Here is a 144,179-nt window from a genome sequence, read left to right on the forward strand (position 1 = left end):
GTGATATGTTCAACATCTGGCAGTATGGACAAAACTGGCACATCAAGTGCAGCTCGTGCTAAGGAATCGGCCAATTCATTTAATCTTAATCCACAGTGTCCCGGAACCCATAGTAATCTCAGGAGTCTCAACTGCGGGGGTACTAATCTTTTGAATGTGCTTAGAATTCGAGAGTTCTCTGAAGCTGTCAGAGCTGCACAAACTGAAAGAGAATCTGTCATTATTACTGCGTTGTTTTGATTTAATGGAAGTTTTCGAAGAGCTAAAATAATCGCCAAGAGCTCCGCTTCAAAAACTGGAGTAAAATCAGGCAGTCTCACTGAAAAGGACCAGTCAAGCAAATCAGAGGCAATGCCTACACCTGCCTTTTGATTATTTACGGAAGCATCTGTGGCGATTATATTTTTAGTTTCTGCATGCTCCAAGTAATCTAATAATATGTTATTTAAAATTTTGAGGGATTGTAATTTGGCGTTTTGGGGGAATATATCATCATACTCAATAATAACATGACAATTCAAGTCATTAGTCTCAGTTACATTTCTAATGTTCACATTTATACTTTGTAGATTTTTTTGTACAAACATTATCTGAGGTGTGTGAAACCGTGGCCAATGAGCAAGAAAGAAGGCGTCTGGGTTTGCGATAAAAGCATATTGAGATCTTCTTGCCGGTAAGCTATAAAATTTAAAAAATGCTTGTACGGTCAAAATTCGAAATCGACAAAGTAGTGTAGGCAGGCGTGCTTCCTGGTACAGTACGTTGATAGCCACAAATCTAGGGAGTCCCAGACACATTCGCAGTGCTTCTCGCTCCAAGACAACTAGAGGTTTCGTTTTATAAGCAGGGCCACCCGAGAATAATATGCAACCGAATTCCATGATGGGGCGCATGTACATCTTGTACAACGTTATCAAGGTGTGCCTCCGTAACCCATATTTCCGGTTACTTAGCTTGTGTAGTGAGCCTGAAGCCCGCTGTGCTTTGGTAGTTATATACTCTATGTGAGGACTCCAGTTAAGTTTGTCATTATAAATGATTCCCAAATATTTTATAGAGTCTACTTGCTGGATGGGTTCCTGTTTATATAGAATTGAAATTGAAATTGGTTCTGCAAGCGGAAACGCCATGAGCGCGCTTTTGTTGACATTTAACGATAACGAAATCGACTGCAACCAAATTTCTAACATGTTAATATATCTTTGTAATTTAAGTTGTAATGAGTAAATACCACAGTCAGCAGCAAAGAATGCGATGTCATCAGCATAAATGTAGACAGTAACTTCTCGATCTGTTGGAATTGTGCTCATTAAAGCATGAAAGAATATTGGAGATAAGACTGCCCAGGTGAAAATTTCCTGTTGGTTTTCTGTTGGTTCCAGTATTGATGGTTTATTAGCACATTCCCCGTAGTTGATGGGACCAGTAGGTGATGGGACCAGTAGGTGATGGGACCAGTAGGTATTGGAACCAGTAGGTAATGGAACCAGTAGCTGATGGAACCAGTCACTGAAACCAGTATCCGAAACCAGCAGCTACTGGTTTCAGCTCAGGGTTGCATACATGCAACAAAATTGTTACTCACCGAGATGGAGGACGCCCCCAATCAACAAGGTGGTGCCCAAACGAACTCAAATGCATGTTTCTGCCCAATTTAGCAACTTTAGGGTTACAAGCACATAACTTTTATGGCTATCCAGATGGTTGTGCCATTCGATTAGTAAGTCAGTGCTTATTGTAACTTGCACGTTCTACATTCCTGTGCCAAGTTAACAGCATGCATTGGGCGTTAAACAAACAGCCTTAGTGTTTAAGAATTTATTGTGCTTGATCGTCAAACATCTGCTTGCGCACTTTCGATTTCAGGAGATCTTGGATCTTCTCAGCCAGGATCCTGGGCAGATTTTTTTCCGTGTCAGCAGTGTTGACGTCTTTCTGCTGTCCCCAGTGCTTGAGTGTTTCTACAAACAGACGAGTCGATTTTGAGCATTAGACAACAAAAAGTAGTGATTGCGGCAACGACAACTGCCACACCATAGAGGCAGAGCTTGGGTTTGAGCACTAAAGCTCCGACATCACTGGATTAGGAATGTGCATGACTTAGTTTCACAAGCTCCACAAAACCCAAGTTGTCCTGTTCGGCAGCTGATGGCAGTTAAATTTGGTGCACAGTTTCATGTGCAACAGATTGTCAGTTGAGCATAGGAGCCTACCATGCACCCCATCAAATTTAACCCAAACTCAGAGATATCTTTCCATATTTCCAGTACAAAGTGCAACTTCTGTTCACCCTATATACCAAAATTTTGTTTTGACAACTCGCAAAGCAAACAGCATGAATTTCACTCTTTCATTTTCGTTCATGCTGCCAGGCTGTGTAAAGATGACTTCCTGCATGCGCTGTGGAAAACTATTCATGCTAGTTGTACCTGACACAACAAGAAGTTTCTCCGGTGTCAGCGGCTGCTTGGGCTGCTCCCCCAATGCTCTCTTCCTGGAGCCAACGGTCCCTGTGACGCTCCTAGATGCAAGAACGTTGCTTCCCCATATAGCGTGGGCAGCATCCTTCACCACCAAGGTAGCCTTCTTGTTCCCAAATATTTTTTTTGCACACACACCACTTATTGTTACGCCTTTCGTCAAATGGAACTGTGAAAAAGCAAAATAATGGAGGAAAATCCCTACTGTAAGGAGCAATGAAACAAAAAATGCTGCATGTTACTTCTGCTAAACATACAACAAAACTAACAAATTGTTTAACCAATGCACCTGGCACAACACAACGATGTAGCACATGAATAGTATGTACAGTCTATCACACTTGTCTATGGTGCACAAGTGGTGTGCTGCAAATCAAATGCAGTAAAATGTTATTGGTTACTCTGTTAGAGACAATGCTTTTGAGCCTGTGCGGTTCATCTAGTATATTCAACTGCACATGAATGCAAGAAGTATCAGTGAAATTGAGTATCTGCTTTAGAATTTTGCCATATTTCATCCACACAGCACTGCTCAGGTGCTCAAGACAGGTGTGATCAGCACTGTACACCTTGCTATTGCTGATAATAAAAAAGAAAAACTGTGTGCTGGTCCCAACGGTATTCATACTTCTCTCAAAAAGTACACTGAGTAAAACTGAAGACTTGAGCATGCTAAAAAAATAAAAATGGTAAACATGCTGCAAGCAAGAAGCTTTAAGAAAGCTTTCGTAATTAACTATACCACCTAGATCTATAGAGTAGCTGTGACTACCAATAGAAAAAAAAACGGTTAAGCATGAAAAGCAGCTGCAGACAGTGACATTAAATTTCGAGCAAATTACTTACAGAGCCATCTTCCATATAAATGAAATCTCCATTTGGGCCTGCAAGAAAGATATCAGGTCCTTGTCATGGCACAAAAAAAAAAAAATTATTGTCAGAATATCTGAGGTGACATCTGAGCTGACCTGGATGTGTAGTGTTCTTTTCTCCACCAACAGTGCTTGTCCTTTCCTCTGGTTCTACAGCAGTAGATGAGCACGGTGCTACGCAACATTTAGAATTATTCAAAAATGGCTTATCTTGGTGCACAACTTGCTCTAATTGAAACAAAGTTTACTGTCTATGAAACCAGAGCTGTTACTTACGGAGAACACGTTCACTGCAGGCCATGTTGTCCATAATCAACAGATCTAAAGTTACAAAGATATAGTGACAGTAACTGTCACTCCAGTTTTGAAATGCAGGGAAGTATTATAAAAGAAGCAAAGTACTCACTTCCGACGAAGCTTTCTCCTTCATCTGTCTCAGAATGTGCTGTAATAAAAATGATTCAGGTGTAAAAGTTTAGATTTCAACCCCTCAAGCCTGTTAAATCTGGATGCTTTTGTTTAAAGCTTCATGCTAGTCAGAGCGTGCCTTAGAGCATTGGCTGCTTCTAAAAGCTACGATGAGGTGCACATCTCCAAGTCAATTCACTTCGGACTTTCAAACCAAAAATCACAATGTAACATAGCGATAAACCATACCAAGGAAAAATTTTGTTCGTTCGAGGTTTTCTCGATTGGCTACTCTGTTTTACAGTTCAAACTTTACTTTCATCTATCCACCTCCACTTTCAAAGAACCAACATCATTTCATTATCATGGCACTAGCATCTTCTATATTACATACTGACTGAAGCTGCCATCTTACTGCAGAACAGCTGAACTTACACTCCAAAGTTAATTCATGCTGTGTTTGGCGGGCACTTTTTCAAAACAAATAAAAAGTGCAGCACTCTTTGAACTCGTTCGGCAAGTTCATCAAGTAAAGCCAAATCTCTATAACCTTTACTTTGCACATACTACTGAGCGAGTTGCTTAGACAAAATATGAATAAATAAATAATAAAAAAGCTGACTTCATTAAACAGGTCAAAGTATGCTATATTACTGTCCCAGTGAAATATGGAACTGATGCATTTACTCAAGAGCATAGGTGTATGCAGTTCTTATGGGGAAACAAACCTGACAACATGCCCCGACTGCAAGGCACCCGGTCTTGTTCTACTGCAACTGCATGTACACAAAAAAAGGGTGCACAAGTTTTTATGTAGCACATGAGTTGTCATGTAATCATTATACATGGAGCTTTTGTCAAGTAAATAATGCAGAGCAAAAAGCATTCTTACGCTTGAAAAGCTTGCTTTCAAGGGATCTCTGCAGGCTTGCAACCTGCTGCTTTAGAAACTGGTTGTCGTGCTGCAGCTCCTCAGCACGCAATTTCCACATGTCTCTGTCCTTCTCAAGCTCTTTAACCACCAGCGCCTTCGTTCTCGCCTTCCACACGTCTTTCTTCTTCTTCATTTGAAGAATTTCACTTTTTGGGCACAATTCATCACTATCGGAGGACCCGCTGTCCGACGGAGTGTCTGTCCCTTTCCTTGGCTGAAATTTCATCATGCAAAAAATGACTTCATGAATTCACTAGGATGGCTTGGTGGGCTAGTTGGTATTGCATCTTGAAGGCTACTGTGCACAATAGACAGGAACAACAGAAGCAACACAAGTATCGGCGCTTCACTTTGTGCTTTCTTCTGTTGTCCCTGTCTATTTATTGTGCCCTAGCTGTAGCCTTCAAGGGTCTCATGAGGGTTTTGCTTTCAGTAAAAAAAAATGCTTCTTTTATAGTACAGTGCACTAATGAAGACCATGGCACACTTACCTGTGCTCTAGGTTTACGCCCAGAGTGCGCTTTTTCCAGATTCTTTTTAAGAATTTCGTCATACATGTTTTTTTTAGCATTTGCTCTGTCGTTCTTTTGTTTCTGAAAGAAGTCGAAAGCACAATTACAGATGATGATCAATGCAAGACCAGCAAGTTTTCAGCCGTTTCAAAATGTAGGCAGCATAAATAGCAACCTTTCTTTCAGCCTTTTTTCTTTTTGTTTGGGACTCCACGAGCTCATCAGGATCATCATCTGACGTCGTTTCTTGCATAGGTATTTTTGGTATCACCAACCTCTTGGCCCGCATTTTCGCGCGGGCGTCATCTTCGCTTTCTGTAAGAAATTACGACTATAAAATTGGAACCGTAACATTTCACATACCACACATACCTGCCAGCATCAAGACTTGCGTGTTGTACAAACCAGTGTTTGTGTCATCCACGGGGTCTCGCCAGTACGCGCTGTAAACAAAGCGGTTGTCGTAGTCGCTGGTGTCTTTGGGATCAAACTTCTCGATGTCATGCACGTGAATGACGTGTAACCGTTTGTCGTGATCGTCCAGGAAACGAACAACAGCGTACATGGTAGTACTGATGATTTAACAAAGCCTTAAATGGCATCACACACACACCAATCTCTGAAAAAAATGTAGCAGTCGCGTGTCGCGCACGTGTCGTGTCCATTAAAAATAACACCATAACAACTCCTAGCGGCAAGACTGGGCAATACCAATAACTGCGTGCGGAACAAAATAAATAAATAAATACACCTATAAACAAATAAAAAATGCTTTAAATAAGCTTATAAACAGGTGTAAAAACTGTTCATGTTATAAACAATGTATAAACTTACTAAGATATAATTAAATAGATATGTGTTTTTGAAATCCGGGTTGCAATCCAACTAATTCAACGCCGTACAAGCCAATCCAAGTCGTTTGATTGTGTGAGATCATGGAGAATGTGCGAGTCCGAGCGAACTATGAGCGAACTGTCGTGATTGTGCGCGTGAACACAACGTGTGGCTTCATTACTTAGAAGGTTTTCGGTGAGTTTGCAGTGCGATATTTGCGTGGATCCGCACTGAGGGAGTATGCCTCGTAGAAAGGAATACCTAAACCCAGGCAGCGCCTCCGCCATCCCGTATTCAACGAAAACATATCTCGAAAGATCAGCCTCGAGCGTGCAACAATCACGTCGTGGACTGCAGCAGGACACAAATGTCGCTGGCGGGTCGACTGCTCCGACAGCACTTCGCGTACTGACGCAACCTCCGCAGACTGATGTTGAAGGCGACTGTGACTCTGAATCGGCACATGAAGCGGCCCCAAGTGACGAGCCGCAGCCTTCCGTTGGCGCAGAAATGACAGACGAGCCACAGGGAGATTTAGGGAGCTTCTCTAGTGACGATTTGCTGGCACTGACTGTCAATTTTGTCCTCGAATTTGGCATCCCTTGGAAGGGAGTCGAAGCACTCCAAAAGTTGATAATGCACATACTTGAACGACATGATATACCAGTTACTAAATATCTTTTCAAGAAGAGTGTCGGGGCAGAAATAAAAGCCGCCCGGTTACACTTCTACTGTGAAAACTGTATGACGCTCCTTGCCGTAACAAGTGGCGACCTTGCAGCGCGGAATGCAGTGCGGGTAACGTGCACCGTATGCGGGCAACGTAACAGTGGGCCGCAGATGCTACGCGATGGCCACTTTTTCATAACCCTGCCCATCGCAAAGTTGCTGTCTTCGTTACTTGCCGAGAATGATGCGAGCACTGCACTCCACGAAAGACTGAATTCAATAAACGAGAGTATGTCTGTCGACAAAGATGAAATGACAGACATAATAGATGGCACCTTATACAGGGCACTTAGGCGCGAATTGACATCAAAAAATGATATCACTCTCACTGTTAACAGTGATGGAAGCGCCGTGTTCAAGTCATCGAAGTTTTCTGTGTGGCCCGTTCAAGTGATGGTGAATGAACTCCCAGTGTACATGAGGCAGAAAAATGTGCTTGTGTCTGCTCTGTGGTATGGCCAGAAACATCCCGACATGACTCTCCTACTGAACGCATTTGTTGAACAAATGGACGGTTTGTCGACCAGTGGGATCACATGGAAGGCAGGCAACGAAACTGTGCATTCCAAGGTAATTTTTTTTTAATTATTAAAGCTGCTTGAACAACACGACTTCAAGACATTCTAGTTGTAAATGCTGCACTGAGCTACAATGCATAGACGAGGCTACATTGTTGTGCCAGCTAATTTCTTCCAGTCATGATGAAATCCAGGCCACTTGGGCATAATGACACCATGGAGGATGGCACACTAGTTCATCTTTGTGTGTATTCTTTTCTAGTGCGACTTTATCTCTAAATACTGTCAATTATCTAAGTGTCAAAGTGGTATTTACTGCATTGTGTTTACTGTAACTGTTACAACTTACGGAGATCATGTCCCTTTATGCAAAAGCATGAAAAGTGCTTCTTCTGAATGGATTGTTATCAATTGAAAACTGTTAATAACATCACCCGATCTTTTCCTTGTCCTCAATGTCTACTGCAATAATTGACTTGTGTCTGGCAAAGAAAACAAGCCCTCTATCCATTTCCTTTTTGTTGTACTTCATTGCAGAGGGTAGTTAGGGCTAACAGCTTCCTTTTTTGTCCTTGCTCATGCAGGTGTACTGCTTCAGCTGCAGCGCTGATGCACCAGCACGGGCAGCCATGCAGCACCTAACCCAGTTTAATGGGTATTATGGCTGTGGATGGTGCTTGCATCCAGGGGCAGCTGTGAATGGTTAGTAAAGATGTCGCATTACTGCATAACATGGAGTCAGATTTCTGACTAGATATGTTGATCAGAGTTTCTCTCTTTTTTAGCAATTTTTATGTAAACATTCACCGTGTTTAATGTATCTGGGGTTGCCATTTCTCATCTCAGAGGCAAAAATGTGCTTTATGTCGTAGCGATTCTATGTTTCCAAATTCTGGCACATAGTATGTTTTTCTAAATGTGTTCTAGAAGTAAATTCTCAGAAATATCACTGAAAACAAGTGTGCCATTTACAATCAAGCTTAGCTGTGCGAGATTTTACAAACTTCTAAATTTGTGAGGTTCTCTGTTTTTTTTTCTTACTATTGCCAAACAGGAACTGTCAAGTATCCTGTGGACACTGTTTCACCTGACAGGACAGCAGAAGGCACAAAGGAAATCATGGCCAAGGCTGCTGAAGCTGGAAGACCAGTACAGGGAGCAAAAGGCATCACGCCTTTGATTAATCTTCAGCACTTTAATATAATCTGGGGCTTTACTCCAGATTATATGCATTGTGTGCTTCTAGGTGTGGCACGGCAGATGACGGAGGACTGGCTCTCTAATGTAGGCGAGGAATATTACATTGGGGCACCACAAACTGTGGCAGTATTAGATCAACGTTTGTGCTCTATAAAGCCGCATAGCTGTATGCCACGACTTCCCCGCTCAGTTTCTCTGAGAAAGTATTGGAAAGCCTCGGAGTGGCAGCAATGGCTACTGTATTTTTCATTGCCTTGTCTGGAAGGCCTACTTCCACGGCAGTATCTTAAACATTTTGCATTGCTTGTGAAAGGTATTGCCCTTCTTCTGCAGGACACAGTGTCCCTCAGTGACATTTCTGTAAGCACAGACTGCTTGGTAAAGTTTGTTGTCGACATGCAGTTTCTCTATGGAGAAAAAAACATGACTTTCAATGTACATCAATTGTTGCACATGGCTCAGAGTGTTCTGAACCAAGGACCTCTTTGGGCACATTCATGTTTTGCTTTTGAGTCTAACATTGGCCAAATTAAGCAGCTGGTCACATCAGCAAAAGGTGCCCCACTGCAGATTGTAGAGCGCTTAATGATGGCCAGCAACTTCAGGTATCTAAAGGCTTCAGCTAGCCCTTGCACTCTGAAGTTTTTGACAAAAGCTGGCCCATCAAATAGTAAAGGTGGTTTACTGCTCAGCAAACCCCGAGCTGTGTCTGACCAGCTGCTTCACCTTGTGCAGGACCATGTTGGCAACATCGTTAGGGGCCGTGTCATGGAACATGACCGAGTGATTGTATCACCGGGTGTTCGGTTTCACAGTGAGCAGTACTCAAGGCCGAACAAAAGTGACAGCACTGTATTGCAAATATATTTGGGAACGTGCTTGAAGTTGAAGCACATTGTTTCTATTAGGGATTCGTCAGGAAATGTAAGGATTTTTGCACTGTCAAACAAATTCTTGTCACGTCGTGCATTTGGCACTGAGCACATAATGAAATCAGAGGATGCGAATTCCCAACAGCTAGTGGAGCTGTCTGCCAGTGTTGTCCCTTGCAACTATGTAGAGGTCAATAGAAAGTGTTTTTTTCAGAGAATTTCTTTGAAAATGCTCTCTGGTGGTTGTTAAAGGGACGCTTAAGAGCAACATTGAATTAGTTTCATCATTCTATAAAAAGGTCTCATCATATAAAAATCGCACCAATACCTTCTTATACCTACTTTTTGTACTTTTTGTCAGAAACACTTCACATCTGTAAAATTAGTTTTTTTTGTTCCTTGTGTGTTGTGGCTTTATTAATAATTCACTGCTCAAGCCACCTTCTAAATTACAATGATATGAGTAGAAACCTCAGATGTGTACACCGCATTGTCATTGCATGTCAAGCTGTTAAATGAATGGGCTGTTAAAAAGAACCTCCACATGTCAGTGAACTGCAGGTGTAGATGTTTGTGGATTGTGCAGTGAAACAGTTGTTTTTAGAGGAAGTGAGAAATGCCATTTTCAATTGATTTAGCTATTGCCAATTTGTGCAAATTCATGCTGTATACTGTCGAGTGCCTCTTGAATTACTAATAAACTTCATGATTGTGAGTATTGACAATTCTCATTGTTTAAGCCCAGCTTTAGCCCTGTCTCTGGGTGTAAACATTTTGTATTATAAAAAAAAGAAGAGAAAGTGTGCGCTGTTGTACAGTACAAGGTTTAATGTGCACTGGGTTGGTCAAATGTTCCCAGGCAGTGCTGTCATAAGATTACAAGCGTAGCAGCCTGGGAACGTTTGAGCACCCCTTTATATTTGAACACACCTTGTGTGTTCAGGGTGCATGCAACTCTTCAAAATTCCTCCCTTTTTTCTCTGTATCCTTTGTACATGTATGTTTCCAAATTAAATAACAATAAAACCATTGAAATAAAAAAGAACATATTCGAACAGTCTAGGAACAGTCTAGGAATTTGTCTATGAGCTGCTTCTTTGTGCTTAGGCAGCAGTGTAGATTCACCAAACTTCATTTCAGCACCAATATGCTTTGTTCTTCAGGGCATTAAAAATATGAAACACTGTTAATGAAGCGATAGACACCTACTGTGGCTTAGGTGCTGGCTCCCTTCTGGTGTTGCACTGTTTTCTTCACGACATTTTTTATTGTTCATTTCCCCACCTGTACGTCAACCTTGTCGTACATTGTCTCTTTCTCGACTTATCTCTCTGCTTCACTATGTCTCGTGCATTTATGCCACAAAATTGGTTTCCCCATCATGTGAGCAGCATGTTAAGTTAGTATACTCCAACGAAGCAAAGCCTAGTTTATGCTTAAAAAGTCTCCGCAGCTAATCTGAACATTTTTTGTGTGTAGTGAACTACTTCTTGTGGAATAAAGGCTTCACTATCACAAGCACTATGTTCATTATAATATAAACTTATTAGAACTAGTCAGAATGTTGAAATGCAGAGCACCCACAAAAATATTCTTTGGATATCTTCTTTAGTCCTTCGAAAACCCAAGACACTGCCTTGAATTCCCTTGACTTTTGTTTTTTGAAACCTGTATAAACAGTCTCTACGTCATATTTCTCTATACTACATCTTAATTGCTCAATGTATTGGCACACCACTTTCAAGTACAGTAAAGTCTTAGTTATAATCAGAAGATACAAGCCTCATGATTGAATGTTTCGGCTAGTTAGAGTTCTCAGGAAACCACGAAGTGGACCACCACTATAATCAGTTCAAGCAGCTGAGAACCGTCCGGTATTGCCTAATGGTCCCAGCAGCATCCCAGGGTGAAACCAGTAGCCTGCTTGAACCAGTACAGAAAACCAGCAAGCATCCTGCTGGTACCAGTAGAGCCAGCAGACAGGGTACTGGTCCCAGTAAAGAACCAGTAGGCACCCCACTGGAACCAGCAGAAAACCAGTAGGCACACTGCTGGAACCAGTACAACCAGCAGGTAGCTTGCTGGGACCATCAGCAAACCAGTAAGAACCAGTAGGCACTTTGCTGGAACCAGCAGAAAACCAGTAGGCACCCTGCTGGAACCAGTACAACCAGCAAGAAACCAGCAGATTAACTGCTGGTTCCATCAAAAACCAACAACTCCCAACAGAAAACCAGCAGGAAATTTTCACCTGGGTGCTCCTTGGGGAACTCCGCGCGTTTGTTTAAATCTAGATTAGGAACATCCATCCTTGACGCAGTAGAATTCTCTTGATTTTAAAAATTCTGCCACCCACTCAATAAAATATTGTGGGAAGTTCAATCTCTCTAGCGTATTTAACAATATGAAATGCTCCACACTGTCATACGCCTTGGCTATGTCAAGCGTTACAAAAGCAGCGTATTGCCTTCTTTTACGCGCGAGCTGTATTCGGCTCTCTAAATCAGCATGGGCACACCAAATTGAGAAATCACTACGAAAGCCAATTTGGTTCGGTTTTATTACTAAATTGTCTGCCATCCAGATACTTACTCGGCTATGTAGGACCCTCTCTACTAGTTTGACCATGTTAGATGTTAGAGAGATTGGTCTGATATTATCGACTGTTAATCCTCCACCCGGATTTTTTAGTATAGGAATCACCTTTGCTATCCTCCAATCCTGCGGCACCCATGAGTTTTTTAAGGAGTAATTAATAACATTGGCGACGTCTCGAGGCGATAAATTGAACAGAATTTTAATTCTGGGTACTGTGATTCCATCTGGGCCAGGAGATGCACAGGGTAAATGTTTAATCACGTTGGATACTTCAGTCTGTGTCACTTCTTCAAAGACTTTGTCGTCGACTTGTGCCAGTTGTTTGGCACTACTGAAGTGAATCTGCTTTCCAGACCTTTACCGATTGCCTCTAAGGTAGTGGTCATTTCTTGTGCCGACAGATTATCACAAGCTACATTAACTGGTGATGGCAAGATTTTCCGAGCTCTCATATATCGGAACAGTGCTTTCATATGTTTAGGCTTCGACAGGTATTCATAATGTCTTCTGTCATAATCTTGTTTAGCTTGAGCTACCGTTCTTTTAAAGCCCGCAGCAATGAATTTATAGTCGGCCCAGTTTTGTGGGGATTGATTATGTAAGAGCTGCTTCCAAGCTGCCTGACGTCGTCGGTGCTCTCTTGTACATTCATCATTCCACCAATGGCTATATACTCTTTTTGTGGATTCAATAGTGAATTCGGCCCTTTTGTAGGATCGTTTAATGACTGCGTTTATTTTCAGTGCTTTTTTATTATCGCTCTCTTCCGAGTGAAAAGCCAATGCTGACTTCAGGTCATTCCTAAATTTAGTGTAATTTACAAATACTCTTACATTTGAACAAGATGGAATTATCGGACAAGAAATTTCAAAACTTATCGGTAAGTGGTCACTGTTGGTGCCACAGTCCAGCGCTTTCCAAGAAGTAGTAGTAATGGCTGAACTGACAAAACTTAAATCTAAGGCCGACCTGGAGTGATTACGAATAAATGTGGGGGTTCTGACGTTGAGGCACGTCAGGTCATTAGCCATTGTCCACTCCCACAAGCGTTTCCCACTAAGATCAGTTCTAAAACCCCAACTCGTGTGGTGGGAATTAAAGTCTCCAACTAAAACTTTGTCTTTGCACCACGATTTTGTAGCTAGATCCAAACTTCGTGTGTCTTGAACTCCATCCGGAAAATACATATTAACTAAAGTGAAAGGAGTGCAGTTGGGCAGTGTAATGCCTACTGCCAAAATTTCGCATTCTGGCGACATATGTTTGTATGAGCATTTGACTTTCATACTAATGCTATTATTAATAAAGAGAGCTAGACCCCCACCTCTCGATGAACGGTCTAATCGAAAAGATTGGAAGTTATTTAAATGGAACAAATTATGTACAGATAGCCATGTCTCTTGTAATGCTATAATATCAGGAGCGAATTTAGAAGTCAAGTATACCAAATCCGTAGATGCAGAATGGATTGATCGGCAATTCCAATGGAGAATCTTAAGCGACCCTATGGTTTCGAAAGAGCTGCTTCCGCTATAGCTTTCTCTAGAATGCTTTCTTTCAAGAAATCCCTCTTTGAAAGGCTCTCCTTTTCTTTCAGATACTTTTTGTTCTTTGTTTGTTTCGGTGAGTTAGTTTTCTTTGACACAGGGGCTCTAGATCTCTTCAGGGACCTAGGGTCCAAATCCATGTCATCGGAATCTATTGTATATGCAGCTTTGTCCTCACTTACACTCTGTATATCTACTGCAGAGGGTGCTGTAGACGGAGAATACGATGATGCGGTTTCAAATTCCTCATTTTGTCTGTGGACGCCTATTGCAGAGGCTCCTGCGGGCTGATAATACGATGGGGCAGTTTCAGATTCATCGTCAGCTATTGGTCGTGAACTCTCAATATGTTGGGATACTAGGCCTGACTCTCCCGCTTTACCAAATATGCGAGTCATCTGGTTAGCCAAAATTTGAGATAGAGAATCGCAAAGATTAGAAGTCAGTCGTTCCATGGCTTTTTCTAGAGCCTTTCCTATGGCCTCCGCTATATTCAGGGAAATCGACCCATTTATTTCAGAGAGATGTCGTGCTGCAACACTGGCATACCCCTGAGTTCTAGTCTGTATTTCCGCTAGGGCTTCTCGTCGAGAACAGCGCCTACGCCCTATAATTTCAAGAATTTGCATTTCTCGAGCCTTTGCAGAACAATCAGGATTATCTGCACAGTGTTGTTCGTTGCAGAGACAACATTTCTCTTCTTTAGCTTTGCAGTAATTTGTTTCGTGGTTGTCACCACACACTCGGCATCTGAGTTCTGACCTGCATCCTTTAATAGTGTGACCGTACCGCCAGCACTTCGTACACTGGAGTGGTCGCGGTGATAGCGGTTCCACTCTGTATATTAGTGGCCATGCCTTGATTTCGCTTGGGAGATTCGCTCCATCAAAGGTTACAATTACCGACTCCGTCGGCGTCTTCTGCTTCTCTACTACTCGTGCACACCTATAAACGGAAATAGCTCCAGTCACGGCAAACATCTCTAATACCTCAGACGGGGTCAAGTTAACATCGACACCGCGAACAATACCCTTCACACATGCCAGATGCGGGGAAATAAAGGCGTTCACCGGATTGGTCGCGAAACTCGAGCACGTCAATAGGTCTTGGACACAGAGCTGATCAGATAAAAAACATAGAATACCACCTCTGCCGAACTGGCGGACCTCTGTGATGCTGTGAAAGTGAGACGTCGCAGCTCTAAGCTCCGCCTGGATCACTTTCGGATTCTTCATCCGAATGAAGCCGTCATTGCTAGGGACGAGGGCCACAGGAACTGCGGGAATGCCGTTGCGTAGAAACTGATCCACTGGTATTTCCTGTGGCGGAAGTGAAGCAGACCAGAGGCAAGCCCCTGGTCCAGGTGAAGAAAACTGCATCTAAGTGAACTTTCTAGCGCTAAAAGCGCTTACTTAGCAGTAAAAGCACTATAGGAACACCTAATAAAGACAAAGAAACCACAGCCACTACACAAACTTAGGCCAAAACCCTAGAGCAAGCACGACCAGCTACTTGCGTGTTAGAGCGATCAGCCACGTTCAGCATCTTAATCCACGTCAAGCCACGTCAAGCATCTTAATCTCTTTCTTCGTCGTCGTGTGTGGTCCGTCCGTCCGTCCACAAGGCATCTCAGTTATGAAGTAGCAGGATTCAAAAAGGAGGAACGGCATTACAAGAAACAAACTAGTGCATATCGTTATCAGTACACTGAAGTAGCTGCTACAATTATTTTGTTAATTATTCATAACTACTTAGTCTAATTACATTTGTACCGAAGAAGTTACTTTCCTAATTATGAAAATGTCAATGAGGCAAATGTGCAAGTGTTGAAATGACATCTGACTTTGCTATTTCCAACAATTGTATAAAGTGCATGCTAATTTTTTTTTCTGTGAATAAATAATGTGCGCGAAGTATAAAAAAATAACACTTAACTGCGTTCACACCCGCAAAAGAAAGGAGCGCCCTCAAATAATCTTGCTGGAAGCAACCGCTTTGCCTCTTTTCCATTGCCAGAGACGGCGTTATGCACATTGGCGAGGGTACACTTCGGGTGCCAACATGCATGTGTGCTAATTTTGCAGGGATTCCTTCCACTTGATTGCACGTCGCTATCGCCATTCACATCTCACCGTAAACTGTTCGCAGCTGGATCACAGCTCTGATTATAGCGATTACAGCTTGACTGTGTAAGATCAAGGCGGTGCGTTTCTTCGGACAGGAAGTACCAGATAGCGCAACACGTACTTTTTTTCCCTCCATTTCCTTTGTTGCTACTGGCTATCTCAAAGTGAGCTCATTTGAGGGCACTTCTTAAAGTAGGTTGGAAGACAATCTGTTCTCATTGACGCAGTGCATCGAAATAGCAGAAAAGAAACACAGGCCCCTGTGACTAGCATATTTGGATAGCGTGGTTCAATAGGTCTTGTGGGGAATACTGGACACGCTAGGTGTGGAAGATGGAGTCACTAATCTTTTAAAGGATATCTATAAAAGTAACAAGGTAGTTATAAAGTGGGGAAAACAGGTATCCAAGCCCACAGAGGTAAAAAGGGGGCTTAGGCAGGGGTGCCCTCTGTTTCTCTTGTTATTCATGATGTACCCACAAGGAATAGAGGACAAATTAGAGGGAAATGGACTGGGCTTCAACCTCTCTTTCATCAAACAAAGAAAACTCGTTGAACAGGCACTACCAGCATTGATGTACGCAGATGATATAGTGCTAATGGTCGACAACAAGGAACATTTGCAGAGATCGATGGACATCTGCGGTAATAAGGGAGATATGTTAGATTTCAGATTCAGTAAGGAAAAATCAGAAGTCATGATTTTCAAAGACAACGAAGGTAGTGAGCTTAGAATACAGGAAGTCACGCTAGAGATAACAGATAAATACAAAGATCTGTGCGTATGGATAAGCAATGGGACCGAGTACCTGAGGGAACACGAAATATACGTGACGACTAAAGGTAACAGGAATGCAGCAGTGATGAAAAATAGAGCACTGTGGAGTTACAATAGGTATGATGTTGTGGGAGGAATATGGAAAGGGGTCATGGTTCCTGGGCTGACGTTCGGCAATGCGGTCTTGTGCATGAGATCAGAAGTTCAAGCAAGATTAGAAATTAGGCAACGTGGAGTGGGTAGGCTTGCTTTAGGAGCTCACGGGAATACACCAAATCAGGCAGTACAAGGTGATATGGGATACACATCATTTGAGGGCAGGGAAGCTAGCAGCAAGATAAAATTTGAGAAGTGATTGAGAGAAATGGGGGAGGATCGAGCGTTGGGCTAGGAAGGTATTCAGCTACTTGTACATGAAGAATGTCGATACAAAATGGAGGAAGCGAACCAGGAAATGGACAGAAAAATTTTCATTCAGAAAGGCAAATTGAAATAGCCACTGAACAAATTGAGAAAGTAATCACGTAGGATAATAAGACAGTGTGGACATACATGAATCTAATGAGACTCTTTGAGCTAGAGCTTGCTAAGACGCGTAACAAGTCACCCCGGAAAAGAAGACACAAACCCAAAAGTTGGTGGGATGAGGAAGTTAAGAGAGCCATAGCAAAACGTCAGCAAGCCTCTAGGGAAAACAGACATGCTAAGCAGCGTGGTGAACCAACAGATGATGTTGAAAGAAAATGGGAAACCTTTCTAAGCTGTAGAAGGGCTGCATCCCTTCTGATCAATGAAAAGATTAGAAGAAAGGGAGCTCAGTGGCTGGCAGAAGTACATAAAAAAGATAGAAAAGCAGCTGCGAAATTTTGGAACCATCTAAACTCCCTAAGTGTGATGGTTAAGGAAGTTCGTCACTAAGTTTGTTGATAGCGGACGAGAAAGGATTAACATGAACTTTTTATTTCATGGCATGGGTGGAAGGCTGACGGCGTACGGAGACGCTACCGTGTGCAGCGCCGTTGAGTCGGACGTCGCGGCCAACCCAGCAGTCAGGGTCGCAACTCCGGAGGTCCAGAATCAGGCCACGGCTCACGACGACCACACCCGGTAGGCCTCGTCCACGAACCTGCTCTCGGCCACTGCACCCAGGCAGGAGCCGTTCAGCAGGTCTCTGCCTTGGACCTTGAACAGACACACCGGAGCTCGACCTGGCCGACACGTACGGGTCTCACGTCCAGCTCAGGAACGTTACCAGGAACTCGTCCTCTCGAGCGGCGCACCGCTTCCTCTGCCTTCGTGGCCTCAACCCTCCAGCTCTCTTTTCCGCACGTTCCTTCTTGGCCAGGGCACCGCCAGGTACCCTCGGGTGCACCCCGCAGCTTATGAGCTCGTGGCCCACGTCCGAGTCTGGCGCGTCGCTCGGCACCACTCGGCGATCCTAGATTCAGCCAGCAACTCCCCTGGCATCTGAATCCTCGGCCACCCTAAATCCTCGCCCGGCTCCGTGCTCCTCTGTGCGCACTCCCGCGTCTAGCCCGGCAGAACATCTCGCTCGTCCCTTGCCGAAGTGCGACGCTCTGGTGACACCGGCACTTGATGGCATGGGTGCGGCTACGGAGAAGCAACCCGCATCGGAGACGCGATGCTCCATGCGAGGCATGGCCAGCCTGTCTAGCGAAGAGCGTGCGCCGAGACGCGATGCTCGACGCAACCGTGACCATTAGCCAGGCCACGTTCATCGCTGTGTCGAACGGCTGACCGTGGAGACGCCTCGCCGAGATCCGCGATGCCCTCGGCAAGGAAGAGAACAGCAGGCCAGGCCGCGCCCCGAGATGCAGTACTCGTGCCGGCAACGCCGCCCCAGCTGGTAGTTGGACGACAGTAGCGTGGACAGCCGCGTTCCCCGGCCGGAACCTAGATCGCCTGCGTCCGACGCCTCGGCCCGCTGTCTCCCGTCTGCCGCTGCTTCGGCTCGTCCCCAGCCACAAAGCCCACTGCCACGTGATGGTCGCCCGTGGCCCAATCGTGGCACACCACCTCTATGGGCCACCACAGGTCATCAGCTTATTCGCTGACACTCGCGCGCACATTACACGCGCCTTGTCCCGCACTACCGTCGTTGTCGTTTTCTTCACTCATCACAATCACCCCCCGCACAATAAAGTTGTTTCAGTCAAACAACTTTTCTCACAATGCACAGTGATGAGGAAGAACAGTCCCGTGGACTCACGACTCTCGAGCAGTGGTGGCGGAGATGCCTGGACCAGCGCGGCCTCGGGCCTCGTTTCCGAACTCTCTGGTCCCTCATTCCTTTTTCCTCAGCGCTCACCCATGCCAGCAAAGCCTCACCACTCAGCCCCATCTCCTTCCCTAGCTCAACTAGCTTTCTCTTGTCGTCCATCCTCGTCCGCCACACACAAACAACGTGAGGCTCTCAGATGTAAGGCGAGAGCTTAGTCCTGTCGCGCGGACGCCAGAAATTGTGATGGTTAAAGGACGTTCGTCACTATGTTTGTTGATAGCGGACGAGAAAGGATTAACATGAACTTTTTATTTCATAGCATGGGTGGAACGGCTGACGGCGCTCGGATATGCTACCGTGTGCAGCGCCGTTGAGTCGGACGTCGCGGCCAACCCAGCAGTCAGGGTCGCAACTCCGGAGGTCCAGGATCAGGCCACGGCTCACGAGGGCCACACCCGGTAGGCCTCGCCCACGAACCTGCTCCCGGCCACTGCACGCAGGCAGGAGCCGTTCGGCAGGTCTCGGCCTTGGACCTTGAACAGACACACCGGAGCTCGACCTGGCCGACCCGTACGGGTCTCACGTCCGGCTCAGGAACACTGCCAGGAACTCGTCCTCTCGAGCGGCGCACCGCTTCCTCTGCCTTCGTGGCTTACGTCCGAGTCTTGCGCTTCGCTCGGTACTGCTCGGCACCCCTCAGTGATCCTCGATTCAGCCAGAACTCCCCTTGCACCTGGATCCTCGGCCACCCTGAACCTCGCCCGGCTCCGTGGTCCTCCGTACACATGCCCGCGTCTCGCCCAGCAGAACGTCTCGCTCGTCCCTTGCCGATGTGCGACGCTCTTGTGGCACCGGCGCTTGATGGCATGGGTGCGGCTACGGAGCAGTCAACCCGCATCGGAGACGCGATGCTCCATGCGGGGAATGGCCAGCCCGTCCAGCGAAGAGCGTGCGCCGAGACGCGATGCTCGACGCAACCGTGACCATTAGCCAGGCCACGTTCATCGCTGTGTCGAACGGCTGACCGTGGAGACGCCTCGCCGAGATCCGCGATAGCCTCGGCAAGGAAGAGAACAGCAGGCCAGGCCGCGCCCCGAGATGCAGTACTCGTGCCGGTAATGCCGCCCCAGCTGGTGGTTGGACGGCAGCAGCGTGGACGGCCGCGTTCCCCGGCCGGAACCTGGATCGCCTGCCTCCGACGCTTCGGCCCGCTGTCTCCCGTCTGCCGCTGATTCGGCTCGTCCCCAGCCACAAAGCCCACTGCCACGTGATGGTCGCCCGTGGCCCAATCGTGGCACGCCACCTCTATGGGCCACCACAGGTCATCAGCTCATTCGCTGACACTCACGCGCACATTACACGCGCCTTGTCCTGCACTACCGTCGTTGTCGTTTTCTTCACTCATCACACTAAGAAATAAGACGAGCCTAGAGCAGAGTTTAAAACTACAGCCCAAGGTGCCAGGCTAGAAGGGGACGAAGCTATTGATTATATGAGAACAAGGGTGACAGAAAAATTTCAACAAAGAAGTACTTTATGCACCACAATAGACAAGGACGATTCAAGTGGTGCAATGGCTCCATTTTCACAACGAGAGTGGGAAAGGGCTGAGAAAAGGGTTCCTAGTAGTACATCAACAGGCCCAAATGGCATTCCAATTAGGCTGATAAAGACATTAGGTCTGAAGTCTAAGCAGGCTTTGAGAGAGGCAGCGAGCAAAATAATAATCGATGGTGAAGTTCCCGATGGATGGAAACTTAGCAGGATGAGCATGATCTATAAAAGAAAGGGAGACAAAGCTGACATAAACAACTGCCGTCCTATAACAGTGACATCAGTGGTCTACAGGCTGGAGATGCAGATTATAAAGGAAAGACTGCAGGCATGGATAGAAGATGAGGGGGTGCTGGGGGAACTGCAGCATGGGTTTCGGAAGCACAGGAGGTTGGAAGACAATCTGTTCTCACTGACGCAGTGCATCGAAATAGCAGAAAAGGAACACAGGCCCCTGTGGCTAGCATTCTTGGATATCAAGGGAGCGTACGATAGCGTGGTTCAAGAGGAATTGTGGGGAATACTGGACACACTAGTCGTGGAACATGTAGTCACTAATCTTTTAAAGGGTATCTATAAAGGTAACAAGGTAGTTATAAAGTGGGAAAAACAGGTATCCAAGCCCGCAGAAGTAAAAGGGGGGCTTAGGCAGGGGTGCCTCCTGTCACCATTATTATTCATGATGTACCTACAAGGATTAGAGGCAAAATTAGAGGGAAGTGGGCTGGGCTTCAACCTCTCTTTAGTCAAACAAGGAAAACTGATTGATGAGGCACTACCAGCATTATTGTACGCAGATGATATAGTACTAATGGCCAACAACAAGGAAGATTTGCAGAGATTGATGGACATCTGCGGTAATGAGGGAGATGTGTTAGATTTCAGATTCAGTAAGGAAAAATCAACAGTCACAATTTTCAAAGACATCGAAGGTAGTAAGCTTAGAATACAGGAGGTCACGCTACAGATAACAGGTAAATACAAATATCTGGGCGTATGGATAAGCAGTGGGAGCGAGTACCTGAAGGAACACGAAATATACGTGACGACTAAAGGTAACAGCAATGCAGCAGTGATGAAAAATAGGGCACTGTGGAGTTACAATAGGCATGATGTTGTGGGAGGAATATGGAAAGGGGTCATGGTTCCTGGGCTGACGTTCGGCAATGCGGTCTTGTGCATGAGATCAGAAGTTCAAGCAAGATTAGAAATCAAGCAACGTGGAATAGGTAGGCTTGCTTTAGGAGCTCACGGGAATACACCAAATCAGGGAGTACAAGGTGATATGGGATGGACATCATTTGAGGGCGGGACGCTAGCAGCAAGATAAAATTTGAGAAGCGATTGAGAGAAATGAAGGAGGAGCGTTGGGCAAGGAAGGATTTCAGCTACTTGTACATGAAGAATGTCGATACAAAATGAAGGAAGCGAACCAGGAGGTTGACTGGTAAATACTTAGAAAACAGCAGGTGGCCAAACCAAAAAGAACTATCGGTTAAGACGAAAGTGAATGAAACTGAGACTGACATGTGGAGAATGGGCATGATTAAGAAGTCCGCACTAGAGACTCCTTGAACCTTTAAGCAGGAAATTGCCAAGGAAAGGATTTATGATAATACTCGGGGTAGTTCTCCTTTGTTTGAGGCAAGGACGGGAGTACTGCGAACCAAGACATATCGGGCCAAATACGAAGGGGTAGATACAGTATGCAGTGCGTGTGGAGAGGAAGAAGAAACTGCCGAACACTTGATAATGTTCTCTAAAGGGCTTCACCCTATAGTTCAGGATGATGGCGCAGAGTTTTTCAAAGCTCTAGGGTTCAGGGACCGGGAGGGCAAAATAGACTTTAAGCAAGTAGACTTAACTAGAAGGAGGTTATCTGATTGGTGGCTAAAGTCAAGGCACGAGTGAAAATTAAACTCTTCACTGCAAAGTACGAATCCTCAAACTCACTTTTTAAGGAAAAAAAAATAAATACAGTTTTGGGTTCATTACGTATCACGGCTTGGTGGCGCTAGCCACCGCCTGATCTAAAGGGTACAGCGATATCCATTTATTCAACGATGCGGGAATGTAAAGGTGCTTTGCGCAAAAGGGGGACAAAGCTGACATGTACCACTATCGTCCCATAACAGTGACATCAGTGGCTTACAGGCAGGTGAGGCAGATTATAAAGGAAAGACTTCAGGCATGGATAGAGAATGAGGGGGTGCTGGGCGAACTGCAAAATGGGTTTCGGAAACACAGGAGCTTGGAAGACAATCTGTTCTTTCTGATGCGGTGCATTGAAATAGCAGAAAAGGAACACTAGCTGGCTCCTGTGGATAGCATATTTAAAGGAAACGTATGATAGCGTGCTTCAATAGGTCTTGTGGGGAATACTGGACACACTAGGTGTAAAGGACGGAGTCACTAAGCTCTTAAAGGATATCTATAAAAGTAACAAGGTAGTTATATTATGGGAAAAACGGGTATCCCAGCCCACAGAGATAAAACGGGGGCTTAGGCAGGAGTGTTCCCTGTCACCGTTATTATTCATGATGTACCTACAAGGATTAGCGGCCAAATTAGAGGGAAGTGGACTGGGCTTCAACCTTTCTTTCGTCAAACAAGAAAAACTCATTGATCAGGCACTACCAGCACTAATGTACGCAGATGATATAGTGCTAATGGCCGACAACAAGAAAGATTTGAAGAGATTGACGGACACCTGTGGTGATGATGGAGATAGGTTAGATTTCAGATTCAGTAAGGAAAAACAAAAGTCATGATTTTTAATGACAATGAAGGCAGTGAGCTTAGGATACTGGAGGTCACGCTAGAGATAACGGATAAATACAAATATCTTAGCGTATGGATCCGCAATGGGACCGAATGGGACCAAGCTCTGCAAGTACAATAGGTATGATCGTGTGGGAATTAGGAAAGCTGCCAGAGTCCCTCGTCTGACTTTTGGCAATGCGGTCTTGTGCATGAGAATAGAGGTTCACGCAAGATTAGAAATTAAGGAACGCGGAATAGGTAGGCTTGCTTTAGGAGCTCACGGGCATACACCAAATCAGGGAATACAATGTGATATGTGATGGAAATCATTTAAGGGCAGGGAGCTAGCAGCAAGATACAATTTGAGGAGGAATTGAGAGAAATGGGGGAGGAGCGTTGGGCTAGGAAGGTTTTCAGCTACTTGTACATGATCGAGGAATGTCCATACAAAATGGAGGAAGTGATGCTGAAAATTGGCGGATTAATACTTAGAAAAGTGCAGGGGGCCAAATCAAAAATAAGTATTGGTTATGAAGAAAGTGAAGGAAACAGAGACTGACATGTGGAGAATTGGCACGGTTAAGAAATATTCACTAGAGATCTATCGAACTTTTAAGCAGGAAGTTGCCAAGAAAAGGATCTATTATAATACTCGGGGTAGTTCTTTACTGTTTGAGGCCAGGACGAGAGTACTGCGAACCAAGACATATCAGGCCAAATACGAAGGGGTACCCACAATGCAGTGCGTGTGGAGAGGAAGAAGAAACTGCCGAACACTTGATAATGTTCTGTAAAGGACTTCACCCTATAGCTCAGGATGATGGCGCAGAGTTTTTCAAAGCACTGGGGTTTAGGGACAGGGAGAGCGAAATAGACTTGAAGTGGGTAGATATAACTAGAAGGAGGTTATCTGATTGGATGCTAAAGTCAAGGCGCCAGTGAGGATTGGACCCTTCACTGCGGGGTGGGAGTCCTCGGCCTCACTATTTGAAGAAAAAATAAATCTAGTTTTTGGTTCACTAAGTACTACAGCTTGGTGGCGTTTGCCACCGCCCGATCTAAAGGGTACAGCCATATCGATTCATCCATTCATCCAGCGAGCTTTGTCATTTGCGCGTTTAGTGGAACTACTAACTTCTCTTTAAGTGGTCGGATAAGTTAGTGTGCATTTTCTCTGTTAGGGGCGCTCAACACGGCTAAAATTTTTATTACAGGATGTATAAAAAAACGTTAAAAAAGTAGTTACAACGTCGTTTTTATAAAAATTGAATAAAATATTTTTGTTTTATTTTTACTGACATAACAAGAGCGGTGATTGTTTAAGTTCAAGTATTAGGATTATTCTGATGTTCGATTCGCCTGCACCACGTAACTTGGAGTTTTAAACGCTCGCTGACACGACGTTGTCCCCGAGCTTTAAGTTTATGGACGAAGGACTTGCGGTCTGTGGCTGCACTTATCAAACATTAGAATCAGTAGGACATCTGAATGCCCTTTGAATTCCAAGTTTTCTGGTGTTGTTTTGCAAGGCAAGACTGACGGCGTGCATGTATATTTTTTTGGCGAGTGAATATCGCATTTGGCGCAATTTTATCGAGGAATTCGCAAACGTAGAGAGCCATATTCCATGCCGTGATTGTTCGTGTTACAGGTTTCCAAGAATCTGCGCTGCGTTCTGCCTGGGAACGTGCTGTTCGAAGAAATAGTTGGAAGGCTACGGACGGTGACCACCTCTGTTTTTTTTTTTTTACTTCGAAGAATGCTGCTTCGACAGAACGGGGCAGACAACCAGACTGTGGCCTGGCAGTGCACCTTCGATTTTTGCTGCTTTTCAAGTGCATCTGCAAAAACCTGTTACTTTCTACCACCTTGATGCAGCTTCAATAGAATGTATACTATAGTCACAAAAATAAGTAATTGCGTCAAAAACAAGATGAGACACGTACCTTTGAAATCCACCCTATCTTGCCGACGAAACCGAAACCAAAACACCTATAGACGAAGTTGCCAAAATGAGTGAGTGGTGTTATATAAAACATCGAGCTACATCCTTTCTAGGCTCTGAAGGCTGCGCTTGCCATGGCAACACACATCGCCAACGGAAGTTGATAAATAGTAAGCACAACTAACGCCGCTGCAATCGTTCTTATAAACGGTTCATTTTGGGGTACGTCTCCTGGAGTTTGTCGGTTGCACGCGACAGCGGTACTTCGGTTTTGGTTCCGCCTGTGAAGTGGTCAGAATTCGATAACCCTAGAAAAGTTACTGGTGACTCTCAGTTTACTCAACTTCCTCTCTTTTCTAACTTTAGCTTTAATTATTTCAACTTCCTTATATATATATATATATATATATATATATATATATATATATATATATATATATATATATATATATATATATATATATATATATATATATATATATATATATATATATATATATATATATATATATATATATATATATATATATATATATATATATTGTCTGGTAATCTGCCCATATATAAAGCACATATATAAAGAGGCGAGGCAAATGTCATGTTCCCCTTGATTTTGAGTATTGGCAAGCACATTTCTTAAAACTCCAATATATACTACAACCATTTTGCATCCCAATAGCGCGCCAGCAAGCTCGATATGCGAAGCGTCCCTCCACAACAGATTGATCTGAAAGCGTGCAGCTGACAATGGGTGCATGAAATAATTTGTTTAATAAACAAGAAGATGTATTTATTCGTTGGTGTAACCTAAAAGTGGTTTCCATCTCGTTTTTTTTTTTTTTTTTTATCGTGGAACTGCATACCGACGCGCGCAACGCGCGTATTCCATTGCGGTCTATGGTGGTTCGACCATGTTTTTCCTCTAGCAATATGGCCGCTAGCGGCTTGGCTTGCTCTTGTTGGTGGCGGTACAATACTAGTACACTACAGGGGCGGCCAGGATTACCACTCCAGAGGTTCTCCTTGCCTGACACTCGAAAAGCAGCAGCCCATTGGCATCGATTGCGTTTCTTGTTCAAATCTTCCGCAGTTAGCTGCTGTACTTTTTGTCGATCGGCATTGCGAAGCTCCGTTTCAATTCAGCTTTGATATATCAATGCGAGCTTGTGAGTCAGACTTTAGGGGCCGCTACGACGAAGCGAACGTGTCTAGAAGCTGTGAACCACCTTCCTCCGTGCTGTGAACCACCTTCCTCCGTGCTGTGAACCATGTCAGCTGCTGTGCTTCATCGACCTCCGGCTGCGCAGCCTCCAGCGTGAAAATTCAACGCCGGCAAATCGCGCGAAGACTGCCTACGAAGACGGAGTAATCTTGCACAATGTGGGCGTGTTCGCCGTTGAGTGAAAATGCGCTGCTTTGCATCTGAGCATGGCCCTTTTCTTTTGTATGCGCTACAGTTTTTGTCATTTCATAAATTATTTCGACTAATACAGCTAATGAGATGCATACCTTGTGAATGTTTGAGATTGTTGTCACATTCGCTTAACATTTCTTTACTGCTAAAATTTGTAGCACAGATCACAGCATAAGTTCTACTTGTTTCTGATTGAAATGAGTCTGCTGCAATATATGCTCATAAATTCAATACATAGTAGAGCCAAGTGAACCTTCAGTACATATACGCATTTGTACATTTTTCGTAAGTTTGCAGTGAAGCATACTACATTTGCATGAACTATATAGTCCATCCAGTTCGGGAATTCCCTAACTTTGTCCTCTGAAGAACGTCACTAAAACGAATTCATCGTAATGCCATCCACAAGACAAATTCACAAAAACAGCAGGGCTATGTCCACACTACCTTTCTTATATGCAGTTTTCCCATATACATTCTTTTTAGTCATGCATCAAAAATCCGTTCACGCTTCTACCAGAGTAATCGGAACTTTTTTTTTCTTACAACCCAACCGCAGCCTCCAAGGAACTGCTCATATTTGTGTACGCTTGAATACCTCACCACTCAGAACCTACCTCAAGTCAGCGGAGAATGTGTCATCACTGAAAGCAAGCTCATGAGCCAAAATCCTCGCAATGTATGGTTGAAGGCACCTTATTTATTAAACATAATTTGTTCAATCATTTATGTCTTACCCTGCTCTTTTTTTTTCTTCTGAGAAAACTAGACTAAAGAGAGACTATTGATTTTCAAGCTACCCACATCCAGTCGTAAGAAGCTATACAGTTGCCATAGTGACAACCCCATGCGCCATCAATATGCCAGCTGGACAAACGGAAGCCTTTTACTGAAAAACAGTGAAAGCGTACGGTATGTTCAATCTGTACAAAGTTGGGTGCACAGATTGTTGTTTCTTTCTTTATGAAATACTGAGTTTACAGGAAATTGTAGGCTTCAAAACTCTTTAACAGTGCTTGTCATGGGCTGCACATACTGTGCTTCACTCTACGTGTCAAATTTGCATAGAGTATCACATATAACCAGGTAACGAATGGGCTTGTAGTAGTGCATATTTAGAAGCACTTCTTTTTCACATTTTGTATAGATTGCTGTGAATGTAAAGACTGTTGCAAGACAGTGGTAGCTACAGCTATAGTAGTGTTGAAACAGATACTGATACCGCATGCATGTTGGGACTGACACTATCAAAGGTCTAAAAAAAAAGACTGTGCAAGAACTCAAGCCTTCATTAAGCAAGACATGTTTTGCAGAGGTAGCAATCACAGAGCCGAACCATGAGAGTAAAATACCTAAAAGAATAAGGAAGAACGAGAATAGGTGGATCGCATTCGGCAAGCACTTTCAAATCATGAATGATAATCTGTCACTAACCCTCAAGAAGAAGGTATATAACAGCTGCGTCTTGCCCCCACTTACCTACGGAACAGAAACCTGGAGACTTACAAAAAGGGTTCAGCTTAAATTGAGGACGACGCAGCGAGCGATGGAAAAGAAAATGATACGTGTAACTTTACAACACTAGAAGAGAGCAGAGTGGATCAAGAAACAAATCGGTGTTAAGGATATTGTAGTTGAAATCAAGAAGAAGAAATGGACATGGGCTGGGCACGTAGCACGCAGGCTGAATAACCGCTGGTCGTTAAGGGTAACGATTGAACTCACAGAGAAGGGAAATGCATGAAGTGAGTACGGAAGGTTAGGTGGGCCAGTAATATTAAAAAGTTTGTACGTGTAACGTGGCAGCAGAAAGATCAGGATTAAGTTGATTAACTGATCATGGGAGAGGCCTTTGTCCTGCAGTGGGTGTAATCAGGCTGATGGTATGCCAAAAACAAGCACCGACATGCACTCAAGCAGTGAGCCTTAGTGTTTAAATGTATCTCAATATTTGTGCTTCGAAACATGTTTGTTTGCATGACAGAGTTAACGCAATCAAAATTATATGTAATCAGTAATTTGCATTTGCTTGCATTTATTCCAGTGTGACTCCATGACCACCATTCCTAGCTTGTCCAAGGGCTCCAGTTCAGCGTCCTAAATCTCATCTGCTGAGAAATGCTGCTGTTCAGTTGTTTTCCTCCTCTAGTTAATTTAGTTTGGTTTGTTTTTGCAAAATTTTGTGATCACTCTGGACAGACATGTGCGAGCACCAACGAAAACAAGGGGCTCCCAGTTTGAATTAGCTGTTGTAGATACCAATGTGTTCAAATCGTTGAGAGATTTCCTTGAATAGAAATGCACAGGTCTGTGCGCTTCTACTTAGCCGAGTTCAAATAACGACCTTTTACTGTAGTATTATTTGTTCTATGTAAAATACCTGATGCACAATAAGGGATTTTTAAAAGTATGTTAGTTTTTAACAGAACAATGACTGAGTGCACTCAGTAGGTATAGTCAAAGTTGGCCAGTGTTTGTATATGTTGATAATTCGAAAGTCTACTAACAGCTATTTCCTTGATATTGGTGTGAAATATGTAGCCAAAAGGACTAGTTTTGTATGATACCCGTGTTAAGAGTGAGGCAGACAGTTAGAAAGTAGTGAAGAATAAAAATGTGAATTCAGCTTCTGCTGTTGTTCATCGTTTGAGCAGTGTCTTTATTGACTATGCACAATTGGCACAAGCATAAAAACTTTGAAGGTCATTCAGAAAATAAGGGCCATTTGGTTCCAAGCAAGCAAATATTCATTAGCAAACGTTTTCATTTATGGGTTTAGTTTAGTAAAAACCTACTTAACTTTTCTACAGAATCACTGCTAACTTCTTAGTGCTTCTTGTACAGTTGCAGTAGTTTCTTTAGTCAAACTGAATAAAAGATCGCCGCTTGATAATTGAACCTGTTGTGAACGGTGATCGGGGATTTCTGACTGTCTTCAAAGTGTACCCAGAATAACTGTTTCGAGTGAAAGAGGAAATAATCACTCGGTGCTGGCACAGAACAGTAGGGCAAGCAATTAGTGTTGCCTACCAAAATATTTGATCTTGCTATTAGTTCTCATTGTGGTGCAAGGACGCATGTTGTCATGTAGGAAGACGATTCCTGATGAGAATTTATGAAGTCATCAACGTTTATCGTACTTATTACTGTGGTGAGTGTTTCACAGTATATGTCAGCTGTAAATGTGGCCCACATTTTATGAAATTCAACACTGAAAATTTCCTTTTTGACTTGGAAAATGGTAGCCATTTTCTAACAGGAGTAAGCTAATTGCTTGAATTTTTTTCGGCTTTTGTGAAAAGGAGGGGTGGCACCACTGTGTTGTTTCTGCAGTTGCGTACACTTTGAAGCGTCGTCACTTGTGCAAACAGTGTGCGAAAACAAATCGTCCCGGTTTTATTGGTAGCAGTTCAGAAACGCTCATCCACTTAATGTCCTTTAGGGTTTGAGTTGGTCGGTAAGCATTTTTGGAACCTAGCTTTGTGATATCTGGGCATATGGGCTACAATTGTGCAAATTGTAGCGAGGCCAATAAGGGGAACTTTGTTTTACAGGCCGGTAACTATTAGTCCTCAATCTATTGCAATATCCTATCCACTTGAACAGTTTGGTTGGTCTGGATGCTTGGCATGGTGCTCCACTCTTATTTGTATGCATTTGTGCAGCCATTTCGGAAGTCTCAACGCCGTGTTCCGACACTTGTTTTACTCCTCACAGTTGATTCATGAACTGTGCACAACTCCTCGTAAATTGGAAAAGCTAGTGATTCTTTTTTATGAAAAATTGTAAATACAGTGTGCAACCCACAACAGGTGGGAGAAACAATATTCGTCAACATTGTTGTCTGCGTTCCACGTCAAGCAGATGACTACTGAGCCAGAACAATCACTTCAGTACTTTCGCTGAGAAGTAGCAGATTGTGCTGTGCACATAACTCTTCAGTCTGACCTGCAAATACTTAAAGACTAGGAAATGGCCCTTACTTTGTGAATAAACATCATAGAACATTTCATTATGCAGATTTGACTGCAATGATTATTCACTGCCTATTTTTTATTATTGCTACCTTGACTTCCAGCACTTCTCAGCTGTCTATAGTGTTATTGGTGTTTCATATGTTCCTATTGTACGTGTATATGTCATGTGCAGTGTATTGCAAGTGCTATATACTGGTGCATGATTTCTTTTTTACGAGTGAGTGCTTCTGGGAGCACCAACAGGCATCCTCTATCTCGTGTGTCAGCTGATCTACAGTAGGCGAGCGAGGGCAAGGGTAGCTAATTTTCTTAACTTGTAATTCGTGACAACTTTCACAAGAATGTTGACTTGCTGAAATGTTTGACTCGGGCTTTCACTATTCGCCAACTGTTACTCAATTAAAGTGCCTGTCACTGAAACCCATTTATCTCTTTTGGAATGTAAACAAAGTTTCCTTTTCAACATGATCCTGTAAATGGTGTTTTCCCAGGATGCATTTGCTTACCACAAGTGGAAGTTGATCTAGTTAGTCGTAAGAAGATTGGACGCACAGGTAAGAACATGAATTCTAAACACAACATCGAGAACAATGTTATATGCAGGGATACCGAGCACAACAGCGTGGGGTCATTTCTTTTTATTCAACATGATGTGCTTCTCACCAATTTGTTATCAAATATCATAATGCGGCTGAGGCTAATCGTACTGACACTGCACTTTTTGAGAGCATGTGTGGTGAGAAAGACAATGGGCAGCACAGTACCAAGTATTGTGCAAGGGGGTACGGGCAATGGAATGGCATTGTTGGCACGCCTGTTCTAGGCACGGCCGTTCGAGTAAGTTGAAGGCACGCTAGTTCAAGGCGTGGCGCTTTGTCAAAAACGCATTAAATTCACCATTTTCTGCAAGTTTCTGTCGGAAATTAAGGTTGTGTCTACGAATTTTAGCACCCAATTTTTTAGTTTGCTGAAAACCTTGAAGGCAAATATTTTGTTCAGCATACGTAGTAAATTAACGCTCGTTTTGAGTGCAAACATTGTAAGACTCATGATATCTGTGCTCTTGCCAACAGAAACTAATTGATTCGCACAGTGATGTGTTTGTATGTACATGGACATAGTATGTTGATGTTGAAGGCGGGTACAATAAATGTCATCGCATGTCCAAGATTTAACATGAACTTTGTTTATTTTCCACACACCCTCAACTTCGTGACCCCCTGCTGACGGACTGTTTTTTTTTTTTTTTTTCCAGGAAAGGTGGCAGCTCTACTCGGAGTACAATTTGAAGAGAGTGAGAAATTCAAGATCACCGTTCGCAACAGGTTCAATTACCAGGTTACGATTTCTTATGCAGTTTGTATAAAAAAACTACTGTGACAATATAAAAAGTGTTAAAAAGTTAGCAACGATTCTGTTGAAAAGTGAAGTAAGTTTTCGCTAAACTAAGCCCACCAATAAAAATGTTCGCTAATGAATATTTCCTTGTTTGGAACCAAATGGTCCTTATTTTTTGAATGACCTTCAAAGATTTATGCTTTGCATTGACAGATGAATAAATGAGTTTTTTTTTTGTGTGCCAATGGTGCATAGTCATCAAAGACACTGCTCAAACGAAAGATAGTGGCAGAAGCTGAATTCACATTTTGACTGGGAATTCATATTCCAATGACTGGGCAGTCTGAACAACCTCAAATGATGAAGGGGAAGTAATTAGAATAACTTATCAGTTCTAATATTATCATCTTTTCACCTATGCAGATGTGTTCTTTCTTAGCTGACATGCTATTGCCACAAATGCAGCTCATTTCAACCCTGAAATGGTATTGATATTTTTTTGCAAAGTCACTGAGTCATTCTGATCAATAACAGATTAAGTGCTCTGCATAACTTTTGTAGATTGTGTAGACTGCATAACTTGTGTAGACTCAAATTTGGAAAGCGAATTGCTATAGTTCACACGGCACTGCTATACAGATTTTTCAACTGCCCTGGCTTTGTGATTATTGTGTTTGTTTCTTCCTCCGTGGCATTTAGGTATCAATTGATCTGGTTGTCTACATACAGTGGCCAAATACATTGTTATGACCCACTGTAATAAACCATTGTAATAATATAGTGTATTACAGCGATCAAGAGAATAATAAAGCATGCTTTTTATACTCTGTGGCTTGTTGCCTGAGGATCGCTGAAGATGCAGGTTGGCTGTGACCGCCCTCTAATGAAGGTAAAAGAAAAAGCACTGCTTTGGAGGATCCTATGTTGTAATTAACAATTGATACCTTGACACCAAGGTACTTTCCTTAACTTACTGTTAGACTAATTCCCACAAATTTTGTGGTATAAATTAATAATGTAATTGCGTGCTTTTAAAAATTTTTCTTCTCACATACCAACTAGGACTAAGAATACAGGCCACGAGGACAGCTGGCCTATATACTGTGATAGAGATGTTATTTCACTGTTTTCAAGGTTTACTTTATGGCTTTCCTACAAGAACAGTATGCAAAGGGCACGTAAAACAGAGGTTAAGCACTAATATACCCTGTACGATGTTGTACTTTGTTGTGCCAGTCACATTGCTCAAAGTTGCATAGCATTTCAGCTGTTGACACTCCTTTGTGTACAATGCACTGAACGTCAAGAAAATGGGGGCCACACATCTATCTTCGCCACCCTGGTTTAAACAAGCTCTGCCAGGATGTAAGCTCTGCATGTTTATAAATGGGAAGAACTGAGCATGTGGCCTGGAATTCGGCGCTACTGCCGACAGCACCATCAACTGACAGCTGGACAAACCACATCTGCTTTTTGTGTCTTGAGTGAGAAAGCAAAATAATTAGTTGTGCTTCTTGCACAGGCATTGCTACATTACAATCGCACTTCAGTCTCGCAGTGAGCAAAATCAACAAAAGCAGGCGTGCTTCCTCTTACTGGCAGTTTGTGGTACTGTAGGCGGCTACAGCAGAACAGAGGCCGAGTGCTCTCGTGTTTCTATCGTAAAAAATGACAAAGTGCAATTATTCTGTGAAGACCTGCTTCAGTGTGATGGCGCACCTAAAGTTTCATCGAGGTGATGCGCCATAGCACTGTCCATCTGCCTTTCACAATGTACTATAGGTCTGAAGGAAGAAACCGAAACTGCTCAATGAAGGGTGAAGACAAAAAAGAGGAGCGCTCACACTGTCGGCAAAAAAGCGCGTGCCGATGTTCGAGGCTGAGCAACATTTGAGACAGTTCATGGCTAGGTGTCTGGTCTGGAGAACTCGTTGACGTCCTTGGGGTGCTGTTCTGTTCCTGGAATCCGGCTGGGTGACTTGCACCAAAGACCGGCTGACGTGCTGTCGTTCCAGCTGCTGACCCTGACTGCTGGGCAATCAACAACTAGGCCTGCAGGCCCGCTGGGTCACTGGCTCAAGGATCACTCAGAGTGCCACGGTTCCTGCCGCCATCAAAAGTGGCTGCAAATCCTGATTTGCTGTGAGCTGCTTTTCGTTCTTCTGTTCCAAGTGGGTGGCATGACTGTGGTGTACTGTCTGAGCTACCAAGCTACTACTACAGTACTCAGTACTGCCGCGGGTGCGGAAAACAGCCGTGTCATGGCGTGGGCTGGCTTACGCTGACGACATCAGAGGTGCATCATTCCAAGTGATTGGCGTCCAGCAAGCCACAAACTAAACATGGCGAGAAACTTCCAATTTATACGTGCATTTAGCACACACTGCACGTGACAGACTTATTTAGTCACAGTTACTTAATATTTACACTTTTGCCGGTGAATATGTTTTTTTGTGTGTGTGTGTGTGTACACTTGTTCGATTGAGTTCCTTGGCTAGTGGCCCTAGCTCAAAGACTTGGCATTACATCACAATCCAAGTAACCGCTACCAATTCCTTTCACTTGGCATGACTGGCCCTGCAATAGCTTCCCAACTACTTATGGAATTCAAAGTTTATTGCTTGAATAATATTGAAAGTTTGGTGAGTTGGTGATAGTTCATGATTACTTGTGAAGCAGCGCACGTAGACAAGGCACAGAAGGTGTCCTATTCGTTTCTTTTGTGTCTTGTCTACGTGTACTGCTTCACAAGTAGACATGATTTATTGCTTCAAATCAACTGCCAGAAATATGTTTCGTATGTGTAAGGTCCTACTGGGTTGCAGCAAGTTGTTCAATGTATTGACTGCTTTCTCTCTTCTTTCATTCCGTCAAGCACTCTAAAGGCTACACAGATAGTGACAACAAAAGGTTTTTCGAAAAGTTTTATCAGCATGCATAATGATCTTAAGCACTTTCCTTCCTTTTTTCCTCTTTAAGTCCGTCAACTCTCTTTCAGGGTGATCACAGGCTGAATTCTAGTGTTATTTTACTACCGTAAAGCGTGGCGGGAGTATGTAGTGGCTGCTTTAATTGCGCACCAAACTAATTCATGACAAAGTCGAGCCAATGTATTGTGGAATTTGCCTAGAGCCGAGTGAGTGATCTGTAGCTAAGGTGTCTTTGAAATAGAATTGAAACTTCTTCGGCACGTGCATTGCTGTAAAATTTGGCTTACATGTTCTCATAAGCACTGACTACTGGTTAATAGTGTTCTCTCACCATGTTCGCAAAGTGTTGCAGGGTATCTACAATGAAATATGTCAAATGAAATCCCAAGCTGAACCTGCAAAAATGTGTTTCTGATATGTGTTCTAGTTTGGCATCTTACACATAGGGGCTGTGGTGTACTATATAGATAAGTAGGTATAAAAGGTTTAAAAATAGGGAAAGTCTATATGTGTTTGGCCAGTTAAACTCTTCTAAAGATGAGAGATGATTGGGAGGAACACTGGTAACTGCACTGTCTTCATCGTTCTTGTGCAAGTCTCCCAGTTATTTTGTTGTATTAAATTACAAATTTGCAATGCAAGCTTGCCTGAGCTCTCTCACTGGAGTAGCTTGACAGCTGCAACAGCTCCAGTTGACAAGCAATGAGGGGGAAGGGACAAAACCTATTACAGTCTGTCACCTGATTGAGCAACAACACATCTGTAGTTGCAATTCTTCGGTGCAACAAAAGGAAATAATAGCAATAATATCTTTTATATTCTAAAGTAGTACACGTGGCTAGGCCTGCAAAAGCCATTTGGTGAGTGGTGTGGCAGAGCCTGGCAGACAGCAAAACAAATAGAATATGTTACATGATTGTAGATTCATGGCAAAAAAATGATGATAAGCCAAAAAAATTATGTGCACATTTGATTAGAAACAGCACGGCATCCAAGCGATAGTTATTACCATTATACTGTAGTTCAAAAAATTGAAAGTTAGTAAAACATTTAAATACAGCTATATTTCTTAAGCGAAGTTTTTGAGCAAAAATGTGCTGCTCTACAAGGTTTTTGGAATATTGGGAACAGTGCACATTAACTTGATATTAGTCCTCAGTGTCCCTCCTGTTGTGGCACACCATAGTTAAGCAGCACTGGGGCCAGGGCTTGCTCCGTTATCAACTTTTGTCTAACGCCTCATCTGAGAGAAAAGGGGTGTAACTAAGTGTCATGTTGTCAGTGCTGTCGTGTATGTTTCCAGCATGTACATCATACGGCGGCTGGATGAAAGTTTCTCTTCAGAAAAAGTGGGAGGTACCCCAGGCAACACGAGCAGTTTTGAATGACTGGAGAATTGTTTTTATTGAATTCGTATGTCCATATATTAGTCAGTGGAGCAGTGTGCCTCTAGCCGGAATATGTTCTTTTGTACACTGTTCTATCCACTAACAAAAATGAGTGAATATATTATTTCTTCAAAATAAAAGTGACTGCAGATGCACATTGCTGTTTTAAGTAATTTAAGCAGTACCAAAATAGAACCGATTGTGTTTGTGTTGATTCACGCCCAAAGTAATTTCATGTCCCAGTGAATGAAATGGCCCACGTAGTGTATATAATTGCATGGATTAGAACCCTTCAAGTGCAAATACACTTTAAGAATTTGTTTTGCCTCATTATGATAACATCGGCGAAGGCAATATAGACTTGCACCATACACCTACAGAAATAAATTTGGCAAATGCCATTAACCTTAGGAATCGATGTTATGCGAAGCATGCAGAGAGAGGGTCACTGTGTGGCAATTTTTATTGAGAAATACGTTACAAAATGATGCTAAAGATATGTACAGATGTTTTACACACAGATACATGTTAAACAGTCGCATGTTTACTGTTACGTAACAATGTCAACAGCAACATGGGTATCAGCTACACCAGAAGTGATAACCTGATAAGTATCTTTTGTGCCTATCGAGGTAGGCGGCCCTGGACACTGCTTGATAAATGAGCTTCAGCGGATGGCGCTTCAGTGCAACGGTTCGTCTGTTTGTCTTTGTAGGCATTCTTAGTGTGCCCATGATTCGGCGGCACAGTTGGACCAGCTCGTTAAGTGCAGAAAGTACGACATATTCTGCATGCTTGCTTCGTTATTTATCAGTTTTAATGGGCTATGAAAATAGTTGTTCATGTACAGAGGGGATCACTGTTAAAGGGAACACTTTCATGTGCATAGTCCGCATTTCGCTTTCTGGCAAAAGCATAGTGGCTTAGATTTGCGTCAGACTACTTCTGGTTGACTGTTCTGACTTCTTTTGATAGACTAGTGCCGTGCACGAATAATTTTTCTACGTCTACCAGTAGTTATGGGGCTTCAATATGACAAGTGCTCATTACAGTGTTTCCTTTGACACTTTGACAATAGACGGTACTGTACCTTGTTTGTGTTTGCAATGCATGTTACTAGTGTTATGGACCGGAATGTTATTGAAAACTCTTTAATTTGGGCGGTGGGATCGCTCTTAGTGCAACCAATGTAACATACACACGGCCCTACATGGTGCTTTAGCTCATCATTTAATATGGTGAGTTTCTGTTTAACTAAACATTCTTTTTCCTAGGTTCATTGTCTGTCATAATCATTGCTTTAGAACTACAATTGCACTGTTGCCTTGGTAAAGGATAATTACTTTGGTTGTAATTCACAAGCAATGGGTGACTTGTAACGGTGATTCCTTACTTTTTAAGCGCTAGCCCTCTTTTTGGCCTTGCCCAACATGTTGGTCTATTGGTTACAGGGCTTGAGCGCTGACCCAAAGGCTGCAAGATGAAATCCTGGCCGCATCACCGCAGTGTCTATGAAGGCGAGAATGCTTGAGTAATATGTACTTGGATTCAGCTGCACATTAAAGCACCCAGGCGGTTGAAATTTCTGGAGCCCTCCACTGCAGCATCCTTCATAATTATATATGGTTTTGGGATGCTAAGTACTAACTATTATTATTCTTTTTGTCCTCGTGCGTGCTGAGTGAAACAACTGGGTGTCTGGCCATTATTGTGCTTACCTCAGGGTTTCCTAAATCGTTCAATGCAGTCGATGTAGAAGTATTCGTATATTTGCACCTTGTTCACTTTGAATAGTTTTTCTTCTTACGAAAGAAAGAGAACTCGTGATGCTTTATTCCTCAGCTGCTTCTCAGCGCCATTTATGATAGCATTTATCCTTACTGATTCCACTGGCTTAACGCCAATTGCAATTACAATTGCATTTTTTTTAAATATTACACTGTTCAGTAAAGGTGTGATCATCCTAGGGTGCAGTACTGTCCCCTAGGACCAGAATGAGCAAACAGATGCTTGTGCAGTAGTAGCCACACTATGATCTGAGAAAGCTCTATTCCAGTCTTCATTGCAGGTGGGAGACAGTATGAGACATTCAAATAAAGATGAAGCTCCACAATTGCTTGTATTTTGGTGGTACAGTCAAACCGGATTATATAATGACCTCTGGTAGATTAAATGATCCTTTGCGTCGAACTACTTATGTGGATTCCTGGCTGTGTAGTGATGACTCGCCAGCCCGCCGTGAAGTGTCACCGTTGAATTGTCTGGTCGTTTGTTGATACGATAGATGGGAAAGAGGGACAGCAATATGTAAGAAATTGTAGTGCATAGAATTGTCTTTACGCACTGGTTGAAGTATCACAGGTGTGTTCTCTTCATAATGCACCACTTCATTATTGATGGAAACTAAAAAAAAAAAGACCTATGAATCGTCTTGAAAAACATATACCCGGCGCACCCTTTCAGTTTCATGGCATCTATGGTTCACGTGCCCAGTATTATTTAGGCACTGCTGCTTCTTTTATTATAGTCCACCCACATATGGTGTGCTAAATGGGATAATGAATACTTGGCACACTGGTTTGGTTCACTGGGCATTCATATCCTTTATGCATCTGCATCACACTGCCTGAAGTGTTTTTAAATTCAATATTTCTTTCACAATTTCAAGTGCTGAGAGTTGAGCTGGCCTATGCGTAGAGCTTTTTTTTTTTTTTTTCAGAACTATAAATCGTTTCACCTTATGAATTACTGAAAGAATATTTGTGCAGGTATGGTAGTAATGGTAATTAAAATATTCCCAACGACCAGGCCCAGTTCATGCCATTAGTGAAAGTATGTTTTAGCATACTGTGTTGTTCGTGGTGACTTTAACAGTGTTCTGTGTGCTTTTGCAGATGTGTTCATCCCCTCTGTAAAGAAGCAAAGAAGTTTCATGCTTTGAATATTGACAGCAATGTATTGCACCTGCATCTTCTTGGAAATCATTTGCCATTTTACACATTTGCTGGAGCTTAATGCATTATGAACATGAGAATGTGACAGTGATGTGGCCATGTCTGTGGACTGCTACTAAGGACCGTTTGCATTGAAATAAGTGAAAATGACTATTCAGTTTCTGCTCTGTAATTCAATTGAAGTTTGGAAGCCTGTAATAATTTCATTGATGTGTGCACATGTGTGTAAGCTTTAGTGTAAAGAAGTTGTGCCTGCCTGACAAAGCACAAGTCCAGGTGTTTACTAACACACATCTTTACCTACCTATATGTGCTATTGGTAACAGTTTCGTGAATAAGTAACTGCAATTCCTAATACTTTCTGTTGGCACCTTGATATTTCACTGCAATATGTAAATAATAGTAATATAGTAGCAGTCTGGTGTTGCTTCATTATGCCTTTCCTCTGTAAAACCTTTGTGTATATCTCTGTATAGGTCTCAACAAAGTATTGAAGCAATATTGACAAACTTGATTTACTCCTTTCACAGTGCCACACGCTGAGTAATAACCACTTATGTTGGCTTTAATGTTTCTTCATTCTCTTTTGCTACCAAATGTCGCACAATTTTCATTAGATTGTTTGCTGATGACATCTTTCTGTATCGTACCATCAGATGTGATGAAGAGGACTAGCAATACCTATAATTTGACCTTGAATACATCAATTCATGGTGTTCATCATGGCCTATGAGGCCAAATCGCTGCAAGGCTAAACTCCTCTCCTTCACTCGAAATTCTTGCCACTTCCCTACCACATATACATCTAATTACACTCTTACAATGTCAGCCACGTTATAAAGGTATCTGGACCTTCACCTCCGATCTGACTTTTGCTGGAACTTTTTGCAGCTGCAAAACCCTGCCTTGCAGTGCCTGCACATGCGTAAAAACTTACGTGTGTTACTTTAACGTGCTCTAAAATTGAGTAGGTGTCTGCCATATGGGACCTAGAACCAGCATACACTCAAACCTTGTTATTTCATAGTTGCATCTTACATGAAACTAAGTTTGTTATAATAAAGACTTTATTATAAAAGTTCATTTCTAACACTACCTATTTCATGACTGTTTTTATTTACTTTGTTATAACCAATTTTTTATTAAATCTGGGTTCGTTATATCGACGTTTGAGTGTATATAATCGATAACATAATATCTCTGCAGATACCTGCTCCTCACTTCATTTTCTCTGACTACTCTTGTTTCACTGTGTCACTGCCTTAAAAGCTCGTCCTGGTGTTGATAACCTTTCTCATCCCTGTAAACTTGCTCACTTATCTCTTTTGCATACATACTATCATCATCCATTGCTTCATGATGACTTCTTTCAGTAACGCTTAGCCATGTTTCTATGCCGTGATTGTCCTCTCACTATTGCAAACTCATTTCCTGCCGTACTTTCACCCTTCGCTGATTCGTTCATTCCAAAAACCATCATTGAATGGAACCAGCTGCCTTGGAGTCTTCCAATAGAAAGCAATGTTTTAAAATTCAATGATAAAAAATAACCAAATTCAGTATTCTGGTGTCTTCTGAATGACCCATTTCACTTTTATTTTGTGCTCTATTATTATGTTATTCTATTGTATTACATTACATTTTTAAATATTATTTTAATACTTCCAAAGTGTTCTGTTATTGTGTTGCCTTTTTGATTATGCTTAAGTAAGTGTTGTTTTTTTTGCAAATATTTATGGTTGCTTTGCATCTAGTACATTGTATATATTTTTTCTCACACCCTTATGTAATACCCTCTCAATGAAAATCATTAGAAACTCCTTGAAGTAAGTAAATTCTCACTTTGATAATTCATTTCTTTACCTTTTGTCGCAGGTAATGCCGAAAGCACATATAGTGTGTCGACTTCAGTGCAATTTTTCGTCATATATCCTTGGCAGTTGATCAATTTGGCATTAAAAGATGGCCTTCTAAGCATGAATCGATGTATGGTTATTGTTAAAATGGAGTGGGATTTGTTAACAATTATGAAAAAGTGGGATATGTTGTGAGAATTGTGTGTGGTCATGTAAATGTGTGAAATAATATACAGCGAATAGCTCACTTTGTATTTTGTGGTAAATTAAGCTTTCACTTGAGCAGGACGGAGACCTTAATGGGAAGTGTAGGAACAGTACTAGTACACATCGAAAACCAATTTTTTATGCAAATCACATAAATATGTCAATAGTTGAAAATCGTGATGTCATTCAGTTCCTTGCTAACAGTTTTTCTCCTTCTATCATAGTTTCCAGTTTCTTTTATACTTACCTCCTTCACTCATATTTTGTTTTTTATGCTTCATGTGTCTAAATAGGGTACGGGTTCTGTTGCTATACAGCTATGTGCCAAAACAAGTGCAATAAATGCCTAACGTTTTGGATACAATTAAGACATTTGGTGGTTTAGGCATAGTATTGGAATCCTATCTAAATCAGGTCCATGTGCATTTGCAGGTTTTTGCATGTATTAGGTCGAGAATTCGCTTACAGATAGGTGGGAAATGTAGTAAAACGTGTTGTCATTCCACCGCTACTTCTACACTAACATATGGTTGAAATAGGCAAAGGTAATCATGTACTGTATTTACAAGTGCAGCAACATTTTTTCATTACCTGGTGCTGTAGTCCACTTGCAGACAATGTAGGTAACATGGTTTTCAATGCCCTTTCTGTTCTTTTTGCATGATCTCTTGTGCAGCATCCCATGAGCAAGACCATTCACTCATGTCCGTAGAAGGTGGACTGTACTCCTGCCGACAGTGCACCTATGTTAGCAAGAAGAGTGGACACATGCGAAGACACCTTCGCAAACACACCGGCGAGCGGCCCTTCGAGTGCCACTTGTGTCCAGCTGCATTCGTTCAAGGCAGTCACCTTAAAGGCCACATTCGTACACACACAGGAGAGCGTCCCTTTTCCTGTGACCAATGCAGTGCATCTTTCTCAACCAAAAGGGCCCTCCTGAACCATATGCGCACCCACACAGGAGAGCGTCCTTTTTCCTGTCACCACTGCAATGCATCTTATTCATGTAAATCGAGCCTCAAGTACCACGTGCGCACCCACAAAGGCGAGCGCCCTTTCTCCTGTCACCACTGCAATGCATCTTTCTCAACAAAAACGGTCCTCCTGAACCATATGCGCACCCACACAGGAGAGCGGCCTTTTTCCTGTGATCACTGCGGTGCGTCTTTTTCACGCAGAACAAACCTCAAGTGCCACGTGCGCACCCACACAGGAGAGCGTCCCTTTTCCTGTGACCTCTGCAATGCATCCTTTTCACGGAAACAGCACCTCGTGGGCCACATGTCCTGTCGTCATAAAAACAGGAAGCTGTAAAAAGTGAGTGGTTTACTGCCTTCTGTAATGGGGGAGGCACATCAGGCTGAAGAGAGCTTGTTGATTAGAAGACACAGAGAAAGAGTAGTTTGAGTTTGGGGTTTGGAAGTTATCTTAGTTTGGCAAGTAATAACGGCATGCATACATGGGACGAAAAACGAGGGGTTGAAGAAAGTGCAAAGAGGCCACGTTCTTGAGAACCAAGTATCCACACTATCGTGCACTTTTTATAGGTAACAATTCCCTCATGAGAAAAACTGGTGAGCGGCCACATGCACTTGGTTTCGAACTTTGTGCCTCGTGGAAAGTGCGAGGAAAAAGGATTAGAGACCATAATTTTTTTAATTGCGTGTCTCATAATCTGCATATTCAGCTATGGTGGTGGTGCTATTGCTTTTTTCCCCCTTGATTTGTTTCTCTTGATGTCAGAATACTGCTTAATAATGAGAAACTACATGTAATGAATTATAAGGCACTTTATTTCTGAGCCTTCTCCCAAATTTGTTTTGGGAATCATTTGAATGTCTCGTAGCTTGAACCAGTCCGAGAACAAGGATGTTTAGGTATCTTTATGTTTTTATTTATTTTAGACATACTGCAAGCTAATTCTAGGTTTTGTCCGGAAGAAGCTACAATAAATGCAATTAAGCAAATAACAAAGAACATATGCAAATACTAGTACAGATTTTTTTAGTAGGAATCTGGGAGTAAAGATTTCCATTTATATATTTGAAACAATCATTCATACGTGGGAACACTTAAATGTATATCACTCACATGGTCATATCATAATGAAAGGTATTAGTAGCAAGGGCAGCCGCTGCAGAGGCTGGTGCTGCTGTTGCTGTGACATAGTAAACGACATCACGTGACTCATTTGTGCTGTCGTTAGTGCAGCACACTCGCTTTCAACCCCGAGACAGCTAATTTTTAGGGGCGAAGCTCCTTAAATTGGCACCCCTTTGTCCCTCGTAGCAATAGTAGTAGTTGTAGTGTGTAACCAGTCTTAAATTTTGACCTCAAAGGTTGTGCCGGTGGGAGATTTCTGCTGTGCGTTGTTGAACAATAAAAAAATAGCAGCGTGCGTGTTAACTAAAAGCCAAATTCTCCTGTCTCTCATTACCCCTTTGCAGCCATTGGCATGTACATTGAGCATTATCTGACAAGAAAGGGTTGCTACGTTATACTCGCTGGGTGTAACCTCCTTGGTTTTAAAAAGGTTTAGCGAGCGTCGGGCCGCAGTGCCATGAATACCGTGCACTAGTATATACCATGAACTCGAGGTGGTTAAAGGTGGGAAGTATACACGAAGCGCAAGCTGTAAGAAAGTGTGTGTGTGCCTCCTCTCGTTCAGTCTTTGGTATGTCCGCTGGATGACGGTGCTTCTATATGAGGAATACATGATGAAAAGATGTGGGATGGTAGTACTTGGAGTGTAAATAGGTGGACGAACGGACACACAGACAGATGCATGGACGGACGCACGGATGGCTGCACGGACGGATGGACGCAAGAGCGGATGCATGGACGAACGCAGGGACGGACGCACAGATGGACGTGTGGATGCACGAACAGACACACGCACGGATGGGCAGATGGACGCACGGGCGGCCACATAGATGCACGCATGGACGGACGGAAGCAAAAACGAATAAACGGACGGATGCTTCGCCCCACTCTCCATCATTCACTCTGTGGATATGCTGCCATTTTTTTTAACCTACATGTTTGTTGACCACTCAATACCGCTGTCTCGGATGCATTCGAGTGAGCCTAACATGATTTAGCCCTTTTAAAATGTCGCGGCAGTGATATACTTGATTGATAAAACTGAAATTGGTGAAATGAATCGGCGTTCATCCTCAAGTGTGTAGCTCACTGAGCGACCACTTCTCTTTTCTTTTTTTTTCGTCGTCCGCAAAGGTTTTGTGTTCCAAATTGGTGTTTAGAAATGTTCGGTTTGTACGTGCGTATACTTCACGAATCTGTAACGCATAGGAGTTTATTACCTTTATTCGCACTAGGCAGGAAAGAATGATTCCCGAAGCGTGAGATTGCAGCAACCATTCTGTTCGGCCCTTATGTAGTTACACGAACTCATGGTGCAGTCTCTACTTCTTACCCTGGTGTGAGTTTCTCTGCATCCCCAAAACATAGAAGCAGCGAGACGCATGTTCCATAGAACCGAGAATGGCATAACAATCCTGCATTCATTATTGCGTGTGTAGCACGCACTTTTGCGAAAAAGATTTTGTGTGCTTTGTTGAGGCTAAAATCTTCTGTAAGTATGACGTTGGAATTTCCGGGAACGTACACTTAGTAATTTGTTTTTCTGATTCACACCAGGCCGATAAGCTTTTTCCAGCTCTCTGTAGCAAGGGGCCGCAAGAATGATTTTGTCCTGGTGCAGTTGTTTTGCATTGCGTATTAGGGCTTCTCTTTGTTAGCAGCCTAGATGTGGTGAGCTGCTGGTACACGAATTGTTTGATACCAGGGGCCAGCAAAGTCACTGAAAATAAGATACGATAATTGTAAATAATTGTCAAGCAAGTTAAGCGTGCAGTTATCGCAACGTTCTTGCATCATATCACATTAGTAAATACACGCCGCACAGAGAAGCATGGTAGTGAAAGTGAGTATTAAGGAGACAAAAATATATACGGGTGAAGTTCCGTTTACTGAAATATGATTGTTAAGTATAATCGTCCGGCAATAAATCTGGTGAAAATAGCAGGCTGCGCAAACCGCGGTTGTTGTGAACAGTAATGTTATTGCAACAAAAGATTTCATGGAGCAGCTTATAAAATGTAACGTGAGCTTGATAAAACCAGTGTCAAAGCATCGTTCACTTTTGACCACTCGATGCCGTTCTTAAAATAAGGGCGAGGTGTCGCCGTGAATCGTGCCGAGCAGTCCACACAAATTGAAACATTACCTGCCGGCCATGCTCTTTTGGCGCAAAAGCAAGAGAGAAGTGCACGCTATCGCGCTCGCCTCAGTAAACGTAAACGTGCAGAAAATGTGGGGGTGCTTCAATTTACACATTACTAGAATAATTTCAAAACTCACCTTTTACCAAAGTCCCTTTTAACGTTGGGCATCCATGCTGCCATGCGCATGCGTTCCGTCGAAAATCCATGACGTGGCCATTACGACACGTTAAAAATATTTGTTGGCAAATACTTCAAATTGTTTTGCAGCTTATACAGTGCAAACAACCGTCGCAAAGCAAAAAAAAAGCCATGGCTGAACAGCCTGAATTCTTGGAGTTGTCGAACACTTTGCACAGTCGCTACCGCTGCATAATGTTGTTTTATACATCTCAGGAAGATTCCGGCAAATGGTGCCGCAGTATGTCCTTGCCTTTATTAAACATGTTATCATACCCATACATGTCCAGGAGTTTAAAAAAAAAAAAAAAAAGAAAATAGTTGCAAATCTTAATAGTATTTTGTGAAACCTATGTAGATATTTTTCTTATTGTACATGGCAGCAAACTCTAATGGCCTTCCTGGCCACATTGCCACTTCCTGGCCACATTGAGTGTCTCGATTGTTTTCTCCATCTAGAATTTGGTGCTTTAGGAGTAACATGGCATCCTGGTTGGATAATTCCGATAGGAAACCAATCATGTGGTGCGGAAGGCAGTCGTTATCTTCGAGGTATCGACCAACCCTGTTGAGGGCGACGTGCTCAGCCACCTTGCCCACGCACGATGTGAGATGGGGCGTAGGTGATCTGGGCTCGGCGCCTTTCCAGGTTTGGGGAGGAGGACCGTCTAAGCTAGTTTTTAGGGATCGAGTATCTCACCCTTTTTCCATATTTCGTTGATAGTGTCGGTGAGGTAAGTGATACAAGGATTGTTCAGGTTGCGTGGGAGCTTGTTGATGATGTCATCGGGGCCAGGGGCTGACCGGCCATTGAGCTCATGGAGAGCTCGGCACACATCTTTGGTAGAAAAGTCGGCATCTAAGTTGGTGTTGTTGCTACCAGAGTAATCGGGTGAGGGGTCACAAGGCCCGTGAGAAGCGGGAGATATTTCTCCACGATGTTCTTAACAACATCCTCCGGTGATACTGTCCGTTTAGCTTGATGAAGTACCATCACGCGCCTGCGCAAGTAGGCGTTTGGTGTGTAGCGACACCACGGACTTGAGCTAACGGGGGAGTTTTGGCTCCCTCCCACGCCTAGCCGTGCGTGGCTTTGCCGTGTCCGGGGGAAAAGGGATCCTGGGGGTTGAGCTGACGCTGGGTGATTGGACCTTTAAGGCCCCTCAGCAGAGGCAACACACCCCTTTGGTCCCGGCTTCACGTAGACGGCACCCCTGGGCTGACCCACCCAGGGGAAATCGGCAGTCGCCTTTTCCTATCTCTTTCTCCCTACATCTTCATCTTTTGTTCTCACTTTACATCTTTCCTATATTCTCCTCACTTCATTTCACTTCCAATTTTTCCTGGCGGCAAGGGTTAACCTAGTGTAAATATCCAACCTTGGGTAGATATATTAGGTTATAGCGGCCATGTACGGCTGGCGCCTGCGCCTCCTTCGCGTCTCGCAGCGTCCCCTTGTTGGGCTCGGTGGTGGGTGGCTGGCATGGCCGCCGAATAAGCTATCAAATTTATGGGAACCCCTAGCCCTCTTACAACTAATCGCCCCTCCAAGAGGTGGCGCACCGATGCAATTTTTGAATTTGCTTTAAACAAAAAAGATAACTTCCCCAAGTACCACATTATCCACTGTGAAAGTACAGAAAAGAAAGCTAGAAGTATTTCACCTTTCCTTGTGTCCAAATGCCTCATAGAAACGCTGGGCGCAGGCTACAAGGCCAGAAAGACCGCCAGTGGTGACCTGTTACTTGAAATAAAAGACAACGCACAGTACCAAAGACTACATAAACTCACAGCACTTGGGGATCAGCCTATCACAATCACACCGCATCGAACCATGAACACAGTGAAGAGTGTTGTATCAGATGGAGACCTGATGGACCTCTCTGATGATAAACTTCAAACAGGCTGGAAAGAGGAAAACGTCATTCAGGTGCAGCGTATCAAAATAAGAAGAGAAAATAAAGAAATCCAACGAAGCACATCATACTAACTTTCGCATCTAGCACCCTCCCCACTGAATTAGCAACAGGATATCTTAAACTGCCAGTTAGACCATACATACCCTACCCGCGGCGCTGATTTAAGTGTCAGAGGTTCGGGCACGGCTCCCAGAGCTGCCGAAGACAGATTACCTGCGCGAAATGCGGCACCAAAGGTCATACCGCTGACGATGACTGTCAGCTACAAGTGCACTGCGCAAACTGTGAGGGTGACCACCCTGCATATTCCAGGTCATGCGTGGCCTGGAAAATGGAAAAAAGAAATCATTAATACAAAGTTTAAATTGAACATAAGCTTCCGTGAAGCGCGGCAGCGCGTTTCCCCGCATTTTGCTGGGAACACATGGTATGCCGAAGTGGTGCGAGGGGGGTCAGCACCACTTCGGTTTTCGGCAATGCCTTGGACCACGCCCAGCGTGCCGAGGCAAACGCCACAAGCCCCCATGGGGGGTGCAGCCTCGGCTGCCCCACCCTCCTTGAATACAGCCCCACCGAAGGCCCCTGTGAACTTTGGCAGCAGCCAGGGCACCACACAAACTAAAGAGGTCCCCTCGACCTCCAGCCCGGTGGGGTTTAAGGCTCCGTCAGTCACGACGAAGCCTACAACTAAAACAACATTGTCTGTCGTCTCTCTTGAGGCGATGGACACATCAACTGCACCGGCGCAGACTGCGCCAAAGGAGCGGCGGGGTTCCCTCGACCGCTCTAAAAAAGACAAAACGGTAATTACAGGGCCTTCTAAAGGCTTTGTAGGATAAGTCACTTCTCTCTTTAGACACCAGCCACACTCATTTCGTACACACAGCACTTCTTTACTCTCATAATGGAGACACAAATTATACAATGGAACGTCAGAGGACTACTTCGAAACCTCGACGATGTCCAAGAACTTCTACACTAACATTCTCCAAAAGTGCTGTGTGTACAGGAAACACACTTAAAATCCAAGAATACAAATTTTTTGCGTCAATATGTTGTCTTCCGAAAGGACAGAGATGATGCTGTGGCGTCATCTGGTGGTGTAGTCATTATAAATAATCGAGGAGAAGCATGCAGTCATCTACCACTACTAACATCTCTAGAGGCAGTGGCTGTTCGAGCAGTTCTATTGAATAAGCTCGTCACCATCTGCTCTCTATACATACCGCCGCAACACCGCCTGGAAAAACATGATTTCCAGTCTTTAATAGATGAGTTACCAGAACCTTATTTGGTTCTAGGGGACCTGAATGCGCACAGCGGTTTATGGGGTGACTGTCGATGTGATGCACGAGGTTGTCTCATTTAACAGTTCCTCTTTTCATCAGGTGCTTGTCTGTTGAATAGAAAAGAGGCGACATATTATAACCTTGCAAACAATACTTACTCCTCCATAGATCTCAGTATCGCATCTCCTTCACTTGTACCATTACTTCAGTGGAAAGTCATAAATAATCCATACGGAAGTGACCATTTTCCTTTAGTTTTGAGAACACCAATAACATATGAATGTCCTCCACATGTTCCCAAATGGCTGGTGAACAAAGCCGACTGGGAACAGTTTCAAAAGATTACACGCCTAAGTTGGACCGACATATGCGGATTAGGCATAGATGAAGCTGTGCAGTACTTCACGGCTTTTCTTACTGACGCAGCAGCCAAGTGCATTCCACAAACATCTGGACTGCCCGGCAAACGACACGTCCCGTGGTGGAACACTGAGTGTCAGAATGCGCTAAAGAAACAGAACAGGGCATGGAGGTCGCTGCGCAACTCGCCGACAGCGGAAAACCTTGAGAGCTTTAAGAAAATAAAATCTCGAGGCAGGAAAACGCGTCGGCAGGCCAGAAGAGAAAGCTGGCACAAGTTTTTATCAGGGATAAATTCATATACACAAGAGGCTAAAGTCTGGGACATGGTTCGTAGGGTAGCAGGAAAACAAGTACAATCACTCCCACTCGTAAACACACAGGGTGACAGCCTGGAAGATCAGGCAAACTTCCTCGGTGCACGCTATGAGCAAGTGTCTAGCTCGGCACACTATACTGAAATTTTCCAAAGATATAAAGCAAGGATAGAAAAACAGAAACTAGAATATAAGTGCACAAAACACGAGGCATACAACCAACCTTTCAACTTAGCTGAGCTACAAACATCACTAAACTCTAGCAGTAATTCTGCACCAGGCTACGACCGTGTCACGTATGAAATGTTGAAAAACCTGCCGTCTAAAACGCGAAAAACTTTACTCTCTCTATACAATGCTATCTGGCTTTCTGGCACCATTCCTGCTTTCTGGAAAGAGGCTATTCTTATCCCTATTTTGAAACAGGGCAAGGGCCCTTCCTCAGTTTCAAGTTATAGGCCTATTGCACTAACCAGCTGCCTTTGTAAACTTTTTGATAAAATGATAAACCGCCGACTTTTACATTTCCTTGAAACACACAATCTGCTCGACCAGTTCCAGTGTGGGTTTCGAGAGGGTAGATCCACCACCGACCATTTGGTGCGTATCGAGGCACAGATCCGAGACGCTTTTGTCCACAAACAATACTTCCTCTCAGTGTTTCTCGATATCGAGAAGGCTTACGGCACAACATGGCGTTTTGGGATATTAAAGAGACTTGTCTCACCTGGGTGTGCGCGGTAGAATGCTTTCCGTAATCGAGAGTTACTTGTCCAATCGGAAATGCCGCGTCCGTGTGGGCAGTACTCTCTTCCAAACATTTGTGCAAGAAACGGGAGTACCGCAAGGTGGTGTACTTAGTTGTACACTTTTTATTATTAAAATGAATTCCTTGCACCTGTCCATCCCCCGCAACATGTTCTATTCCACATATGTCGATGACGTCCAGCTTGGCTTTAAGTCATGCAACCTAGCAATGTGTGAGCGGCAGGTTCAGTTAGGTTTAAACAAGCTCTCCAAATGGGCAGAGGAAAACGGATTCTGGCTGAACCCAGAAAAAAGCACGTGTGTCTTGTTCTCTCGAAAGAGAGGCGTGCACTCAGAACCTGACATTGAACTGAACGGTCAACGTCTGTCTGTCAATGCGGAGCATAAATTTTTAGTCTTAATCTTGGACAACAAGTTGACATTCGTACCACACATCAAGTATTTAAAAACAAAATGTTTAAAAGCCATGAGTGTTATAAAAGTGTTGTCACGTACTACGTGGGGTAGTGACAGGCAATGCCTCATGAACCTGTATAGAAGCCTCATTCGCACCCGCTTAGATTATGGGGCCGTTGTCTATCAGTCTGCTACTCAAAGTGCCTTGAAGATGCTAGACCCCGTGCACCATTTGGGCATCCGCCTTTCTACGGGTGCTTTTCGCACCAGCCCCGTAGAAAGCCTTTATGTTGAGTCAAATGAGTGGTCGCTTCATCTGCAGAGAACTTACATGTCCTTCGTTTATTTCCTTAAGGTAAAAGCAGACAAGAAGCACCCCTCATACTGTACCATTAATGATTTGTCGAGCTCAATTCTGTTTCAAAACAGGCCTTCGATGAGGCAGCCCTTCTCAGTTCGCCTGAAGAGTCTAGCTGAAGAAACTGGAGTCTCACTTGAACACAGTTTAATGGCTCCTGTAGCATACCCGCCACCGTGGCAATGGCAGACTATAGACTGCGATGTGTTTTTTCTAGAAGTTACAAAACATGCGCCTATTGCCCATATCCGAACATATTTCCTGGAACTTCAACACAAATACACATGTCCTGAGTTCTTTACAGATGCCTCTAAGACCAACTCCTCTGTGTCCTACGCTGCTGTTGGCCCTTCCTTTTCGGATGCTGGCCCTCTACATCCAGGCACAAGTATCTTCACAGCGGAAGCTTACGCAATACTTCTGGCAGCTAAACACATCAAACAATTACAAATACAAAAAGCAGTAATTTATACAGACTCCCTCAGTGTGGTAACGGCTCTGCACAGTCTTAAAAAACAAAAAAACCCTGTTTTTGTCTCACTTTACTCCATTTTTTGCACACTCTACACACTCAACCAACATGTTGTAGTGTGCTGGGTGCCAGGGCACCGTGAGATCCAAGGCAACGTGAGGGCGGATCAGCTCGCTGCATCCGTCCACAAAAACACTGCCCCTACACCCATATCAATCCCGGTCCTTGATCTGAAGCCGTCTCTCAAACAAAGCCTCAGGGACTACTGGCAGAGCAAGTGGGATAAACACACACAAAACAAACTACACGTTATCAAGCCACACCTTGGCCATTGGCCACCAGTATCAAAATCTCGTCTAACAGAGGTAACACTAACAAGACTCAGGATAGGACACACATACACGACACACACACATCTTTTGTCTGGTGGTGATCCACCACTGTGTGACAATTGTGGTGAGGCATTGACAGTTCTTCACGTTTTAATCCAATGTAAACAGTTAGACACTCTAAGAAGACAACACTTTCCATTACCCTACCGACAACATATACCATTACACCCGGCAATGTTTGTCGGTAGGGAACCACTTTTCACCCATAAATCATTGTTAGCTTTTTTAAGAGATGTCAATTTTTACTATGTAATATACCCAGGCATTGTGTAGCGTGACCTCTCAAGAGAGGTTGCTGCTGCAGTGACTACATTTAAAAGCACTTGCCTCGCAGCCCTTGGACACAAGGGCGCTGATGAGGCACGTGTGCTAGTGCCAAATATTTTTACATGTTTTTATTATCAAAATCTTTGTCACCCCTTTTAATATGCATATCACGTCACTGTCATGATCTTAATACTTATGTTTTTACCCGCATTATCGCGAAGAATTTTAAGGCCCCTATACAGCCACGCAACATATCATTGTTTCATCTCTACTCATCTAAATGGCGCTCCTTGGCCATCAATTGGCCCTTGCGCCACAAAGCACCACACATCATCATCAAGTACCATCACGATTGAATGACGCTGATTCATGCGGGTGTTCGTTTAATTGAGGAGTGAGTAATTTTCACGTTTTCCTACTCGAACCTGACCATCAATCAAGTTACAAACTTCGTCCCACTGCTGTTCTGAAAAGATACGGCAGTGATCCATCATGGTCTTGTTCAATTGAGATATGCGTTTGCGTAACCTCGATTGAAATACAGTCTCCACTGGCCCGCTGGAAGGGACAGTCTCGACTGGCCCTTCCAGCTGGCCAGTGGAGACTGTTTGGCCTCGAGTAGATAGGCAAGACGACTGTCCATTTGTTCTGTTAGAAAGTCCGTACTGATAGTTTAGGTTGCCTTCTTGATGGCAGCTTTGAACTAGGCCGTCCAGGTCTCGAGGCTTGGTGTGGTATCGGGAGGAGGTCATTCTTTGTGGGTCTTATGAAGGAGGCCCCAGTCGACCCACGTGTACGACTTGATCTTCCTGCTGACTGTGGGGAGGTGTACGGCCAATATGAAGTGGTCACTACCGAGATCTACCGCGAAGTTGGATCAGCGGGCGTCCGTGATATTCTTGACGAAGCAAAGATCCGGCGTAGTGTCTCTTTGCGTTGACATACTGGTGCAAGTGGGATGTGCTTGTCCGTAATGAGAATAAGGTCCACGTTATTTGCACTTTTCCAAAGCTCGTTACCTTTGGATGTGTCATACGTGTAGCCCAGGCGCTATGCATGGCGTTAAAATCACCCGCAATCACTAGCGGGTTTGGACCCACAAGACGAACAACTTTCTGGAACAAGCGTGTGAACCTTAGTTTATAATGGCTGGGACTACTTTATACATTGAGAATGCACACACTTTGTTGTGATATGCTTCCAGGGAGAATTTCGATCATAACGTGTTCAATTTCGGGCACATTGAGGCTGTGCACTGTGCAGGTAATCTTGTTAGCAACCAGGGTGGCGATACCACGTCCTCTCGAGGGACGGGGCAACCACTGGTATCCGGAAAACCTGGCGGTTAGTACTACAGTCTTTTGTAACAGCATGATGTGAGGTTTGGCTTCGTGGCTACGGAGGTATTGCTACAGGAAGGCTTTCTTGTGGGCGAAGCTTCTGCAGTTCCATTGCCAGATTCGCAACTCGTCATTTGGCCTGGCCATCTTGAAGCATGTAGGAGTCGGCCTGAGCACCCGGTGGGTGCATAAGGGCCGCGTGAAGTGGTGGACTGAGCACGGCTGTACGTTGCGACAACGGCTTACCCGCAGCAACAACAGGTGCGACAAAGTGATTCAGGTATTGCTCCACTTGGCCCAACCGATTACCATGGGCCGCAAGGGTAGACTGCACGAGAGCCATGCTTTTGCCAAGAAAGCGAAGGCTTTCCTTTATCGCGGATAGTGTGCTCCTGATGTCATTTAACCAAGCCTTTAAAGCTGGCTGATCAAGGACGACCGCGCTTTTCTTGGGTGCGCTCTCACGGTTGTCATTACCGGCGCTTACGGGTTGTGGCTGCGACGGGGTGATTACAATGTCATCGTTGGTCGGTGGTGGGCGTAGCAGCGCATGTGTTTCATTTTTCAGTTCGGCAATTGCGACCGTGAGTTTGCGTATTGTTTCTCTCATCGCCGCGTTTTCGTGCTTTAAAATAGATATCTCAGATATGGTGTATCATGCTATGAGAGTGAACCTGACCCTACCTGTGATGTAGTGTTTCCTTTTCCCCGCTTGAGTGAGAGTTCCCCGCTTATTCTTGTTGGTGTTGCCTGGCGATGGTGGTGCTGATGGGCTCGGCAATCGTTGACGGGAGACCCCGGTGTGACTGGGGTGAGGCCTACAACCGGCGTGAGGCCCGGAACCGGAGTGGGATCCGGAGCAGGACCCGGGTTGGGAACCTGGATGGGAACTGGAACGGGACCTGGAGTAGCCCCGCGGTATAGATCTGGTTGGGGTCCCAATTCGCGCGCTGTGGGAATGGGTGCGAGGGTGGCTCCGGGACCTAGATGCACGCATGGAGTGGTTCTTGGGACGAGTACAGTATAAGGACCGGGACTGGCTCCTGTCGGATCGGCCATCTGTAGAAAGCTTCGAGGCTTAGTCGTCGTCAGCGGTTGCATTGAACTCGTTCGTTGCTTCATGACGGTTGTTGTGTCGCGTCGAGTGTGCTCGCTTCCCTCATCGTCGTCGTACCACGTATGGAATGTGGTAGCGTTTTTTACATTTCATGTCGGCAGTCAGGTGGGCTAATCCGCAAAGCTTGCATGTTGGTGTACAGCGGAGTTCCTTTTCGGGGTTCGGCACACTGCAGCCTTGGCAGATTACGTCTCCAGGGTTCGAGACGCTCGAACCCTGGAGCTAGATGGCCGAGCGGACTGCAGACGTAGCAAATATCTATCTGTCTACAGTATAGTGTACATTGAAGTAGCACCGATCCGTATCGCACGAAATTGGGCACACGATGTCCATCGAAGGCCAGGATCACTGCGGTGGTAATTCCGATGCGCTTGGCAGCCAGGGCTAGTGAATTGAGGTCGTTGACAATCTTCACACCAATATCCGCCGAACCATCTTGCACGGGAATCTCTCCAATGATGCCTTTGCATGTAGAATGTGGTGTTGCTTCGTAGGCACTAACTTCATAGGTCTTGTTAGCGATGCGGATTTCTTTAACGTGCACGTAGTGATTAGCATTTTCTCTCTTCGAAGTGCTTGCCACTAACATATTCTGTTTAATATTGGGGCAGAGCGTGTCTGCTTGCTGTTCCAATGGGCTGATACCTGCCGAAGTCGAAATGGCTTCAGCGATTGTCGTTTGGCAAACCCTAGCAATGTTAAGACCCCCTCTGGGTCTAATGATGATGCGGATGATGTCCTTTGGTAGTTGAGGCATTCGGCTTGCTCGAATAATTTTGTTCTTCACATTTTTTCTGTTGCGGGGTTTCTGCTCATTGCGTTTCGAAGCGCTATATGACGGCGCACGTTTGGAGCCTTCATTTTGGGCTAGCGCTCGGCGACACGAGGCAGTCTACGAGCCTTGGTCTGGTGTGATTTCCTTCGGATCAATGTCTTCACCTGTCACTTGGTACTCCATTGCTCAGTGAGACAGTGCAGCTACAGGACGCGCGAGCGAACGCGGGCCACGATAGAGTGAAAAAGGCACTCGCTAGCTGTCGGCGGGCGTGCAACAATGAAGGAGGCGCAATAAAATGCAAGAAACAAGCACTCACTGTGCCCAAATCGTGTCGGCAGAGTCCTTGTGTCTCCTGGAAGTCGTTGCTCATTATAACATTGAAATCGCAAAGTAGTGTCGCGAAAACGTTGAATAAGGCAGGAGCTATCGTGGAAGCTTTCGCACACTTTGGCTTCTTCTTCTTCTCTGTAATGTATGATAGTAATATAATTATTAACATTTATTACTAATTAACTTACGCCTCAAACAAAACTTAATTCATATTTTTCTCAAAGTCAACTGTACAAGGAAAGTAAAATCAGTCAGCGTTTTCTCGCAATTTCTCTGAAGACGTAACTGTTCTTGGATATTACAGGGTCAAGACTGTGCAGTGAACTAGAATCTTTGCGCTGTCGTCGATATTAAGCATAATGTAGCCAAAAAACAATTTTTTTTATTTTCATACAACTGTCTTTCAATTGAAACCTTATAACATCAAAAGTTAATTGGTGATTTTTAATTATCCTTGTTCATTACATAGATTGAGATTGATTGATATGTGAGGTGTAACGTCCCAAAAACACCATATGAATATGAGAGACGCTGTAGGGGAGGGCTCCGGAAATTTCGACCACCTGGGTTTTTTTAACGTGAGCGCAAATCTGAGCACTCGGGCCTACAGCATTTTCGCCTCCATCGAAAATGCATTTACCGCAGCCAGGACTCGATCCTGGGACCTCTGGGATTACATATATTACTGTTCGAGAAAGAAGCATGGGTAGTTCTGTTTAAAATTATTGAATCACTTGAAAGTCATGATTGTTTTACAGAATGAAAAACTACTAAAAATGAAGTTTTGGGAGAAACAAGAATTTATTTTCCAAACCTGCTTTATGCACCATTGGAAGGTTGCGGGATGCTAAAAGCAGCCAGACTCATAACTGGGTGCTTTCTTAGCTTTTGTGAGTTGACTGTTTCTAGTTTTTTTCTAAGCTCCTAGTTTTTTTTTATCTTGTTTTTTGTCAGCCATTGACTGGCAGCTGTCCTTCTTCAAGTGAGTTTAGTTCATGCTGACATAAGCTACTGTGCTGCAGTAGCCAGGATATTGACAGCTCACAGTCTGGCTCAAGATATCCATCATGCCACTATTTCCACTGCTAAACTGACATATACGATCCTACAGACAAAAAACATTCCCCGGATAGCATGCACATATTTATAAACACGCTGCCAAAGCATACCATCGAAACACTCATTTGCATTTTGGGTTTTCCCGCTGACATGTTTCCTCAGAATATTCTGTCTAAACAGAGCTCTGGATATGCAGCCTTCTGTTTGTTTAGTATGTCTTGCTAAAGGCCCCCCCTCCCCCGTGAATTGTATTGTGCTGTGTCCAGAGCTTTGGCCTTTTTGCAGGCACAGCAATTTTCACACTTTGTTTTGGCCTTTGTTTCACTCGAAACTGCTGGCATACACTACTGGTATGCTAATAAACACCACATTCTCATTAATTCTTTGAAAAGAAATTGAGAAAAAATGCACCATCTAGAAATCATGCAATGTAAATTGACTAAAATATTGTGTAGTTTCACTTGATCACGATATTGTGACTATCGGCTCTGGAGGAAAGCATAACAAACTAGGATGGATCGTTTAGGTGTTGCTATACTCACCCTTGATGATTCTCTTGAATTCTTTTCTATATATATTGTAGTTTCTTTCGTACTGTGTTCTTTTGACTCATTTTGTATCATATAGTTCATGGTTCAAATATCAAGTAATTCTTTTGCGGTACTGTTTTGTATTGATACTGTAAACACTTTACAATTAGCTCAGGATAGCATTTGTGAAAGGCTATGCTATTATGATGCTAATCAAGGTACTGTTGCGGTATTGAACAAGATGCTGCGCAAAGCTCACTTGTTCGTTCGCTTTCGTGTTCGTGTTTCCTTTGTACAGCACCTTGTTTAATAATTCTTTCACCTCAGTTGTCATTTTGTTTTCCTCATGCCTTAGCTACCACTTGTGATACCCATACATCTCCTAACCTATTGATCATTTCTTCACATCACCTATGTTGCACTACCTCCAAGATTGTCCCACCTGGCTCAGTAAATATCTTATTGAAGAGTGTATTAATTACAGAATTCATCTACAGATAGATGGAAACTTGCGTGAGACTCGTACTGGGTCATTGAATTGTAAACACATCTGTATGGCATTTCAGTTTACTCAAAGGTTTTTGTGCACTTCACAAAAATGCAAGAATCGGTGTGCATTGCCTGATGCTGAAGTAAATTTCATGTAGTTACAGTTTTCATTTGTTCTTGTTCTACTTGTTACTTTGCAGGTGCCTTGTCTACAAAAAAACAATGTTGAGATGGACAAAAAAATAAAATATTTGAAAATGTCTTGCAATTTATGAATAATGTTCTCGAGTATATTACTGGAGTCTAGTGTTAAAGACATTGTTGTACGTACCCCATCGCAGCCTTTGTGTACTGGTGCAATATTTGCCATTTTTCAAGCATGTCGAACTTTTTTTTTGTAGTGATTCACAATAGAGAACTAAATATACACAAAAGCGGACCCGCATTTTTAACCATCACAATTTGTGATGCTCATAGAAGCCTTGGAAATGTTTTTCTCTCTTCTGTATTCCAGTTTTCTTTTCAAATTCTTTCAATCACATTTTCTTTCATAACTTCATGTATTCAAGTGTCACACGATGCTTGCTATGTGCATCACCGATTGGGAACTTATGTGCAGCGGAAGTGTGATAATTAGCCTAATAGTCAGGTGCCTAATTTGTTGTCACTAATGAAGGTAATTGTGGTTAATTATGTATTGTCTGTCTGAATCGCATCTTAGTCAGGCCTTTGTGTACTGGCAGCAGGCTTTTGCATGTAAGCATAGCATTGATGTAGAGAGCAATGGGAATTCGTGTAAGACGTTTTATCGATGCTCTGCTCACTGCACAATGCTCTACGTCGCTGCACTAACATGAGGATACACAGAGATTAGTTTTTACTTAAGTTAACTTTGCAGCAGTTCCTGAATGCTTGGTTTTTGTGGAGTCTGATTTTGTGCATAGAGCACAACAAGTGGTTTACATGCCTCTCTATTTCTTTGTCTTTGTTGGTTCCCCATTCTTGGCATCATTAGAGCAGCATCGGTCATTCATGTTCGTACAAGGGGAGCTGCATTCCTTCCATCAGTGCACATATGTTAGCAAGTACAAGACATGTGAAATCCCAGCTTTATTTCCTACCAGGCGTGCGTCCCTTTGAGTGCCACCTGTGTCCCGATGCAATCAATCAGCCGTGTGGTCTTATAAACCACTCTTGCACCCTCACAGGGGAGCATCTCTTTCCCTGTGTCCACTGCAGTACGTCTTTTTTTGTGCACACCTTACTAATTTGCAGGAGATCGCTGGGCTGGGCTCCCACCTAGGGGTTAACGGAGAGACCGTGCCACCGGGCAGCTTCCTTGGCCTGCTGGATCGCCCAGAGTTGATTGTCTAGGCCCGTACTGAGCATCGCAGTCCGCCAACGCGCCCGAAGGTCTTCATTGGAAGCCGCGACTTCAGAACTTCTGATTAATGCTCGACATTTCCATAGGATATGGTCAAGAGTGGCTCTGTTGGTACTGTGCTAAGGGATCCTGGAAATACATCTGAGCCTGCACAAAAAAGTAATGCTTTTCTATGATATTCATACAATGTGCACCAAGTGAGTCTTCATAGACAATGTGTGCTTGGAAAGATAAACACTCAAGTAAAAATGAGGGTGGGAATAAAATTTTTGATGGCTAGTCTTTTCTGTTTTTTTTTTTTCACGGCACTTTAATAAAGACCAATAGATAATGCTCACAATGGCAATACAAGATTGCAATAAAATGTTGAAAAAGGCAAGTTTCTTTTGTTTTGTTCTTCATGATACCACCTCATTCAGTTTGAAAAGATAATGTTTTCGAAATGATTTCGAGACACTTGCAACATGGTGAACATGTTTCTGTGATTTTTGATCATGATTCTACTGTTGCTGGAGATGTCTGTAACTTGTACGTAAAGCAGGCTTCTCCATGATGTGATGAAGTGTGAGGAGAAGTCGAATCGAACTATACAAATATGTGTGCTGGGATTATTGATCAGCTGCCAGCTCATAAAAAGGTCTGATATGTCGTTAAGCTAGCACACACAAAAAAAGCATTTCACATGTCATAACTACTAACACCGCTGACCAACACTCTTAGTTTTAAAATCCACATAGATACTCGATAATGTGGATGGCAGAATCGCCACCGGAGTAACTCTGGTGTTGGAGGTACAAGCGTATCATTGGAAGGCTGCAGGCTCAGTTCCTGCCAGTGGTGAGCTATCGTTTCATTCGCTTCGGTCTCTTCACATTTATATAATTAGTGCTTTCTTGTTGTAATTAATGTCGAGCCTAACAATGAAAGACGAGCCTTTCCCTTTCTTTCGTTCATTGTGTATCTCAGCAGCCAGCAAGGTGAACATTCAGGAGGTTTTTTCTGCGCAGAAAAAACTTTAGAAGCTTTGTAAAGCAATTGAGCTACAAATTTCCCGTCTTTTATGCACAGTTTGTTACGCCAGCGGTTTGTTGACCTCGCATGTTCACATGCTTTCGATTGGTGGACATACAAGAAATTTCGGCCATGAATTGATTGTCTTGCCATGTAGATGCAGGCCTGTCTGGCCATGTCTCGCATGACTATTGGGTGCGATCATCCGGTTTCATTTGATTTGTTTCTTAGAGCGGACATGACACCATGTCTAGTTGACATGCACAAAAACACATCCGCTTAACCCTCCGGGCTGACATTGTCCACGTGCTTTAAGAAATAATTGGCGAGGGTGAAATAGCACCTGAGGAATGGGAGTAAAAAAAAGGGAAACCCCCCTCTCGTCTTGGAACGCTGAGTAACTTAGCAGTCTTCAAGTCAAAATATGTGGCAGACATTGCGCACCCCTCCCCCCATCTCCACGAAGCTTTGAGCACACACCTTTGGTAGAAGATGTATAAAAATTTAGAACTGTTTCCAGGAAATTTGGTGCACCATTTCAGATATTGTGTAGAAATAAATATTTAATTATGTATGCATGTATTTATTTAGTTAAATATGATAATACTACAACAGCTCTGTGTGTCTTTGAAATTTTCCTTTGGAAATGGGTTACAGGGAACTGCTCCAAAAGGCTGATTTGCTGCACCAAAAAACTTTAGCTTCTCCATAAGCAGAATCAAAGTGGTCTTGGTGAACCGCATCGCTGACTTTATACCTGTGTGTGTGTGTGTGTGTGTTTGTGTGTGTGTCCACAAGGCATCCCAGTTATTATTAAGTAGCAGGATTTTCAAAAAGGGGAAACGGCATTACAAGAAGCAAACCTAGTGCATATCGTTTCCAGTACACTGAAGTAGCTGCTACAATTTTTTTAGTTATTTATTCATAACTACTTAGTCTAATTACATTTGTTACTGAAGATGGTACTTTCCTAATTATAAATATGTCAATGAGGCAAATGTGCACATGTTGAAATGACATCTGACTGCTATTTCCAACAACATATAAATTGCATGTTAATTTTTTTCTGTGAATAAATAATGTGTGCAAAATATAAAAAACTAACACTTAACATCGTTCACACCCGCAAAAGAAAGGAGCGCCCGCAAATAATCTTGCTGGAAGCAACCGCTTTGCCTCTTTTCCATTGCCAGAGACCGCGTTATGCAGATTGGCGAGGGTACACTTCGGGTGCCAACATGCATGTGTGCTAATTTTGCAGGGATTCCTTTTGCTTGATTGCACGTCGCTATCGCCATTCACATCTCACGGTAAACTGTTCGCAGCTGGATCACAGCTCTGATTATAGCGATTACAGCCTGACTGTGTAAGATCAAGGCGGTGCATTTCTTCGGACAGGAAGTAGCACATAGCGCAACACGTATTTTTTTTTGTTCCTCCATTTGCTTTGTTGCTACTGGCTATCTCAAAGTGAGCTCATTTGAGGGCGCTTCTTAAAGTAGGTTGGAAGACAATCTGTTCTCACTGACACAGTGCATCGAAATAGCAGAAAAGAAACACAGGCCCCTGTGGCTAGCATTTTTGGATAGCGTGCTTCAATAGGCCTTGTGGGGAATACTGGACACACTAGGTGTGGAATATGGAGTCACTAATCTTTTAAAGGATATCTATAAAAGTAACAAGGTAGTTATAAAGTGGGGAAAACAGGTATCCAAGCCCACAGAGGTAAAACGGGGGCTTAGGCAGGGGTGCCCTCTGTCTCCCTTGTTATTCATAATGTACGTACAAGGAATAGAGGACAAATTAGAGGGAAGTGGACTGGGCTTCAACCTCTCTTTCGTCAAAGAAAACTCGTTGAACGGGCACTACCAGCATTGATGTACGCAGATGATATAGTGCTAATGGTCGACAACAAGGAACATTTGCAGAAATTGATGGACATCTGCGGTAATGAGGGAGATATGTTAGATTACAGATTCAGTAAGGAAAAATCAGCAGTCATGATTTTCAAAGACAACGAAGGTAGTGAGCTTAGAATACAGGAGGTCACGCTAGAGATAACAGATAAATACAAATATCTGGGTGTATGGATAAGCAATGGGACCGAGTACCTGAGGGAACACAAAATATATGTAACGACTAAAGGTAACAGGAATGCAGCAGTCATGAAAAATAGAGCACTGTGGAATTTCAATAGGTATGATGTTGTGAGAGGAATATGGAAAGGGGTCATGGTTCCTGGTCTGACGTTCGGCAATGCGGTCTTGTGCATGAGATCAGAAGTTCAAGCAAGATTAGAATTTAAGCAACGTGGCATAGGTAGGCATGCTTTAGGAGCTCAAGGGAATACACCAAATCATGGAGTACGAGGTGATAAGGGATGGACATGATTCGAGGGCAGGGAAGCTAGCAGCAAGATAGAATTCGAGAAGCGATTGATAGAAAAGGGGGTGGAGCGTTGGGCTAGGAAGATTTTCAGCTACTTGTACATGAAGAATGTCGATACAAAATGGAGGAAGCGAACCAGGAAATTGGCGGGTAAATACTTAGAACACACCAGGGGGCCAAAATAAAAAGAATTATCGGTTAAGAAGGTGAAGGAAGCTGAGACCGATATGTCGAGAATCGGCATGATTAAGAAGTCCGCACTAGAGATCTATCAAACGTTTAAGTAGGAAATTGCCAAGGAAAGGATCTATGACAATACCCGGGGTAGTTCTCTACGGTTTTGAGGCCAGAACGGAAGTGTTACGAACCAAGACATATCGGGCCAAATACGAAGGGGTATACACGGTATGCATTGCATGTGGAGAGGAGGAGGAAACTGCCAAACATTTGATAATGTTCTGTAAAGGGATTCATCCTATAGTTCAGGATAATGGCGCAGAGTTTTTTAAAGCACTGGGGTTTAGGGACAGGGAGGGCAAAATAGACTTTAAGCGGGTAGAATTAATTAGAAGGAGGTTATCTGAGTGGTGCCTAAGTCAAGGCACGTGTGAAAATTAAACACTTCACTGCAAAGTACCAGTTCTATACTTCAATATTCAAAGGAAAAAAAAAAGATAAATCTAGTTGTTTGTTCACTAAGTATTACGGCCAGGTGGCGATAGCCGCCGCCCGATCTAAAGGGTACAGCCGCATCAATCCATCTATCCATCTATGCGAGTTTTTTTTATTATTATTATTCCTTGTTTTCGACTTCATGTGGTCGTAGAAGACGTAGAAAATGAAAGTGGGCGAATGCGCCACTTTCATTTTGTGGACTCGTCTGAGAAGTTCTGTGCGCCGTCGTTGAAAGCGCCAGCGAGGCTTTGACGCTGCGGAGATTCGCTCACTTCGCTGAGCATACTCGTCATCCGAGGCGTCAGTGACGAGTGGAGAAGTGTTATCAGTGGTACCCAAGGCGGAATCGTCGTACGCACACAACGGACGGCGCTACGAAATGTGTGTATTCACCGTCAAGGAGCTAACATCCTTCTCGTGATTCCAAGCAGACTGATATGTTGTTACTTCTTTCCTTAACAAACTCTGCGCGTCGTAGTGTGGTTCAATGTAGTTTCGAGCCCCGAGAAATGTGGGCGGGCAATATCGAAAACGCTGGTATGTCATTGCAGTTGGAAAGTATGTACTGCATTATTGCAGCACTAACTTATGACGCTTGACTAGGAAGCAGTGGAGTGTGCTTTGAACACCGACTGTAGAGCTAGGAATGCACTCGGTCAAAATAACCGAAACAAGAACACACCAATTGCATCCCGACCCTCCCCACAACGAACTATTCCCTTTCCTTTAAAACCAAAGAAAGATTACTAACGTACATAGAAGCACTCGTGTAAATATAGAAGGCATCAGCAAGTTCTCGTGTCATGCGATCGTGGTATCTAAACAAGATCTCCGTCGCGGAGAAATGCGCATCGCGCCGGCACTCAGTGCAGTGTATAGACATGTGCGTTAGGGGTCTCCCCTGCAAGGAAGTCTAATGCTCTTTAAGACGTATAAAGACCCCTCTCTGAGCAGTTCCTCTAGAACTGCGTGTGTCCAGGCATTTACTCGTAGCGACAGTCTCGGAGTACATTCATGTCCGCACAGAAGCGCGCTTCAGTGTGCTTGTGTAACTAAGGGTAGCGAAAACATAAAAGATACCCATTTATCGCCAGCCGAACTCAGTCGAGACGTCAGCAGTGATGCGGGCACTACGAAATCGGGCCATCGACGAACACTGCATAAAAATACTGGAAAAAATCTACAGCGGATCCACAGCCATCATAGTTTTTTTTTTTTTTTATATAGAGAAAGCGACAAAATCTTAATTAAAAAATATATTTACCGCATGTTTAAAGGAGGTTTTCAGGGCCCTAGATCGGCAAAAGTTAGGTATAAGAGGTAATGCAAAGTATTTTAGTAACCTGCGATTCCCTCAAGACATTGCCTGGATGAGTAACTCGGGGGATGAATTACAGCTCATGATTACTGGACACGGAAGGCTGAATAGTAGGTCTGAAAATTAATATGCATAAAACTAAAGTAGTGTGCAACAGTCTTGGCAGAAAGCTGCGCTTTGCCATAGGTGGTGAGGTGCTGGAAGTTGTAAAGAAATATGTTTACTTAGGGCAGGTAGTAACCGCGCAGCTGAGCCATGAGAGTGAAATAACTAGAAGAATAAAAATGGGGTGGACTACATCCGGCAAGCATTCCCAAATCATGAATGGTAATCTACCACTAGCCCTGAATAGGAAGGTATATGATAGCTGCATCTTGCTGGTACTCGCCTACAGAGCAGAAACTTGGAGGCTTACACGGAGGGTTTAGCTTAAATTGAGGACAACGTGGCAAGCCATGGAAAGGAAAATGATAGGTATAACCTTAGATATAGAGAAGGAGAGCAGAGTAGGTCATGGAACAAATTGGGGTTAATGATATCGTAGTTGAAATCAAGAAGAAATGGACATGAACTGGGCACGTAGGCAGGATAACCGCTGGTCACTAAATATAACTGACTTGATTCTCAGAGAAGAAAAATGCACTAGGGAAAGACAGAAATTTAGGTGGGCCGATGTGATTGAGAAGTTCGTAGGTATAATGTGGCAGCAGAAAGTACAAGACTCAGTTGAATTGCAGAACAAGGGAGAGAGAGGCCTTTGCACTGCAGTAGGCACAGCCAGGCTGATGATGATGATGAAAACTGTGATGCCAAATTTACCTCTTGAAACCTTCTTTTTTCATTTTTTCCCCCCGCTTTGTATCACGGTAGCTTTGTTCAATCAAATTTTGAAAGTTTGACCGGAAGGTTTGACTTGCCTTCCTGTGAATTAGTTTATGAGTTTAGCCTTTTTACGCCTGCTATCAGATAAGTAATTAAGAAAGCAAATAGAGACACATCTGAAATTGAAGTCGGGTCTTTGTACAAGTTCCAAGTTTTTGTATCTCCTGCAAGTTATGAAGTGGTTTGCGGTCATTATGTAATAGTTTCAAAAGCGGTGCTTAAGTATAACAAAAATCTTTACGTAACAATGTGCTTATCATTTTATGATGGCATCAATCGAAAGCTGTATATATCTAACCAACAAAAGGAATCGTGTTTATTTCGTACCGTAGTACAGGCTGGGTCATTCCATGCAAAATGTCCCAGCTATTTTGACTATCATTTCATATGTGGCAGAACAAAATATTGCCTATTTCTTGCTTGAAAAACAGTTACTTTGTAGAATATCTTGGAGAGAAAAAATTTTTCGGTCACATGTGAGTTGTCTAAATTTTGCAGAATGTTGTAAGAGCGACGTTTGTTAAAAAATTCTGAGAGCATCTTTTGATGGTTCATTCGCAAAATTGATGTTTATTATAAGCAAAAGCATTTGTGTGAGGAGTTTCAATCTCAGTAATATTGCTCAAAGTTTTCTGCCATATACACTAACACAAATTTTGCCAATATATTCACTGTATGAATTTTTTCTCTTGTAATACCGTACTCTCTGTGAATACCCCAGTAATCAACAGTTATTTTACGGAAGGTATATTTGACATAAAAATATTCTCAGAGCACTAAAATTTATAAATATTTTCGAGGAAAAAAAAATGGCAGGCCTGCATGGAAAGCATGGCACACTCTCAGCAAAAGCTGGGTGAGTGGCATTTCCAGAACTATTTTTTAACTCTCTTGAGACTGCTTCGGCAGATCTTGAATGATATGAATTTCACAGGATCACTGGATATATTCATGTCATCTGGAATTCGTATCACCGGAAAATATGAAAAATGAGTATGCAACAAACTATGTGTCGTGTATATTTTAACTTTTTGTGTTACAGGATTCTTCCACCTCAATGTAACAGTGGCTGCGGTGCTTGGCTGCTCACCCGAATGTTGGGGCTTCGATCCGGGCTGCAGTGGTCACATTTAGATGGACTCTATAAAGGCAAAATCGTTGAGGCTCGTGTACTGTGTAGTGTCAGCACACGTTAAGAAGCACCAGATGACTGGATATATCAACAGAACAACTTAGTAGTAGTTACAGCGTAACTGTGGAAGCAAAGAACAAGAATTATTTTTTCGGGAGACTTACAATTTACCTACACAATCGTGAAAGTTTGTTGGCCTCCTGTGCAAATAGGAGATATCACATGTGTGTGTGGTCCCGAAGAGTCGTGCATGTTAGCATGGTGAGGTCTAGCGCCGTGAACAAGACCATTCGCTTTGTCTTCGTCTGGGTCACCTTTCTTAGAATGTCTCATGTCAGGACATGTCTTGCATTGACGTGGCAGGAGTGTGTCAACACAGTACAATGACGCATTGAAAAAAAAAAATAAAAAGCAATAAAAGAGTCATTTTAAACATGGATGCCCACGAAGGTGGATAAAGGCCTTCGAGTTTCATGCACATAATCTCAGAGGCTAGGATGCACTTCTGATCGTCAACTTGTGGCGTGCATGCCTGCACCTGCACTTGGGTTCCCGCGCGAGTACATGATTGCTGCATCTCACCCGACAGCGTGGGTAGTGTACGTTTGTATCGAAGGTTGTGGTGCGAAGATCGGTTCGCTACAGCCGTACTTCATTAGCTTGCAGGTTAATATAATAGGTCCGCCGGAATCACAGAAAATCTCGCGTGCCCCGGAAATTTTTTAGACCTAGTCGGATCGCAGAGGTTTTACTTTAATACGAGTACACTTGCAAGGTACTGAGACGTCCCCCGCTACACCACTGATTACCAAAGAGAGGAAAGACCACTCAGCCCCTTGTCTATCCAGTTCCCTCTTGGCTATGTGTCTCAATCACTTTCCACATACAGTGATTCGTGCTGGGGCCGGGAATTAAGAGATGCTGCGACCTGTTTCTGTTTACTGATCCATTAAATTTAATACTAACTGCAAACATTGTGTACCCGCGTACATCAACCACTACACAAAATTATAACACATGATTTAGACACTCGCGATGTTCGACACAGGGCAGGCACATAAAGAAAGTAACTGCAACAATACAAGGGTATGGATACAAAAAACACATGACGACACAAACGATAAAGTCATTAATTAATAAAACCACACAAATGTCTCAATATGCCTCATCCCTTCCCGCAAAACTCGTTTAAGTAAGGGAGGTGAAGTTCGTCTCACAGAATGTCCATGTAGTTGGCGCCTCAGAGTTGGCTGCTCCAATTGGGGCCGACGGTTAGTTCTTGGCGTCGAGGTCTGATCTGTTCAATTCATCAGCGTCTTCATCGTCTTCGTCATCATCGCCTACGTCGTGCCTCTCAGTGATTTCCATCTTAGCCGCCTCCTATCCTTAACTTTCATTTCTCATTGTACCGTCATCGCACCGTTATCTTCCTTTTCCATTCTGTCTCTCCACCATCTCGAGCTCATCGCATCGTATCTCTCTGACTCTCTTCGCATCGTATCTCTGACTCTCCCCGTGTCGTCTCGTAGTCCCTTTTTGTAGGACCTCACTTTGCCCTACCGGGGCATCAAACCAATCGCCACTATCGACGCGGCATATTTTCTTCTCAGTCGGAGTGTATCATCTTCGGCGGCTGCCCCCGCGGCCTACACCAATAGAAAACCCTCTCCCAAACAAAGCCGAGCAAGTAACAATGTACAAACTCAAGCCTCAGGGAGAGTGATGGGCGAGCCGCTTGAAGACACTTTAATTACGGGCGAACAATGGTCTCGATGCTTCCGGTATTTGGTGAGCCGTTGTCCAGACCAAGTCTCAACGTTTTCATGCAGCTCGGTGTCTCCCGGGAAATTCTCCGTAGCCGCCGCTTCTTCGTCATTTCCCGCCGCGGGCGGCCGTCCGCGCAGAACGCAGTAATGAGCCCTGGAGCCACGGAGGCTGACGGAAAGTCATACAGGACCCGGCACAGGCGCTGCGGCAGCGTCGCATTCCCCGAACCAACAAAAGGTGCTCTGCTGCTCCCCCAAGCCACAAATCTGAAGGGTGCGCAAGGATTATCTCCACCGTACACTTTCACACGGTCTGTAGACGACAAGGCGCCGCCTGGTCCTCGTGTTTGCGCGGGGGAGCCCGTGAGAACAGTAGAAATAATCCTTCTGGTACTTCACTCCGGAATTCCCATTCGTTACACCAATGGTTTTTTTTTTTTTCCTTTTTTTTATGCGTGGGTTTGAGAAACGAGCGAAAACATCTTGAAAGGATCGGGGTTCAGTCCGTGTTTGCGGGGACGTCACAGTACCTACTGCATCCATAAGTCATATTTTCTGTCTAGTCGAAAGCACCCACCACGCCATTATTGATCATTCTGTGGACAAGAAAGGTACCCACCATGAATTTCAGGGCATCATGTGCACGTTGTTGATGTGGTTGTTGACGCTGAAGAATTTTGGCTGAGCTCTTTTAATGGGTTGGAAACATTCAACGAACCGCTCATTACGCACTTTGTATTACGTGTCGCCTGGGTGTAAAATTCACATTGTGTGATGTCTGGTTGTATGACTACTCTTCTACCACGTTACCTTACCATGTTAACGCCAGACAATATGCTAGACGTTGTGCTTCTGTATAACCAGCATGGTTCTTTGGTAGATTACTGGGATGTCGCGGAGAGGATCCAGGTTTGAACCCTGTTCCCCCCTGAATAATTTTCTTCTTTTTTTTTTTCTTATTTTGAGCAATAGTGGTTACAGACACTGGTGGTGATGGACAACTATGGCGCCAAAAACTGCCCGTGTTGTGGCCTCATAACAGCTTTCGCTGTATAAATCAGGCAATTGAGAGAATCTTCACTTTGGTGCACTTGAGACACAATTTACACCTCTTGTTGCTGTATTTTAAAATTAAGTTTATAGGTCAAAAACAAGAACAAAGAAATGGCTCTTCTTATGTGGCAAGCTTTATTATTACAGTTTTTATTTTAACGAAGAATTTTTGAAGTTGCCCATTGATGGCTATAATTTCATTATTCATGTGGCTGATTGTTGGAGTTGACCGTTGCCATCAATAGGTGTCACACACTTCGGTTGAGGCCCCGCCGATCCAACATCGACGTGCGGCAGACTCGCAGGCTTCCACTTTACGCTTCGGCCTGCGACGCCTGAAAGGCCTCGAAGTGGCACATTTCGAATTTATTTGCGGGTTGGCCGACCCGTGCGGGGTTGCACGTGTGGTGATGTGTGGGCCTGACCGACGCACTCATAGAGCAGACACAGAGTTTGATTACACTTAGACAAACATTTAATTGAAACAGGGGCCAAGGCAGGAGATTACAAAAATAACAAAGGAGGAAAAACTGATACGCGCGATAGAAACAACAGCTATAAAACAAAAGGTGCTAAAAACACTACAACAGATACAGGCTAAGGACAAATATGCGGAACATTAATAAAATAACAACAAGATGGAAATCAAAGGAGAGAGACACTAGAAATTAATTACAGAATGATCATGGTGGCGCTTTAGAATTTAAACGTGCGACGCAGCGCACACTACAAATATTAAAAAAAAAGGCTGGTTAAAACAAGTTTACGGTTTAACAAAAAAAGTCACAATAAAAAGTTCCATACGGACCAAACCAGCCCTTGGTGCACGTAGGGGAGTTGACGGGTGCCGCTGAAGGTCTCGCCGGCTTGGTAGACGACGAGGGTGCCCGGAATTGCAGCCGTCTCAATACGTTGCGCGGGTCACTCCGTGCTCGCCGCCTACGCGAGACTCGCGACACCGACGACCGCACTGGTTGCTGTCTGTACGTCAACTGCTGTTCCGAGGCAGTTCAAACCGCCTCAGGGGCGTACACGTGCTCCCGTCTCATCTGGGAGTAATATTCCCTGTTTAGATCGCCGGTGCCCCTTCCGGTACCGGTGCAGGGAAGACGAGCCGGCGCCACGTTGGGTCGTTATAGTCGCCGGATGTCGTCCCCCAACACAAAAGCGCCCTTCCTTGGTAGGTGGGGCCCGCGGATGCTCCGAAAATTGGAGTCGTTTGTGACATAGCCCCCTTCTTAAGAATATTACTTCGTAATGTTCAAGGAAATCACAAACGCTCAATGTTCGAGAGCCTTCCGTGTTCCGGTTGTCCACCAATGCATTTTCTTTTTCGCGCACCATTTCTCTGACGTGGTCGACACCGCAGAGAACACCCGACACACCACACTTTCACGGTCACTATACGATGAAAGTCAGAACTCGCGCACAACGTCATGTCCACACACATGAAAAGGCAATGACAAAAATACTGCGCATTTCCAAGCTAAGGCTCGTAAGCATCCTTTGATGCCACATATTAAAAACAATACACGATTTAAGCGGTATTAAAAAGTCACTTATTGACATGCAGCTTTCGAAAAAGATGAATAAGAAAGAAATCGGCATGATCGCCTGTACGCAGTTGTTTGAACCTGCTGCACACTAAAGCACTTCATTTCAAAATGATAATTACAAGGAAAGTTGTGAAGAACATGCACATAACGCCATGATTATCACACATGCGTACCGTGATAGACTGATTATATGACCAACCAGTCTCTTAAAATGAAAAGCCGAACTAAATAAAATAACAATATCCCTAAATTAAGGCTTCCCTAACTGAACGGGTAATAGGTTGAAACAACAGAACATCGTCTACAAACACTCAGACGACAAAAGCAAACCAAAAGATTAACTAAGTTATTAGTCCCCCCCCCTTCATGGAATGCTCCTAAATCGAAAAACATAAATGAACATTGTTTCAACCAACAAGTCATTTGCCTTTAGGGTTACCTTTGAGTTCCTATGTACGTAACCTTTATCCGTGCTCGAGGTGGTCGCGCTCTTGGGGGAGCCGTTCGACGCAACCAGGGCAGAGAAAAGAGTGTACGGCCGCCACACGGACGCCTGTTTCTCGTTAGTCTGCACCTCGGAGGCATGCCCTCGTCGTCACCGCGTTCTACGGAAACGGGTCCCCGAACCACGGCGTGTCGTTCGGCCGAAAGGCGCTGCCTCGCAAGGCACCCAGCGCTTCGAGCAGGACAATGGAGCGAAGGGGGTCGGCTGTTCCGAGCTCCACGAACAAATGCCTGCCTCCCCCCTCTATCTGTCGGGCGGTTTGAAGCATAGGAACCCACTCGACTGGCGAACGTCACAAAATGCAAACGAAGCTTTCGTTGCCTCGAATGCTGTTTGGCAATTAGCGATTTTCCGGGTTGCTTTGCACCCTTGGTTTTCCTTCTGCTTGTGCGGCGTCTTTTTCTTTTTGGACGTTGCCCAGTGCTCCCTTTTGAGAAGTCCGCTTGCAACATTTGCAAAGCAGAACTTGTCTCGCTTGTCTCTTCGGCCATAATGCCTATACAGTCGGGATTTTCCGTTAACTTGTGGACACCCTGACTTGCGGGAAGCTTGACTGACGGCTGAGCAATGCAAGCGTCTTCCTCGGGGCTGCGCCGCTCGCACCTGGAAGAACTACTTGCCCCAACATTGCCCAGCTCGCAGTGCGCGTCAGCACCCGACTGTGCCCCGCTCTCTGTACAGGGGTCCTCACCTACCGGGCCGGAGGTACTGCGAACTTCACATTTAGCTGCTATGGCGACGCACAAACAGGGTGGCTGTGCCAAGTCCATTACAGATGGCATTTCTGCATTAACAAGACTCTCCAGGCACAGCGCCTCGTCGCCATCACTGTGGCCTTCAGTGGCCTTTGTGGCCACAACGGGACTTTCAGCAGCTAACTGTTTAGGTTCACTCGCAAACCTGATGTCCGCCTCAACAGTACAAAATTTTTGCCCGGCTCTCGGTGGTTTGACACCTACGGGCTCTTTGCCCCTTTTGTGCCTTGCATCCCAGGTCTCAAACATGCGCCGTTCACTTTCGATTTTCTGGCGCAGTAGCTGAACATGATCCTGGTACGACTGCTTGTTCAGGCCACTGTAGGTCGCGCTACTGGGCGTTCCAGCGGCTAAGCTGGGACCCGACTGCATGGCACACAGTCCCAAGCGCTCTTTTTCCTTCTGAATTCTAAGCCTTGAATTTTGTCGCTCCTGTTCCATCGAAAATTCCAGATATTGCCTGTACCTAATGCGTTCGGCATCGCGCTCCTCTTTAAGTCTATTTCGCTCTTTTTCAACGAAATTATATAACTCCTTGCCTACAAAGCCAAAGGCTTTGCCCTGTTCAATAAGCCTGTCAAACTGCGTGCTGTCCATTGTTACAAACAGTTGATCATCAACAAAACAATAAAAGGACGTCTACATACTGGACGCTCAGAGTTACGTCAGTCTCCCAGACATCACCACGGGGTCGGCCAGTCCTGTCGCGGACGCCAGATAATGTCACACACTTCGGTTGAGGCCCCGCCGATCCAACATCGACGTGCGGCAGACTCGCAGGCTTCCACTTTACGCTTCGGCCTGCGACGCCTGAAAGGCCTCGAAGTGGCACATTTCGAATTTATTTGCGGGTTGGCCGACCCGTGCGGGGTTGCACGTGTGGTGATGTGTGGGCCTGACCGACGCACTCATAGAGCAGACACAGAGTTTGATTACACTTAGACAAACATTTAATTGAAACAGGGGCCAAGGCAGGAGATTACAAAAATAACAAAGGAGGAAAAACTGATACGCGCGATAGAAACAACAGCTATAAAACAAAAGGTGCTAAAAACACTACAACAGATACAGGCTAAGGACAAATATGCGGAACATTAATAAAATAACAACAAGATGGAAATCAAAGGAGAGAGACACTAGAAATTAATTACAGAATGATCATGGTGGCGCTTTAGAATTTAAACGTGCGACGCAGCGCACACTACAAATATTAAAAAAAAGGCTGGTTAAAACAAGTTTACGGTTTAACAAAAAAAGTCACAATAAAAAGTTCCATACGGACCAAACCAGCCCTTGGTGCACGTAGGGGAGTTGACGGGTGCCGCTGAAGGTCTCGCCGGCTTGGTAGACGACGAGGGTGCCCGGAATTGCAGCCGTCTCAATACGTTGCGCGGGTCACTCCGTGCTCGCCGCCTACGCGAGACTCGCGACACCGACGACCGCACTGGTTGCTGTCTGTACGTCAACTGCTGTTCCGAGGCAGTTCAAACCGCCTCAGGGGCGTACACGTGCTCCCGTCTCATCTGGGAGTAATATTCCCTGTTTAGATCGCCGGTGCCCCTTCCGGTACCGGTGCAGGGAAGACGAGCCGGCGCCACGTTGGGTCGTTATAGTCGCCGGATGTCGTCCCCCAACACAAAAGCGCCCTTCCTTGGTAGGTGGGGCCCGCGGATGCTCCGAAAATTGGAGTCGTTTGTGACAATAGGGAACTCCAAAAACTATTGTAATGGTCAATGTTTCAATCTAAGAAGAACTTATTTGCTTTCGATAGCGGTGCAAACTTGCTCCTAATTGAATTCCACGACGTCCTGACATTGCATCTTAATGTGAACCTCATGGTCTTGGCATAGAATTGGCTGTTTGCCTATTCTATTTGCTCATTTTGCAGATGTGCTGTGATGAATATATAACTGTGCTAGCTTTCAGTATGCCTTGTTTGCTCTTGCAATGCGCATAGGTTGATTTCAGGACTGGAATGGTACCGATAACTCTTATTGTTCTTTCATTCCTGATGGAATCAGACACGACAAACACTGTACCCTGCATACTCTTCTAGCTCAACAATTGACATATTGTGCTTCTGACTTATTTCCCTTGGTTCATATTGTCTGTAATTATAGTTGCTCTGAAACTACAACTTACAGTTGTTTTAAAGGAACAAAAGGATTTTAGTTGATTCACAAACGAAAGATGCTCTTTTCGTCTTCATCAGTTCTGGTCAAAACAATTGGATATCTTTCAGATATTGTGCTTGCCAGACTGTTTCCCAATTTGGTTAAAGCAATCAATGTCTCAGTCATGTCAAAATGAGTGTGCCATTTTTGAGTGTGCCATTTGCGCTTCCACACTGGGGATTGTGTCTTGTTCGTTTATTTGAGTTGCTTAGATTCTAAGGTGTTGAGTAATATTTTAAAGTTGCTACAAAATGAAAAAGCTGGATATTCTATATTGTTGGACGTGTTCACTTTTGCTGTTCCTTCTCAATCTCATTAATAATAGCACGTATTTTTGCTAACTTCACTACCATGGGAGCAAAGTGTGAAATTCCTTTTTTTTTTGCAGGCAGCCTTTCAGTGACAACACATTTGATCTAGAGCATTGTAAATACTACATAATGGTTTAATTTTCCTGCATCTAAAAAGAAACTACTTGTTTCTAGCTTCAAATGTATCAGGACTTTGTGCCGCATGTAGTCCACCAAGGTGGATCAGTGGCTATGGTGTTCAGCTGCTCAACCAAAGGTCGTGGGTTCACTTCCGGCTGGGGTGGTTGAATTTTGGAGGCAACATGGTTGGGGCGTGTGTGCTGTTAAAAGAAGCCCACATGGTCAATATCTTTGACAGCTCCATTACGTTGCTCTCATAATCATATCGTGGTTTTGGAGCATGAAACCCCAGATAATGATCAATTATTTCACTGCATGTTGCTTAACATTTTTCAACTTCATTCCTTCAATTGTATATTTTACATATTGCACTTCTCTAGCACTCGTTCATTATCATTACTGTAGTTTTTCGCAGAGTTGCTCAAAGTACTTCTTTTTTTTTTTTATCCTTGGAAAGAGTATTTGTTTTACCACAGTTTACTTAGAAAGGCCCTAGAAGAATGTCATTTATGTTTTAAGTTTGTCGCTGTACTTGTAGAAATAATCTGCATTCCTGCATCTGTGTTTCAATATATGTACTATATTAGATAGGTTTTCATTGGATGAGCTACAGATTTTTATTGGATGAGCTCGATGTCAACAAAATTAAAACGTTTTACCCTCCCAAGTCTCAAAAGTTGTGTTGTCGAAATCATAGTAATTCCATAATTCTTTGCACATTCATTACTCTCAGCAGTAGTGATGCATGTCGCTTGTCCAGCTTTTAAGAGCAAATGTCAAGTTCATGAGTCACTACGAACTGTTAGAGCGTTCACCCAGATTGTCCAAAAGGGAGGATACAAACACTCAAAATTTTGGCAGATCTGACAACTGGTGGCAGTCGATTGCATGGAAGTCTCAGAGCGAGTTGATGCACATGTGGTGCTTTGACCCAACTCCGATGACAGAGATAGACTTCGCTGTGAGCCGTCTGAACAACGGTTGCCATAGTTAAATGCGTCAGTCAGCCTCAGAAACAGCAGTTGTGATGCTGGACCATGTGTAACATTTAGGTATTATCAGTGAACCATCTATAACTTTGCATGTGTTGTTTGTCATCACCATTACCTTTTTCTTTAATAGTTGTGCTGATCAATTGTTTCAGCGTGAAAAGCTCAGTTACAACACCGGGAACTCCTTCCATGTGCGCATAGATAAAAGAGACTGCGCAGTATGAAAATGTAGTGCATAAAGCTATATTTACTTTCTAGCTGAAGTCTCGCATGTATGTTCTCTTAGAGGTGCAGCAAGAAACAAACTTTCAGAATGTCCTCCAATATGTAAAATAAGTTGTCTTCATGTAATAATGTTTGATTTCGTGGAATATAGTAATGTACACATCATTGTTTAGCCACAGCAGCTTTGTTGAATATAATCTACCCACAGATGATGTGCTAAAATGGGAAAGCAGATAGTCCAAGCAAGAATATAGTCCTTACATCACTGCAGATGTTCATTTCATCGATCCAAATTCAAGTACTTAATTGTATTGCCCTATGTATAGAGCTTGTCCTTTCAAGTGTCAAAATAGCTATTAAAAGAGTAGTCACTCAAATGCAGTACAAAAAGTGCATTTGATTAGGAATTTTTAACAATCAAGTGGAGTTGATGCCAAAAGTGAAATTGTATTTGAGGGTACTGTTTTGTTTGTACTAGATTTAACAATTGTTTGCATGCTTTTGCAGATGTGTCCATCGCATTATGGAGAAACGAAAAAGTCTCGTGCTTTGGATATTGCCAGCCAAGCATTGCGCCAGTGTCCTCTCAGAAATTTTCACCATTTCTTGATTATGTAGCAGCTTAATATTCGGTGAAGATGCGATTTTGATGGGGATGTGATTATGCCTGCAAACTGACGCTCGGGCTTGGTTATATTGAAGTTAGTGGGATTGGCTATTCACTTTATTCACTGTTGTTCAATGAAATTGGCATGAATGTAACTGATTTTATTGCTATGTATATGTTTCAGTCATCAGTGTAAGGATTTCGTGCCTGTCTTACAAAATACTGGTTCAGTTTAGGAATTTTTCAATGTATATCGTTACACATCACTATAGGCTGAGAGAAAAATTTTATTATATATTTATATAACTGCAACACTCGGTAGTGACACTTTGATTTTACTGGGCAATATGTAAATAATGATCTCAATATAAGCATACAGTGGTGATGTGGCGGTCCTTTATTATGCATCTTGCCCTCTGAAACCTTTGGCATATGTTAACAAAATCCTAAAATATTATGAATAAGCGAACTTTGCTTATTTTTCGCGGTGTCGTTTATTAGTAACAACCATTTCAATTCTGCAAATTGTTTCTGCATTCTTCTCTGTCATGAAACATTGCACCGTTCTTAATTTGACCATTGGTTTTCTCCTTTGTCTTTCCTCTGATGAAGATAGAAAACCAAACCGAACGCATTTAGGTTTTTAGTTTAGTGCATTGTTTTGTCATTTTTACAAAATAGTTTGGCCATTTTGGCATATGAAAACAGCTTTCTGTGTATGGATTAACAAATAGCAATTGTCTTCATTTGGTATAATTAGTTATAATTGTGATGAAGTAGAATATCTACTCATGTGTATGGTCTTGTATGAAACACTATCTGCTGAATAGGTCACTTTGTATTCTGTGATATCATTATGCTTTCATTGAACCAGCACATGTGAAATGTGTAAAGTGTGATTGTGGACATAGAGAAACAATTTTTGGGGCAATCCACATAAAAGGGCTTGTGCTGTGGCTGTGTGCTGTTATGTCTCTTGTAATTTTTTTCTTTTGTTATATTTAACTTCAATCTCATGTATTATTTCACATGCTTTATGGTTGGAAGTGTATTTTGAATATACATTCATTTAGTATTACGGGAAATCAGAAAGTACAACTGATAATGCGGTGGTCTCATGCATAATCTGAATGCATATTACGAAAAAATTTGGCAGTTTAGGTGCAGCATCGGAATTGCATCTATGTCATACTTTAAGCTATTAAAAGATATTTTTGGATTTCAACAGAGTATCGGCAAATGGTACATTAGGAATTTTTGTAAAGCATGTTGAATAATTGCATGGTTTCTACTGCAGTAACGTGAGGTCTACATAGGCGAAGGTAATTGTGTACTTCATTTACAAACGCGGCAACGTTTTTTTTTTTTTTTTTTTGGCAGGGGCTGTAATCTAGTTCCAAACAATGTGTTTCACATAGTGTTCATTTTCTTTCTGTTCTTCCTGCGGCTGTGCAGGATCCTCGTCTCCGACACCCCGTGAGCCGTACCATTCATTCGTGGACATACAAGGTGGAGTGCATTCCTGTCGTCAATGTGCCTATGTGACCAGTCACAAAACAGCCATGAAAAGACACCTTTGGAAACATGTGGCCATGAACCCCTTCCAGTGCCACCTGTGCCCAGCTGTATTTACTCAGAAATGGAACCTGACTGCCCACCTCCGCACCCACACAGGGGAGCGTCCCTTTTCCTGTGACCAATGCAGTGCGTCATTTTCACAGAATATCACCTTAATTAGGCACATGCATATCCACACAGGAAAGCGTCCCTTTTCCTGTGACATTTGCGATGCGTCATTTTCGCGGAAGGATCGCCTCATTCGCCACATGCGCACTCACACGAGACAGCGTTCCTTTTACTGTGCCTGGTGCAACGTATTGTTTTCACGGAAGGAGCAACTCGAGGAGCACGTGTGTGTTCATCATGAAAACACGGAGCCCTCAAAATAAGTTGCGATTTGCAAAGTAACATAATTTGGCAATCCGCAAGCATAAGAAGCATAGATTCATGAGAGTAAGGGATACTTGTAGAAGAGTAGAAAGAGAGGTTGCCTTTTTTTTACGTATCATTATATATACACAACTGGGTGCCACTTTAAGGTAACACTGGCTCGCCAGATAAACTGATGAGTTTTTTGATAAAGGCACTCGGAATCAGTCGTAGTGCGTCCCGAAGTGGGTGGGAAAACAAAGAAAATACCGGTGCAGATCAATACCATGATTTTCAAATCAAGTGTCCCATGTTCTTAATGTTGAGCTGGAGCAGCAGAGCCTTTATTTCTTTTTATCCTTAAGGGGAGATGGAATTTGCAGAAGAAAGTTGCAATAGTCTGTAGTGTAGGGCAATGAAATTTTTGCCTTATATGTAGGCTTTTATGCTGATATCAAATATGTAATTAGTTTTATAAGGTTCACAGTTTTCGTTTTATGCCATGGCTAGTGTAAAGTATAGTTCGTTTTGGACAAACATTTTATGCCACTTAACCTTTATAGTTCTGAGCCATTAATGGCTCACATTGCTCTACATTAACTATAGAATGCAAATAAGTATCAATTGCATTTAAAGCATTTTAATGGTCAATGAAAATGATAATGTGATAATTGGCTCATATTGCTCGAAATCGACTGTAAAATGCAAGTAACTATCAAGAAAGTGGATATTCAACATTTTGGCGGTGAAGAAAAATGGCAGTGTGAAATGTCTTATAGACCTCAGTCTATACTAAATGCTTTTTTAGGTTCGTAATAATTAGGCAGGCAGTATCAAGTTTGGGAGTAGACACCCATACGTTTCACGTGTTAAGAGTATGTTGGCAAAATTGCATTTCTATTGGGTTATGAATTGCTAAAGGCATGATGTCCAAACTCTAGAAGTCGCCCAAAAAATGGATCTTGAGAAAAACACACTTTAAAGGTATAGGTGAAAGCTTGTTTATGCGGAAAAATATGTTTTCCAAGATGATTTCTTCTTTTATGAGAGCCTAAAAATCATAATTATTTTGAACATGCGACTTTCCAGAGACTCTAGACAATGTGCATTTTTTAGTTTTCTAAAATCTACCTTGTGCTCTTCAAAAGCAATTGCCACTTATTTCTAGAATTTTCACAATCTTCAGGTTTTTGTTGTTATTGTTGTGAAATTAAAACTAAACTTTTGGAAGCAAATAATAACGAAAATGTGTAACTTTAGAAAAAAAAAAACTTCATTTTTTGACTCTCATCTCCCCGTAATTTGCTTGTCTTTCTGGTTTTGTGCACTGGAATGTCTCGGTGTTGTGATTGTACTTCATATAATTTAAAAACTACTATTAATAAATTATGAAGCATTTTTTGTGAGCCTGGTTTTGCATTCATCATAAGAATCGTACAACTGTTTCATAGGTTGAATGAACACATGGACTAGCATTTTTTATTATTCTTTATATATTTGGGACATATTGCCAGTCTTGTTTTTAGATTTTTGAGGAAGGACAAAATACTTATATTTAAGTAAAAAAAAGAAGAAAAGGACTCGTGTGCACCCCAAGTACTGACTTTTTAGTAGCACTGTAAAAAGTAAAGATGTTTACCCATGCATGTGAAACATCTACTATAAATAGGAACACTTTAATATACGTAAGTCATGCAGTAATATCATGCTTATATAGGTATAATCATTCTCTCATACTCATAAGGACATATTTAACAGTAACTTCTTTTAAAAAAACTTGCTCCGCCGTGGTGGTCTAGTGGCTAAGGCACTCGGCTGCCAACCCGAAGATCGCGGGATCAAATCCCGGCGGCGGCAGCTGTAGTTTCAATGGAGACAAAAATGCTGCATAGGCCTGTACATGTGCTCAGATTTAGGTGCACGTTAAAGAACCTTACCTGGTCGAAATTTCCGGAGCCCTCCACCATGGCATCTCTCAATCATATGGTGGTTTTGGGATGTTAAACTCCACATATAATAGAATAAGGTTATTTAGTTGTACAGTACTTTGTAGACCTCAAAGCACTTTTTTTTGCTGAACATGGCAGAAAACTAGAATGGCCTGTTACTAAGCTGTGCCCCGTTTGGTACAGCCACTGCAAATTGACCATTTGTAGAAGTCTACAAAACTACTTTCCTCCAACGTTGTTTTCCAGCCAAGAGGGGAAAAAAAAAAAACTCGCACCCAGACTGCTTTTTTTTTTTTCAACAGAATCGAAAGTTGGGCTAGTTGGATATGCATGATATAACTGTCAGTTCAAGCGCACGAATGAACAGAAAGGAAGAGAGGACAAGTGCTTATTTTTAAATGATTTATTAGAAAGAGAAGAATATTTAAACAGGCAATCAAAAAACAACGCATGCAAGTGCAGGCAAAAAGTACACCCGTGGCACCTCGAGAACACAGAGTAAAAGAAGAAAGATTATCTCGTAGCATAATCTAGAAAAGCAAACTTTTCATCATGCAGCAAAACTGAAGGCTGGCTGATGCATTGTTCTCCTCTTTTTCTTATTTGAAAAGCTATTGTCAACTCACGAGTAAATTGATTGTTAGATCGAAAAACCACTTCAGTATCCTGAAAAAGAGGATAACAACCGCACTCTCTGCAATGAGCAGCGAGATGCGATGCACCCAAGGATTTCAAAGAAGAGTCGTGCTCTCTAAGACGAACATTGATGCACCTTCCCGACTGACCTATGTACACTTCAGCACAGCTAAAATAAGTCAAGTAAGCAACGCTTATTGCGCAGTCCACGAACTTTTTGCTGTGTTTCATGCGACATTGCGAAAACTCTCTTCGCATGCGCGAACAAATAGACTGCAGTTTGCTTTTGGCTGAGAAAAGTACATTGACTTTATATCTACTACCGAGTTGCTTAAGTTCATGCAATGTTTTATGAAGGTAAGTAATTACTGCTATGCTCCTACCTTTTCTACTCTCATCACGACGCCCCGAGTGGTTCCCTTCAAATTTAACTTTCTTAATCATGTTGTTACACACGGACGTGATGACATCATTAGGATACCCTGCTTGTACTAGTTTCCTTACTTAACTGTCAAAGCTCATTTTCATTCTGTGTTGACAGGACTGTTTCAGAGCAAAACCCAAACTCGTAGTAACAGTGCTTCTCTTTACTAGCTTAGAGTGGCTCGACCTGTAATTGAGTATAGGCTTTACGGATCTGGGACAATAATACCAGCAAACATGCTGGGGTTCGAAGACCAAGTAAAGATCTAGAGATTGCAGTTGCTTCAGATCCGGCGATTCTAAAGAAAGGTGTAGTTTCTTGCCTGTTTCTTTAAAAACCTTGAAAATATTCACATCTTGCGTAATATCTGAAGACGTAGTGAACACAAAAAAATCATCGACGTATCTGAATACGTGAACCGGGAGTCCTCACAGATGCTTTTGAAGTGGCACATCAATCTTTTCCAGAAAAATTTCACTTAAAATCGGAGCTACTGAAGAATCTATGCATATCCCTGATCTCTGGACATAAAGATTACCACCGCAAGCCACAAAGGTTGACTTCAAGTAGAAGCTAAGTAATTCTAGAAAACTAGATACAGAAGTTCCACACTTCAGGCTAAAAAACAATTCATCATTACCTTGCGCGATGCAGCTTTGAACGCTTGCAATCAGCTCATCTTCAGGTATCGAACAGTATGAATCCTCAATGTCTAGACTGAAAGCGCTACAATTTGCTTGAGCTATCAGTGCTCAGAAACTGTACCACCGCTTCAGAATTACTGACACGAAAAGGATCTGGAATAAAAAAAGTTTCTAAATTGCTTTGCAGGTATCTCGAAACAACGTTTTGCCACGTGTCTCATTCAGACACAATCGCTCTGAAAGGCATTTCTCGCTTCTTTGTTTTGACCGAAAAAAATTATATATAAGTTCAGATCGCTTAGCAGATTTGACCGCAGGAGCTAACCACTCAATATTCATGTCACAAAGCAAAGAACAAGCATTTTTCTTTACTTTTGAGCTCTTGCGATTTGCAGGTACAAAGTTCTTGTTAAGTGCTTTCACGGCCCTTCGTGAAAAGGTGCCTTCATCAATAACAACAAAGAAACCTTCCTTGTCAGCTACAAGAAGTTGTAGTTTGTTATCTGCCAAAAAAATACAATTTGGGCGGACTCTGTCCCTACCCTGTGGGTTCGTCTGAGTCTTTTAGCAATGGCATCCACACACTCCGAAATGCACCTGGGTCGCTCCTCTTCCACCACTTGCCTGGAAATTGACCATGCTAACCCCAACTTGTCCATTCGCTTGAGTGACGGCTCGAAACGAAACTTGGGACCAAGAACATCAAGGTGCCTGTCAGGAAGTGCTGTGGCACTGAGGTTGGTTGATTGATTGGTTGGTTGGTTCCTCAACACCTTGGCGCAACCCACTTAGAGGGAGAGGCCATGAATGGGACGGTGCCTTGCTTTTTAAATTAATTCACTTCTTGAAAGGGATAGTTGGATTAATTAGGTAATATAGGTAATAACTTAATGTTGTTAGATTTCTAAACAAACAAAGAACTTTGAAAAGAAAAACAATAAACACAAAAAAGAATGCTATACATAAAAAAAAACTGAAGTTGTCTATAGTTAGGATTTCTTTAGATTCTCGTAAGAAATTTATTACAGTGGTGAAAATGCTCCTTTGACTGAAACCAAATGCGACTGCGCCAAATGAAAGAATCACCGGAAGTGTCAAGTATAAGGCCAACTTTCGTAGGGGTTCTTCGAGTAAATTTTTCTTTTGAATTTTCGGCATGACAAAAAGAAGTGCTTCAAAGATTCACTCTCATTATAATAAAGGCCCAAAGGCGACTGTGCCAGACCCGACCTGTGAAGGTAAAAGTTCAATGAATGGACTCGACAACGCAGCCTTGTAATTATGATTTCTTCCTTTCTTTGTTCTTCCAAGGGAATTTTAGCTTTGGATAGTCTGATAAAAACGAAGGAGATTTTTCGAAGTTATTGGATGTGGTGTGTTTTTCAAAGCGTGCTGCTGTGATATATTCTGAAGTGGCAATATAGGTGAAACGGGACCATCAAGGGACGATGCAGCTAGTGCATCTGCACGCTCATTGAGAGCTAAAACTCTATGGCCTGGTACCCAAACTAGTCGAACGAGTCGCACATGTCTAGGAATGAGCGAGTAGAAAGTTTCTAAGGTACGCGAAAAAGTTGGTGAGCTTAAGGCACTACAGACCGATAGTCTGTTAGAACAATCACTGCTGATAGATCTTGGGGCACTTTACGCAATGCTAGGACTATTGCCATCAGCTCAGCTCGGTAAATAGGGGTAAAGTCTGGTAATCAAATTGAGAAAGCCCAATCTAGAGAGGATGATACGATTCCTATGCCAGCCTACTCTTCGTGTACAGAAGCGTCAGTTGCTATTACAATGGATGTTTCTAGATTGGCTAGATGATCGTCCCAAATGCCATTTATACACTTATATGGTAATTTTTTTGCATTCTTGGGACATATATCATCAAATTTAATCCTAATTGCATCTACAGTGTTGAGTACAAGTATATCCCAAAGGTTAGCTCTTAAGGGGTCCAAAAGTTTCTGTGTAAATATTACTTGAGGGCATGTAGTTTAGACCATTGGTGGTTGAAAAATGAGGTCTGCTGAATAATGAACACATACTGTGACCTCCACTGAGGTGATGCATAGATTTTAGGAATGTTCGTACTGTTAGAATATAAAATCAGTTGATAAGAGAAGGCAGGCGGGATTCTTTGTATAGGATATTATTCGCAACATATGTAGGTAGTTCAAGGCATAAGCGTTAAGATTCGCGTTCTAACAGAATCAGTGGTCGAACCTTGAAAGCCGGAGCGCCAGAAAACAAAACACAGCCGAATTCTAATATCGGTCGAATGTACATGCAATATATCATAACGAGCACGTCTCTACGCAAACCAGCACAATAATTACTGAGCCTGCGCAGCATCCCTACGGCACGGGCCCCTTTAGCAGCCATGTGGGGACTCCAGCCAAGTGTTTCGGTGTAGGTTACCCCTATGTACCTAATTATAACTGACTCGACCTGAGGTATGGCGTCTTGTAGGTACATTAGTGAAATTCGCACTGGGGCATTTTGTGCGAAAACTATGATTGTGCTTTTGTTTATATTGAGACATAGGTTGATGTCCTCCAGCAACGTTTCCAGGCTATTCATGTATGTCTGCAGAATCAGATACAGTGTGTGGATGTCCGCCGACGCAGCAAAAAATGCGATATCACGGCATACACATAGACCTGTACATCTTGCTGTATGGGAATAGTGCATAGTAGTGCATTAAATAATAAGGGCGATAGTACTGACCCTTGCAATAGACCTCTCGTTTGCCTATATATTGTAGAGTTGACACTAGATTGCGAGCAGTAAAATTCTCTTTCACCTAAGAAAGCATGGATCCAGGCCACAAAGTATTGAGGCAGTCCTAAGTTCTGAAGCGAATCTAGCAGTTTCACATGCTCCATGCTATCATAGGCTTTTGTGATATCGAAGGTTACCAAAGTGGAGTATTGTTTTTGATATCAAACAAGTTGAGTTCTGCTTTCGAGATCTACGTGCACACACCAAATGGAGCGACCACGTCTGAATCCAATTTGACATGGGCTCAGTGTCAATTTTTCTGACATCCATCGATTTATACGTCTATATAATTTTTTTCAACGAGTTTTACTAGGTTCGATGCAAGTGCAATGGGCCTGATAATATCTAAGGTAAACCCAGCGCCTTACTTTTTTAATAATGTAATCGTTTTTATCATTCTCAAATCGGGTGGAATCCAAGAGCTTCTAAGTAAGTGACTAGTAATTTCGAGTAGGCCAAGTGGGTATATTTTATGTACTGATTTTATCACCGACGTCGTCATGCCATCAGGGCCAGGAGCAGAATGGGGTAGTGTTCTGACTACATTTGCTGGTGTGACCTCTTCAAAATTTTCAGCCCTATGCGAGGACTGGGCTTGGTATGGGGAATTGTCGTAAAGTGACTTTTTAGGATCCATCGTGAACTTTCTTACAGCGTAAGAATAGCAGACTGGGCTTGTTGGTTTAACATATTTGCAGCTTAAGGCGCGAAAACGACACGGACGAAGAGAGACAGTACAGGCGCTCCGTGTGTGTGTACTGTCTCTCTTCGTCCGTGTCGTTTTCGCGCCTTAAGCTGCAAATTTCTTACAGCGCAACACCAGAAAAAATACAGGACAGGGAAAGCGTAGAACAGAAAGAAAAGACGGCGCCGTCTTTTCTTTCTGTTCTACTCTTTCCCTGTCCTGTATTTTTTCTGGTGTTGCGCTGTAAGAAAGTTCACGATGGATCCTAACCAACTGGCCCGACTTACCGTCTTACGACTTTTTAGGCCCTGAGCTATATCTTCTAGAAAGGCCTTCAGTTCAACTGGTGATGATACTACAGATTCTATATTTCTTAGTACCGCAAGAACTTTCTTATTTCTCAGAAAGCAAAAAAAGTGCTTTTCTATTGACCGGCTTTGAAAGGAACTCCCATCGATCGTTGTTAAACTTGTCCTTCGCACTTTCTTTTTTTTTTTTTGCAGCACAGCTAGCTAATGACCCCTCTATCATGGTTGGACAGCTCGTTTGCTCTAGTGTGCTATGGTTGATTATTTGGAGACAATTTCATTGCGCTCAGTCAAAGTTTAGGTTCCGTGCAGGGGTACGCTCAGTGAGGCAGGATCCGGAGGGGTTTTCTCATGGAGAAAAGGACAGCTGGCTAGGCGAACGCACAAAACGGCGTGCAAAGGAATCGACGAGTCTTTTCAACTTAAGAGACAAGAAGAGAGCAGAGTGGATTAGGGGACAAACGGGGGTTAAAGATATCATAGTTGAAATAAAGAAGAGGAAATGGACATGGGCCGGGCATGTGGCGCGTAGACAGGATAACCGCTGGTCATTAAGGGTAACCAACTGGATTTCCAGAGAAGGGAAGTGGGTTAGGGGGAGACAGCAGATTAGGTGGGCAGATGAGATTAAGAAGTTTGCGGGTATAAATTGGCAGCAGCAAGCACAGGACCGGGTTAACTGGTGGAACATGGGAGAGGCCTTTGTCCTGCAGTGGACGTAGTCAGGCTGATGATGATGATGATTTATCTATCTATCCAGCCACTTACTTTTGAGTGCTCTCGTGGTCACCCCCTCAACTATGCGTGAGCCAAAATTAGCATGGAAGGGTAAGATGGTTGGACGAATAAGACGCGCTGCTCAAGACCTCAATAAACTCACAATCCTGTCACGTACGTCGTCAAACACGTCCACGTGCGAGCGTTAAGAAATATCCGGAAATCGGTAGCGTCGACCCCACGAATGGAAAGAATATGAATGTCAGTCAGGGTCCCAGCTAGAATCGAACCCAAGCATTCTGCATGGCAATGAAGTATTTTACCACAGAGCTACGCCAGTTCTCGGAACTACTTTTCAAATAGACGTTAATCTTCGTGAAACGTCAATAGTGGTTGCAGTGCTGCCTAACCAATTTTATAAACATTACACATGTGCTCCATTCATATATCAGTCACGTCGGGTTAACATCGATTGGGGTTAGTTGCCATGCGCTGAAGGTGATTTATGTGGCAGTGTTCAGGGCCAGCATCCTCGCGAGCAACAGCGCTTCGTATCACCTTCTGGTGTTTCTAATACGTGTGTTCCAGTTGGCATAGTTGCGCAAGTGCAAATAACTGGTTATATAAACATCTGCAACTCTTCAACATATGTCTGTGCGTGCAACGTTTGCCCATAAATTTAGCGTCATTTCATGACGTGTCGCTCAATAAAAAAAAATTGCCACGTGGTCACCTTACCTCCAAAAGCTTCGCATAACGTAGATTCCCAGGTGCGTGGGATCTGCTGAAATTTTGAACAGTCGCGATGTTCGAGGACCACTGGTGTTGTACTCAATAGCTGTTTACTTACAAATTTTTCGCTTGTGGTTTTACTATAAGTATCTGAAAGGCTTCGTTTTCATTTACAAATTTCGAAATTGAAAAAAAAAAAGCCATAAGTCTTTTTTCTGACCGTCAAACTTCATCGCAATATCTCTTGAAAACACGCAGTCTTTTGTGTCAAGTTATCATCCGGCTTCGGCCTCTACTCTTTAATTTCCACGATTTTACATAGTCCTATTCTGGGAGTCTATACATGTACCACGGTTAACGGAATACTATTCCCTGCTATAGTGCTTCGTGACTGATCATGTAGAAATACATCAGGGCCCTTCATATGCTGACCCGCAGGTCGCGGGATCAAATCTCGGCCGCACTTATGATGGAAGCGAAAATGCCTGAAGCCCGTAGGCTAAGATTTAGGTGCACTTTAAGGAACCCCAAGTGGTCGAAATTTCCCTTGCCCTTCAGTACGGCGTCTCTCTGAGAATCAGATGGTAGTTTTGGGACGTTAAACCCTAACCACTAATAATGTTATCAGGACCCTTCATATGTAAGCGTGCCGGCATCGCAAAGCTACACTAAGCAAACAGAATAGCACTCCGTATTCCATGGTGCATCGCTATTCATAAGGTGACGTAACAACTTCGCCGACTAGCCCAACGTATCGCACTTATCGCCGGACAGAAGGGCGTCGCCGAACATGCCCTTCTGTCCATCTTTGCTACTCTTCAAACGCCAAGATGCTTCACCACCAACGACCCAACTGCGCATGCTCAGAAGGGAAGATATCTCGAGAGCACCCTGATGGAAGGCGCACCATTAGAGCGCACGTTGAAACGCTTCGACGCCTCATCTATTCGCGCACGCTGTGATCAGTCGCACAGCTGTCTTCAGCAAGAGAGCAGGTTGGCCTTTCGACCCTTTTTGGAAGCCTCCTGGACACCTTTCAGAACGGCTAGTCCAGAACACCGCCACGGTAAGCCTGCCTTGGCCACTATTTTCGACTGCATCTCTAGACTTTTTAAACCCCGAGTTAAATATTCGTGTAATGGGAGTGTACTTATTGTGCCTGCCCGCCGAAACAGATCTGACCGCCGAGGCAAGCGGAAAGGCTCAAGTGGTAAAGCCCAAATCGCACTTGTCGGGAGTGGTCAATCGGCCTTTTCAGCCGCCTTCTTTCGCAAAAAAGCCAAAACCTACGACGTAACGACATCACCCTTAGTCATATACCGCATGCTATGTCTCCGTGCTCTAATTCAAGCGTGAACAGAAGATTGTGTCTAATACGAGGAAGCAGCTGCGTCCACAGTTACGTGTTCCACTGCTCTAGACAAATGCTCCTTAGTCGCAACGGAGGCAACTTAGTCGCAACTTAGTCATGCTCCTTAGTCGCAACTGACCGGTGGCCCGGGCGGCAAGATTGAGACAAGTCGCGCTGTTGTCTGTAAGCCCGCTCATAGCGAATTTCAAGCGCATTCCCTTTTCCGGAGCAAAGTTGGTCGACAAGAAGACGATCTCGTAGTTGAGCCCACCAAAAGCGCACACCTTGAAGAAACGTTTAGGTTCTCATCAGCTGACTTGGCTATAGGTACGCATTTTTTTTTTTTTTTGCTGGAATTGCATGAAACCGTATTATTATAGCGTAGATGCCCTGACAAAGCTGTTTACTCGAGTGCTTCTGATAGGTACTCGTACTTTGGAAAATGGAATGTGCTTGGCGCTTGCCATCCGCGTGTTTGGGAAGAAGAACGCCGCCAGGCACACCATGGCTGACGTTTGCTTCGTAGCCCATGCACTGTATACAGTATGGTCCACTCTTGGAGGGAACACTCGAACTCGTGGTCGGCGGGCGGCGTGGCGCTAACTGGCGGCGAGACTTGTAAATGCGGCGCATGCGCATAGAATCGTAACGGCAGCGCGCGCTCAATTTCTTCTCCGCTTGCGCGCGTGAAAGCATTGGAAGTCATTTCCCTATTTTCGTGATGTATACTATCCAGCTGTCATTCTGCCTGTGGCTCGTCAAATTTCCAGCGAGCACAAAAAAGTGAGCGGTTTCTTTTATTGGTACAGTTTTCTCAAGCTATCAGCATTGACCCCATCGTATTTTTCACAAACGGCTCGCTGGAATTGGCTGCTTTCGATAAGGTAATTGAAGTCCGATTCATTTGTTCATAACATATACCGGCGTATTAAAGGACAGGAACGTCGTGTTCGTATCAGGCCATTTACAGTGTGAAATGGTCAAGGCTCGTTAGCGCACAGCGCCGTGTGCATGGGCAGAGAAGTAGCAGACGACACGCTGCAAGCACCACCATGATAAACCAATGCGCATGCGCAGCATTTAGAAATCTCGTGTTCCCTTTAACAGTGAACCGTGCTGCACGTTACCGTGAGTGTGACGTTTCCATGAGCGTGAACTATGAGCGTGCATAATTTCATATGACGAGAAACATCTAGCTTATACTGTGGTGGGCCACACGAACACGATAGTGTGTGTCGAATGCCCTATAATCCTACATCGGCCAATTCGCAGCGGCCGCTGCGAATCTAAAAGCGCCACGTTGCCGCACGTTGCTGCAAAATGGCAGCTTATAGCGTGTCAGCGATGATATGAATTCCCATCAACGCGCACAGCGATACCTAGTAACCCATCAGGCTATGTATCAGCTGAGATATCGGCTGTGACGTGGCCTGTCGAGATTCACAGGCCATGTTTGTGGCGCTGACTGAAGAATTTGAAGCGGCTATTTTATTTATTTTATTTTTCGATGTAACCGCGGCACGAGCTTCGTCATGAGCATTGCGGAGCTGCCTTGGATGACAATCTTAATCGAGTCGAAATTGCACCACGACTGCAGATGGCGCGATTGAGCACAAGGAACGTGTTGCTTCGGTTCCTCTTCGGCTTTGTCGGGCCGACCACGTACCTGATATTCGCGATGGGCTACCAGCTTTGCTACGACTTCGACAACGTCATCAGCAGAAAGGGTGGCGTAAGTGTTTTGCGCATTTCTTTTATTGTGTTTGTTTTTTACTCGAGATCATTTAGACGTGCAATGTCAAGTTTGAAAGAGCTGAAGTCGGATGAACTCTGCCTGGATAAGATCCGTCTTTTCATGACGCGAACAGGGACAGAAACAATATCAAGGATGATAGAAAAACAACGCAAAATTAGTTCGAGAACAGACCCTACGCAGTAAACTTGTTTTCACCCTGGAGGCGGTTTTTAACGCGTCGAAACACCCATTTCATAGAATGTTTCCAATAGCCTAAACATCCTTATCACCTAAAAACGCAAAAAATAGAATCTACCATTTAGGGAACGTCCATTTACAGATGACATCAGCATAGAAGATGCACGCACCCGCCAAACAGAGCACACAATTAACCAAGATTATTGTAAAATATCTCTATGGACGGAGCAGTCTCGCTGCAATGTTTAAGGTGGCAGTCTGCTACATGTAACCATAGTGTTTTTAGCAGCTGTTTAGAGCCGTTGGGAATAATTCTGCTCCGTATATAAATCATCCCCAAACATGAAAAAAAAACATGGGTAAATTTATGGTATAAATTGTTGCGGATATCCTTGAAAGAGACTAATCTCTCACTCTAAACTCGCCCGAAATCCAACGAATTTTTAATAAGCGAGTTCCGCTTATCACTTCGTTTGCTATTGTCTCTCTGAACTGTAGGCGTTTCAATCACCTAAACACTCTTACTTTCTAAAGGGTGTTTTAACTAGAACACCTCGCCTTAACGATTGTTTGTGAGAAAAACACCTTCACTCCCTTAGTTCACATTTTGGTCAGCAAAAAAGGGTGTTTTGCTTGCTTGAAACCTCCATAAGGGTGCAAAGTGGTTTATAGGGTGTCGCCAACAGGCTTCTTAAATTATGTCAAGCGTGATACTTTGATACCTCGAAATCAATAATTCATAAAAAAGAAATACGAAGAAAAAATACTTCTATAGACTTCCGAGCGTATTTGCAGCAAGACAATGTATACATAGACGATGACTATGAGAGTTCTGCATGCCTCTTTTAAAAAAGGACCAGGACCCTTCATGGTATAACGATCAGTGAGGCATTGACTCCACACTATGTCCGTTTACAGGGGATAAAACACGAGATAATGCGGATGTATAAGCAGATTGCCGAATCTAAATCTCCTCCCCATGTCATTCTATTGTACTATTTAAAATGGCTGCAACATGCCTTCTTCACATGCCTTTAACCGGGTTGTAAAAATGGAGCTCCTGCTTTCGCTCTTGCTTTCAGCTGTTTCTTTCATCATGCAGGCTGTTTGACTGGGTCTTAGGTTTATCAGTGCTAGTCACTTCGGGGCGGCCAACACTTGTAAAAGGCCCAACACTCATTTCGCTAAAGCAAGCTGGAAGGAAGTTGTTGGCTAAAATATTTAACGCAACACTGACACTTTGCCCTCGGTTAATGGACAAAAGTAGTAAATGTTGGTTTCTGGAACTTTTGTCGGTGGGACGGCAATGCTTCGAAATTTAGCGCATGCATGCACCTAGCATTATTGACGGGGCTGCCGTGCCGTGATACCAGTAAGTTTCTAGACCAGCAGACGATTGGCTGGGAGAGTGAAAGGTGAAAGGGGTACAGCCCGGAAGCATCTCCCATCCAACAAATCAGTTTTCAAGCAAAAGCTATAAGTGCCTCGTATGCGGGACCCTTAGGAGAGTAACAGCAGGCGAATGAAGTTAGAACTCACGTGATCTATCTATACGTTATGTTCTCACGTCGCCCCGTGTCAGTATCATGACGTCAAAGTTGTTTGTGAAGCTATCAGTTGACATTGCTGCTTTGCCAAACACGGGCTAATCTAGGAGGTTGTGCAACACACGGGGGTCTTAAATTGTGCATTGTGTTCTTACGATTCTCTCTGGGAGGAGCTTAAGGGCGCACTTCGCCCGGCATGATAGCTGCGGGGGTCCGACAGCATTGACGATTGATGCCTTTCAGAGAAACGAAGCCGTTGTGCTTGCCGATGTGTGCAGTAATTTGAATGCTGCCGTGGAAAAAAAGAGCTCGGCAATTATCTGCACGTTCGGGCTCTCACATGAACTTAGACCATAATGACGAGATCAGTTCTGCTGAAGCGTTCCTTTTTTTTTCTATTTGTTAAAGAAACTTAAGAAAAACTGGCGAGTGAGCATTGCAAAAACATTAAATCGTGGTATACTCTACGCATCGCTCATGAGTTGCAAAAAGAAAGAACAAGAAAATCCGAACAATTGCATCAACTTCGACAATAACGACGAGATTACTTCTGCTGAAGCGTTTTCTTTTAGGAACCTAATAAAAACTAGCCAGTGAACATCGCAAAGGTATGAAATCACGGGATACTGCGCATAGTCTCGTTTAGTCACCGGAAGAACCAATTTAATATACTATTTTAGTCTTGGTGTAGGAGCAGAAACGATGTCACGTGAAACGGCCTTACGGTAAATCACGCGCGTTTGTGCAGGCGACCAACGTGTTCACAAGCATAAGTCGAGCGACAGCGACACGGCCGTGGTACTTTGGCTGGGTCATCGCCATGATCACCCACTCGGTGTTCCACTGCTCCATCAAGGATGACTTCAGAGAATTCTGGTTGGCACGCCAGGAACTGGTGCCTCCCGAAGAGCGCGACCGGTACCTCACTCTCGTACACCACGCGCGTAACGACTTCTGGATGAGGGCGTTTTCCCTCCTCATCATAGCCATCTTCCCGGTTTCCCTTTCGATTTCCTTTCATTTTGTGTGCGTAGGCTTCTATTTTGTCAGTGACTTCGGCTATCTCCGCGCTGTGGACTTCTTGGAAGCGAAGCTCGCACGCCGCAGGGACTCGACGGTACGCTCTTTCCCTCTAGTTGCTCTCTTGCTCTTCACGATGTTTTTCTTCTGCGACGCAGGCAGTCTACTTGCGCTCTCATCACGGCCCTGCTAAACGGACAATGCACGCACTCTTCTTTGGCATCGCACTGAGCTTGGCACTCCACGTCTTCGCAGAGGTATCCTACGGTGAGAGCTCCCCTTTTTTAAAGGGGGGAAACCTTCGATGCCAAAATTTTGATCTGTCTGTTTGTATGTCTGTCTGTACATTTGTCTGTTTGTCCACGATAACGATGCCCCAAACGGCCAAACTCATCCGCAGCGCCCACCAATATTCATCAAATTTCAGCGTTCGTACTTGTGCTATTGTCAATTAAAAAGCAATTATTGCGCATATCTGAGGCACCATAACTACACGTCGATGTTTTGTACGTGTCTTTATACTAGAGAAGGCACATACAAGTAATCTTAAAGACCGTAGCGTTTATCACGCTGCGCTGACAGTGCAACGTGATGCTCAAAAAGGCAAGTGTTCCCAACGCTTTGCTAAGACGAAACGGTGGTGTCACCTGCCCGTCGCTTTGCATTCTACGCCTTATCGCCTCCGAGAAAGACGCGCATCTTTCTAAGAGGGTGCGCACGCTTTACTTCGTTTTCGAAGATAAGTGCCAGATGGCGCTCGTGTCTAACGTGCCTCGATGCGTTCGTACGCCTCGGCTGCACGGATGGAGACTCTCTAACGCAGCGCTTTCAGAATACAATTCACCGATTTTCTCGTGCAGAACATCAAATAAACGTTTCGTTCACTCTCTCCACACGCAAGACTATTTATTGTCTTTCGACGACCTTTGCAGTTAAACATGCAGATAAGGGGACAATTCTTTTTTTTTCTTCGCGTTGTTAACTGAATGCAATCTGTATAGAGGGAAACGCCCAGTCGTTAATTGCTTGTTTTGAATACCTTCAATGCTATTAAAAAGCGGGCTTCTCCTCTGAGCGCTCTGTTTCACATCTGCATGTAGTACATAAGCATCTGGCCCCGACCTTCGGTGACACGTTGCAGTGGTGGTGGTGTCGGAAGTGGAGTTTACGCAGTCTAATGCACATCTAGACCTGTATTGCATGATGGCAACGTAAGAACGACTTGGTTTAATTTAATATGTTCTTGATCGCAATCTGCATCTTGATGCCAAAGAATGGAGTTTGCAATGACATGCACGACTTTGACAAAAATGTGAACTTGCAGTTCCGTGACACATAAACGAACAAGCTCGGGCCATGCGCATATAAGCGGCGAAACAGTCGTTTACCTACGAAATCTCTGGTTTCAACCCGGACAAGCAAGAATCTTCATGTCCAGCCGGCCATGCATGCTCTTGAGTACAACTAGAGTGTACTAGAATAGCTATTCCAGTACACTCTAGTACAACGAATAGGACGTCGCATCCGCCGCATGGCGTCGCCTCTCGGAGCGGAACAGGCAGTTCTCGCGCGAGATGGAACGGTCTGCGTGGCAGAGCCAATATGCAGAAATAAATGGGAGACAGACAGGCTGTTGCGCACACGCAAAAATGCTAAGTAGGAGGTGTTGAAAGCGATCCTTTCTTTTTTAGTAAGCCGAGTGAAACGTTGGGTATGTAAATGTTCATTATCAAACTGTGCAGTGAGACGTTGCACGAAGGAAAAAAATTTACGCAAACTTCACTTGCTTGATCACCACACAGCGCAGTTAGAATAAAGTGAGCTTCTGTTTGATATGCCCACAAAACAAAACATGATCAGGTGGGTAATCATATATAAACGCCAATATTCATTTACCTACATAACTATAACTAGGGAAAGTGAAGGCTATCGGGATTATATATATCTAGCCCTTGTTGAAAACGACACTTATAAGGCTGCATTACGCTTCTCATACTTTGCAGAGTTAGCTCTGCGTCACCAATTTGACTTGGTACACGTGACTGCGATGTACCCGGTTGTGCAAAACAAATGTGGCCAGGTATAACGTGCTTCACTGAATTTCGAAAAGGTGATATAAAAGCACTCAGTTCGACAACGTGTGCAAGCCATCTGACAGGAAGGACTATGTGCGTTAGAAGGAGGAGGAGGTCAAAACATTTCCGTGGTTGCTGCATGCCCTCGGGATGTTGTCCCAAGCTTTACTGGAGACGCCAGCAGGCGTCGCGTCTCTCCGTGTGTGCGCATGTGCACTTTAGTGTTCACAGATGAACGCCATGTCGATTCGACCTGAAAACGGCGTTTAGAGCACGGCCCTCACATTCGATAAACCACCATGCTTGCGCATCGCTTACTCGATTCCCGAAGGTTATTCGGCGCGATTTGTTCTACCGGAGCCTACTTCCTGTTGCTCAAGATTTTCCTGTTCATTTGTTTCTGCGCAGCTCATTCGGCATTCGGTTTCTTCGAGCTTCTTTATGGAGGCGTTCACGGATGGCACGAGCTTGTTACTTGCATGGTAATAATCGTAAGTATTCACTTTCTTTTGGAAGGGTCGTGCCACGTATACTTTGTGACGCTCTTTGCTGCAAGCGTTTCTTCCAGCTTCAGGAAGCGTTGTACACACACTAAGATTCGTGTATCTTCGCTCAATAATTTGATATCGACTTATGTGAACAACTTCAGGTGTTTCCTATCCTAAATAGACGTAGCCTTTGGAGTTACAGATCTCGAAGCGCTGTTCTCTTCCGAAGTTGCTTCACATTACATTCATTTTCTGCATTTTCTTCTCTCCTTGTCGAATTCAGTAAGCACGAGTTGCCACTCGTCCTCCTTGATACTCGGCAATGCATTTTCATCGGCGAAGCGCAGGTTACTATAAGGTACTCTTCACTAACTCTACAAACCTCCTGTAATCAAGCGGTAAATAGCATTCGGGAGATCGTATCCCCTTGTCTTACACCCTTCTTGTTCAATATTATGTCTTTATCACTATGGTGGCAGTGGATCCTCTGTGGGTTTCACAAGGTGTTTTATGCATCGTCGACACCCTGATTCCGCAGGGTGTCTACGATGACTGCTGATATTTCTCCTGAATCAAATTCCTTCTCGTAATCGATGAAGGCTATGTATAGTGGTTGGGTGTACTCTGCGCATACTTCTATTACCTGATTCATAGTATGAATGCGGTCGATTGTTGAGTAGTCGGTTCTAAATCCTGCTTGTTCCTTTGGTTGATTGAATTTTCATGTCTTAATTCTGTAGGCAATTACCTTTGTAGATAGCTTGTATACGACGGAGAGAAACTTGATCGGCCTGTAATTCAAGTCCTTGTCATCTCATTTGTTATATATTAATACGCAAGAAATAATACCAAATAAGTGTGGACCTTTAAATTTGGAGCCCCAAATATTTTTGCCGACCCATTGAAATAGTCGAGACCACTGCGCATGCAAGAGACCCATACAGCGTTCGTTTTTAAGGCTGAGGAGGCTATTTCTTGAGTTCAGCGGGAGCACCAAAGTCTGTTTGCGCTCACTGATTTCGTCAGAGCAAAAGAAAAAAACACGGTGAGGAAATCGCTTTTAGGAGTTATGCAACGCCTACAAGAACTTCACAAGTACCGTTTTCTTTGAATGCACTTACATGGCTTGTTTCACGTGACAGGCTGGTCGACGCGATATATCCTGTGTGCCAGAAACGCCTCTGCAAGAACCCCCTCTGGAAGAAACACCTCTGCAAGAACCCCCTCTGGAAGAACCCCCTCTGCAAGAACCCCCTCTGGAAGAAACACCTCTGCAAGAACCCCCTGTGGAAGAACCCCCTGTGCAAGAACCCCCTGTGCACGAAGCGGAAGGCGGTGCCGGCCCGATAGAATCGCCCCAAGGTGTCTTGAGAAGCCGTCGTATTCTAGGGCTTCCACCCGAGTTTGCACCACTGGTAAGCCCAAAAAGAACCATGATTACGACCGTAACTGGTAAGGGCCGTGAGGCACGCATTGCTTCTATGCACTCCGTGGCAAGAGGAAGATAACCTACAGGATGTGTGCACGGTTCAGACCTTTTTAGGGACTGAAAGGACTGTCGCAATCAATTATCTTGATTTACACTTCGTTTGACGGTAGCACCTTACCTTATTAAACCTTAGTCGGCACTGTTGCACCCTGGAGAGTTCCTTATTCCCCGTTGAGATGACCCGTTGACGCCCCAGGATGATCCCCTGCGGTTATTCCCTGCGAAACCTTTCGCCCTTTCTTCTGTCAGGAACTAGTGCTAGAAACAAACTTCAACGATCCGTGTCCACAAAGCGTTCGACTGCTTCTGCAGACTATTGATAACGGAAAAAACACACAAATATCTTTTATTTATTGACGCTTAAAGTTTGCGCTTCAGATACACTGATAAAATGAAATATCGTGTGCAGCTTACAATTCATATTTGTTATATAACTTGTCCTTGCAAGTGAATTCAATGGGTTGAAAAGAAAATATGAATCGCACCTTGGAGGCGTCTCAGGCTAATTGGTGTAATAGACCTTATAAGCTCTTCGCACACTGGACCTCCAACAAGGAAGCATTTACCACCGATATTGTTTTCCTGCGTAGATTATGCAATGCGGCTTCATTTCGGCAGCCACGAAGATTTAGAAACTCTAACTACATTTGCGTTTATTCGTATCTATAATGTTTGATTCACTACGCAGCTACTTCCAATAGCATACTTTCTTCGCTCTTTTTCCCACCCAGAAGTAGACCCTCCTAGGTGTCTCAGCCAAGGCCCGATGAACTCATCCAGAGTGAAGGGCCTCCTGCTACCGTCGCCAAGATCATGCAGGATTTTTATTGCCTTCAATTTGACAAAGTGGCTCGTAAGTTTGCTACATATAGTTGTTTTTTCGTAGTTTTCTGCACTTACGGCTCTCAAGTGCTTTAAACATGTTTTTACTATCAGCTTGCCATGGTGGCCTATATAGTGCTTGACTTCTCGCCCGAAGGTCAAGGACGCGAATCCTGGCCGCATTTCCACGTCGGCAAAAAAAAAAAAAAGATTATATCTAGGTGAACTTTAAAGAACTTCGGGTGGTTGAAATTTCTGGTGCCCTCGACCACGGCGTTTATCATAAATGTGTCGCGTCATGTCTTTTTGGAATGTAATACTGCAACAGTTGTATATTTGCAGCGGTATTTTTTTTCCTATGTGAAGGTTTGAGATGCCAGTTATTAAGATACTCTAGAACACCGTGGATAATTTGAACTGGGGTCTTTTCTAAATTGTATTGAGCTAAATTGTATTGGGATTCCTTAGTATGGTTGAACAGAAACAAGTTAGTTTTGGTTCTTCATTCCAGAACTTTATCAAAATGTGGTGGTACCAAACGTGGGGAGCCGAACATTGCGACGTTCTGGTGATCTCTCCCACGGCTACGTATACGCGCTTAGAAGATCAGTGTAGGTGCATATCATGTACCCCCCTTTGATGGTCGGGTGGTTATGCTGCTTGACTGTTGGTCCGATGGTCTCGAGATTAAACGCCTGCCGCGCTGGCCGCATTTCGCAGCGAAAGTTGTAATCTGATCAGTGGATGGCTTTCCGTGCACCTCCTCCTTCGCCACTGTCGCCAGTGTCCGTAACAAATACCGCAGAAAATCGGAAAAGAAATCCACAAGCTTCCATAACTCCTTTTTACTGCTACTATCAACCAAGCACCAGTAGCTTTAACAGCAGGTTGCATTTCATGCCGTCAACCTGGCGTTTCAAAATGAAGCGATAACGTCAACCTGGGCGACAGATAGCATATGTGGTGGCTGTTATCCTTTGCTTCTACACCCACCTCTTGCACATCGGTAGCAGCCATTCTGTACTCTTGGCCATGGCCCTGATGACGTCGATGGGATTTGTGGTCCTTATATATCACAGCGAAAGCTATTATGATATCGCAACAAGAATCTATTTCGGCGCCATAGTTAACGACGCCGCCAGTGCTGCAGTGTACGTATAGCAGAAAAAATGTGGGCATTGTAATAATGGACACGTTCCATAATTCACAAGTGAGTTTCTCTGCACTGCATATTTGCCCAAGTAATGGTGGCACCCTGTAGAGCTTCAAGCGGAGACGCGGTTCTGGGGCTTGTCTGTTATGAATGCTTATATCAAGAGAGCCCGCTCTACATTTTTCGCGTCATGCGTAAACAAAATGAGCTTAAACATGCCATTTGACGTAAGTGCACGACCACGCGCCATCAGTTTAGTTGTTCATACTGCAAAACATAAAAGCTAAATTTACATTTCTGAAAAGGGGGTATTCTATGGATGCATTTCTAATTAACTTCTCGCCGGTCTCCGCCTTTTTTTTTTATTTGAGCGCTTGCTTGTTTAAAGCGCACTCTTCCACTTCGTTTCCAGGATTCATCGACTTTTCACCACGGCCTCATCCTGCTCTCAAAACGCACCCTGCTCTCAAAAGGCCTGCTATGCAAGCACACCTCCAAAAGCTCTGGCGACTGCTCATAGACACATAACTAACTCCATAGTTTTAAGCTTGAAGTGGTCTTAACCTTTTTTCAGCCAGAATTTTTGGGAAACCTTTGCCGCTAAGAGACGTACGCGAAACGTCTTCAAAGGATTTTATTTTAGGACAAGAAAGTTTCTTTTGCATTACTCTGTCACCGTGGGTATGTCTGATGAAATTTAATTTAGAACAAGATTAAGTGCTAGGACGTTGAACTCGACTACCCTTGTGATAAAGAGCAAGAACGTACCCTTGCTTCAAAAAACCCCGCAGCTGTCAAGATCAACTGGGCGCAGTTGAAATCGGCGCTCACATATGTTTAGCCGCGTTTCGAACAGGGTTCGTTTATAGCACTGTACTCCGGCGCGTGTTTTGCGTGGGTGAAACGAATATTCTGTACGTGGATAACAGTTCTGTGCGTTGTACTCGCTTCTTTTAACTCGTCTGAAGTTCCAACGACACTCCTTAGCTTGTTCGTTTAAATTGTGACACTCCACAATACTCGAAGTCGGATGCCTTCATTTCGACACACAATCTTCAACTAACCTTGTTCACTAAAGTTGACAAGTAGCCCAAAAACCACAGTTACACCTGTTGATACCCTGCAATGACTGTCTTATTCAGCACAATTATTATGGTGACTTGTTTTTTATGTGAATAAAAATGGCATGGGGGCCCTCGTTGGTCGAAAGCATCTCACTGTCGTTTTTTTTTTTCTTTTATAAAGTGCGTGAGTTGTCATATTAGGTCGTCACTTGTAACGCAGACAAAACCATGTACAACTCAAAAACGCTAAGCAAGTCAAAAATAGGAGAAAGAGGGGGGGAAGGCGGAGAAAAATAGAAAAGCACGAAACTATAAAAGTGGTTTCAATGAAAGAGAAAACTCAAGAGGAACAAAAAGGCTGCCCAGATTCACGCCCGCGCTATCTGCGAAGATGCCTGAATATATATACATATGATGAAGGTTAGAAAGTGTCTGTCTGTACATTTGTCTGTACACTCATAATGGCACCGGGTACTCGAAACGGCCGACCTTATCTGCAGCGCCCACTATAAATGCTGCTCAAAATTTAGCGTTCATACTTGTGCAATTGTCAATTAAAACGCAATTATTGCCCGTGTGTGTGGGGGGCACCGTAACAGCACGTTTATATTTGTTTCCTCGTAAATAAGTCGCAATGTCATTAGCAGCCGCAGTCCCCACGCTTTCGCAGTGCAAGTCCAACAAGCTCAGGTTGCTGAACACTCCGGAAAATTTAACGCTGAAATGTTGCCCTCCACATTCAATGGCACGCAAGTGAAGTTCTTAGAGGTCCTTCAATAAAATCCTGAACGCACTGAACGGCATGTTCCATAAGCATAGCTTTCTCAAGGATGGACTCGTGCTCAACAGGCGCCTAAGCAAAACGGCATCGTTCTCGGAGATTTCCCAATATTCGAGCGCTGGCTCGGGTGGCAAACAGACACTTCCTGCAACATTGTACTCCAACCTTTTTTTGAAGAGCTCACCGACTTCAATGTCTTAGCATTCGCTATCAACTTTCTCAGACATGTTGACAGTGCAACACTGCCATCGAATATAAAAGCTTTTATTTATTTATTCATTTTATTTATACATACTGCAGCCCTATTCAGGGCTATCACAACGTTATATAATACTAGGCAACAGAGAAAAAATACAAATAAAACAAATGGTGAAGCAAGTACACTCGTAACAAAGCAAAAGTAAAAATGAAGTTAATTACGCGTCAGTAAGGTATTCATCGACAGCAACATTGAAGTCGGTTAGTGGTAAGGTGCGAATGCTACCAGGCAGGGAATTGCACAGTTCTATTGCACGCGGAAAAAAACTGTATTTAAAGGTATTAGTACGAGCAAAGAAATGTGTTACATTCAAAGCGTGGGAACTGCGGGTACAACTATCGTCAGTAAATGTGATGAGGTACAGGGGAAGTTATTAGAACCAATGGAATGTAAATAGGAAGAAAGAAGAAAGAAAAGTGGATGAAAAAATTACCAGCTGTGAGCAGGAATCGAACCTACGACCTTCGAATAACGCGTTCGTTGCTCTCATTAATATATATATATATATATATATATATATATATATATATATATATATATATATATATATATATCTTAGGCGTAAGCCTAATGTAAATAATACAACGTCGTTACAGCCTAGATATTGAACTTGGCTGCTGCTCACCGTTCTGCGAAAAGCACCGATAAGTGTGTATCGACATTGGTATCGATAAGGGAGCCGAGTCACGCGGGACAGCGCGATATTCCGTGGGAGGCATGCGTCGCTGGCGCACGCACACATAGAGCGGTGCATTGACCCGCGTTTACTCAACAGCCTCGTTCCTCAGCACGCCACTTTTTTAGCGATAGCGCGACAGTAGCAACAGCAGTTTGCGAACACGAAAGCAGTTTTTTTTTGTATCTGCCATGCTTAGTGTTCGTTTCGTAACCGTCAAGAAGTTGAAACTATCTCTGGTAGCTATCAGATACTCGTCGACAAATGGGTCTGTTGCTTTATTGACAACTTTGTTTCGTTTGAAAGATTGCCTTTTTTATATACTTATTTGTTTAAACTGGGAATGTTCGTTTGCACTGAGTTATAAGCAATGTTGCTATTTGGGTCAACTTTTCTAGCTTACTGCACAATCACAAAATTTAGGACTGTTTTTTTTTTTCGACATAAAGAACGTGATGTGGATCCTGACACATAGGCTATTTTCAGCACCACGAATGCCTAAAAGTTCTTTTTAGGAGTAATTTTAGCGTAAGATATGAGTTTGTAAATGCGGGCCTAAGGCATTATCCGGTGCATCGCTGTGCATGCCATTAGCGCGTCGTCAAATCTTTGATTTGGTGTTGATATTTTAACTTTAAGAGTAATCAGGTTAACAGCATGCGTTCGGTTATAGCAGAGCTGGTGTTCGTGTAGTGCAGCTTTTTTAGATTGAATTAAACACACAGCACAGCGGACAGGAATGGCAGGCAGCAATGGAATTATGATTATGTACAGAAGCCATGCGAAGCAATAAATGAACGTCCCAATTATATTAGTCGTAATCATTGCATGCTAATATACCGTTCAAATGCGCATCGCTAGAAAGGAATCCAGGCAACTGGCTGTGGTTAAAAACAATTCGGCAAAATCCACGTGCAATTGGAATCGACGCAATGCGATGCACGTGGAGGGTAAGTGACCGGGCTGTAATTTTTTATTGAGCGACCCGTCATGAAATATATCTACAAATGTGGCACGCACAGACGTATGTCGAACAGTTGCATATGTTTATATAACCAGTTGTTTACACTTGCGAAGCGATGCCGACAGTAACATGAGTATGACAGTGAAAGCTACTATGAGATCACAACTTGGGTCACGCGCAGTGCCGTAGATGTCCGCCGCTGCCGCTGGTGTCCGTAACTACATCGCGCGAAATTAAAAACTAAAAAAAAACTAGCAGCATTGACACCACGGAGGCTCGAAGCCGGGTCCGCTGGATGCCAGCCCAATTCTTTCACTGAGCCATGCCGGTGCTTGGTACTGTCTTTTTATGTCTTTCTCTCTTTGACAATTTTTTTCTTTGTCTTTCTGCGTTTTTATCCACTTGTTTCGATTGCTTCCTCATTGTTTCTCTCTCTATCTTTCCCCCTCTCTCTGTGTATTCTTACTCTAGACATAGTATCACATTATACGCGGCTATGCCTGCTCTCTCTTTTTTTTAATTTTGTGTGTGTGTGTGTGTGTGTGTGTGTGTGTGTGTGTGTGTGTGTGTGTGTGTGTGTGTGTGTGTGTGCGTGTGTGTGTGTGTGTCGGCGTAATTCTAGGTCCTACTGTGACTTTCTCTGTCTGACTCTTTCTTTTCTTTTCTGTGATACTATTTCTTTTTTTTTGTCCATATCTTTTTCTTTATCTCTCACTTTCTCTGTATTCGTCTTTTCGCCCATCATAATTAACGCATCAGAAGCCGGACAATTCAGGGCATATGTGTTTTAGCAGCGGAGCAGAAGGTGAAAAGCGGCACAAAAAAAGCGCGTGCAGGCTTATGATAGTTTTCATGCCACCGCACGTGCCATAACAAATGGCTTAGCAGCCCCCGGGCAAAATAAATGGACTTGTTGCCCACTAGAATTTTTCCCACACCAAGGAGTAAGAAAAAAAATCCATGTATCCATGAAATGGCTGCTGATGAAAGGTCTAAAATGTCTTTGCACCTGCGCTTCGACTATGCACGGCGCCCAAACAAATTGAAGCCGAGTGAACATCGTGAGATATTAAGGAGCTTTGCCCTTAAAAACAGAGCGCTTGAAGACTAATATTTTGTGTGCAAACGAGTGGAACAGCTCCCATTATTCGGTCGCAAAAGCAGTCGCCTCGCAAAACCAAAATCCGCTAGCGTTTTTTTCACGCGAGCGATTGCAGCGCTAATTTTTACGTTGCGGGTCACTGACACAGCGAGCATTAGCGCATCACACACGCACTCGTTTTTCTTACACTATGCGCGCTCTCAATTTTCGCACCCTGGCCTGCAATTCTTTTGTGTGCTCTTTTTTCATGGTTCAAAGGCAGCTGACTGTGTGCATTGAAACGAAGTCATCGTAGTGACGTAGCGCGACCGTATGGCGCGAGAGTGACTCCCATTCCATCTCGGGGACGACGATTTCTCTGCCCTAGTCTCGCACGACGTTTCTCGACGGCCCTCGCTCCCGCCTCGTGAACGACTTCGTGTCGCTCGAAGACTTTCGTATGTAGCTCTCGTAGACATTGCATGCTTTCTGGACGTGTACCGCCAGCATTTACCGCAGCTTTGATTCGCTTACTGCATCTTTTGTAGCCTCCGTTGTGTCGTCTGCTGCTAGCCGCTTCTTTCCTTCGCACACTTTCTACTCATAACGCAGGGGCAGGGCCTGCCATTTCCTCAACGACATTTGTCTCAAAAACTCGCCAAGAGTCGTCGGTTTTGTACGTCGATGCAAAAACATTCCAATGTATCGCTGGAGTGTAGTATCGCGGTAATTCATGAGGCGTCTGTGCATGTGAGTGTCGGTGGTGTCGATTTCGTCTGCCAGAAAAGCGTATACTAGCGCACATCGATTAGTAGAGAAACATTTGTTCTGTCAATTTAACCCGAAGCGCGATGCTACTGTAGAGCTCCCTGTCTTTGTATTTCAAATGTCAAATAAATATTTTATTCTCACACCCCCGTCGTTGATATCCCTCAACTTTTATACCCGAAACCGACTAAAGCTGCTATAGCTTGTGCTGCTGTTATTTTCTTTTTCTCTGCTGCTACAAGTCCCTGATCCTGTTTCGCTTTGCTTTGTTGAAACTCTGGGGTTGACCGCGCGAGAACGACGATGTAACTGTTCTCGCTGCAGCTGAATGTTCCGTACGAATTCTGACCAGCTCGTGTTCTCTTAACGTCTGCGCCTAAGAGCAAGGGTCCCTTCGCAGGGAGACCGCCATAGATGGAGTTCAAACTCGCTCCGTCTTGCGTTGCTTGCGTGAAACTACAACCGCCGAGCTTTGTCACGGCGTGTACTTTAGCATGTTTGACGGGGACGTGTGCGTCTGTTTATGTCCGCTTCAAGCAAGCCTGCAAGAGCGATTAAATCGTATGAACGATCGATCAACGTGTTTAGCGTTTCGAACATGTGCGTGTTCAAGATATTTTGTTAAAGAAATAGGGAGGACGGTGATTGGTTGGTAAAGGGATGGGAAAGGTGCGGCTAAATAACGCAGGGGTACACCACCTCCCTACAAACACACCCACAGGCAAACAGATCGGGGAATGCAGATGCAAAGGAAAAAAAGGGAGGGGGAAGGGCGCTTGAAGCGCTGCCATCTTGATGGCGCTTAAAGCCGCCGTTCTGCTGATAACCTCCAGCTGACGCTATGTGTTCTCTTTCTTATTCACGTGTAACGGTGCAATGTTGGAGTTCAGATACATGCGTTATCGATTTGTAGCGGTTTGAATTGTGACTCAACCAGTTATCATGAGTACGTGTAAACGAAGGCAAGAATTATTGCGAAGGTATTACAATAAACGCCGGTGTTTGCTACCTCCACTTTGTGAGAAGCTAGAGAGAGGCAAGAAGTTGAAGAACGGACATCCAAGCTCATCTGGTCACGTTTACCACGCAAGCACCAATTAAATCTAAAACTTAAATTCAACTTTAATTTCTTGATAAGCTGTAGTACTACACGAATTCGTTTCCCGCCCCGCCGTGGTGGTCTAGTGGCTAAGGTACTCGGCTGCTGACCCACAGGTCACGGGTTCGAATACCGACTGCGGCGGCTGCATTTCCGATGGAGGCGGAAATGTTGTAGGCCCGTGTGCTCAGATTTGGGTGCACGTTAAAGAACCCCAGGTGGTCGAAATTTCCGGAGCCCTCCACTACGGCGTCTCTCATAATCATATAGTGGTTTTGGGACGTTAAACCCCACAAATAAATCAATCAATTCGTTTCCCGCTCATGTGGCTTTGCTTAGGAGCTCATAATTCTGTATGAAAAAGAATATGCTGGAGTTGTCACAAGGCCTCCTCATTCGGGCAGGACAGATTTGCATCTAATCTTTCAACTGTGAAACATTTCTTGAACGACCAAAAGCATTTCGAGGGTATCTATCTATCTATCTATCTATCTATCTATCTATCTATCTATCTATCTATCTATCTATCTATCTATCTATCTATCTATCTATCTATCTATCTATCTATCTATCTATCTATCTATCTCCAGCTGCATACATATTGCTGGGCGCCCCTGTAGTGAGCTTAACATGATATATACCGATATTGGCATAGGAGTACGTTAGTGCATGATGAAGGCTATTCACTGGTCACGACGAGAATATCGTGCCATGCCTGCCGCGTCTGTTGTGAAACCTGTTCCCCCAGTGACTCTTGGCGCATACCCGCATACCACGGCCCGTGGCATACGGGTGTGCCCCACAAGTGAAACTAAAGAACAGCGAAAATAGACATTGAAGCTGCTATGATCAACCATAACAATACTCGTCGCACTATTACGTGCCATAACCACGATATGATTACGATCCACACCGCCGTGGTAGACTCCGAATCAGTTTTGAATATCTGGGGTTCTTAGCTGCACCTTAATTTTAAGCATACTGGTGTTCTTGTGATTTCGTTCGCACCAAAATCATAACCGCCGTGATTGAGAATCGAACCCGAGCCCCCGAGATAAGCAGTGAGACATCTTACGTGTTAAGCTACCAAGGTTGGTAATTTTATTGTTGCACTTCGTGTGCTTTAGACATGGCGACATATTGTTTGCTGTAGCTGGCGATTTCAACGCAGCAGGCAATTCGCCGACAAACGCGCTGCAGGAAACCGCAGCCAGCGACCTTGCGATACAGATCCTAACGTGTTAGTCGTACGTGGTGACGTTTGCCTTACGTCAACTCTGGTTGCAGCGTTGTCTGGCTGTTGTTGTAGCAATGTACTCGCGTGACTCAAAGCTACAGTTGCAGTCAACCACAAGGCTTTAAGGACCATGTTGCTGAGTTCCTCTTCGCGGCATTTGCTGCGTATAAGCGATGGCAGCGCTACGTCTAAAACGCATCTATATGTGCTTTAACGGTACACTAAAAAGCAAAACGATTTTTCGCGTTTCAGTAAAGTACATTTACACAATCCCAAAAAACTCCTCTCTTACCGCGTCACGACGGTTAGCCAGAATGCGCGCGAAATAAAATGTGGGTAGTGATGCCACCTTGGGATTCCCGCACCTAACAGCGCAACGTCGTAGATTTTGAAGGCGTCCGATATGTCCTAAGTAGCTCCTAATTGACAAAATATGAAGTGCATTATAATCTATGGGTGCCACAGACGTAGCATACGAATACTCAGGAACTTTCATCGGGCCAATTTATGTCGCAAAAAATACGAAAGTTTCTTTTTAAAGTTTTTGACGTCACGCCCTATGATTTGGGCCCGAAATTTAAAAATGAAACTTCAACCTTGCTTTTCTCCGCTGATATTCACCCTATTAGAGTTCTCAGAATGCAATTTGACAATCCAAAGCAAGCCATTGCTTCGGTTTGGGGTCCCTTTAATCGAGGACCTGGTTATTTTCACACTGGGAACGGATGTTTTCCACTTCCAATTTTTAGCGTGACGTTATCTTCGGCAGCCGTGGCTACGTGTCTGTACTTACGTAAGAAGCGGACTGGAGCCCTGCGGCCGAGCTACTGCGCTGCTTTCACAGCCACGAATGGCTGGTCAGGCCCGATAATACATGTATTCGGCATAAATTAAAAAAAAGACTAGAAAAGAATTTCTTTCCTATGCTGGCATTTGAAGTCTCTCTCTCATGCTCCGAAGACGAGCGTCTTTGCCGCTAGGCTACACACCCACGTTTTATTAAATTGAATGCGTGTCCATAAATTAACGCACTGTATAGAAGCGGCACAAAACAAATGTAGAAAGTCAAAATACTTCTTATGAAGACTTTACTGATTTTTCATTAAACGTCCTTTGCAGGGCATGATGTAGAGCCGGCATGGAGGATTGTACCCTGCAGTAAAATTTTTACTTAAAAAAAATTCGATGTCAAGCTTGCGTTTCGGATTGTCTTCCTGAGGCAGCTTTTACATGCATATGCGGAATAACGGTTGGAAGCGAGATTAGGCCGGTATGTCCAGCATGGTACTGTTTATTTGGAAGAACTTGTGGCACGTAAGCGGAAACTGGGACCACAGCAATACGCACTGGCACTGATAGTGGCGAAGTGAGCGTCGGACGTCGATGAACTGATAATCGTTGTTACGTTGTCAAAATGATCAACAAACGCGAACAATTCTCGAACACTAAGGCGCGATCTGCGCCGAGTATTGCTCACAGTCTTTGTCGGTCTAAACCGAGCACATCAGAAGAACACGCGCGGCAATACACAGTAAGTCTAGTTTGGCATAAGGTCCCCATATGCGAACATTTTCAAATGCGTCTGCCTGGGCGCTGCCATATTCCCTTTTGGGCTGCGCGATCGAATTGGCGTAAACAGGACTGAAGGGAGAAAGTAAACAGATACTTCAATTCATGCAGCATCAAGGGTCTGTGGTCGCCAACATCTTTAAAAAAAAGAAGCATGCGTATCCATAACGCTGGGCATTAAAAAGTAGCTGATGTCAAATTTCCGACAAAGGTGCGGGGCCAAATGGGTGCCCCCTTAGGGGATAATTTGGCTGGATGCTGCCGCCCTGCACGTCCCCTATACTCGAGCATGCATCCAATATGTAGTCGACGCTGCCGGTAAGCCAGCCAACACAACTGCTCAATTCACTCAAAGACGTCCATCCACCTGTCGTAGCGCTTGGTTAAAAAAAAAAAATGATCGCCGCATGCGCAGCACTCTGCTAGGCATGGAATCGAATCTCCCAATGCGTGATATCTGCGGGATCTTCTCTTTCCCTCGTCATATTCTCCTGTGCATGCAGAGCAGCCAACCGGACAAGTTCACTACCTAATTGCCTGGTTACTTCCTCGTTATTTTTATACCGTTACTTATTCAAATGTCTATTATGGGGAAGACCTTCGATAGAAGTTAGATATTGTCATTTTGTGCTCGAGCGATCGATACACGCTTTAAAGAGGGCGTGGCTACGAAATTCATGTCTGTGGTATAGTCGTTGGGATGTAGCGTAGGCAATTCGGTGCACGAGTGCTTCGCCTTTCTTCATTCATTCATTTTTATTTTTTAAGGACCCCACTCGGGGGTATTACATAAGGGGTGGATACACAGGAAAAGAGAACACTTGAACACGTTAGTTTTCGCAGCATAGGTGATTTGTAAGATTTGTCGCGAAGGATGATGGGCAGGTGGTTGAAGTAATGGAGCAGGGAAGGTCGTTCCAATCCTTGACGGCGCGGGGAAAAAAAGAAGCGGAAAAAGTGGCAGTTCTGTTACGATAACGGGACACTTGAAGTGGATGGCTTGTGCGGTGTGAAATGTATGTCGGGGGGAGGATGTAAGGAGCTGCATTGAGAGAAGAATGAAAAAATTTATGAAAGAGAGAAAGGGTGGCGATACGGCGGCGAACAGAGAGGGGTGATAAACCGGATTGTGCTTTCAAGGATGAAATACTGATGTCGTATGAGTACTGGGAGTGAATGAATGGAGCGGCGCGATTTTGGACAGATTCGAGGTCGTTAATGAGGTATGTTTGGGGCGGGTTCTATATGGGGGAGGCATATTCGAGTTTCGATCTGATGAGGGACTGATATGCTAGCAACTTCACATGTTTTGGTGCATGACGTAGGTGACGCTTCAAGAAGCCCAGAGTTTTATTTGCCGATGAAATGACGTTAGTAATATGCGCATTCCAAGTGAGATCGCAATACAATGTGACACCTAGATACTTGTAGGATGGTTGTGATTGTACAGGGACGTGGGCGATATGATATGAAAAAATGAAAGGATTCTTACGGCGGGTAAACGTAACAAGTTTGCATTCGTTAGGGTTAAGAAACAAAAGCCAATTATCGCACCAATCTTGAACGTGGTTAAGATCGTTCTGGAGAAGATTTTGGTCGTGAGTGTTAGTTACTGTCCGATAGATTACACAGTCATCTGCAAACATGCGGATTTTGCAGGATACGCTGAGGGGTAAGTCGTTGATGCATATCAGAAACAGGAGGGGGCCAAGAACTGAACCTTGAGGTACGCCTGATGTTACTTTGAGGTTAGCAGAAGATTTATTATTGACATGCACAAACTTAGAACGGTTAGTTAGAAATGCTTTGATCCAATTTAGTACACTTGGGTCTAAGTTTAACTGGGATAGTTTTAGCATTAGTCTTTGGTGGGGTACTGTGTCGAATGCCTTTGCGTAATCTAGAAAGATTGCGTCGGTTTGTAAGTTGTTATCAAGGTTAGCATGCAGATCGTGAAGAAATATTGCTAGTTGTGTTTCGCAGGAGAATCCTTTCCTAAAACCATGCTGGCAGGGGTGAAAAAAGTTGTTGGAATCTAGAAAGTTTACAATCTGAGAGTAGATGACATGTTCCATGATTTTGCATGGGACGCTTGTTAAAGAAATGGGACGGTAGTTCAATGGACAGTTCTTATCACCTGATTTGTAGATGGGAACGACCTTGCCCATGTTCCAGTCATCTGGAAGAATGCCTGTGGAGAGCGACTGCGCATACATCAAGCACAGAGATGGGGCGATGGCGTCGTGGATATTTTTTAACACTTTTGAGTTAATATCGTCGACGCCACATGATGAGGACAGTTTCATGTTTTGAATAATACTTGAAATACCACCTGCGCAAAAAACAATTGAGCCCGTAGAGGATGTCAACAGCACCGGGGAAGGAGAGGAAGGTACGCTAGATTCGTTAGTAAACACAGATGAAAATGCGCTGTTAAAAGCATCAGCACATTGATCATCTGAGAGCATGTGACCAGAATCATTAGTAAGGTGGATGGTGCTGGTAGGCCGAGGGTTCACTATCTGCCAGAATTTACGTGTGTTATCGGTTAGCATGCCTGGTAAATCCTGGTTCAAAAACGTATATTTTGCGTTACTAATAGCCGTAGTATATTCTTTTTCGGCTGCGTTGTATTTCGCCCAAGCTTCAGGCGTCTCGTTTGCTTTTGCTGCGCGAAAAAGGCGCTTTTTTCTATTCGCTAGTCTCTTTAGTTTGTTTGTAAACCAGGGTTTCTGCGGCGTGCTACCGAATGATGTTGTGGGGATAAATTTGCTAATTAAATTATTCATCTTATTTTTAAAAATATCCCAATTATTGCTCACAGATCGGGAGTGAAAGCTATGTTCGAAGTCTGGAAAGAAGTGTTTGAGTTCTTTGTTAATGGCCTCATAATTACCTTTATCGTATAAGGTAATTGTTTTCTTGAGTTTGTCGCGCCGCTCAAGAGGGAAGGAAAAAACTGCATGTATTACTTTGTGGTCACTAATTTCGGGTAGGTATGAAATGGACGATAAAGAATTTGGGTGGTCGGTTCCACGCCCTCTTCACCGCAGAAAGCGTCGCGGCATCCTTCATTCAGTGGCTGGCATAACGCCAGACAGTGACTATGCATGGTGTGTTGTGAATAACGAGAATAACGGGGAAAAAGTCTGGAAAGCATCGAGACATTTGAAAATCTAGATGCTTTCCGTTCTGTGAGGTACGTTTTGCAAGCAACTTTAATCCCTCATGCCATTGCTATAGTTATACGCAGGTGCACGTGTCTGTCCATTGTTTCTGTTGGTGACGGCTCTCCTTTTCGTTTCTGTTACGTTGCCAGGTATCACGAGAATTCCACCCCAGCACCACCAAGCCCTTTCTGAGCGCACTGGCTCTCGGCAAAAAAAAATAATAATTAGGAGACTATACAGCGCTCGAACGCACCACTGAGTGGCTGCTGATACAAGTCCACTAACAGGAGAACTCCGTAACTAGAACGTCCAGACTCATCTCAGTTGGAAGCACTATCATTCAAGTGAGAAGGGATAAAGTCGACGCAAACCCTCTCCCCCCTTGACACCTTCACGAGTGACTAGCCTGTCGACAGGCTTTAAGAACTCTTCCTTCCGCACTACCGTGCCGTTCAAGACATGTCGGAGGAGACAGGAAGTGAGGTTCAGTGTGGGGAGGCAGAAATCGAGGAGCTCTTCAAGAAAGGCTTGAAAGAGCACGAAGAGTTCAGCAAAGAGATGTGCGCGTGGAGCGAATGTTCGCTACGCGGCCAAGCGCTGGACTTTCGCGAGCTCCAAGAGGAGGACGCCCGCGTGCTTCGGAGCATGTTGACCTCGGGTCGGCCCGTCAGGAAGCTTTCCATGTGGGAAACCTCGCTCAGCGCGTTCAAGATCGCGTTCGAGGACCTCGAAGGTTGCTCCTCGCTCGAAGAGCTGCACATGTTCGACATCGACTGCGATGAGCAAGATTTCGGCGTCAAGCTTACCGGGATCTTCGAGAACTTGCATTCTCTGGAACTGTACTGCCCGAACATAAGGGCGGCGTTCGCGAGGGACATTGCCGCTTTTCTACAAGACAACAAGAAGCTGAAGGATTTCACTCTTGGTTACTCCTGCGGAGGCGACGAAGGTGCCGCAGCCATCATCGAAGCACTAGAGACGAACGACACACTCACGAGATTAACCTTGGCGGACGTGAAGTTGTCTTCGGAGACAGTCATTGCGTTTGCGAAGATGCTGACGGCAAACACGACGCTTGAGGTGGTTGACCTCTTCGACTCGTGTCTCGTGGAAGCGGAAAAGGTGTCGGCGTTGCTGGAGCAAGACCTCTACAAAGACGTCTTCAAGAGGCTCCGCATCCTGTGGACCGAGGAACTGCTGCCCATACTGACGGGTCTCATCCGCCGAAAGGCCTGTTGGCACGAGCTCTCTCTCCGCGTCAGTGCTTCAGTGGATCGCGGCATCCTACGAGATTTCTTCGATGCCGTGGCTGAGGACACGACCGCGACCTTGTTGCACTTCTACCCAAACGAGGACTCGACGTTCAACGAACTCTCTGATGGCATCGCCTCGGTAGTTAAAAGCACGAAGACACTCCAGAAGATTCAGAACCTCATGCGCGTAACTCGGGGCAATGAACAGCAGCTGATCGACGTTCTGGACGCCCTAAAGCATAACCGGTCGGTGACGATGTTCAACATGAATTCCGACGCGCTGACGCCCGAATTGGCGACGTCGCTGTCCGAGTTGCTGGCCGTCAACGACACCTTGAACGAGGTCTTGGTCTGCCAGCATTATGACATCACCGGGGACATCTTGGCAACTATTCTGGAAGGTCTGAGACAAAACTACACCGTGACGCTTCTAATGGTTTCCTGGGACCCCGACGACGACATCGAAGGCGTCCCCGAGATGAAGGAGCTTCTGAAAAGGAACGCTCGTCTTCACGAGAAGGCGGCCGACTTTGTCAGCGCTGGCAGCGACCCCAAGAAGGACGCTGAAGGAGCGGATGCGCTGAAGAAAGTGCGGAAGAGCGCCAAGCTCGTTGAAAGGGTCCAGGGGCTGACTGGAAAGACGAGCGAAGCTGCGTTGGAAATGGTGCAGGCGGCCTTAAAGACCGTGTTGTAAAGATAAGACGTGTCTTTCACAAAACGTGCAGTGTGGTGTGGATTGATTTAAGGCTTTAAGAACGTGTGTACGCGTGGCGTGTGCTACGGATAAGAACGTATTGCGATTGACGCTCGGTTGCTCATGCGTAAGAAGCAGACTAACTCTCCCACCGGCGGAACAATTGCCGTGAGCACTTCACGCTCCCAGGTGGGCCTTGCTATGAGCTGACTCGTAGCCCTAAATGTTTTGCACCATTCATCGGAGGATGATCAGCGTATTGTGCTGAATAATGAAATGTTGAGCTTTCGGTTTGAGATGAAATGATTCATAACTGCTTTGATTGATATGTGGGGCTTAACGTCCCAAAACCACCAGTGGTGAAATGATTGAGGCTTCTTCATTTTGTGCATAAATAAATGGGACGTTGCGATATGCTTCCAGTGAGCACGTTTTGCCAGTTTCTTTCTTTCCTTTTTCCTTTCTTTCTTTCTTTTTCCTTCTTTCCTTTTTACTGTCTTTCTATTCTTTTCCTTCTTTAATTTTTTCTGATACTGGAACTTGATGGACCAAGTTCTTGTTTTTCACTGCTGCACAGTATGTCTCGCTACGCGCAACGCCACTGAATTTACGGTAATAGACGCATTTCAAGCGAAAGAATGGTTAATTTTATTTCGTTTTTTAATAGCGGCTTTGAGGAGTTGCGGTTCCGGCTCTTGGTGACGTTTCTTCGATGCTCCAAGCACCATGCATAGTAACGTCTCCATCGTCAGGTTGTCGACTATTAATTTACACACGAGTCGTAGTGCGTATGGCATGTTTCAATGTATATACTCTCTGACGTTCCTAAACGTTTCAGAATGTATGCCACGATTCACGCTGCGCATGAAATTTGATTAGGCAAAGATATCCCGGTTACACAGCCGACCTCAACCACAGAGAAAGCTTTCATACATAAAACTAAAGACGCCTTATGATATATACCGAGTACTTGCAACGATAAGAAATGAGGACAAGACACGCACACACACACGCGTACGCACACACACATGCACGCGCACGCACGCACACAGACTGTAGGTATCTATTATGCGCTTCATCCTCATCTGGACAGCAGTCAATCATCATCACCTGTTCTGCCTGACAATCATCGTCGTCTCTGAACGTGCGCCTCATCTTCGGGTCCGCTGCGCTTGTTCGTTCCCGAGTTCGCCGGCAGTAAACCTCGTTACAACCGAGTCGTCATACATATGATTTTTCAGTTTGATATTTATCGAGACGAAGCTTGATATACATTTACTTAAAAGGATCCTGAAACACTTTTTTGAGTAACCACGGAATTAATTCACTGGAAAGGCGTATTACTTCGCAAATTGAAGGCTGCAAAAATTTTTAAGAATCCTCCCAATACTAGCGGAGTTACAAAGATTTGTCACACGCTGCAATCACATTCTCTCTTCTCTCGTTTCGACGAATACGCTGGAAGCTGAGCAGGAAGGGATGGGAGGGGCAAACAAAAAACCTCACTCGCGCCTCGTGACTTTGAGTATTTTTTTTTCTTTTCTTCGAATAAGAGAATATTTATGTGCGATCACACGCGCACGCGTGGACAAGTACGGGATGGCCTTTCGCGGTGACCTCTGTAACAACCGAGCACGCCATGTTCAAATGTTGCGCGCTGGCATGTTGGCTGATAGATGGGATCACTGGGCTTTATTTTCCGTGATTAGTCGAGAGAAGAGAAATCTATTTTTAGCTGGCTTTGATAATTTATTGCGAATTCCAGGCCACGTGCTGTGCTATAATATTTTGCTCGCGTGTTGTCGGGAGCCTATACTACCTATCGGCAGCATTTTCTGACCGTGCTCAAAAAGTGTTGCAGGGCCCCTTTAACTGATGCATCACCCATGAGTAGGCGACACTGAGGGAAGCAGCATTTTTTAAATGCGAGGCATTTCTTAGCGAACGTCAGCAGCGACTTTGAGCGTATCTATCTATCTATCTATCTATCTATCTATCTATCTATCTATCTATCTATCTATCTATCTATCTATCTATCTATCTATCTATCTATCTATCTATCTATCTATCTAGCCGCCTACGACTCTCAACTCTCCTGGCCATTTCGATAACGGTATCGATACCATACTTGGTATGGCATAACATGACTGTATGAAGAACATATTTGACTGGTCATATAATGAAAATCATGACATGTATGTCATGAATGTCATGATTTACATTGCATGGTCCTGCAGCTCCTGCGGTGGTTTCGTTCACATGGCATGTTGCAGAACAGGTATGGTATGACATGTTTGCATGGCGAACACAAGCGACAGACCCTAACATGAAAACGATGACAGGCGTGTCATGTAACAACATGACAACACGCCACGCTCATTATGCGCTCGTGGCCGTTTCGCTAGCGTCACATATACCAAATTTGGTATTACGGTACGTGAATGGATGACCAAGGTCACTAGTGCAGACATGATAGACATGAGGTGCGTGTCATGTAATATGACTACATGCCACGCTCATGATGTGCTGGCGGCTGTTTCGCTAGCTTCACTTATACCAAAATTGATATTACGAGACGTGAATGGATGATGAAGGTATGATACTGGTACAAACACGATGAACATAAGATTCGTGCCATGTGAGAACATGACTACATGCTACAGCCAAGGCGCCAATACATTTCGACGTGACGCGGTGCGCGTGCTCGCCGGCGTTCATTTCGTTGCGTCACGCCGGCGTTGCCACACCAGGCGCTGCGTTGCTTTGACGCATGCGCGTTTCGGCGCGTCCGGCATCTCTCCGTCACGAAAAGAGGGAGACGCAGTGTTATCTGGGTAATGCATCGGCACGAAATGCAGCATGTTGCATTTCGCGCTCACGCCGAGGGAGGTGCTGCAGAGCCTGGCGCTGTCAGTCAATGTGGGGTGAAAACTGGTCACACGAGTGTTGACCCTTCCGCTGTCCTTTGCTTTGCTCGCACGCTGCACGCGTTCTGCACGTGTTTTTGAGAGTTTCGCGTAGCGCGCGGTTATGATGTTACGCTTCTGTCCGCATTTAGTGGGATCGCCGCAATCGAGGATTTTTTCTTTTCGTGGGAGCAATTTGGTTAAAGGGCAGCGTCTGCTCAGCCATGTAGCCGATGTGAAGCAAATTGTAGCAGACGACGCCGTCCTCGTCAGGGCGAAGTGCGTTTCGCAAGTGAAAGACGACGCTGTTTACGTCGTGGAATTAGAGGTGGATACAACTTTCTGTACGTTCACAATTACATACCTGTTTTATTTGGTTTGCTGTGTGTACTATGCACTATATTTGTTACTGGATGCATGGGTAAGGCCGCTTCTCGTGCTTTAGGTTAAGCGGTTCTTGCACTGTGACTGCTGTTAGTTGGGATACCTTAATTCACTAGCACCCATCCAAGTTATCGTGTGGTATATATACAGCACTTCGAAAATGGTCTATTTGGGGCTTCGTTCTGACCCACAACAAAAATTGACATCTATCTCGCGTGTCCTTCCTTGCATTATCACCGTTCTCATCGCGGGTACTTCGAGTTCACGAACAGTGTGTGTACCATCACGATGAGCGCCCAGCTTTGAGAGAAACTTTTTTGTGTGTGTCTAATCTGCGGGGGAAGAGCACATTGCTATAAAGGCATTTTATCTTGGTCCCTATCGAAAATGCACTGTTTTGTACGGGCTGCGGCTGCGCACTCAGTAACAACTAGTTCACTGTATCTGCCAATGGGCGTGCATCAACGGCTAATGCATTTTTTTCTTTTTTTTTTCGTAGTGCACGGGGGCAGACTTGAGTCACTTTTGCAGTTTCCCACAAAATGTCTGCTACAAATCATTGCCCAAGCTTTTGGCAACCACACACTTCCGCAGGCGCTGCGTAGATATAAAAATATTTAACAACACATCACCAATACCATATGTGTACACAGCTTCAACTACTACGTCTCCAAAAATATCGAATAATAGTAGCGGAATAAAATATTTCTTCGCAATTTTTTAACAGTGCTCTTAGACGGATGTTGAAAATTTATACTTTTAAGCTGGGGACTTGCATCTCCCAGTAACTCGATAGATTAGAGGAACGGAGACGCAGGAATTAACACCAGTTATGTTTAATGCATTGTGCGCGTGCTATTTTTTATTAAAAAATTGCCCGCAGCTTCCCTCGGGGGAACACTGAGGAGGATGCGGACCATATAATTGGTTAACGGGGTGTTAAAGTGCGACTTACTTGGGTCGATGGCTAAATTGGTTAACGTGGTTGTGAAATGGGGTGTTAAATTGCGACTTACTTGGGTCGATGGCTAAATTGGTTAACGTGGTTGTAGGAGGGGGTGTTAAATGAGTGAACACGTACACACGTATGCGAAAGGGCGGCGCTGGTCGAAGGGACGTCGATCATTGTGTTTGTGGATTCGTTGGAATTCATTTCACCGCGACCTTGGACGTCGACGCGCCGTACAAACCAACCGACGAGCGGCAACTGAGCGAGCGAGCGCCGACCTTGAGTATATATACAGCACGACGGCGCATGCACTGTCAGCTGTTGAATGTTCTCGAAGCGCGACGCCACATGCGCGTCCACTGGAGAATCAGGAGAATTGTAGATGTCGAACGCGGTGTGTAGAGGAGGAAGGGATGCACAGATGGTGGAGGAGTGAAGCGCGCGCGGTGTGTAGAGGAGGAAGGGATGCACAGATGGTGGAAGAGTGGGCGACGGCGCATGCGCGCGCGTCAGCTGTCGAATGTTCGAGAAGCGGTGCGGACGGCGCGGACGGCGCACTACAAGGCGCGAGTATAAGATGCTCCGCATCTAAAATTGTTTTCTTACTTTTTTCGGTGCACTGCTTCAATCCATTCTTGTCGTCTGCTTGTTTCGTGCCATCGGTTTGGGAATCGGTGGAATTTCACTGGTGAAGTCGACCCTTCGTATTTGCATGGCTATTGTGACAGTTGACGACGCAGCAATAGTTCCCCCTTTCTGTTGGGGTGACATCGCGGAACGAGGGACGTTTCACGTGCAGCGCGCGCGCTTCGAAAATGCGAGGCAGCCAAAGGGAGCGGAAGGGTCGCTACACGCTACTGTTGTGCGTTTTTTCTGGCAGGGGAAATGCAAGCGCTGGCGTCGGCGGGCAAACTTGAGCGGTCGCGTTTTGCTAACGTAGCGTCGCTGTGCCCAGCGTTCATGTGCGTCAACGCTACATTGGAGTATATTGGGCCCTTCATGATGTGCTCACGGCCGTTTTGCTTGCTCCACATAAACCGAATTTGGTATTACGTGACGTCAATGAATGACGAAATATGTGACTGCTGCAAATATGATAATCCTGACACGCGTGCATGTAAAAACATGACGACATACCGCGCTCATAGCGTGATCGCGGTCGTTTCGCTAGCTCCACATATACTAAATTTCGTATCACGTGACGTGAATAGATGACGATGGTAAATCCAAACATGATAATCATGACACGGAAGTCATGCACGGCATCAGTTATATCTGCCTCGTAATACTGCGCAGATTTTAAAGTGACATATCAGCCTTTCTCATTCGTGCTTCGATTATAATCGCTTGCCACTGTGGGATCTGCCTTTTTTTTTAAACCATGTCGTTTTTTTTCAGGAATTTAATTGTGCATATAAACAGCCATTAATGAGAAAAAAATCATCGCTGAGTACCACAATACCTCTGAAGAGATTACTAATGGTTGCAGTGCAAAAACTTCAAATAGAGAAGAGAGTTCAACACACCGTAGCGGTGGTCAAATCCATGGTTCAACGAAAGGATGTATTTCCAAAGTACATATACTAAAAAAACAATGATACAGAGCCATCAGCATGGCCCCTGAGCAAGGATTACACGCAAAAATTGTGAAACATTCCAGATTTTTTTCCTAACTAATTTCGCTCATGGTCTACATGGTTAAAGAAAACATATACACAGTCCGGAGGACTTATGCATGAGAACCAATAACCTTTAAAAACATTTTATTCCAATCCAATCAAGGACAATGATCCATCATTTGGTATTTCCTTTGCGTATGTGGGTATTGCACTAAAGTATTTGCTATATGTGTGAGTACATTGATGAGTTCGGTCGAAAACGCAGTGCGTGATTTGTGGGACTTTTATTATTATTATTAGTAGTAGTAGTAGTTGTAGTAGTTATTTGACTTCAACCGAAGCTAGTCTTGTTTTGAATTACGCGCCGTCTTGGGCTAACTAGCGTTTCAGCCACGAGAGGACGGCACTGAGCCGATGCCTTCATTTTGTTCTAAAGACAAATAATTTAATCTAGCACATCTACCCGGGCAAGTAAATAGTAGTTAATATAAAAGGCACTTGCAAAGTATTGTGCTTCTTGCAAGAAATTGCACCATCTACAAAATGCTGACGGTTGTAATTCAATATATGTGTGTGTTAAACAAGCCTCTCGGCTTCGGAATTGCCTCTCATTTCCTGGCTATATATAGTTGAGAGAAAAGTAGTAGGATGTACTTCCAAAGTACATATACTAAAATTGGAACGATACAGAGAAGATTAGCATGGCCCCTGCGCAAGGATGACACGCAAAATCGTGAAGCGTTCCACATTTTTTTTTTTTTTTTGCACTTTCTACCCTGTTAGGGGGAAGGTATGCTAGCTTGTGCTGGAGTCTTCATGTGACTCATGTTACTATGGCATTTATTATTTTTTTTTCATTCCACTTGTGGCAAAGCGCTTGCAATGTTTGTACGAAAATTACACTTGTGTAATTTTGTGCCCTGTAGCAAAATTTCATTTCGAGAAGTCACACCAGCAAGCTTCAGTTGAATGCAGTGCTGAAATAGCTACAGTTAAGATAGAGTACACTGTAGTTAAAAGCTTTTAAAATGATGTATATGTATTAAATTTGTCGGCTCATTTTCTTTCTCATCCGGCGCATGCGTAAAGGATTAAATAGTCTTTGAAATTTGTATGGAATGTGCCCTTCATAAACAACGAACGAGTTTGCCCAAGTACAAGTGTTGCTAAATAATTCGACCTAGAGATATACCACATCTATAGGAAAAAAATGTAATAATGCGAAGCAAAACTATCCGGTCAAATACTTCCGTCGAGATGTATTTCAACGTATTCCTATATCGTGACAAGGAACGTGACGGAGAAGCAGCTCACGGGATCTGAACCAAACCTCTGTACGCAGGGGTTGTGAAGCAAATTTATAGTCCAGAAAGACAGAGCCACCCAGCTTTGAAGTTATTAAATATATTTCAGTGAACTTCTTGAAATAGCGCTAAAACTTTGAAGACTTTTAAGTTGTTTGCAATAAAACAAGACAGCACATGTATCTGTTTATGTAAAGTTCTGCAATTTTGCATCAATTTGTGAATACAAACGTTTTGATTACACTCAAAGAGGCCCGCTCGCGTGAACTATGTTTAGTGAGATCAACAATACTCTGTTTCTTTCCTCTTCCCGTCTTCTCTCCTTTTTTTGGTGGGGGTAAAAAACAATAACGTTTGATATCGTATTAGGCTCATGTTCCGAAATTGAAAGTAATCACGGAGTTGGGATACATTTTGGAGTTTGAAAAAATGCGCAGAAATTAATGAACTTTCTTTATAGACTGCTGCGCCGCGCGGCGCAGCAGCCATCCCCACACAAAAATGGCTTCTGCACCGCACGGAATTGACGTCATTTAAAAAAATATTACCTAAAGTTAGGGTAATGTGTAAATTATTCGTGCATAATGCGTTGAACCTACAAAACTTTTATTAAGCAGGTGTTAACGAGTCAATTAGTTTACGTTTGTTATTTAAATACACATTACAAGCCACCATACCACCTGCGATGTGTTGATGGTGAAAACTCCGATGAAATCGTGGCCATGGCTTAGGTCACTACCAAGGAGGACTGGAGTGTCGTCGCTGCTTAATGTGATTGCTGGATGCTTAGTTGAACCTGGTGGTTGGAGCTAGCGCAGCCGTCCACCGCGCCGCAGCTTCATCTGAGTGTGTGCGCCATAAAGTTTCTCAGTATGATGTGCGGATTACAGTCGTTGGACGTACTGCATTTTCTAGATTGCAATGCCAAGCGTGGTGTTGTCAAAGGTGAAAGTGTTCTTGCTGCCGAGTTTTGCTTGTCGCGAAGGACAAGGTCGACGATGAAATAAATGCTTTCGCACGGTTCACGTGTGCCTGACCGGACGCTCATGCATGAAACCCCTGTGCGTCGGCGAATAGTTCATACGATGGATGGAAACAACTTTATAGTAATGTTCTTACGAAGCCTGTGATCTCCGAAGGCCAGAGCTACTGCATTGCCGTCTGTTTTGTCAAGTGCGAACACGTACGGCCGTTCTCATCCGTTGCTACGTGAATGCTCCCGTGCTGTCACAGGCTGCGCGTGTTTTTGAGCAACGCAGACAAGTAGTTAGATGGGCTAACGCCGTCGGCACTTGCCCTTGGGCATTGTTTATAAAGTGCTGATCGCCGAGAACATTGCGGTGACACGTCAGTATTTTTAAAGAAACCGGCCTGCTGGTTACCTCGTCAGGTGATCGTACACTGAGCGACATAAAAAAAAGTTGCCCAAAGCTACGTTGCAGTGTACCTTTCTGTCATCAAGACTTTGATAAACCGTGGAAATCAACATTCCTGACACCTGTGCTGAAGAAACCAATGCAGCCAGCTGCATTCCAGTTTTTGTGGCTTTTTGCGTCTCGCCGATTAAGAGCACTAATTCGCAAAACACTTTATCATAATAAATATAGTCAATCCTGCAAGCGTCATCGAAGATCCAATATGAAAGGGCCTGTGGACGGGACCACCACCAGCAGCAAGTTGGGCTGATGAGGAGGCGCAAATGTTAAAACAATACATGCGTGAACAAAAAAAAAGTACTGATAACTGCAATGTGACTTGAACCACCGACCTCACCAGTTCATGTTTTGCTTTAACCAACTACGCCACAGCTACCGATCGGTTTGAGAAGACAAACAAGCCTGTTTTGTATTGTTGTCACGCGAAACCTAATTAACATTTTTGTTCACTTTTTCGTTTGGACGTAATTTTAACGGCTTTTATTGTTATGTCTAGACGTACCGCTAGACACTCCCAACTATTCAAACAAAGCGCCTAACCGGAAAATGCAACACGTCACTTCCGTGCGGCGCAGCAACCGTTTCTGTGTGGGGGTGGCTCATGCGCCGCGCGGCGCAGCAGTCTCTGCCACACAAAATCGGCTGCTGCGCCGCAGGAAAGTGATGTCATGCATTTTCCAGTTAGGCGCTTCGTTTGAATAGTCGGGAGTGTCTAGTGGTACGTCTAGACGTTACGATAAAAGCCGTTAAAGTTACGTGCAAACGTAAAAGTAAACAAAATATGTTAGTTAGGTCCAGCGTGACAACAATACAAAACTGGCTTGTTTGCTACCCGAAGCGATCGGCAGTTGTGGCGTAGTCATTCTGCTTTCGGCCACGGTAGTGAACGGACGCAGGATGCAGGGCTCCATCGGAGCGGCTTCAGCGGCCCTTAAGGGTCGCGGTAACAGGTCAACTGAAGAGTACCAAGTGATTCTGCCTCATTTGCCAACAGGACGCGTTGCCTTAAATACTGTGTTTTTGCACGGAGACGTTCGAGCGAGACCCTACAGGGTTGAAGACTTCAGAGACGCGTTGGGCCCCACTGGAGTGCTAACGGACATCATAGCACTCTGAGCGTACCAGATTAATCACGTCTGGGCGGTTACACTGAACAGAGAAGTCGCGACGAAGAAACTGCTGGCCTTCAAGGAACTTCAGGTGAAGGGACACCGGTGTCTCATCGTTGATCCCCAGGACCGGCAGATAAAACTGCGGCTTCATTGGCTGCTTTACGGAGTCGCTGATGAGAATGTGCGGACGGCGTTCGCGGCCTTCAGCAATATTGTCGAAGTGAATCGTGAGCCCTGGATTGTCGACGGCGTCAGCGACAAAGCGTCGACGACGAGAACCGTGCTACTCAAGTTAAAGAGTGGAGTTACGGTGGAGGACCTTCCGCACCAAGTGCGCGTTGCAGGGGAATTGGCCCTAGTTGTGGCGCCGGGCAGGCCTATGCAATCCTTGCGGTGCAAAGGGGCTGGTCATGTACGGCGAGACTGCAGGCTGCCACGGTGTTCAATTTGTCGGCGATTTGGACATCGAGACGCTCAGTGCGTCCGGTCATATGCAGCAGTTACGAGCGCTGCAACGTGCGATCAGATTGAAGAGCAGACAATGGACGCCGCTGAGGCGGAAGACGCGGCTAAGGGGGCAGGAGACGCGGCTAGTTCTCTGGTTGAATGTGGGCCGGTTTCGCCTGAAGATTACGATACAGCGTCGGAACCCGAGGAGAAAGAAACGGCTAAGGCAGACACTAGCGAAGAGAATTCCACTGAAGACGCACAAAGCCAATTGGTGGACATGTCGACGCAAGCGGCGAGAGGACGCTACATGCCAGCGCACGAGATGACCCACGGGATCAACACGAGCTCGGCGGTCAAGCGTTCGCTGGAGCAATCTGCGGGCACTGCTCACGCGAGCAAAGTTGAGGGACCACCAGCGAAGGCGACACCGGGGCGGCGCTCGGGCCTCAGAACGAGGTCCAATCTACCTGTGGACCGACCGGCTGGCTCACCAAGAGACCAGCAGCTAACTGATGCCGGACCACCGGATGGCCCCGGAGACGTCTAGCAGGGAGCTAGACGTACACGGTAAGCACCATGCTCCGGGCCTACCCCCTCCTTTTTTTAGTGAGTAACGATGGCTAGTCACTGGGCATTGAGCTTTGCAGCCTTAAATGTCCGAGGTTTGGCCTCCAAGAAAAAGCAGGCTCAAGTGTATCGCTTGTTAATTGACCAAGATATTGAATGTGCAGGAGACAAAGGTGGAAGGTGAGGAGGAGACCCGGAGCATGATTCTGCGGTTTACGTCTAAATATTATGCCATAGTTAGTCACGCAAATGGAACTTCGGCCGGTTGTGTGCTTTTTGTTAAAAAGATTCCGCGATTGATTGTTGAAAGTCACTTTTCTTGTGACTCTGGTAGAACAGTCACTTATGATTTTAGTACTAGCGAAATTGAATGGCGCGTCATTCGTGTCTATGCGCCGAACGTGGAGGCAGACCGAGAAACTTTCTTTTCGTTAATTAAGCAAAATTTACGGACACCAAAACAGCTTGTTTTATTGGGGGATTTCAATTGTGTATTCAGCACGAAGGATAGAATTAATAACTGCCATGTGCGAGACAAAAGTGTTAAAGTGCTCTATGACTTGCTGAATGAATCTGACCTGGATGATGTTGCGGAGTGCCTCGAAGCAGGTCGCGAAGTTCAATTTACGCATTTGCAGGGAACCAGTCACGCACGTCTTGATAGGATATACATGGCAGGGGAGACGCTAGCTAAAAGCAATAGTTACACAGTCTTACCTGTCTCTTTCTCTGACCATTGTCTTGTACAGTGCAACGTGGGACTTAAACAAAAACAAAACAAATTTAGTTGGGATTTATGGAAGTTTAACGCTAAACATCTTCGGGATGACATTTTTAATAATTTTGTGGTTGAGGGAATTAAGAACATTAAAGTGATCGGAGCCTGTAATGTTGGCGAGGAATGGGAGCTTTTTAAGCAAAGCGTTAAAATGAAAGCCATATCGAGATCTAGTTCTTTAAAATATCAAGAAAGAATGAAAGAAAATGAACTCAGAACAACGCTTAAGAAATTGATAGCATTAGAAAGCAAGGAGTCCGGTGCATATAAAGAAGATATTCGAACGGTGAAACGACAAACTGAGCTAGTAGAGCAGGAACGCTACAGAGGAGCCCTCATTTGAGCGAGAGCTGAGGCGTGGGCTATGGGGGAGACTCCCACCAAGCGTGCACTTGGAATCGAGAAATCACGAGCGCGTCGTAATCACATCGACGAAATAGAGGAAAATGGAATTATGCTAAATACTAACAGCACTATCGCTGAAGCTTTCTTTCGGTATTACAAGGGTCTCTTCGCAGCCGCATTAGTTGATGTTACGAAGTTCAAGGACACTTTCTTGAGCCGGATGCCGCAATTATCCCTCGAAACGAAAGAAGCGTTAGAGAGGCCTATAACCGTTTCTGAAATTGAATATGCAATAGACAGTCTCGCCGCTGGGAAGTCGCCGGGGCCTGACGGTCTCGGTGCGATGTGGTATAAAGCTTTTAAAACAGAAGTTTCACCAGTGTTACAAGCTGTGTTCAAGGAAGGCTACGCAATCAAAGCGTTACCACCTTCATTTGCCGAGACGCACACTATTCTAATACCTAAGACAGATGACAAAGCAAAATTAAAACTAGTTCCGTCATATAGGCCCATTTCGCTAACCAACACTGACTACAAAATACTCATGAAAGTATTGGCAGGTAGATTGCAGTCCGTAATCACCGGAATAGTTGGGGCACACCAAACGTGTGGCATCAAGGGGCGCTCAATATTAATGAACACACACACAATGCGATGTGTCCTTGAGAGTTGCAATGCTTTTAATTCTCATGTTGTGATCCTCCAGCTTGATTTAGAAAAGGCCTTTGACTGCATCCCGCAAGATGTGTTATTCTCCATACTTGAACATGTCATTGTCGGATCGGTGATTACAGAGGGCATAGTTTTGGCGTATAAGAACTCTACTACACGACTAATTAATAACAAGATCCCGGGGTCTCCCACGAGGCTGGAACATTCTGTATGCCAGGGATGTCCGGCAAGTCCACTCCTGTTTGCATTGTACATAGAGAGCTTATGCTTGGCCATAATAGAAAACGAGACCATCCGTGGTTTCAGACTGCTTGACGCCGAGGTAAAGGTTTCGGCATACGCTGATGATGTAGCAGTGTGTTGCACCACCAAAGAAAGGGTACAAGAGACAGTTGCCGTTGTTAAGACTTTGGAGAAATTACAGGAAGTCGGATTAATTGGGGAATGTGTCTGAGGTTTTGGCACGGAGACTGGACATCAACCCCAGATATCTATGCTAACGTTCACTGGTTTAATACTCCAGTAAAATATCTAGGCGTGCCTTTCCAGCACTACAAAGACACCAATGATTACTGGACTGAACAAATAAAAGAAATGCGCGAAAGGACAGCGCAGTGGAATGGCAACTGTCTCTCAATGTTTGCCAGAGCCACTGTATGCAACATATTTTTAATGAGCAAATTATGGTATGTGATGCAGGTTTTGTGTTGCTCACGGGTGCATGTGCAAAAGCTGCATAGGATATTTGCGGTGTTTATATGGGGGTCTACTTGGGAAAAATGTAGTGGGACAAATCTGTTCCGAAGAGTAAAACAGGGGGGACTAAGCCTGTCGCATCTCTTCGTGCGACAACTAGTTAATCGTTTTATTTTGTTTCGAGATGTTCAACACCCCTTCTTAAGAACGGTATGCCAGTTATGCCTTTGTCGTGTTCTGCCTAACTTTGTGGTTTGCACCGTAAGCATGCCGGGAGCTACGCGAGGTTTCTTTAAGGAAATTGCGGACAGTGTCCGGTTCTTGTCAGTTCGGTTTTCCAATGAATACCTTTTTTAGGTCGGGCGAAAGAAATTGCATAAAGACATATGCGACATGTTTTTTCCAGTTCCTATGTATAGGTTAATTAATAGCGGGGGAGAAGGTATTGATGTTCTTAAGCGTGTTGAGAAAATGCAAATTCAGCCTAGTACAAAAAGCTTTTTCTTTAAATTACACTCCGGAACACTACCGGTTAAGACTTTTTTTAGAAGATAGAGGAGTTTATATGCTTTGATCTGCCGAAAGCAGGAGACAATAGATCACGTTTTTCTGCATTGTTGGGAAGGTGTTTACTTCTGGGATGTTTTACAGAGAACTCTAAGAAAGGAACTTTCCTTACATTCACTGGGTATCAGGTTTTTAACAGTAGAAAAGGGGGAGGGACTGCCTTTTGATCTTATAATGCTGCTCGGCCTCCATTGTCTATGGCGGGCAAGAATGGCCGGTTACTACTGTGACCCTGACAGGCGTCCGGCCCGTATGCTTTTTCGCGAAAGCATTGCTCAGTACATTGATATACTCAAACAACAAGATTTTGTTCCGGAAGGGCTCTCCAGGGTCGAACCCCTGGTGAACCTGAAGGAATTTTAGCACTTTAATCACCAATGGTTCCGCGACTGTTTTGTCATCACTTCTGTTGTGTATGTTACTGTTTACAGCGACTTATATTGATGTGTGTACCTTGTGCAAAACCGGTAATAAAGGAAAAAAAAAAGGAGTAGTGGCGTAGTTGGTTAAAGCAGCACATCCAAAACTGGTGATGTCAATGGTTCAAGTCCCATTGAAGTAATCGCTCTTTTTTTTTTTCGTGCATGTATTGTTTTAACATTTGCGGCTCCTCATCAGCCTGACTTGCTGCTGCAGGTGGTCTCGTCCACAGACCCTTTAATATTGGATCTTAGAAGACTCTCGCAGGATTTACTATATTTAATATGATAAAGTGCTTTGCGAATGAGTGCTCTTAATCGGCGTGACGCAAAAAGACACGAAAAATGCAAATGCAGCTGGCTGCATTGGTTTCTTCGGCACAGGTGTCAAGAATGTTGATTTCCACGGTTTATCAAAGTTTTGATGACAGAAAGGTGCACTGCACCGTAGTCTCGGGCAACTTTTTTTATGTCGCTCAGTGTACCATCACCTGACGAGGTGACCGGCAGGCCGCTTCAAAATACTGACGTGTCACCGCAATGTTCTAGGCGATCAGCACTTGATTAACGATGCCCATGAGCAAGTGCCGACGGCGTTAGCCCACCTAACTACAAAACAGCTTGTCTGCCTTGCTGAATAGCATGCACGGCCTGTGGCAGCACGGGAGCATTTACGTAGCAACGGATGAGAACGGCAATACGTGTTCGCACTTGACAAAATAGCTGACAATGCAGTAGCTCTGGCCTTCAGAGATCACAGGCTTCGTAAGACCACTCCAATAAAGTTGTTTCCATTCATTGTATGAACACTTCGCCGACGCACTGGGGTTTCATGCATGTGCGTCCGTTCAGGCACACGTGAACTGTGCATTTATTTCATCGTCGACCTTGCCCTTCGCGACAAGCAAAACTCGACAGCAAGAACACTTTCACCTTTGACAGCACCACGCTTGGCATTGCAATCTAGAAAATGTAGTACGTCCAACAACAATAATCCGCACTTCATACTGAGAAACTTTATGGCGCACATACTCAGTTGAAGCTGCGGCGACGTGGACGGCCGCGCAAGCTCCTACCACCATGTTCAACTGGGCATCGAGCAATCACATGAAGCAGCGACGACACAGGGCCTCCAGTCCTCCTTGGGGGCAGGCTAGGCCACAGAACACCTATGGCCACGATTTCGTCGGAATTTTCACCACCTACACACATCGCAGGCAGCTACTATCTCGCAATGTTTATTTTTTGCAGCCACAGCGCCTATGGCGCCCCCTGTATTTAAAATACTTGTAATATGTGTTTGATTAACAAACCTAGGCTGATTGACTTGTTAAACACCTGTTAAAAAAATGTTGTCGGTTTACCGCATTTTTGCGTGAATTAACTTTACTTCGAACAACTTGCAATACATTCCAGGTTTTGTCGCAACTATTTCAAACTTTTTAAATGAGAATATTTACTCCTCTGACAGTTTAAGGCCATGTGTGTCACCGCTGTGCTTTGTTAAAGAAATGTGAAAAAGCAACCGGTAAGTTCACAGCTCGCATGTTTTTTTGCTTTGTTTGTCAACTTTGCTTTGCACAACGGTGACTGTGATACGTGCAATTTTCGCAATAACAGTGCGTGACTGAAACCTGTGCTGCCTGCGTGGAAGATTTCTCCCGAAAATCAGTCACAGTGAGCATAGTCTCAGTGGCATCGATAACAAGTACGCCACCAAAATTGTAAAGTTTATTTGCTTGGTTAGGGTGGCTAGCTCGGTCTAGCAGCTGGCTGGTTTCGCAAACTGGTTTTCACAGTCAGTGGTTGCGGTGGTTCTCGATCAGGACGGTATGTTTACTTTACACTCAAAACTGCGCTACTAACCAAACCTTGCGAATGACGACTACGCGTGAAGCAGCATTATTGGTTCCATTCATTCACAAAGTCATTCATTGGATTGTCCGGTAAAAGCCTTGGGTATGTCGAGGGAAGGCAAGGATCTCATGGAAGAAACTGCTCATCATAGCGGCCGTTCCACACCTCATCTACTTTCCGCTTCGCTACTTCGCGACCAGACGTCAAGAACCGCCGAAAGTTGATGCCGCCGCCTTTGGAGACTTGGACGCTCATCCGATGGTGCGGCGATAAGCTCGGAGCATGCTGTTCAAGGTCGATATACTCATAGGAGCCAGTCATATGCGGCCATTCTCCGCTGTTGTCACGTTGCTTGAATGTTTGGCCGACGGACAACAACTCATTGCGTGTTGCGTCGAGATCCTGTTTATCGAAACTATTTACCCTATAAAAACGAACTTGTTGATATTTACGAACAATGTTGCAAGTTGACCCCGCGTTACCTACAGTTGTCTTGTTACGGAAGGTGAAAGTTTTGTTCAGCTTTTTCAGTCGTTTTTTTTTTTTTCGATTGACCGCGCTATAGAAATATGCATGTAGCCATCTAAGTGCAATTTACACATGACTGAATTCAGGCTGCTCTTGTTTTAAAATGTTCAGTTTTGAAATCTTGTCCACATTATCCGGCTAGGGTGTGTGCGTGTATTTGTCTAGATAAGAATCAGTTGTAGCCGTTCTCTTCTCGACTTTTGAAGGATTGATCTGAAAACTCAGAGCATGTTCAATGAGGGACTTCACTTGGCTGTGATCACGCCATTCTGCCTTTGGAGGGCATGTTGTACACATTTTGGTTACATGCAAATCGCTAATTAGAGCAATTTCTTGCCAACATATGTAAGGATATGTTTTAACAACTATTCATAATCATTGAGTTATTCGCAAGTTTCAAGTTGTCTGTACACACAGCTGAAGATCTGAAGTTTATCAAGCTTGCAAGTGAATTAATAAATTAGTCTCACAATAATTACTAGATGGAACTGCGATAATCACTATTGAATTTGCACAGTTCGTCGCAATGCCTTGGAAGGGGTAGTAGCATGGGCTCATCTGATGCTCCTTGATTCATCGCTTTGTGGTCATTTCAATTACCTTGATTCTGGCTCTGTAAATTTATAAATCTTCGACAAATATTTTTTGTAGTAAATGCAACAATACACAATTATTGTGCAGATGTGCTAAAGAGTATGTGCTTCATGCAAAAAAAAAAAAACACGAATGCATCTAAGTTTAGAAAGACAGAGTGTATGCCCGGCCCATATTCGTTTCTTCTTAATATCAACTATGATTTCCTAAACACACTTTTGTTCCCTAATCCACTCTGCTCTCTTCTTGTCTCTTCAGGTTGCACCTATCAATTTCCTTTCCATAGCTCGCTGCGTCGTCCTCAACTTAAGTTCAACCATCTTTGTAATCTTACAGGTTTGTGCTCCGTAGGTAAGCACCTCTAGGATTCAGCTTTTATATACCTTTCTCTTGAGGGATAGTAGCAGTCTACCATCCATGATTTAAGAATACTAGCCAAATGTGCTCCACCCCATTCTTATTCCACATTGATGCATCTCAGTTACTAAACTATTTCTACATGGCAGCTTAGTCTGATAGGTCTGAAACTACTGATATCTTGCCCCAGCATGTCATGTACTATAAATGCTTGTAGAATGGTCGATTCCAGCAAGGGCTATAAGGCGAGTTAATTGGTTTTGAAGCAGCTTGCACCTTGCAACAGGAAAAACGTCACTGCAAGCAATTTGGGACAGGACAAGCTCTTCGACGCCTCTCCCCTCCCCCAACCCCCCAAAAAAAACATCACAAGAAATGTCAGTTTAGTACTTTACTGCGTGTCTCGCAGAGCACATGGCATGAATTTTCTTCATAGAACACCGAAAAAAAAAGGCATTATCAACATGACATCTGATTTACTTCAACACACAGGCAGATTTGTGGCCACAATAGATTTTGATAACTTTGTATGGTGTTTATACATATACAATAGATTCATCATTTTCCCAATTTGTTCCTCTAACAGCTCTGGCAGTATGCATGAGTTCATCACTGCAGCTAAGCTGCTTCTGCTAAGTTGTATGATAATGAAAAGAAGTGGGTTTTGAGCACCTTGACAGAATCTGAATACATAACATGTCGGTGCTAAAGCTTCCTTGTGTTTTAGAACACATGAAACTCTCAATAAAAACAGTTTTAAATTATGTTATATACGGATGTGCCACCATTTGGCTTCAGGCGTCTAAAATTTGACTTTTGCAGAACAACAGTTGATTTGAACTGTCAAACAAACAGTTCAGACTAAACTGTCAAACAAATCAAATCGAGTTCATTAACGCACAAATATATATATATATATATATAGTGGGAGTAATAATTCAATGGGCCAGTGAGTCTTCGTGAAGGTATGAGATATGGCACAACGGGAGCGTTGTCAACAAGGATAAATATATTTATTTCCCAACAGTTTCGGGGGAGGGGTCCTCCCTTCATCAGGGGATGAGTTATACTGACATGAGCTTCCAAACTTCGTTGCTGCCACGTCCCTCTCGTCTTGAAAAATGTTTGCGATAGTGAGAGGGAACTAGAAAAAGGAAAAAAAAAACAAAAAAGGGGGAGAAAAAAGACGAAAAAGAAAAAGAAAAGAAAGTAAAAAAGAGGGAAAACCACTGTCAACACTGAGAACGAAGCCAACTGTCCGTCTACATCCACATACGGTTCATATCACGTGCTGTTCAGTTCTTGACGTGTGTCGGGCCACCCAAGATTGTCGCCGCTGTGCCGGGAGGGTCCGTAACGGCGTGCATAAAGAAAGGGGTTTCCCCGTAATGGGTCGGTCGGTGGGCGGCGTGCGTAAAGGAAGGAATTCCCGTTAATGGGTCGGTCGGCTATTTACCTTTAATCTTCGTCCGTTTCCCTTCAATGGTCATCAAGTGATAGGCGAACGTAAACACTTTATATGTGCATGTAAAAAAAAAAAAAAACAAGAAAGGACAGTGTACACGTACGAGTCAGTCAGAAAAAGGTATGGTCTCCAGCTATCAATCTTTGTCGCCAATTTCCTCCTGGCTTACTTCTCAGCGGCAGTTGAGTTTTCCGGGGTCCTCGTTGATGCCGGCTACTAATGTTCGAAATTTGAAAAGAAGATATGCTTCACGCTATTCGCGCTCGCGTCTGTTTGAGAAACCGGACTGCAAAAGAGTTACGCTGATATTTTCAAAACTGTGGTTTGGCAGGCGCAGATGTCTAGATAAAGGTAGCTTCGGCAGTGAAGTGGCGTGGTACCGGTGATTATTGAACCGCAGCCGAAATGGCGTGTCTGTTTGGCCGATATATTCTTGTCCGCAGATGTTGCAATGTAGCATGTATATTACGTTACTGGAGTCACAATTAAGGCTTTCAGTTATGCAGACTTTGAAATCCGAGAAGTTCGCTTTGGATTCACGTGTTGTGACCATCTGTCGGCTAACCTTGCATCGAGCTTTTCCTCAGGGATGGCACCCTGATTGAAATTTGGGGGTGGTTGTTTTTGCTCTGACAAGAATGTCCTTCAGATTTTTATCCCGGCGGTACACCACGTGAGGTGGCTTCGCGAAGATAGAAGTTAAACGTTTGCTTTGCCTGATTATGTTGAAATGGCGGGACAGTATGTTGTTGATTCGTGGCACTCATGAGAAGTAAGTTAGTACAAGGTTCGTTTGGGAAGTCGTTTTAGATACTCTGTTTGGTCCTTTAATAATATCATTCCTGTTCACGTTGCGAGCACGTAGTATGGCATCGTCAATAATGTCTTCCGGATAATTTTGTTTCAATAAGGAATGCTTTAGGCGTTCCACGTGTCTGTCAAATTCCCGCATATCGGTGCATATTCTTCGGTACCGGTAGGCCTGAGAATATGGAATACCCGTTTTGCAATGCTTTGGGTGGCTGCTGTTGAAATGTAGGTACATTTGACGGTCTGTAGGCTTTTTGTGAAGGTTTGTTGACAAGCGGTCATTTTCAACCGTGACAGTGAAGTCCAAGAAGTTAATGCTAGTTTCGGAAATTTTGTGCATGAATTTTATTGACGGGTGGCACTTGTTAAAATCCTCTATGAAGCGGAAAAGACTTCCCTCATCATGGTTCCATATCATGAAAATATCGTCTAAGTATCTTCTGTAGTAGAAAGGTTTCAAGGTGCGTTCCTCAATGAATGGGATTTCAAGTGAAGCCATAGAGGTGCTCGCGAAGTTTGGGGCCATTTTCGTGCCAAATGCAGTGCCGCTGACCTGAAGGAAATGCTTGCCATTGAACTCAAAATGGTTATAATTTAGTACAAGCTCAAGAAGTGAATATGTAAAACCTGACTCATCAACTAGTGTAAGTGGCGAGGTACTGTTTACACTTCTTGAACTTGAAAACTCAACTGCCTCTGAGAAGTAAGCCAGAAGGAAATTGGTGACAAAGATTGATAGCTGGAGACTATGCTTTTTTATGACTGACTCGTAGGTGTACACTCTCCTTTCTTGTTTTTTGATTTTCATTTTTTTCTTCCTTTTTTCTTTTTTTTTTTTTTCACATGCACATACAAAGTGTTTTCGTTCGCCTACCACTTGATGACCATTGAAGGGAAACGGACGAAGATTAAAGGTAAAAAGAGCCGACCGACCCATTAACGGGAACCCCTTCCTTTACGCACGCCGACCGACCCATTACGGGGAAGTCCTTTCTTAACGCACGTCGAGAACTGAACAGCACGTGATAAGAAACGTATGTGGACGTACACGGACAGTTGGTTTTGTTCTCAGTGTTGACAGTGGTTCTTCCTCTTGTTTACTTTCTTTCTTTTCTTTCTTTTTCTTTTTTTCTCCCTCCTTTTTTGTTTTTTGTATTCTTTCCTTTTTTATTTCCCTCTCACCCTCGCAAACATGTTTCAAGGCAGCAACGAAGTTTGGAAATTCATGTCAGTATAACTCATCCCCTGATGAAGGGAGGACCCCTTTCGAAACTTTGGGAAATAAATATATTTATCCTTGTTGACAACGCTCCCGTTGTGCCATATCCCATACCTTCACGAAGACTAACTGGCCCATTGAATTATTACTCCCACTATATATATATATATATATATATATATATATATATATATATATATATATATATATATATATATATATATATATATATGTGTGTGTGTGTGTGTGTGTGTGTATATATAAAGGATGAGACATGGCATCAGTCAGAACATCAGTTTATTCTGACTCTTCGTCTTTATCTTTCTTTCTCACATTCACCTGTGAAACTTCACACACACACATACATATATGAGATCTAACAGAGAATAATGTCAAGGAATGTATAGGGAAAGTCATTGGAACCAATGTAAATAAGAAGACAGAAAAGTGGGTGAAAGAATAACTTGCCGTGAGCAGGAATGGAACCTACGACCTCCGAATAACGCGTTTTTCACCCACTTTTCTTTCTTCTTATTTACTTTACATTGGTTTTAATAACTTCTCCTATACATTCCTTGGCATTATTGTCTGTTAGATCTCATTATTATTGTGTCAAAACACGGGAAAACGAGTCCTTAGGTATACACTTGTCTCCCATATATATATATATATATATATATATATATAGGTGGGAGGGCTCAGCTGCCCCCCCTCCCAGCTGATATGCCAATGTGCACGGCACCTTTCTTCGAGCTCGGATTATGTTAAAACGGTAAGACATCTTCAGTACGCCCTTGTTTGTGATACGCTATCATAAACAAACAGGAAAATTTGGAATACCCGAATACGAGTGAAAATCAGAAGAGCCAGCGGTGTAGTGGCTAGAGCTGCTGTGCAGCCAGTCAGGCAGCATAGAGTTTTCTACAATATTTATAAGAAACTTTATGTCAGGCATACCAGCGTTGCCAGATATATTATGTAAAAGCATTGAGGCAGACCACGTGAGAGGGTAATAACCTAGCGCTACCTTGCGTTCACTCAGGCGCGGAGCAATCGGAACTGGTGCGACGCAACAGGCACAGAAAAAATAGAGGAGGCGCCGGAGTGTATAGGTGTTCTGCCGCGCATAGAGTTTCCCAAAATTAACTAGAGGGCACTCTGGCGCTGCGATCGTTCAGCGACCATGGAAATGATGGGTAGTACACACATTTGCCTAGTCTTCGTACTTGCGGGTGGTGAATCGTACTTGCGGCTTTGTGTATTACTGGTCACGGTTTCGTTTTGAAAGAACAAACCCTTTTGAACTTAAGGACTTGATTCGAAATAGTAAGCTTAAAAGAGTAAGGTTGTGAAGCGCAAATGGTGAACATTTGCTAATTTATGTTTTCGTGAAAAAACAGCTTCAAGCCACACGAACACACACCGAGCCAGAAGCAGGCCAGAAGTACGAAAATTAGACAAATGTGTGTGCTACCCATCATTCCCATGCTCGCTGAAGCGCCGTGTGTTGCAACTCCCATAGACACTAGCGCCAGAGTTCTCTCTAGTAAGTATTGTGGGAAACTCTATGCTGCGGCGCCGGTTCGTGTCTTCATCCGGTCCGGGTGCTGCGTTAGAGTGGCTAGAATTCTAGCCACCCTAGCTGCGTTTCATAGAGTTTCCTAAAATTTTAGGAAATAATATGCTGTGTTTCTCGTGAAAGTCTGGGATGCTGCTTAGTGCTCGGAGAATGTGATCAGGGCATCCAAGCTCGAGTTCTCCTGTCCTTGAATTCTTGCGCAACCGACGTCAAGTTGTCTGCTCCTTTTTCTCGGTGTAAATGTTTTTGGTGTGTTCGATGAACGTGTCTTGTGAGGGCTGCGGATCCACTGCGCAGATAAGTGTTTTTGCATGCCTCGAGCTTGATTTTATTAGTTAATAAGGCAGCAGTGTAAACCCTTATAGCACCTATTAGATTGTATGGCTGTTAAGAAGGGGGAGGGGGGTTCAGTTACCTAGTATTTTTCTTGTTTTGTGTTTTTCTCCTGCCACGACATGCTTGGGGTGCAACTAGAAATGGGCAAAGCGGCTAATTTCAGTGAGCGGCTCTGAATGGCTCAGCTTACTGAGATGAACCGGCCCAATAACGTCTCACCGGTTCACCAGGGGCCATTTACTCCGTGTCAGAATCAAAATTTGGAAGCTCGCATTTAAACGACACACCAATAACAGATGTAGCCGCAAGATTCGGGGACGAAGTAGGAAAACTACCGGGCAAAGACTGGGAGTATAGTAAGCTGTTACATGCTATAACGAGGGAGATGGAAAAAGAGAACTACTTGCTGGAAAGGAAAGACAAAGCGAAAAAGTTTGTGGAACAGAGAAATCCGGGAAGCGATCGAGAAGCTACGTGAGACATCACGGGAGCACAGGCAGACAATAAGGGAGAAGTGACCACAGCATAAAGTCAATCAAATATGGGAAGTATATTTAGAGAACAAACCATTGTGCAGAAATTGGTCGAGGCAGAAATTTATGGTGAAAGTGAACACTGCATGACAGAAATTCGCGAAAAGAAAAGGCCTCGCCTAAAATATTTTGGAGCCGCCTAAAAGCACTAGGTAGGAAGTCCGTCACAATGCAGCAACATATAGTAGATAAAGGAGTCAATAAATTAAAAGGCTGCGAAGCGCTTTGTTATGTTCGAAAGGTAAGAGTGAATTCATTTAATATGGTCGCCCATGGGACTTCCCCGATCAGTAAAAGTATGGAAAGGAGTACAACCCAGGAAGAAGTAGTACTTGAGAATTTCAATTTGAACAAGGCCGTAGGAAAATTTATAAGCGTGCTACTCTGGGCTTAGATGGGGTTCCCGTGTGCTTCATTAACCAACTTAGACATAGCACTATAGAAGCACTGCTGAAATTTACGTAAAAGTGCTTACAGAAGACGGAAATATCAGACACTTTGCAGAAAAGTAGAATGAACTTAATCTATAAAGGCAAGGGAGAAAAGGCTCATATAGACTGCTAATCATTACATCTGTACTATACAGGTTGGCGATGCAGGCAATGAATTAAAAATAGAAACGTGGACAGAGCAAAATGATATTTTGGGAGAACTTCAGACTGGATTCCGAATATAGGCGGTTCTACAAACGATAACCTGCTTGTACTTACTCGGTGTACAGAAGCATATAGAATAGAAAACAGGCCCTTATACATATCTTATCTGGACATCACTGGGGTGTATAACAATGTTAATGTGGAAATTTTGTGGGACATATTAAAGGAAGTGGGCATGGGTTATGACCGTATACAGCTTTTGAGAGAAATATACCGAGGAAACACAGCTTGCATAAAATTAGAAGGAATACCGTGTTTGCTTGCAAAATTCGCACACTTTTTTTCCCCAATTTTGGGGCCCAGAGAAGGAGATCCGCAAAATACGTGGGGATTTCGCCAGCGCATTCGAAATATTGTGCAATAGTCCTGTAGCATGTGCAATATATGAATTTAAAAAAAATGAAGAAATAAGTCAAAGCAGGAATAAAGTGTACTTTATAATTTTGAAATAATTAAGGCATAATTTACTGAGTCAAAACTTGTCACGCAAGGTCTAGCGGACTTCAATAGTTTTCTTGAAGCTCTTTCGACAATGTTGAGCGAAACTATGTTTCATGACACGGAATTACTGGAAGAACTAAGCATCTGCACATAATCGAAAGGGCATCATTCAATGGCAGGAACTTGTATTAGAAGCGCACACTTTTCTGCTTTCTAGCGAATCGATCGTGCCGGTCGTCAAGTCCCCTTGAAGTACTTTCTGGCGGCATGCTTCCCGTTTTCCTAGGTGAAATTCACAACAGCGAGCTTCAATTTTGCCGCATATATAATTACTGCAGCACATCGCAAGGGAACCATCAAAACACGTTGGTCAGATGGCAAAACCTAAACTCTAAACTTCCGAAATTGACCAAGCGTGCGTTGCAGCGCGGATGCAGAGAACGAAGGGAACAGTTAGCGCGACAGGTCCTCGCACGCCTCTGATACAGAATGTCGTCCGTGCCGTGACGTGAGGGTGCATTCTCGGCATTATCGCGGTGGTAGAGATTGGAAGATAGTGGGAGGCAAACACTCGAACAGTTCCGGCAAACCGTCGACGGGTTAGGGTGCTATATTCTAGGGACCCTAGTTCGGGGAAGTCCTCAGAAGCGGGGACTTCGCACAGGCAGCCTGTTTGACTGCGCTTGTCTGCTTGGCGAGGCGAGTACCCAGCCGAAGCATCGAAAGGTCCATAAGTGCGCGCACCGGCTGCAATAGGTACGAAGTGCTTCGAGGTCTGTGGAAAGGCGTAATGGTTCCAGGGCTTACCTTTGGGAACTCAGTGGTGTGCGTGAAGTCAGAGGTGCAATCAGGAATGAATATAAATCAAAGGACTCTAGGGCGCCTCGTGTTGGGCACTCACGGGAAGGCTGTAAAGGGGGATAGGGGATGGACAGGCTTTAAAGTAAGGGAAGTTCAGAGCAGAGTGAGATTTGAAGAGATGCTTAGGCAAATGAAATAAAGTAGATGGGCCGGAAAAGTGTATAGAAAGAGAATGGACGTAAAGTGGAAGAAAAAGAACTAGGAGGCTCGCCAGTAAATAAAAAGTGGCAATGTCGGCGATATGGCAACAAGGAGTATTAAGCGAAAAGTCAGAGAGGTTGAGAGGATTTATTGGATGACACTGATGGAAAAGAAGCCACCTCTCAGTAAATACCGAAAGGGTAAGAACAAAATAAGGCAGCAGATGTTTTATGGTAATTCAAAGGGAAGCGCTTTACTGTTCAAAGTGAGATCGGATTGCCTTGGAATACGTAGTCATGAAGCGAGATTCAGTAAAGAAGGGGGACAATGTACAGTGCTCAACTCTCATGTCTATAACGACGGTGCGTCGCACGCGGAACTGCGCAAACGAGATCTTCAGTCGCAAATGCACCACTTCTGAGCATCCGCGGTGCCAGTGATATGCCTGCCTTGCATTTTCCACTCTTTAGTTTCGGGGCCGCGATGACTGCTTTGGCCGTCGAAGCGCTGTCAACGTTATTGAACTGAAAGGAAAAAAAAAAGAAACCAGAAATTGCCCGGATAGGCCCCTTTTATACTCTAAACTCATTCTTGCTTCATGATATATCACAGCGAGAACGGTTTGCTTCGTTTTTTTGCTAAATCATCAGAGCGCTTTCGACGGCCAAAGCGATTGCTGCATCCGCAGTGATGATCAGGGATCAGTATTGCAAGGCAAGCACATCACTAGCGCTGCGCATGCTCAGATGTGGCGCATTTACGACTGTATATGTCGCCTGTGCTGTTCCGCTCGCGACGCTCCACCGTTATAGGCATGAGAGTTGAGCACTGTGCATACTGTGGGAGAGCTAAGGAAACGATGAAAGATGTTCTGATTGAATGCGGCGATACGTGTGGGTACAAGCCTACATGAGGCTTTGGGACTTGAACCACTTGGTGCATGAAATCATTCCGAACGTGCTATGCACCCGCCATGTAGCTTTAAAGGAATACGCCCACTAACTTGTGCGCGTAATGTAGTGGATGACCTGCACTAAACCATGATGTGATCAAGATAATCACATATTCTGACACCTGATGGTAATGCATTCTTTTACCACGCCTTATTAATGCAATGTTTTATGCAGTATTGTGCAGCATGGCACGTACAAGGCACGTGTTTTGATAAAACGTGAAAGTTATTTTCAAGCAGAAAAAGTTATTTTCACTCCGGTCATGCTATTATGCTAATCGCATGCTGGGTTATATCCGCCGCAATTTTCACCTCTCTTACAGTTCATTGAAATCACTTCTTTATAATTCTTTAGTTTGCTCCAAATTGGGAATATGCTGCTGCTGTATGGGACCCCAGCCAAGAATTGCTCATCTCTCAGCTCAAATATGTCCAGAGTCAAGCTGCTCATTTCATCCTTTCTAACTATCTTCGCACATGAAAGCAAGCTTGTCAATGCCTTTGCCATTAGAATGTGAAAAAATGTGTCACCTCTGCCTGTTCCTCAAGATATATTATGAAAGATTTAAATTGATAATGACAGCTTCGTACGTATCTGCTCACATCAACTATCATCATAAGGTTGGTATTCGCTCATGCCGCATCGACCATTTTTAAAATTAATACATGCTGCGTACTGCAGCAAGTTGGAATCACCTTCCCTGATCAGTAGTCGAGATTGCTGATTATACTAAATTCAAGGCTGCTTTAACTATCATGCTATTGTTTTGAAGCTATTATTTTTGTACCATTGCATTCCTCTACATCTTTAAGCGTCCTCTTAGTTTTCCTTTTTTGTTTGCCCCAATATTTTCACATGTATTCCTTGGTTCATAAGCATGTGCTGGTGCTCTGTGTGCTACATCGTTTTGTATCTGTACTGTGAAGCACCCTTTTTTACACTCTCTATTTTTTAAAATGGTCTTGTCGTTTTATACTGTGTGCTATTTATTATCAGTTTTCTTCATGATTGATTATGTAATCACCCTAGCTTTTTTTCTATTTTCTATGAAACATGTTGTACTGCGAATGTAACCCTCTCTCCTCTGTAATGTCGTCGGGCCCTGAAGGGAAAGGAAATAAATGAATAAATAAATAGGCAGACGCATGGCTGTGTGGTAGAACAACTGCTTGCCAAGCCAACTGTCGTGTAGCCGGCACGGCGACACGTGAAAGTAACCACGCTACACCACAGTACGATCCATGACAATAATCCAGTTTAATCAGCGAGTATCGTTTATATACACACGAGCACAGTGGCGCCATCTATTGCGAGTCCAATGACTCGGAAGGCCATCTGGTGTAAACGCACAACACTACATCTACCCCCTCCCTTGATAATAGAACACAGATTATGTGCATAGAAAAGAAACAGTCACTACCCGTAACAGAAAACTATAATAAGTCTCCACTGTAAACAAGTCACTGCACATAGTCCCCGAGTCTCTCTGGTGGTCTTCGCTCCCGTGTAGAGCGACGGAGGGGCACCGGCTGCTCTTCTGGCTGATGGACGACCTCTGGTTCGTCGGCACGATCAGCACCCAGTTCTGCGGTCGTGTTCCCCGTTGGTGGAGGCCGTGGTGGGCTTGGCGTATGAGGAGGCAGTGCTGACCCCCCCGGAGACTGTGCAGCTTCCTGTATTTGGATATTTTGGGTCGAGTGGCTCTTTGCCTTCAAGGACGGTTTTCGTGCTGTGGCGTTTCCTGCCGACCCGTCTGTCTCCATGTCCGCCCACAGCGGTTCTTGTCTTGCCCCCGTTTCTTCGTGAACAGCTTCATGGGGTACAGCCGACAGTTGGGAGGCATTCCAGGTACGGCCGTCCTCCAAGTGGAATGACCATCGTCCTACCCGCCTCAGTATTTTGAGTGGAGCCCCAAAACTAGGAGTGCCTTTTATTCCAGGTACCGGGCGTTTCACCCGCACGTAGCCCCCCACTTTAAATTTGGGCTCCCGGGCTGCTCTTCGCTTGTCTGCATACGCCTTATTTCTTTGTTGGTATTCGCAGACCCGACGCCGAAGTCTACGCAGTTCACGTGCGGGATGGGTGCCGAAATCCGCTGATGGCTGGCCAACAACATCTAATGATGTCCTCATGTGGTGTTGGTATTCGCAGACCCGACGCCGAAGTCTACGCAGTTCACGTGCGGGATGGGTGCCGAAATCCGCTGATGGCTGGCCAACAACATCTAATGATGTCCTCATGTGGCGGCCATGAAGCAACACTGCTGGAGAGATGCCAGTGGCGCTGTGGGGTGTGGCTCGATAAATACCCAGGTACTCTATAACTGTGGTCTTGATTGGTCGCTGCTCTAGGAGAGCTAGTTGTATATACGATTTCAAGACCCTGTTGAATCTTTCCACTAAGCCATTGGCTTGAGGGTATTAAACTGCCGAGAAGAAATGCTTGATGCCCCTGTCTGCAAGGAAGCACTCGAATTCACTCGACGTGAACTGTCGGCCGTGATCTGAGACTAGTTCAGTCGGGTAACCCTCTCGCGCAAAGACAGCAAGCAGAAAGTTGATCACCGTGCGAGAAGTGATGTCGCTGCAGAACGCAATCTCTGGCCATCTAGAGAAGTAGTCCACTACCACGATGACAAATCGACAGTCGACCGGTGCACGTTCAAAGGGGCCCATGATGTCTATTGATATTTTGTCCCAAGGCCTGTCGGGAAGCGGGACAGGCTGTAGTGGGGCTTGCCAGTTTTTGACACTCTTGTCCGAGGCTTGACAGGTGCTGCAACTCCGGACGGCGGCCTCCACATGCTTGTCAAGGCAAGGCCACCAGTACTTCTCCCTGATGCGCTGCTTAGTCTTCACAATTCCCGGGTGTGACTCATGAGCTAACTGGATGAATGTATCCCTTAGCTTGGCAGGTACTACAACGCGTTCTGTGCGCAGAAGCAACCCATCTACTACCGAGAGCTCGTCTCGTATTTCGTAGTACGGAGTCAGTTCTGCGGCAAGTCTTTTCCTTGTTGGCCATGATGACTGGATAAATTGCATTACCTGCCGTAGTATGTCATCCTCTGCGGTAGCAACCTGAAGATTCTGCCGATGTACAGACGATGTAACCAAGGACACAACCTCTTCATCAACATGGAAGCCCCCTTCTGTGTCTGGCACGGGCAGTCTGGACAAGGCATCTGCTACCTGGTTGTGGGCTCCGCTGCGGTACTGTATTTTGAAGTTGTAGCGCTGCAGTCGTGCGGTCCACCTTGCAATACGAAGTGGCCGCTGTCCTGTGCTACGGGATGAGAGCAGTGCCACCAAAGCCTGGTGATCCGTCAGTTGAGTAAATGATCTGCCCCAGAGGTAAACGTGCCACTTCTCGCAGGCCTACAGACAGCAAGGGCCTCGCGCTCTCCAGCCGAGTATTTTCGTTCTGTCTCTGTTAATGTCCGCGATGCAAATGCCACAGTACGCACATGGGACCCCTCCACTTGCTGCAGTACGGCACCGAGACCGTACGCAGAGGCATCTGTTGCGACAATAACAGGTAGCGTCAGGTCAAACATTCGGAGGACCTTGTGGGATGCTAGAAGTCTTTTTACTCCCGCAAAGCTCTCTTTCGCAGCGTCATCCCAGTCGAAGTGCACGTCTTTGCGAAGTAGACGACGCATTGGCTCTACTTGCTCTGCCAGTCGCGGCACGAATTCGGAATAGTATTCAACTAGCCCCAAAAAGGAGCGTAGCGTGGCTGCATCTCTAGGCGCAGGAGCATTGATGATTGCATCAATCTTGGTCTGGAGCGGTGCTATACCCTCTGCGCTGACGCGATGTCCTAAGAACGACAGCTCCGACGTGTTGAAGACGCATTTTTCGTTGAGCTTGAGCCCAGCTTCTGCTATTCGTTCCAGCCCTTGCTCCA

At 44.1% G+C, this 144,179-nt stretch overlaps 5 protein-coding genes, 2 long non-coding RNA genes and 2 other non-coding genes across 13 annotated transcripts; 7 read left to right on the plus strand and 2 right to left on the minus strand.

Moving 5' to 3' along the window:
- Positions 1-1,803: 1,803 nt before the first annotated feature.
- Positions 1,804-5,771, minus strand: LOC119164499 (BEN domain-containing protein 5). The gene is made up of 11 exons (XM_075873530.1): positions 5,579-5,771; positions 5,382-5,521; positions 5,186-5,287; positions 4,653-4,908; positions 4,489-4,536; positions 3,759-3,797; positions 3,629-3,673; positions 3,449-3,526; positions 3,327-3,364; positions 2,430-2,649; positions 1,804-1,961 (listed from the first exon to the last, which is right to left on the minus strand). Exons 1-11 carry the CDS (start codon positions 5,769-5,771, stop codon positions 1,819-1,821), a joined length of 1,302 nt encoding a protein of 433 aa, XP_075729645.1. The 3' UTR covers positions 1,804-1,818.
- Positions 5,772-6,280: 509 nt separating this feature from the next.
- On the plus strand, positions 6,281-10,877 carry LOC119181452 (uncharacterized). The gene is made up of 3 exons (XM_037432705.2): positions 6,281-7,339; positions 7,872-7,989; positions 8,342-10,877. Exons 1-3 carry the CDS (start codon positions 6,281-6,283, stop codon positions 9,607-9,609), a joined length of 2,445 nt encoding a protein of 814 aa, XP_037288602.1. The 3' UTR covers positions 9,610-10,877.
- Positions 10,878-38,095: 27,218 nt separating this feature from the next.
- On the plus strand, positions 38,096-59,347 carry LOC142771713 (uncharacterized). Its single transcript, XM_075873535.1, has 2 exons — positions 38,096-42,296; positions 58,860-59,347. The coding sequence occupies exon 1, from the start codon at positions 41,637-41,639 to the stop codon at positions 42,291-42,293; it is 657 nt and encodes a 218-aa protein (XP_075729650.1). The 5' UTR covers positions 38,096-41,636; the 3' UTR covers positions 42,294-42,296; positions 58,860-59,347.
- On the minus strand, positions 58,671-96,832 carry LOC142771717 (uncharacterized). The gene is made up of 2 exons (XR_012886099.1): positions 96,779-96,832; positions 58,671-59,115 (listed from the first exon to the last, which is right to left on the minus strand). It is a non-coding gene; the product is annotated as an uncharacterized LOC142771717 (long non-coding RNA).
- LOC119163788 (uncharacterized) lies at positions 63,137-79,773 on the plus strand. 2 transcript variants are annotated; one of them, XR_012886095.1, is made up of 4 exons: positions 63,137-63,423; positions 66,285-69,438; positions 73,715-76,532; positions 77,894-79,773. It is a non-coding gene; the product is annotated as an uncharacterized LOC119163788 (long non-coding RNA). The 2 variants fall into 2 exon arrangements; XR_005108733.2 differs by lacking the exon at positions 73,715-76,532 and having other exon boundaries at positions 63,141-63,423; positions 66,285-68,751.
- On the plus strand, positions 88,072-100,333 carry LOC119163784 (uncharacterized). Of its 4 annotated transcripts, XM_075873534.1 has the most exons (9): positions 88,082-88,309; positions 90,192-90,326; positions 92,823-92,992; positions 93,109-93,191; positions 93,253-93,361; positions 95,578-95,660; positions 96,800-97,072; positions 97,878-97,999; positions 99,534-100,333. In XM_075873534.1, the coding sequence occupies exons 3-8, from the start codon at positions 92,932-92,934 to the stop codon at positions 97,881-97,883; spliced, it is 615 nt and encodes a 204-aa protein (XP_075729649.1). In that variant the 5' UTR covers positions 88,082-88,309; positions 90,192-90,326; positions 92,823-92,931; the 3' UTR covers positions 97,884-97,999; positions 99,534-100,333. The 4 variants fall into 4 exon arrangements, with proteins under 4 accessions (XP_075729648.1, XP_075729647.1, XP_075729646.1 ...); XM_075873533.1 differs by having other exon boundaries at positions 88,072-88,309; positions 92,823-93,191; positions 95,578-95,651; XM_075873532.1 differs by having other exon boundaries at positions 88,077-88,309; positions 92,823-93,191; positions 97,881-97,999.
- Positions 100,334-104,148: 3,815 nt separating this feature from the next.
- On the plus strand, positions 104,149-114,162 carry LOC119163783 (uncharacterized). The gene is made up of 2 exons (XM_037415853.2): positions 104,149-104,404; positions 111,939-114,162. Exon 2 carries the CDS (start codon positions 112,249-112,251, stop codon positions 113,734-113,736), a length of 1,488 nt encoding a protein of 495 aa, XP_037271750.2. The 5' UTR covers positions 104,149-104,404; positions 111,939-112,248; the 3' UTR covers positions 113,737-114,162.
- Positions 114,163-119,538: 5,376 nt separating this feature from the next.
- On the plus strand, positions 119,539-119,641 carry LOC142772366 (U6 spliceosomal RNA). Its single transcript, XR_012886338.1, has one exon. It is a non-coding gene; the product is annotated as a U6 spliceosomal RNA (small nuclear RNA).
- Positions 119,642-120,244: 603 nt separating this feature from the next.
- LOC119184512 (U6 spliceosomal RNA) lies at positions 120,245-120,347 on the plus strand. Its single transcript, XR_005111441.1, has one exon. It is a non-coding gene; the product is annotated as a U6 spliceosomal RNA (small nuclear RNA).
- The last annotated feature ends 23,832 nt before the right edge of the window (positions 120,348-144,179 follow it).

Source organism: Rhipicephalus microplus, chromosome 9 (genome assembly GCF_043290135.1).
Source record: "Rhipicephalus microplus isolate Deutch F79 chromosome 9, USDA_Rmic, whole genome shotgun sequence".
NCBI classification, from domain to species: domain Eukaryota; kingdom Metazoa; phylum Arthropoda; class Arachnida; order Ixodida; family Ixodidae; genus Rhipicephalus; species Rhipicephalus microplus.

What these genes read in the sequence shown, in the direction of transcription:
- LOC119163783 (XM_037415853.2), top strand. Translation starts at nt 112,249, where the DNA reads ATGTCGGAGGAGACAGGAAGTGAGGTTCAGTGTGGGGAGGCAGAAATC.
- LOC119163784 (XM_075873531.1), top strand. Translation starts at nt 90,192, where the DNA reads ATGGCGCGATTGAGCACAAGGAACGTGTTGCTTCGGTTCCTCTTCGGC. An exon ending in CTTCGCAGAGGTATCCTACG is followed by an intron (nt 93,362 to 95,577) that starts GTGAGAGCTCCC and finishes GTTTCTGCGCAG; the next exon opens with CTCATTCGGCATTCGGTTTC. An exon ending in TTACTTGCATGGTAATAATC is followed by an intron (nt 95,661 to 96,799) that starts GTAAGTATTCAC and finishes TTCACGTGACAG; the next exon opens with GCTGGTCGACGCGATATATC.
- LOC119164499 (XM_075873530.1), bottom strand. Translation starts at nt 5,771, where the DNA reads ATGTACGCTGTTGTTCGTTTCCTGGACGATCACGACAAACGGTTACAC. An exon ending in AGGAGAAAGCTTCGTCGGAA is followed by an intron (nt 3,674 to 3,758) that starts GTGAGTACTTTG and finishes TTGTAACTTTAG; the next exon opens with ATCTGTTGATTATGGACAAC. An exon ending in GAAACTTCTTGTTGTGTCAG is followed by an intron (nt 1,962 to 2,429) that starts GTACAACTAGCA and finishes GTCTGTTTGTAG; the next exon opens with AAACACTCAAGCACTGGGGA.
- LOC142771713 (XM_075873535.1), top strand. Translation starts at nt 41,637, where the DNA reads ATGATCTCTTGTGCAGCATCCCATGAGCAAGACCATTCACTCATGTCC.
- LOC119181452 (XM_037432705.2), top strand. Translation starts at nt 6,281, where the DNA reads ATGCCTCGTAGAAAGGAATACCTAAACCCAGGCAGCGCCTCCGCCATC. An exon ending in ACGAAACTGTGCATTCCAAG is followed by an intron (nt 7,340 to 7,871) that starts GTAATTTTTTTT and finishes TTGCTCATGCAG; the next exon opens with GTGTACTGCTTCAGCTGCAG. An exon ending in TCCAGGGGCAGCTGTGAATG is followed by an intron (nt 7,990 to 8,341) that starts GTTAGTAAAGAT and finishes ATTGCCAAACAG; the next exon opens with GAACTGTCAAGTATCCTGTG.